The sequence below is a fragment of the Rhyacophila brunnea genome, unplaced genomic scaffold (assembly GCF_057557595.1).
Source record: "Rhyacophila brunnea isolate RB1 unplaced genomic scaffold, BYU_Rbru_1.0 scaffold_17, whole genome shotgun sequence".
In the NCBI taxonomy this organism is placed as follows: domain Eukaryota; kingdom Metazoa; phylum Arthropoda; class Insecta; order Trichoptera; family Rhyacophilidae; genus Rhyacophila; species Rhyacophila brunnea.
In genome coordinates, this window is record NW_028232827.1 from 13,688,942 (window position 1) to 13,831,956 (window position 143,015).

Genomic DNA, 143,015 nt, shown 5'->3' on the forward strand with positions numbered 1-143,015 from the left:
TACCTACACCTGAATCGCTTATGTTTAAAAATAATAAATAAAATAAGCATTAGTCCGGATATGAGTCAATGATATATATAAATATGATGAAGAAAATTGTTCGTTTTCTATCATAACAAAACTTCCTTGGTGATATTGTTTTCTTTGTCTGAATATACATACATTATGGAAGTGTTTTTATAAATATTTAGAAATAAATCATTAAACGTTATGCACACTGATATCCCACCCAAGTTTTTAAGTACAAATAACTAGCGTGCAAATGTGATAAACTCAATACCTAAAGGAAGTCATGATAGCAAGGACGCGATAAATATGTTATAATATACATAGTAGGTAATATTATAACAAACACAGTGATTATTATTTTTCAGACTATACTTGCAAAATTGCTATATGTTAATAGGCATTATAACGTCTGATTACTTTAAATTTTTAATTTTTTGATTATGTAGGTACTTACTAGGGTTGACGCTGGGGTATCCCACACGATGATCTGACCAAGTAAACTACAAGACAGTGAGTAACAAACAGACACACACAGAATAATGGTTGGGGGGTACATTTTGACAAAAATAAATAATATTGATTTTTGATGCGGCGCGAGGGGAATATCACTGAATTCCACATTTACCCCGCCTGATACTAATAGTTTCTTATCTCTTCGATACGTTTCCCATACCCAGACACAATATGTAATCTTTATTCAAATTCAATTATTTATTTATTTTTACATACGGTGAACATTACAATATTTTATTATAAATTTGAGACGTTCACAGCATGACATTTAAAAACAAAGAAGTAATATTAAAATAGTGAAAATATATTAAAGGTCCTGAGCCGAATCCCCTCTTCCTCATTGTGTGACTGATAGGAAGCACTTTTTAAAATATCTACCCTTCTACAATATAATATAATCCCTGTCATCCAATGGAAAGCAATCAGATGCTACACCGCATCTGTATTTTAATCTAAACTTGGACAATCAAAAAACGCTACACCATAAGCCAAGAGGCTTTCATTGTATAATGATACAATCAAGATTACCTGTACCGAAAACGATCTTACAATAGTCAACGTAGAAAATCTGCTTGCTTAGTCCATATTTTCAGCAATGAGAAATAATATAATGTAAAACTTATAATGCAACAAAAGATAGTTTACACGAGTAAAGGCGTGTGTTGATAGAGATTCTCTTGGATACTAAACCTAATGCATTAGTTTTCTTTTTCTTCGTGTCAGAATCTTCAACTCTTACAAGGCATCACTCCAGAAGTTGGCAAAAGTAACCTCATTTTCCTCAGATCATAGCATTTCCTCAAAGTTGCATTTCAGTGAGCATGCCTTGTGTAGCAACTAGCCGCACATTCAGGCTGGATCATCAGAGATACCCTATTTCGCCATATTGTCGTGAGTACGCCCTACTTTAATTCGAAGTCTGTTGAGGGCTTTCAATGTAAGGCTGTAAATTCTCTGCTAGCTTTATAATTCTCGGAGTCTAATTATTCAGTTTCCTATGCGGACAGTCGGTCCTCTTCTGGTGTTACAATCAGAGGTGACATTATTGCTATAAAGTTACTTCAAAGCTAACTGACATTACTGGTCCAGAATTGTGGGAAGTATTTCAATTCACTTGTCAGTCTTTGATGGTTGATGGCATCAAAATAAGAAGGGATGGCGGCTTTGCGTTCTGCTAATGATGCTACATTTTATCTTCTGGGAGTTGTGGGTTATACAATATGTTATCTTGTTAACGTGTTTCGATTCAGAGCATATACACATAGCTTAGCGAATGGTTAACAAAGCACTGTCGCAAACAAAAAACTCTTTTTGGAATCCTTCTCAAGAGGCGGCCAAGATCCTCAATGTATTATTATAGAACCAATGGAAAAATGGTAATAAAAAAATACAAAAAAACAGTACGTAAGTATTTGTAAACAGAGTTTTTTGTTAATATTCCAAGCGTGTCGAATCCATTGGTTAGATTTTTTTTAGATCGAAGTCGGTAGTTATGCAAATTTCAAGGGGTAATACCCGATTTGGGCATCTATTCTCATTCTAGGAAAAAGCGCATAAACAATTCGAGTCTTGTCTTTCGCATTATCAACATTATTTTAATGCTTTGCTTAATAATTCATAAAATGAGTACGTATAACCACGCATACATAATTGTCATAATTTTATTGTCTCTAAAAGATTCCTTCTGAGAAATATTATGTCAAAATAATCTTAAGTTTACTGTCATTCGTAACAAAAATAGCTTCCGTATAATTATTTGAAAACAAACATTAACGAAATTAATGTAAAACTTTTTTTAATGGATTTAACTAATATCGCATTTCTAAATTCACGTCATCGCGTTGGTCGCTAGAGCCTTGGATAAACGGCAACGCTCTTGATGCTACCGGTGTATATTTTCTGTTATTGGATATTATATTGATCTAATATTGTCGCCAATCGATTCTTCGTAGTCGGTTTACAGATATGAATATAAAAATATGCCATTAATTTACTTTTCGAGATAATGAGAGATCAACATTTTTTTAAATGGAGAAAAATGGACCTTCAGATAATAAGTAATATAAAAAAACTGTCAAGTATAATATAATAAGATAATATATTAAGGCAAATATGGAACGCAAAATATTGTAATTTCTTCAAAATTACGAACCGATTACAAACTCTATTGAATAATTTACCAAATATATTTGTATTATAATCCTGTTAAATTTGATAGAAAAAATAAAATAAATAATGCGTGTGTTGACAAATTGATAATTAATTTGAAAAAAGTGTTATAACCATGGACATCTATTCTATACACAAGGAGGATATCGGCGGCTATCGACAGTAGTTTATCATATTTATGTATTCACGTAGGTACTTATTATAATTGTTACTATGAGCCGTCTAAACTGTCAAAATTGTCCATCTTGCTCGAAAAGTTAACACAGCAAAGAGGGGCTATTAAAGCATAGCCCTTATTGACAGTTTAGACGGTTAACTTATTGTAACAATCAACTGTCTCAATCATGGCCCCCACATCCTGAAGCGGGCCCCTGGGGCAGGATCATTGTCGGGCCCCCTATCTATCCCTAGGGTTACGTTTCCCAAATGGTATTCCAGGTAAAATTAAGGATATTCAGTGTATCTTTAACGATTTTTTGTATTTTTCAATAAATTCATTTGTGTTATGAAGTTTTCGAATATCGACACACAATATTCAAAATTTACACCACAAAATCACATACTTACCTATTTTAAAATGGTAATATTCTTAAAGTAAAATAGACCGCAGGCGACTTTTTTACCATTAGAGCAAATTTGTGATGTGTTTTTATCCCACTTATAATGTAGACGCGCGACGCGGGCCCCCCCAAAACCCGGGCCCCTAGGCTAGAGCCCTGTCAGCCCCCCCTTGTGGGGGCCATGGTCTCAATACATAAATATGGTAAACTACCGTTGATAACCGCCTTGTGTGTAGAATGGCTGCGCTGATGTACCAAATATGGTTTTATTCGCAATTTTAACACGACGAAGTTGACAACAACACTCTTTTATGGCATCAATATATATTTTATGTGGGCATTAAATGTTAATTTCTAAGATGAGAAAATACGTATTATAATAACTTACCTGTACGTTTTCTTACAAGGTGTACATAGTATCTAGGCTAAGCTCGCAAAGTTACCCCAAATTCTTCATTTTTGACCATCGCACAGCACTACGACCCTTAAAATAGTATTATTCCGTAGACACGTGAGTACCTACTTCACGAAATATTATAATAATATATCGAAAGCGAACGTTTTCACTGATTCTTGACGATTCAGCCTAGGATACTGATAATGGTTAAGTGTGTACATTAAATTTATTAATTGCAAGAATGGCCGCCGGTTATTTCAAAGAATTTAAACAATAGCATTATACACTTTCACTAGGCATTTCATAAATTAATGTAGGTATCTTTCAATCTCATAACGATTGTTGATTTTAAATGATGTACATTATTTGTGACAATGCCTACACAGTACAAAGTAATAATGAAAAATATATATTGATATTCGTAGTAGACTGCCTATATTATGCGGATATCCGCTGACCGTAGAAGGCAACCATATTTTGACAATTTCTAAATTTACACGATATTGAATAATATGGATTTATAATAATATTATTAGGTATATTGGAAACATTCTACAAATGCTACAAGTTGATACATTAACCGCGCAATAGGTATAGTCAATTCTCGTTTATATAACTAATCAATACATTTAAAAAAAGAACATGGCAATATCTACTAATTACAGGTGCAAGTAAAATAAACCAGACGGTTGGAGCGGACCCTTTTTTGAGTTACTGCTTTCCAGCTCCAGCTCCGGGACCTAATCCTTGCTCCAGCTTTGCTCCAGGGTCTATTCCGCTCTGGGTAAAAAGTTTTAATATGTAGTAGGTATATTAATTAAGTAGTTTTTAAATATGGTTTATTATTCGCCCTTTTCATTATTAACAAAATTTTCGATGGCAAATCGTCTTTCGTTATCTGCCTTTTGTGTCAAAAAAGTGAGGCTATTTTTATCACACGGCAGTGTTGCAGTATTTCAAATAATTACAGTGTTGCCAAGTGTCAAATATAATATTTTCATCGGATTTTAGGATGAAAATTTAATAATAAAAAAAAATATCCAGAGCAGTGGAGCACTAAAAATTTTAGTGCTCCGGCTCCGCTCCTTCTACGAGTAAAACCCCATTGCTCCACTGCTCCAAGCTCCGCTCCAACGCTCTGAAATAAACCCACAGTAGATTGTAAGGTTGTCACGTTCTTTTGTTGTAATAATCTGTTATAAATATTAGACTGCATTCGTTTTCAGTGTGCATTTACCATTTGCCTGAAGATGCCGTAAGGCTAAACGCGGGTCGCAAAAAAATGACTCAAATGGAACAGTGCAAAACATAAATCAAATAATATTAAATTTCATAGGCGAAAATATTCATGTCCAAGGAATCTACTATCAAAAATGTTAATAGTGGAACTATCTACCTTAATTTTCTATCTCTAAGGTTTAGAAATTAAGATTTTGGTATAAATTAATAATTTATTCCATGTTGGGGGTGTCTTTATATTATCCTTTTAAATCCTATTACGAATTTATTGCATCATTTGCGTTATACCTATAATTCGCAAGTATTTTTACTATGAATAAAGAGAAATTTTGCATATTTTAGATTCGATTTTAATGTAGTGTTCATTTTATAAACGTTTACTACTGCCATATTTTTACTTAGATATAATATGCACCGATGAATTAATAGCTATTATTTTTAATATTGAAAAACGTAATTAATATTGTTTTGTTAAATAAGATAAATGTATATGCATCAATGAAGTAACCTCGTCCAAAGACGGGTATTTCAGTTAGGTAGTAGGTACATACTTTAATAAATAACGAAAATAATAATTGAAAATGTTCATTATACACGGGATTGCATTTTAAGTAAGCAACGATTTTTTTTTGCGAAATATACGACACTACCATTATTTAGCACGGCCGATATATTATAGTGACAGGGCAGAATGGAGAAGTTTGCTTGATTGGCTAAATTCCACCCTGATTATTATGCTATTGAAGAAAAGCGTTTTTAAATACAAAAATGTCTGCATCACCATTTATTTTTCTATAAAGGAAAATTTTAAGTTGTAGTCTGACCCAATTATATTTCATTAATAAAATAAAAAGCTCTTGATTAATTTTCTTTGTATTTCTATGCACAACAATGGCAAAAAATTATTCTAATCACATAGCGATAGGTGATAATGATTTTCCTTGACGCCGAATTCGCATTGCGTCCTTTGCACGTGAACGCGTGAGGTCTATTCCTCAACTCCGATGCAATCTTCATTCGTCATAACAATCAGAGTACAATCCACAACAAATGAATGATGTTCATCTAATATTATTATCTTGTCATAAATTCATAACCGATGTGGGCTTCTGAAAGCCAGTTGAGAAAGAATAATTATTGATGATTGAAATTGACCCTGCCATAATTGAACTCACAAGAATAACTAAGGTGGTACAGAGTATTTTATCAGGTATTTATTTGTTTACTTTATGGCTGCTGAATAACTCGTGTGTTATAACTCATTCAATAATTGGCTGTTATATTAAATTATTGTGACGCATTGTACACACACAGACACATACCATCACTCTGTCTGCCAAAGGCATTCAAGGCTAATAATAGACTGTAATTTTCTGACGTACCTACGTACATTTGCATGTAAAATAGCTTGCGTCTTTTTTGCACGATCGCATAAATAAAACACTCACATTGCGTCCTCTCATGCGCGTATCATATTGAATTACCAATCGGTATTGGTAAATCAAATCGACGCGATCTTTACCAAATTATTATCACCTTATATTGCTTTGCTTATGATTTAAAAATTGTATTATTGTTTGCTAAATAATATTATTGAGCACATCGACAAAAAAGGTGTTCCATGTATGCTCAATATGCCAAATATGCTCCATGTAATGCTAAAACACTCTATTTTTTTTAAGAAAAATGCCACTGACAATTCTTGATGAAATCATTGTGTTAATAATTCGTATTCGTCATATTAAAGCAAATATATATTTTTCTCAATTTAAAAATCAAGATTTTACATTAAAATCACGTGATTTTATTTAAAAAGGTACCTATTACCAATGTAGTAATTTTTTTAATGTATGCGTATAAGGAAAAACATGTGATTGATTATTTTAAAATACATTTTGCTACCGTGTTAAGTAAACATTTTTATTATTAATTCTTTGTTCAAATACTTTTGCACACCTAAAAGCGACATGTTAAAACATCGCTTTCTATTAAATAATTGACATTTTATTTTATACTTTTTCAATAAACTTACCTAATAGGTACCCTAAGACAGTTAGAATTTTAAGCAAAGATATTTAAATTTATTAGGTTATAATTTTAAAATACATCTTTATATTCTATTAGACGATTATTTAGGAGATCGACAAGAGAAAACAATTAAGTACATATAACAAACAATATAGGTCTTCATAATTAAGTAGATAAGTAAGTAATTAAAATATAATATGATAAAATAATTAACACAAGTCGTAAAATAAAACAAAACATATGAAGTGAGCTTAGCTAAAGCTCTAAAATAATATTTTAAAATAAACTTCCTGCCCTAAACATAAATAAAATCTACAAAAATATGCATTTCAGTACACAGTAAACACTGTTTATTACTACAACCAACCATAATGGAATCAATTATAGGAATAACTAGGCTTGAGGAAATTAGATAGTATTGTAACATGTAATCCTACTGGAATTCGAAACCGAAACTCCTTGTAGGTATTAGTAGCCAATAGACATTTGATGACGAGGGCAGCAATGTAACTAAAAATTCATATACATATAATATTATATTTAATAAAACTTTAAATAATTAACAAATTAAATTTTGATAACTGGAATCATCACGTTTTTATTTTTGGATCAATTTAAATAATATTATTCGCTGCCGCAGTACAAGGGTACACTATTTGACAAAAACCTGTTAGGAGAAAATGGCTGTCAAAGTTTTTTCATACCAATAAATGATTAATTAGACATTTTTATAAAGTATTTAAGATATTATTATTATGTGAATATCCTAAAACATGAACATCTTATCTAAAATTATAAAGAACCATCTTAAATTCCCACCCATATTTAAATTAAATCAATTTTTGTAATAAAGTATAGTATTACACTAAAACAATTATACTTCTCTGATATTCATGTTGATGTCATACAAAATTATATAAATATTATCGTAAAATAAACTTCCTTTTTGCCAAACTGACATTTTGCCAAATAGTGGACCCTTGTACTGTGTTAGCGAATATGTCTATACAATGTGAAAATATCTCAGATACAGGGCCGAATTTACCATAGAGCTAAAGGGGCTGGTAGGGGTCCCGGGGTCTTAATTTGTTCACCTCAGAGGGATATTTTCAACTGACATAATATTAAATAAACATGTATAATAAGCAAATTTAAAAAGAGACAAATACATTCGCAATTTGTTTGTTTACTTATTATAAATACCTATTTACACATTGCCTGCTGAGTAGATAATTACTTTTTAATTGTCACATTTTAAATGCATGCTAATTATTTCGATTGGCCGCCTGACCGTTACGCGCTAGGCGCGTCTTTAGCGTCCAATGACTTAATAAAAAAATGGAATCAGTACAATAAATTTGCGTTTTTGTTTTTAAATTAATAATACAATGCATTTAAACGATGAATTGACAGTTAAAACGTTAAAATAAATATGTACTAATAACTAATAAAGAATGTCATTTTCTCAAATCTTGCGAATTACTCGAAGAATAAAAAATATTTTGCATTTACTAATAATAAAATTCATATACCTACATACTATTAAGATGATCGACAAATAAAAAATGATGACTCAAATCATCACGTTTTAATTTTGGAAACAAGTTGAGTATTACTCGTATCATAAATTTCTGATAGCGGTAGGTTTTATACAGTGCACAATCGCTCAATCAGTATAATTCAGACTACATCAGCTGTTAGAGTAGAACTATAGTGGATGGCATGGAGTCAGCTGTGTCAGTTAACGATCGGTGCGGGCATGTGCATCATCTCAAATATCCGTTAGCTAAACGTCCGGAAAATTTTATTTCATCGAAAGTATAATTCATCAATTATTAAAAATGGAGTTCAGCAATAAAATCACCCAACGTTAACTTAGCTAATATTTAATATAATCTGTCCTGTAGATTTCTGTTAAATGTTATTTGGATTAACTATAAAAACATTTTAACTAATATATTACATAGTTAATTTTTAAAGGCAAATTGGCAGAAGAAAAAGACACATTGTTTTTTTAGTGTTTAAAGTGTTTTAACAACTTAAACTTCTGTGATTCATCCTAAAATACTGTAAGTATTTAATTATAAACATTTATGGTAATATTATTTAATAATCCAAAATAGATATTATATTGCGTACTAAGTAGGTACATCATGTTAGTAAAATCCTGTCATATATAAATGTAAATAATATACATTTTGTACATTAGAGTCGTTTTCGCAACCCAGGTTTCGTCGTTCGGCATCTTTAGGCACGATGCGCACTAACCAATTATAAATGCACATTGCCAACAAATACAGTTAATTATTACAATCATAATAATTTAATACAATAAAAGAAGGTAAAAAGTTTATTACCTACCAATAATTAAGTAAAGGGACAAGAATAAAAACATTTTTTTAAATAAGTCTTTAAAGTGTTTATAAAAAACCGTGGTAGATACATTTTGTCAGTAAGCGCATTAAGTTATCATTAATCGTAAACAATGGAATTTGTGCCTGTAGATGCCGAAAGATGAAACCCAGACCGAAAACGATTCAAATGGAATATTATGTAGTATAAAAATGAAATCAATTAAATAACAGAATAACTCTATTTACCTACTCTTTCTTTGTTTATAATTTAATTCTATAAAATAAATTACAATGATATCTATCTACCTATATTAACTACAACTGTACAATAAAACATTTCCTAATGGGTTATTTTTTACTAAGTAGTATGACGCCGTGTACCTATCAATTATAAGTTAATATTTTCAAACGATAACTAAAATAAAAACGTTATAATTCAATAATAACAATAATAAAATTGTAACTTGCAATAGAATACACACTATTTATACTAAAATTACGACTTTTTATTTTTTGTGATAGGTATTTATTTAAATCCGTTTACCTTTCCTTTAATACAGTTTTTTTTTAAATGGGGAAACCATAATATTAAATGTAGGTACAGTGTACACTGATCACCTCACCGGTGCATGATATTACTATATAGGCATTCAAACGAATTTAGTAAAATGAATTAAAACATATCGTTGTTAAACTAAGGAAAATCTTGACGTTCATAAAACAAGTAAAGGGTTGATGTGAAATTCAAATTACGATTTATTATTTTACAATAAAATAATTTACATTTGTGTACAATATGGTACCTATATTATATTATATTCTAGAGAATCATTTTTATCGTACATAATTTGAACAAATCTACTAGAAAAAATCTTTGAAAAAAATCCGACGGGACTCGAATCAGCTTCCACTGGATTCGCGCCAATATGATTTACCAGTTGAGCCACGTGCGTCCTATCTAACTACTACGAAATTATTTATCATCTACTATAAACATATTGTACAGCTTAAGATGCCGTTAATACCGGTATTTACGTTAATTGCTAGCTGACATCAGGATCTCACCAAAGTTTAGCTTTAATAACTTGCACTTGTTAATAATTCAATATACCATTTTTGTTTATTCAATGAATAGATTCGAGAAAGTTTCGAGAATATAACATTTTAATTGAACGTACATGTTTTCAAATTATTTTTATTAAATCAGTTTCAACTTTGTGTGATACAATACTTACCTAGCCCTGATGTCTATAATATAATAATATATGATATTATTTTGCAATATATGTCTCTATTTTAATCACAATGAATTTTCAGAATTCGCTAAACAACGTGTTTTTTTAAATTAATATAATATTTATTGTGTGTATACTAACTTAACCGCTATTAGGTATTACCTTTATATAATAATTATTATTATAAATAATAATACTGTAATATTTGTACCCCAGAAGCAGTGTGTCTGAAGTCCGTTTTTGTCGAAAATGATTTAAGTAGCTACAGATTTTAAACTAAAATTACCTATAATAATAAATTTGTCCTAAAAATAATCAAAAGTCTTTTAACAAAGTGCTTTCTTTCGTTTGCTGCATTGCGGTATTTATTTATTAAACAAAACTAACCATTACAAAGTGATTACCTATCATGTTTGTTCCTGAGCTAAGCATAATATAATTATTATGTGTCCACAGATCAAATAACCTTGCACTGAATCAAACACACACTGAAAAAACATACATTATTTACCGTATGTGCAAATCTCGTGGGTTGAAAACCTAATGATACCCGTAAAAACTAGCGCATTTCAGTCTCGTTGATTGTTCCATCAATACAGAAATCTATTGATTTAATGAGATCGTATGATCAGTTAACTGGGATTAACCGTGACGGAAAAGGCGTATCATTGATTTTAATATTATTTTTTATTTATGACTAATCAGTCTGAATTATTATATAAATATTATAAATCATTTAGAATTATTATCACCAAGAAAACGTCGTATCCATTTAAAAAATGAATGACAGTATTAATTCTTTATAATATTCTAATGGATTTATTATCTTATGTTTTCATTAGATTTTCTAAAATTATACACTAAAGTCTAAACTAAACAATGTTAAAGGCAGAGTCACGACCGTAGTTAACTTCAGTGTGTAGCAAGCACGTGCGTAAATAGATTAGAAAACAGGGCCGGTCCTAGAAAGTGCGAGGCCCAATTGGACCATGTGCATGAGGCCCCTAGGTATGGGCCACAATTATTATTTTCCATTCAAAAAACATTATATTCCCTAATCCTCCTTCCAGTACGGGTTACCCTTAGCAGTATGATTGGTTTAATTGAAAACTGTATTTTATAAATTTTTTATCAACAAATTACCGATTACAAAACAATTTAAAATCAGAATTACTTAAGGCTATACTTCAGCTGAGGCATGGTCTAAAAATATGGTGACTACGCGACGCGCAGATTGTGCAAACGACGCGTGACGAACAAAACATAATTTGTCATAAAAATTCAACATGCGTCAATTTAATGTTATGTTTATTATTATATTAGTAATAATAATAATATATTAATTGACATGTTTTCTTTTTCGAGTAAATGCGTAACGTTTTTTAGTCATCTTTACACGATTTAAGAATATATTACTAAGACGCCATCACAAAACAAATTGACGTGCTCACAGGTCAACTATCGCTCTCCGATTGGCAACGCGTGCGAAATTACGTCCACCTATAATTGAAAATTATTTGCCGTTTCACTGAATCAAGAAAATGTTTTATTTTACCAGTTTATCGGCAAATTAGTCACAATTATTCAAACATTTTACTCCTCGCTTCTTCAGTCATAGAAAATTAACAGAAAACTAGTATTAAAAAATAGCAAAATACTGGTCACATTTATTCGTCGAATAGTATCGGTTTGTACTTTGCAGTGCATCTTCCAAGGCACTGAAAAAACTATTTTCAATGTGTTTTAGAAACATTTTTCAATTTTAATTTCATATTTTGAATAGCTTTATTACATACACGTTGTATATACTTACTCATTTTTCTCGTGAATTTTATGATTCTACTGCACACTTTATTACGTCTTCACGTTTTACATAATTAATAAAATATATGATAGCTATTTAAACCAACGTTAATCTATCGATTTATAAACATTATTTTTCACTTAAGGCATAAGACCCCCACAGAATGCGAGGCCTGATTGGGCCCAATCGGTCCAATCGCCCTAAAACCGGGCCTGCTAGAAACTATAATTAGAGGAAAGTTTTGACATTTACAGCGTGCAGTTTTTCGTTTACGTTCATTTTCACAACAAGACACCGGCGGCATTCCATGCAATCTGCCATAGGTATATCAGAGCTTTAATAATAAAAACTTCATATAAATTACCTCATACTCCATAGGTTAACTTCACATTTTTTTTTTACTAATACTTAATGATTATTCACCATTTTTTAAACCAATTGACTCCAGTCTTTGAATAAACACACAATGTCAGCCGCAAAATTCAAACCCCACAGTTTAGGAAATGGTAGGTATGTGTTATCCATTAATTTACTGCGTGTGCAATAATAATATACTGCCACTACTCAAAAATAAATTAAAACTACACCTTAACTATATTTTATAGATATTTTCCACCCATGATTGAAGCTTGACATAACATCATTATAAATAATAAAGAAAATAAAGTATATAATATACCAGATGGTTTTTATCGAATTTTGGTACCTTGAAAATACTAAAGATGAAAATAATTTATCCCAAATGGCCAAAATCCTGAAAGCCGAAATCTCGTAAAATAAAATTGTACATAAACTATTAGCAAGTGCAAGTACGCTATAACGTAATTTGGAGAAATCTGGACGTCGGTTAGTAATAATTAGGTAAGGCATTTAATTGATACCTACGTACCTTGATTTAATACACGAAAATCGATAGCCAACATTATTAATGCAATTTCATGAAAGAACTATTGGTTAAATTTGTTGTAATTAAGTAGGATTCCCGTAGCTTATTTGGAAAACGCAAATTGGCGCTAACTCAGTGGTTACAGGTTCAAGTCCCGTCGGGTTAAAAATGATTTTTATAGTAACTAGGAATGAAATGTTTTCAAATTATGTATGTTTAAAATTGTATTTATACTTTCAAAATAATATGTAAAATGCACACAGCAGTTATATTATTATAGTTACTTTTCTAAGAATTTTTTCAATCTTTATTTTCAATCTTCCTCATAACTGAGAAAAATATTCATTAAAATATTGCAGCTAGATTTATATAATATAAATAATACGTGACATAATTATGTAGGTCAGAAATAAAATTTTATTATATTATTAAATTTGTCAACAATATTCACCCGAATATAAAAAAAAACATTTTATATGAATATAATCATTAATCCAGTAGAAACAAAATTGTTTGGTTGAGTTATAGTATTTTTTACAGCGAGTACATTATAATAATATAATATAGATAGTATTATTTTTAGAAGAAATATTTAGTTTATTTTGAATAGAAAGTTATCTACCCGATTTGGCAGTCTGTTTGAATGTATTTTACCTATTATAAGCGCATCCGCAAATTTAATTTCTCAATATTTTGGCCATTCGGGATTTCGGCCCTAATTTAATATAATATTTAACTGAGCAATATTCATTTATGTTCAACCAACTTGATGTTATGCCAGCTGCTTATCTACTTTATTAATATCTAAAGGTGGGTACATACATAACATCATAATATAAAAATGTTGACAAACAAATGTGTACCTCTAATCTAATCAATAGTATTAAAAAACCCCATATCTCTTATTTTTAGTATGGTTTGAAATTAAATGTACTTATACACTCCGAATTCAGGGGTTGGTAAACCTTTAGACAGAAAAGTTAAATATGAGAAGCACAACTATTTAGTTTTATCAAAAGTCATATAATATATATCATTAAATGAAGGGGTAGTATACCCACGGTGGCCGCGCGGCTTAAGCGTTGGACTATCACGCCGTGGGTCCCAGGTTCGAATCCTGGGTCTGGCAATTACACACATTGTTTTTCAATTTGTATGTGAGTCATGGTATGGACCTAATAGGTTGAGTAAATGGCTGACACCCATTTCTCGTAAAATACAAAATCTGTTAATACGAACCTCTACTCTGTGGAGGTCCATATGATCCTATTAGGTCGTAAAAAGTATTATGGTCGGAAAAAAAAGTATTGAAATACTACGTTATTACCAGAATCGCCTCCCATATTGCAAATCATTGCGTCTGCTTTCTGTATAATCTTTTATTAAGCCCGCTTGCGTTATTGCATTTTTCTTTCTCCAGATTTTTATATTATTCAGTACCCAGTCGTATAAATATAAAGCTTCATTCATCATCATTTATGATACTACAGCCCTTGGTGGGTCTTGGCCTCCTTCAAAAACTTCCTCCATCCTGGACGATTTAGCGCTGACACTCTCTAGTTGCTTTGACCAAGCATTTTTAAATCTCTCGTGGTGAAGTCCAGTCATCTCAATTTCGGCCGTCGGTTGCTTACATCGCCCGCCTAGCCGGTATATCCTCCGGCATTCTTTGCACATGGCCTATCCAACGCAGTCTCTGCATTTTCATATGCCACGTGATCTTTTTACCCCCACAAAGTGCGTACAGCTCCTCATTATACATGGATCTCCAATTGACACTTTCTTGAATAGCCCCAAAGATTCTTCTCAAAGCTCTCCTCTCAAAGATATCCATTTCTCTCATCTTGTTTGAGTACCCAGCATTCTGATCCATATTATGATAATACCAGGTGCAGGAGAGCTTCATACTCTTTCCTTATTGACTACAGCATTTGCATTTGAACAATACCCTTGTCTATATTATATGGAGAATACGTTAACTAAAACATTATTTTTATGAGAGAAGTTTGGTTTATACGTAGTTTTATTTTTACATTCGATATTTCCAAGCATATCAGAGTGCCGCTTATGGCTCGCGAGCTCCAATTTGCCGACCTATTCTAGGGGATAGGTTCATATCAAAGTCAAATGTGTTCGTTATAAACTTATAAGTATACCTTTTTAAACTAAACTACTTACTTATCAATCAAATAGTGTTTTTTTATATCTATAGCTTATCGTAAAATAAACATAAATTTTAATAATATTTTTATATTATGTACTTATGTTGATTCGATTTTTTTCCATGACATAAGGAATGTGTAAATATTACCAATATTTAAAAAAAAAACTACTATGGACATTAAATTTAATATAAAACCAAATGAATATTTAAATTTTAATATGTCAAGCATTGATACGTCAAACTGCTGGATACTTAATAATGTCCTGAAATTATTACCATTAAAAAACGCTAGGCTATATAAAAATAACACGTAAGTACCTACATAATTAAGTAATTAATTAATTAAGTACCTAATTAAATAAAATTGTTTACAATAACATATTATATATTCATTTATTACAAAGTTTTATGATGTTTCAGACACACGCCAGAATTATATATTATGTCTATAAACTTAAATTAAAAAAATTAAAATAGTAAAAAACAGTACAGTTACATCACGTCATTATATTATTTATCTGCCTTGATTGACCTGTATGTATGTCTGTCTGTAATTCAGCGTAGCCACAGAACAGAATAAATAAATAATAAATATAATTCCGATAGGCTATATTATGCACCAATAGAGTAAATTTTGATGCAGGCTTTTGAATGTGTGAGTGTTATACAAAAATAAACCACGCATTATAGACGTGCAATAGTCTGTGTAGTACACCATTATTAAATGAGCGTCAATGCATACACCGAGAGCAGTTGTCAGTATTCGACGTATGGCGTATTCTTGACACGTGTTTTAATTTATCCCGTATTCTTTCTTACTCGAGATCGGTTACCTGCTTCTCCTTACCCGTTAGATATTTCAGTTCCCATTATTTCTAAGTTCCCTGGTTTGTATGTATTTCGCTCACACGTATTGGTATTCAAATCGACGCAACATTTAGCTATGAATATTGTTGCTGAACTTTGCTTATGATATTAAAAATATTAATATTATTTGCTAAATAGCAGGTATTATTATGGGCCCGCTGAAGAGCCCGCCGTTCAAATATAATTCAGTATAAAAAGGACCTCGGCGTCGTAACTACGTCAATTTAAATCGATCTTTTCGCAAAAATCACTAATCATCGGAGATTTTATTTCAAGAAATATTAATATTATTACTGATAATTTCTGCCGCGCGGAGAATTATTATTATTTTATGAACACCTGCGAGATGAAGCCGATCAGAAAACAGGGCTGTCAAAATAATATTAAGCATTCATATTTTTTAAATGTTAATTTCATCATGGTTTTTAATCAAACCTGTGCAAGTACGTACTGATAACTTGGGTGGATTTTGTAGCAAACATACTATTGATATATATACGGGTATATTATTATTATAACCCAATTCAAATTGAACATAGGTTGATACTCAAATACTATTATAGTATGTTTATGATTTCGAGAAAATAATACGATGGTATAATTAATCCATATCAATTATTTGAAAACATTACATTCGCACTTTGCACAAAATTACAAACACATTCGAAGTTTGCCGCACAGGTACAGACCACGTGATATTTGTTTACGCAAAATCGTCGCTTTTCAAAATGGCGAATTTGATTACCAGATTTTACTGCGATGAATCAGTATGTTCCTTTTTGTCTTTTTTTATTCGTAGGTTTGTTTACTATGTACACCGAGAAATTTCCATTTATAAACTCGGAAACGATTTTTACAGAAGAGTTTTGGAATATAATGCAACCAAAACTGGAAAAAATTCTATCATGGGTGTTGACTTCCTGAATTAGCTAACCCCAGGTCCATGCCACTACGTGAACCACAGTGGATATTAAGCCATTTCCACACTGGCAACAAGTTGCTGGCAACCTCATTAAATTTTACGATACTTACCATAATTGCTTAAGAAATTTTACAATAATTATCGTAAAATCTAACGAGGTTGCCAGCAAATTAACTTGTTGCCAGTGTGGACCCGGCATTAGGTGCACAAAACTTAAATAATATATATTATAAATACAAATTTAAAATTATAAATATATATTATGATTTATGTCTTCGACAGCCCTGATGAAATAAATGTGAAATATGAGTCGGATCAGTCACAGAGCAAATTTATTAACACAAACAACTTTGACACGACCTTTTTATATTAACTAGTAGACCAGATATTATGGACCACATGTTAAAAAATCATATTTTCAATTCTCAAGGCCAATTCTGTAGAACGTCCTCTTAAGCGCATCGGCAAAAAGTTGTACAGGTGGCACTGCCATTTGGTATTTTTTCTAATAATAAAATAATATATTTTGGGAATTTAAAAACATTAATTTTAATTACAAGCTATATTCATAATAATTCATTAATTAATATTCACTAAGTGTAATGATAATGTCTCTTACCAAGTGACATTTTGTTTAAATATATATATATATATAATATATTATCTGGGTATAGTAAAACACCTTACAAAATGACTACTCCCCTAAAAACTCCCCTGTCTCCGGAGTACCTATATGGTTTTTTTGGGTACAATGCAGTGGCGAAGGCTCCATACTAAGCGATTATTTAAAGCTTACCTTCTATTTTCAAGTATTTAATTTATATAAATAAATATCTATATTGTAGGACATTGTAGGTTATAATCAAAATATTGATTGCCATCTATCGTCGTTATTTATAAGTGGAGCTTTTAATTTAGTCATGTTTCGAATCAAAAATAAATGACGGAACTTCCAACGTGAGTGCTATTTTTAGAATTATTTCAACGATAATCCAAGCCGAATTTTCTATCAAAATTCAGTTGCCAACTTCATGCCTGGGTTTTTGTTCGAGACTCAGAAGCGTTAACAGACAAGCTTATTCGAAATGTTGATTTGTTTATTGTCTTTGCTTATCTTTAAAAGCAAATAATAAATAATAAGGATGATTAAAAAAAATAACAACTATTGTGTTCGATCACATATAATTTATAAATTGTTATTAAAAATAAATATTGTATTAATTCGCGATTATTATTTAGGTTACTTCAGTCATAGACAAACATAACATCCTATTCACAGTTTATGTCATTTTGACATGTCAAAGCGGTGGTAAAGGTTTATTTTATAATACAAAATTCATTGTGTTACTGTGAATGTGGATAAATTATCTCATATTGTACCGAAATCATTCGCCAGTGCTTTAAATATATAAGTATTTATTAAATTGTGTAGTGTCCCGGTAGAAAATGTGCGAACGATTGCATTTAAAAATTATCAAAGCTTGACCTTCCAAGGGTTCATTTAGATTTGAATACAGCAAAAAAACTTATATTAGACATTTTCACAACAATTTATAAATGATAAATATTTGTTTTTAACTGGCAGTTATACATTAAACAAACTTTTTTGTTGGCGATGCGTATTGTTTGGTAAAGAAAGTATGCGTGGAATTCTACTGCCATAAGTGATTTAAATAATTTGACAAATTCAGCGGTGAAACCTATGACCAGTGTGTCGTTGTCATTAGTGTGCACCTATTCATCAGTAGTAATGTCGTAAGTATTATCTTCTTATTTCCCGTAAGTTACCTGACAAGTGTGCTCTTTTTCTCTGATCTCCACAGCTTACCTCTTTCCAAAAGTCACCCTTCGCCACTGGTACAATGTGTATCGTGGTTTTATTTTAATTTTTGATTTATCGAGGATACACTTCTAATTTTATAGAACACCTAGAAGGAGAAAAACACTCAAAGATCAATAAGATTATATTTCAATGTCGAATCGTAATGGTGACATTTGAAGTTGCAACACTTTCCTGTTGGAAAAAAATCGCCATCGTGTTTACATTATTCTCAGAATCACTGTCGATATTAACCTTTTTCAGTTCATAATAGAGTTTCCTATAAATTAATATATATATATAGTAGGTATAAGGAAAATCTTGTAATAATATTACTTTTCCGTAAATTTCTCCAATAATCATTCAGGTGGGTGTGAAGGTAAAGTTACGAGTAAAATTTATGGATTTACGTGAGTTGCTGAAAAAATTATAAAATTGACAAACATAATCTCTATATATATAAAAATCTCGTGTCACGATGTTATTTGTGGTCGAGCTCCTCCGAAATGGCTCGACCGATTTTTATGAATTTTTGTATGTATATTTGTTAGGTATGAGAATAGGTCAACAAGTATATTTTATACCGCTAGATGATTAGGGTATCTCTATCCAGAAAATTTTTCTTTTATTTTTTTTGACAATTTTTTTTTTTGTATTTTTTTTTATTATTTGGCATAAAAAATACCTATAACCCCAAATTTTCATTCTCCTACCCCTACCCTCCCATTTTTTAATCGCGATTTTATTATTTTTGTATGAACAAATTTATTCGTCGTTCGTATTTCAAACAGAACGAAATTATTTATGTTGTTGAATGACACATGGCGCTACATCCGAGAAGAATTCAAGAGAAGCGTCGCGTCATTTTGACATTTCATTCTGCATATCACAACGCAGTGCGTGCAAAATTTTGTACGATTTATTTTAATTTATCTATTTTTATGTGCGTGTATTACAGTGCACAATGCCAGCAAGACGCAAGGGGGGCCATTTGGGCCGTCGAACGAATAAAGCAACAAACATGCGAAATAGTAGAGCAGAAAGAACAGACGAACAAATCCAACAAGATAACAAAAACGTGCATGTAAGCATGTCGCAATTGCGTGCATCTCAATCACAAGAGGCACGAGCTGAACGAAATCAACAACGACAATTGGAACGGAGCCAAGCGCGCCGGTTCGTAGTTAACACATGCAGAGCAAATGGCCGACAACGCCAACAAGTACATCGAACATTTACATCCGCTTCGTTCCTTCGTCTCGCATTCGAGTACGAGCCAGATATTGAATATTCCGCTCATCCGAAAGTGCTGATTGGTGCTATGGACAAAGAATGTCCCCATTGTCATGCGCTCAAATTCAAACATGAGTCAGCCGGGATGTGTTGCGCATCAGGAAAAGTGCAACTAGCAGAAATTGAGATACCACCAGAACCATTGAACGGCTTGCTCATCGGCACGGTTCCAGATTCAAACCTGTTCCTGAAGTCCATTCGCACATTCAATTCATGCTTCCAAATGACTTCGTTCGGAGCAACAGAAATAGTTCACAATACTGCGGCAAATGGTCAACAATTCCATTCTACGTTCAAAATCAAAGGCCAAGTATACCACAAAGTAGGCTCATTGCTGCCAATGTCAAACGAACCACATAATTTTTTACAAATCTACTTCATGGGCGGTGAGGACATCAATCATGTGGATGCACGTTGCGGCTACAATAGCCTCAATTCGCCTAATGCCAGGCGCATCGCCCTGTTGAATGAGCACAATGAATTATTGAAATTCTTCAAAGCACACATGCACGAATTGTAAAGTGACAATCACGCTATTGTCATCAATCCTGATAAAACACCAGCTGGAGAGCACGTGCGTCGATTCAATGCACCTGTTGTTGACGACATTGCTGGAATCATGGTTGGCGACCGCACATCGACGCGAGAAATCGTGATTCGAAGAAGAAACAATAATCTGGAGTTCATCGCTGACACACACCGTTCATATGACGTTCTCCAATATCCGCTAATTTTCTGGAAGGGACAAGACGGATATTGCATAAACATTAAACAACGAGATCCTGTCACAGGTAGTTCATTCATTATGAACATCATTACTCATTTTGAATTGAGAAAATGAATGGTTGATGTTTTTTTGTTTTTATCGGCGGTCATCGTCTACAGCGCTCTATTCCTCTTTCTGTCATATATCCCATCCCCACACACTTACGATACATTCCTTATTTTTTATTTAACAACCAAAATATTCACTAGAAATAATTTATATGGCAGAACAACGTTTGCCGGGTCAGCTAGTTAATTATAATAATATGTAAATCACTTTATAAAACGAACATATCAGAATAATGAATTAATTATTATATTGGGTAATATTAATAACAACTACAAAATACAATATATTAAATCAAACAACGTACTTACAAATAAAAAATATGTAGGATGTATGTACATTTGCAGCAAATATTGAGGAAAGCAAATTAGAATTTATAAACTACATTTATGATAACTATTATTTTATTATATCTTAGAAATCGGGGGCATCGGTTGTTTGTTCTCCCGATGTGCAGAACTAGCTTGCCATTGGCAATGCCAATTGGGCGGACAATGGTTTAATTTATAACGTACGAATGTTGAGATGCAAACTCCGAAGCCACTAACCGAAAGTTGCAAGCAAACTCACCACTGTCCATTACCAAATCATTCAATTTAGTCACTTAAATTATATTATTTTAAAAATTCTAAGATCTATAACACTCAGAACTCACACGTTCGTATAAACTACATTACTACAGTATTAGAATTACTACAGCATCTATTTTATTTGATTTCTCACGATATGACTTTGACAGTGGCAATTATGCTTTTATACAACTCCAAAGAATGGGGGTACTGATATTAAATCTAGCCAATATTATTAGCGACTAAAGGCAATCGAGTATTCAGGTATCTTACAATTTTATTTGTTGAATATAGGTAATATAATATACCTACTGAAGAAACTAAAATATGAATGATTTTTCCGACAAACAATCCAATAAATGTAATACCTACCTATAATTTCTATATACATGTTATCAAAATTGCCAGTAAATTTTTGTACTTAATAAAAAAGTAATGGACTGCTTAGCTTAATATTAACCGCTTTTTGTGGAGAGAAAATATTATACTATTCACTCCCCGTACCTGCCAATGGGCATCAGCGCATGTTCCAATCGGGCTTCAAATTTGCTAAAACCTACCTCATGAAATTGAAATACTTACAAGTACGTTATCTTTTATATTTTCCAGTGGGACATAAAGTGAAGTGGAAACAAGTCAATTAGCTGTGAGGATACATCTGAAATCATGGAGAAAAAAGTGGACGACGAAATCAAAAAGCCTGGTGAGTTAATCAATTAAATTATTGAGATTTATTTTCAAGATAGTTATCATTGACTTTGTGATAAATAGTTTACAATAAGTTATAGAACGAGTGTATCAGTTGGTATTGTCATATATTATATAGATTGCTTCACGATGGGTCAAGTTTGAGTAGGTACCAAAATGTACAATTGAGTTAATTGTAATTGAAATGTATGCCGTAAAATTGTACATTTCGAAAACCAATCTGAAAGCATTTCAGTGCTTACCGGATAAATTATCCTCACTGAAACTGCAAGCATCGCCAACAATTTTATTCCATCTAAACTCTAGAGCAGGTCTGGGCAAACTACGGTCCGCCAAGTATTTTATTTGGGGGGCGCGACCTTTCATCGTATTCCTGAAAAAGTTAAATATTCTTAATTCGGACAAATTCAAACAACTTAAAGATTCTGCTCGAAAACTGTTCGTTGTGTTGGGATTAACCTACATAATATTATGTGAACAAACATTTTCAATTATGAATATCAATAAAAACTCTGTACGATCAAGCATCACCGATGAACATTTACAAGCAGTTTTAAGAATCTCAACTACAAAATAAATACCTGATATATAAAAATAATGTAAAAAGTTTCATTATTTTCATTAAATTGTTGGCTGTAAGAAAAACATTTATTTTTTTTATGTTGAAATTCCTTTTTCATGGTAATAAAATAAATAATTTATGTCTGAAATAGTATTTTACTTCCGGACCGCCGTTCATTTTATATTCCTAATGTGGCCCTTCATCTGATTTATATATTATATACACAAGAATACTGTTATCGGCCGCTATCGGCAGCAATTGAGGGTAGTTTTTCATATTTTTGTATCGAAGTTTTAGGTAGTTAGGTTAAAGGTAGTTGTAATTGTTACAGTAAATGCTATGTTTTAGCTGTGCTAACTTTTAGAACGAGTTAGACAGTTTTGACTGTTTAGAGTAGACGGCTAATATAGTGTAACAATTATAATACTTTGATATGAACATATGAAAAACTACCCTCAATAGCTGCCGATAGTAGTCTTGTGTATATAATAGATGCGCAGATGTATGAATACTAGTTAATTTGGTAGACGCGGGTGACACTGTTTGGTAAAGCACATTAGCAGGAATCCAATGGATGCAGATTAAAGTCCCGCCTGTCGTCATATATTTTGTAGTAGGTGTTTCTAAAAAAATGTATTTAATATTAGAAAATGGATGAATAATTCATATTGATTAAAAGATTGTGCATAACTGTCCTGAAATAATTACTGATAACTTCACAAATATATAATATAAACACTGATGTTTAAAAATTATATTAATTACTATACTAAGTGGAGATCCCATTAATAGTATTACGAGCTATATTATGCTCGCATCTATAATTATTTTAGAAAGTGCCTCATATAAAATGGTGGTAAAAAGTGCCCCTATAAAGTTTCTACCCAATCCCATCATATATTGCTTACCACTGCCAATGAAAGTAAAAGAACATTACCCGTGCGTTACCCATCAGGTGGTCATTAGATATAATTAGCATGTTATTTAAACGTGACAATTAAATAAAAATTAAAAGGTCCACAGCGAATGGGATATTATTAATAATAAAAATAATGAAATCACCCAAATGGGTAGAATATTCGTACCTTTAAAAACCTTCCAATAAATCTTTTTCAAGTTTCGCAAAATGTTCACCATTATTTTAAAGAACCATTAAAATAGACAAAATATTATTATACACGTATAGTTTAATTATTAATAACAATAACTGTTTTTTTCAGTGCGTATTGCAAATGGTGCTATCATTTGTTTTACTTATCTGTCATCGACATCAAAATAATATTTTTAAAATTGGAACTGCGCATCTTCCATCTCCAGTGCAAATTAATTTCGGCGAGGAAAATGTAAAATTATATATTAAGTAAGTATAGGAAATGGAGAGAAAATTTGAATACAAATTATTTTACGTGTCTCAGCTGATGTGCCACACCAGTTGTGGTTTTTTGTTAGCATATTTATTATAATTTGATATACTATTAATATAAAAATAGTCACATGGCACGATTACTATAACACCACTCTGTCTACAAACTCGTTATAACATTATAATTATGATTTCGATTAGCAATACATAACAAAATTATAAATATAATATTTTGATGTTTTATTTTAGTGAACCAACTCGTTTTAAAGCACTTTTTGTAATGCATTCATTAAAATACATTAACAGGATGAAAAAAATCCTCGAATCACTAAAAATAATTCGATATTATTCAATACTAATCACGTATATATGTATAGTTTCCATCCATTTTACCTGTTGGATTTAATTCAATTATAAAATTTTGTAATAATGTAAGAAAAGCGAGCGGCATATTAAAATGATTTTTTTGATAGTAATTAAATTATAATCGAATTACACAATCGTTAGTTATTATAAGCAACCTTTACATACAACGATTCAGATACCAATTTGATAGTGTCGTCGATTGTTATAATTGATTTACATATATTTTAATCATCTTGGTGGCAAAACTATTAGAGATTTCATTTTGAGAAGTAACAATGGTACTGGAACAACTGGACGCCAGGATAAGTGGGCGCTAGCGGGTCCTAGCAACTAAAGTGTTAAATAATATATGCGTGCATTACTATGGAAATCTATATGAAATGACATTTCATTATTCAGTATTTCTATCAAGTACAAATTTTTTTGATCGTTTAAGTTAGTCAAGTCAAGTTTATATGATTCAACAGAAAATTTAAAAACGTTGTATATAAAAGGTTCTTTTTATCTTGTAATCATTACCTATTTATTAGTATACATACAAATAACATTTAAAAGTACTGTTTTCAGAAATTATAAGTACTTAATAATATAAGATAGGTTATAAGGGCCAAATCACACTGCGAGTAGCCGTGAGATGCGCGCGTGACGCAAGAGACATAAAAAGCACTTGCTTTGGGCACACCGCAGTGCGTAAAGCATGTGCCGTTTAGGCTTCCTGCGCCGTGCGCGCTTCGTCCGGCCTCTTGCAATGTGCTCCGCCACTAATACATTTTTAACGACTCGCCAACATTTTACGAAAATGGAAACTACCGTTTTTGTTTCAAAGCCCCTCATTTCTAAGACGTCGCGGTTTCTCTTTCCGTATATTATGTACTTTGATATTTTCAAAACAGTCATCGATTAATAAATCGATACCCCCAGTTCAATAGGGGAACAACTCAAAATTTAAAGGTTTTGAGTTAAGAATGCCATTCGATGTAAAATAATTTTCTCTTTATAATTCAGCAAAAAAACAATCAAAAATTTCTTTAATATGTCATAAAATCGAATAACCCTTTCTGAGATTAATCAGTAATTCCGTTATATAATCAAATTTATTTGTTAATTCTTCATTAAAATGTACAATTTCATTGTGTATTGATGAATTCCACTAAATTCCACAAAAAAAACATACACTTTCATCGAAATCAAGGCTTTAAAATTAAAATGAGAATTACTGCAAAAAATTCAAACGCCATTATCTTGGAACAAGGTTTTATGAGTTGCTCCCCTATTGAACTATCGAAATGCATATTGTAATATAATAATTATTATTTAACCGAAAATATACATTTATATCTCTGAAGAATTTCCTGAATAAATAGAACTCCGGGTCTAGACTAAAATACTATTTATGCAATTAACATAATGTAGATATACATTAAAAATATATCGGATAATTTTTCTTATCAATTATTGTATAATTTATTTAATCTACGTCATTCTTGGCTTAGTAGCATTATGATTTATGGCAACATCAAAGTGTCATAAATCATAAATCGTAATCTATAATTAAAATGTACTTATATTATGTTTTATGGCAACTCTAAATCGCTAACATATAATATGATAATATATCATCGAATTATCATATCGAAATGGCTTAGTTACAGATTTTAATAATATGCACTTAAAAACATGATTGGTGCTTAAAGATTTTGATAACATATGGTTTATATTAAACAAAACTCTGAATATTGAAAAAATATACTATATATTATAGGTAAAACACTCTACAGAGTCACTGTTGTACGCTAAAATTGCTTCGCATCTGTTTTGGTATTATTTGTGTGTATGCATGTAATAAAACTCAATTTAGAACCGCCTGCAATCATTACATTCTCACCCATTGGTTAGGCGTGCAGTGCAGGAGAGGAAAGGGTGTAGTTTCTATTGTTATTGAGAGTCACTGGTAATAAACATGCCATATGTGCATGCATGTTCTCCGAAGTCCTAATGATTATATGTATAATTAAAACACATTGCCAACGAAATTATGTATTTACGGTATTATAATTGTCTTTAATTGTTTATTTCTCTATAAATTTATAACTAATCTGTTAAATAACGATAATGATATCGTTAAGGCTAATTCATAAATTCCAAAACATTATATATTCCCAATCACAACTAAATAAATAACAATACACGATGTTTTCATTGAATTGTAGCTATCACTACAAGTAAATAATATATAGGTACCTATGTCCTAATGTACGCATTTTTATTCCATATTTTATTAAAACAATAAGTCATAAAAATATGCTTATTTACCGTAATTCTTCATGCACACCCTGTGTCAATACTACCAAAGAACACCAACACAACTGCAAATCGTTTTTAGCGTACAACAGTGTCGCTGTAGAACGAAATACCTATACCTACCTATAATATTTTTTATTAGATAATATAATGTCCATTATACTTTTGTTATTTCGTTTGAGAGACCTGTTTTAAAACCTTAATACATTGAATGGAGTAACTAAAGTAATACCTACTTTGATTTGAAATACAAAATCCCAACGGTAATAGTAGCTCAATTTGGACAACGCTTCAGAGAGTATATTAGTTAAAATTTGTCGCAAATAAGTATGACGCCTTTAGCATAGTGGCCTATGTGCTTTTTGCTATTGGTTATATATAATATATTTTCTCAGAAGTGTTTTGAAAATTATGTATGGAATAAAGGAATGTTGGAAAACTACTTCATTTGTGTATAACGAAAATGGCAAATCTTTGACCGTCGTAGGTAGTGCAAAAATTACGGTTAGAATTCGGTAGAAATCATTGTCCAACAGAAGGCTGTATTCGCAAGCTGATTGAAAGACTGGTAGTGTTTTGGATAGCCTGACATGTACATGTTCATCCAGTCAGTTCATGCGAAAACATTGCTACTGTATGCGAAAGACTTCGATTCATTGAAGAAAAATCATTTTCAGTTATTTTTTCAGGCGCATATTCACTTAAGTGAGTACGTTAATAAGCCATCAGTCAAGGAAAACCCACAAGTAATTCACAACAAGATCTTACTTCCTCGAAAATGACGAAAGAGCGACCGTTTCAGTCAATGGCGTCCGCTATAGGCAAATGATAACTGACGTTTTGAGGCCGGAATTGAAAGATTTCGATTAGGAAAACATGTGATTTCAACAGGATGGTGCCACATGACATACAGCTTGTGAACCACTGGCTTTACTGTGTGAAAAAAACCAAATTCATACCATAACTCGGATAACCCTTTATAACAGGGATGGCACGCGAATATTTCATTTTGAAGAGAAAAGAAATTACCATTTTATATATATTTTTAAAAATGTAAAAAAGTTTTACAAATAAATATATATACGTAGGTAGGTACTTAATTACTTATATATTTATTTATTTAGAAAAAGAGAATTACGGCATTACAGCGATTGGCCAAAGCGCCATAATAAATAATAAATACAAATATATAAAAATATCTTAATTACAAATAACAACTAATATAACAAGAAAGTAGAAAAGACAGCATGTGTAAATATTAAAGAAACATGATAATATATACAATTATAAATTTAACCTATTTAATACGTCCACAAAGATTATATAGTTAATAAAAAACAAATCAACTATTATGGTGCCATCAAATAAGCTAATTGTACGATACACAGCATCATGAAACATAACATCTGTCCTTCGACGAGGTATCTTGAAGACCGTGGAGCTACGAGTGATATTGGTGGGAACATGAAAACTAATGTTTGCCAGTATATACGGATTGTAAATAAACCCACGAAGAAGATAGTAAGTATTATAAAATAATGTCGACATAGCCATGCGTATTTTCTTCGGTTTTTCACATTATATTTACCAATCGATGCGCAAACGGAAACGTCAAAATTCATGCACAGTGATAAATAGCATTGTATAAAAAATAGGAGGCAAATCCTTTTCAAGAATACTCATTATGCTTAATGTAAATATACAATTGCATTGGTCAGTCCTTAGGATCGGGCAATTAAAAATAAAATTATTCAATCAATAAAACTTTTGATATTTATTATCGGCAGTCATTTAAATATAATAACTACTTGTTATTTTACCTCAAATATATACTCTAAAAATGGAAAACCGTTCAGTGATAGAGAATATAATATGAAAGAAGAGTATTTTAAATGCTTCCGCGATCTCTTTGAGAATTTTGAAAACAAGGAACAAAATAATTACTCAAAGAACAAAAGATATGCCTTCGGCTAGAAATACGATGAGAGATAGAATATCAGGAACTCAATTGTAATTTTAAACTTTTTTAATAGAAATCTTACAAACCATTTTTTTAGAAAACTTAAAAACTTTTTTTCGCCATGAAAAACTGCTTGGCACGTCAGACAGTCGAAAAATATTACTTGGAAAATTTTGGCTCGCGTACGTAAAGAGGTTCGCTAACCCTGCTTTATGATAGAGAACACGCCAAGTAAATAGTTATAAGTGAAAAAGTATTATTAAAAAATATTGTCATAATATAATAAATGTACATTCAGGTAACTAACTATATTGTATTTATATGTTTACATAATTTCCTATGTTATTAATATTTTATATTGTTATTAAATTCGCAATGCAAAATAATTAAATAATGAACTACCATAGCTTAAAGTATTTATACCTACCATTTAAATTGTCATTTTACTCTCACAATGGTGTAACAAAAATGGTACCTGTAACGTTTTTGTTACATTTTACACAAATCCTTGACTTTGTTATGCATTGAAAACATATTCGCAAAATAAAAATAACGAAACAGAGTAATAATAATAATATTAGCTTATATCTAACTAATAATTTTAACCGTTGAGAGCGAATGAACACGTCATATTGCAAAGTTTTTTTTTAGTGTAGTGGACATTGGTTTTTTCTACAAACATTAATTCATTGTTTTTCAACGTCTGATCTTCGGTGTCAATGTTATTAGGTACGAACATATCACGTTTTTTTGCAACATAAGTAATTGTCACGTTTTTTCATGTCCTGGCAATTTTTTGTAAAATAAAAAACTGTTTATCTAAAATATCAGAATCAACATTACCTTATAATATTTGCAACTACATAATAATATTAAATCATAATATTACACTGTATTATAAGCAGTGTTTAGTAGGAGATCTCGTGACATAAAAATGACACGTCACACATTTCTGCTTTTATAGAAAACTTTTTCATTTTGATCGAATACAATAAAATATATACCTACAGGTACTTTGATCAAATGTATAATTTTTTTAAACGATCTGCTAGTACTTAATGAAAATAACACGTTCCATTAGAAATAACAAACACTTTACTAACAATTTATTATAATTATTATCATTGTTGGCAATGTACTGTTAAACGGGCGAATCACCTGTTAGTCAGGTAGACAGACCGAATCCCTATATTATATAAAATAGAGAGACCAGTGACGTCCCTTGACAGCGCCAGAATGCCGCTTCATTTTTTATACTTAGAGTATTTTTTTTTTCATTCTTTCATAACTCCAATATATAAGAAATGTGTTGTATTGATTCATTAGGTACTTACTTAATATATATTTACCACTAAAACATACAAAATTAAATTTATAAATAATTTTCCCCCAAAAGTGGGATTTTTTTTTTGATGTTCGTAATACAGTGACTTCTTACACATCGCGAACCCGACAAAAAATAACAGTCCAATTATGTTAATTAATACATTTTGTTTCTAACTAGTGAGCTGATTTTTTAATGGAAAAATATTTTCGTTATTACTAAGTTTATGTAGCATATTATATGAAATGATTCTCTTCGATTCGCCGCCCTTCGATTAACTGCCGCCCCCAAGCGACGCACGGAACGTCACTGAGGGAGACACATTTAATTTTGTAATTTCGTCTTCTTGCAAACTGATGACAATATAGCTAAACAACATAAGCACGGACCTGCCCAGAAGCACACTTACTATAATGCGCATAGAGTAGGTGTGTAATCGCTGCGTCTGTGTGTGAAAAGTCTGTTTTACACGATATAATAGTATATGTACAGTTTTACAATGAATACCACATCTCTATCAGGGTATTAAAAAAACATTTACAAAGACAAGCACGAGAAATTATTGTTTTTAATGTGACCGAATATTAAAAAGTGATGAAAAAATAGTACAATTTGAAAAGCAACTGACGTACTTACCTATTTGCACCACTCAGAGAGTAATACTGAAGGCAAAAAATCGATAGATATGACGTTGGTAACGTACTTAATTTTGTTGATCAGTTATTCCTTAATTACACCCCGAATAAATGGAATAGACTCCGAAAAATTAACTAAGATCATATTACATGACATAGCCTAACGCCTACGATGATCGAGCGACGTAAGCGTCAGCTTATAATATCGTGGATCCCAGGTTCGAATCCTTGGTCTGGCAAAGACACGTATTGTTTTTCAATGTGTATTTGGAGTCATAGTATGGACCTAATGTGTAGACCCATATTAAGATTTTCTTATGATCGGACATGGTAAAAAATATATTATACACGATAAGGTAGTGACACCGGAAGTGGTCGTGGATCCAAATCCTGACCGCATCCCTCTAACGCGGAATTAGACACTTGAGAGCTTTTAATTTGTATGTATACGAGAGACACAATTTTATTCGTCTTTCAATATTATTTAAAGCTGGCTATTGGCTTCAGCAGTTTATTAGCTTCGTTGTAGTTTATATCTACATTCCATAATATGAGCCCTAAAGAAAGAAATGGGTGTACTTACTAGTATTTTGGTTGTGAAAATTTTTTTTCGTTGTTGTTAATAATTCTACGATTCCACACTGATATTTTTTTTAAATCTTACGGTTTTAAGCGGTTAACCGGTTAATTTATTCGTAAAATAAACCGAAAACCGGACAGTATTTTCCTACCATTACGCATTTTAAGTGTTGTATTTATACATTAATTTGATCTCAATTCTATACGGCCATCGGTTTTCGATACAATAACTCACGTTACACTGTGATTACGTGATTACGAGTACGAATTGAGTATTTTCCGAACACGGTACAAACTACTTTTATATTTATTATATTTTGTAAATACTTGTCGTACAGTATTATACTCAGAGGTAGGTAGGTACCTTACCTGTTTTTGGATTTACTTAGCCAAAAATACTTTGAACCCAAAAATGTTTTAGACATTAATAATAGCAGTTTTACAGCTGGTATTAATGTTATTTATGAAACATGTTGTTTTTCAACAAAAATAAAAGTACATTGTTAAATTATATTTTACTGTTGATTGGTTAACATCATAATATTTTCATTCATAATAATCATTCCTCTAAAACGTAACTTCCGAAAACAGATGTAAGTAACAACTTGTCGTATACCCATTTAACAAAGTTGCAACTCGTATAATAATATATATTGTGATGTTAATTTTCATGGTTGAAACAAACGTAAAAAAATTGCAGTAGTAATATACGAGTATTATTATAAAATAACTAGCTGACCCGGCAAACGTTGTTCTGCCATATTAATTATTTCTAGTGAATATTTTGGTTGTTAAATAAAAAATAACGAATATATATATATAAGTGTGTGGGGATGGGATCTATGACAGAAAGAGGAATAGAGCGCTGTATACGATGACCGCAGATAAAAACAAAAAAACATCAACCATTCATTTTCTCAATTCAAAATGAGTAATGATGTTCATAATGAATGAATTACCTGTTACAGGATCTCGTTGTTTAATGTTTATGCAATATCCGTCTTGTCCCTTCCAGAAAATTAGCGGATATTGGAGGGCATCCTATGAACGGTGTGTGTCAGCGATGAACTCCAGATTATTGTTTCTTCTTCGAATCACGATTTCTCGCGTCGATGTGCGGTCGCCAACCATGATTCCAGCAATGTCGTCAACAACAGTCGCATTGAATCGACGTACGTGCTCTCCAGCTGGTGTTTTATCAGGATTGATGACAATAGCGTGATTGTCACTTTGCAATTCGTGCATGCGTGCTTTGAAGAATTTCAATAATTCATTGTGCTCATTCAACAGGGCGTCCAGTTCGATGCGCCTGGCATTAGGCAAATTGAGGCTATTGTAGCCGCAACGTGCATCCACATGATTGATGTCCTCACCGCCGCGCCCATGAAGTAGATTTGTAAAAATGTATGTGGTTCGTTTGGCATTGGCAGCAATGAGCCTACTTTGTGGTATACTTGGCCTTTGATTTTGAATGTAGAATGGAATTGTTGACCATTTGCCGCAGTATTGTGAACTATTTCTGTTGCTCTGGACGAAGTCATTTGGAAGCATGAATTGAATGTGCGAATGGACTTCAGGAACAGGTTTGAATATGGAACCGTGCCGATGAGCAAGCCGTTCAATGGTTCTGATGGTATCTCAATTTCTGGTAGTTGCACTTTTCCTGATGGGCAACACATCCCGGCTGACTCATGTTTGAATTTGAGCGCATGACAATGGACATTCTTTGTCCATAGCACCAATTAGCACTTTCGGATGAGCGGAATATTCAATATCTGGCTCGTACTCGAATGCGAGATGAAGGAACGAAGCGGATGTAAATGTTCGATGTACTTGTTGGCGTTGTCGGTCATTTGCTCTGCGTGTGTTAACTACGAACCGGCGCGCTTGGCTCCGTTCCAATTGTCGTTGTTGATTTCGTTCAGCTCGTGCCTCTTGAGATTGAGATGCACGCAATTGCGACATGCTTACACTCACGTTTTTGTTATCTTGTTGGATTTGTTCGCCTGTTCTTTCTGCTCTACTATTTCGCATGTTTGTTGCTTTATTCGTTCGACGGCCCAAATGGCCCCCCTTGCGTCTTGCTGGCATTGTGCACTGTAATACACGCACATAAAAATAGATAAATTAAAATAAATCGTACAAAATTTTGCACGCACTGTGTTGTGATATGCCGAATGAAATGTCAAAATGACGCGACGCTTCTCTTAAATTCTTCTCGGACGTAGCGCCATCTGTCATTCAACAACATAAATAATTTCGTTCTGTTTCAAATACGAACGACGGTTAAATTTGTTCATACAAAAATAATAAAATCGCAATTAAAAAATGGGAGGGTGGGAGTAGGAGGATGAAAATTTTGGGTTATAGGTATTTTTTATGCCAAATAATAAAAAAAATACAAAAAAAAAATTGTCAAAAAAATAAAAGAAATTTTTTCTGGATAGAGATACCCTAATCACCTAGCGGTATGAAATATACTTGTTGACCTATTCTCATACCTAACAAATATACATAAAAAAATTCATAAAAATCGGTCGAGCCATTTCGGAGGAGTTCGACCACAAACATCGTGACACGAGATTTTTATATATATAGAGATAACGTGATTAATTATTGTAAAATGCAAATATTTACTATACTTAGTTGAAAAGAAAAGGATTGAATCGCATAAATTAAAATTGTTTATAAAAAAAAACAATAACACATACTGGAGTTTGAAATCAAAATTCGAATGTCAAGAAATTTTGTAGTAAGGTAAGTACATAGTATCCAAGTCTGAGGTCATCATGCACTCGAGTGTGCTTGGACCGAATTCACATGACATTACGTTAATATAGCCCATGGGAGAGAGACGCAGAGGCCATTTAAAGAATTTATAGTCAATTTGATGTTATTAATTGATAAAATCATATATTTACCGATTTTCAAATCGTGGGTATCATTTTTATATTACGATGCATATTCAAAATTTTAAAGAAGATTAGTTTTATTTAATTCTTCTTCTTTCTTCTTTCATCTTCTTCGGCCATATCCGCCCCTAGTTGGAGCATATGGTCACCACGAAGCGCCTCCAAGAATCCATGTCGCTCGCCAGTCAACCCAGCATCCCGTAACTCCGCCGTGTACAAGCGTCGAAAAGGTGGCATTTGGTTTTGACCAAGTAAAATTGCGAGTCCTCACTCTGCATCTAGTTAAATTTTGCTCCAGCCATTCCCATTCGGATAGCGAGCTCTCTGCAGAAAGCCATATCCCGTGATGTGTACCCTCAGGTATTTGAAGCTGTCGACGCTCTAGATGTTTTTCTCGTCGCTAATCAGAGGGAAATCTAGACCAGGACAGATGTTATTGAATAAAACGTTGGTTTTCAAACCAACGCGAGACGAGTTTTCATGTTTATTTCACATGTTAAAAATCTCGATTTAGTAAAATAATTATCTAGCAACGCTGAACGTTCCGTTATTATTTTATTATAAAAATAAATACTTGAATAGTAAATAATTATTTAAATATAATTTATAAAATCTGGCAAACTTTCATGTGAATGAAAATTAATAAATTCTTTACAAAGACTTTTGACATTACCTTCTGATTGATGTAGTAATAAATTTAATTATATTAACATAATTTACCTACTAACGTGTACGTTTCGGTCATGTTTTGCCATTTCTTTATATAATTGTTATTATTACCAGTATAATTTAAAAAAAAACTAAACAACCAAGATATTTTTAAATATATCACATTATAAATTAATAATCAACATAAATTAGCTCTGTATATATTTTTTAATATTATTGAAAATCAACAATGTTTCGTATTTCCTCAAGACTATAAACACAAACAGGAAAAATAACTTTTTAATCACTGAACTCATAGAAAATTATATTAATCGAGGTATATAGCAGGAATAATTATTATATTATGTACCTGTCTATAATAGTACAGGTGGAGAGTAGACTCGAATACACCGTTGCCAACTTAGCGTTTTTCTTGTCAGATATAGTATTTTTTTTTAAATAGGCATCTAGACTGCAAAATTTTCATCTGGTGAATCCAAAGAGATTGGACTCCTCCCCCAGAGGTAGCACACAAATGTCAGTGTGTACTCGTTTTGTGAGAGAAAGTGTTACTTCTCTGAAATTAGGTACACTTTGCTGCAAATGGGCCATACTCTGACATAAAAACGCCCCACTGAGTATTTTTTTTATCAACACAAGCTTACAACCAATTTATGATAAACGTATTTTCATTATAAAAAGTTCCCGCAACGAAAAATTATACACAAATCAGTTAATAGCAAATGGTTAAATATTGGAATAAGAAATATGATCTTGTTTTTACATATTGTTCTATATAAAATAACATAGCATTATTGTTTAGATAAAACGGTTAAAAAAAACACAAATAAGTACAGTTAATTACAAACAAAAAAAAAATTATTATATTACCTACCTATTTACAAATGTGTATTTTGAAAATATTTTATGAAATAAAAATATAACATGGGTTCGTTTTTGACATATTGTGTATAAAATTACTTGTTTATACAAACCTATTAGAGAAAAAATACAGGTAGGTATGTTGAAAATTTGATTATATAGTTAATTACAATATTTTATCTATTTAACTCACTTTTTTAACTCTCATTTAACTTTAACACTCATTTAACGTCACTTTCCGAGAAATGCTTCCCACACAGTAATGAATATTTAGATGGCACCCAGCTCTCCCGCCCGACTGCATCGATCCACAATTTCCGAAGAACTTCATTTTTCGGAAATCTGAAATAATTTAATTTATACCTATAACATTATAAAATTGCTACATATACTCCATTACATACTTCATATAAATACAATTTTTTGTTTGGTATTCTTAAAAATATATTTAACTCTGAAATGAAATATAAAATCTATGTAAATAATGAATGTCATTAACTAGCACTAACAGTTTTTACTTTGAAAAAGACATCGTATATTTTGGGTTCAAAATAATATTATGCATACGGCCCTGGATTTTTCGCAATAAACAACCATTTGACGTTTGATGTAAAAGTTTTGAATTGTTATTGTAAAAGATCTTTTAGGAAAAACTATCAATGTATAAATAATTAATAGTTTGCATATTGTTCCGAAATGCTGTTACTCATTTGTATTCTTCCATTAATAAACATTTTTTTACCGAATAATAACGTATAATACGTATAAATCGAGAGAATAACAATATCATATCCGCCATGTTGTTTTACCACACGAACTTGAAGAAGCTCCAGAATACCAACATTACCAACTGTCTTTCTCCGATTCGTATTTTTTAGTACATAAATGATAGCGTGTTCCCTCTCCAGTCTTTCAATCTCTTTGGGTGAATCACGTTATATCTAGTGTTTTTCGACATCGCAAATAGTTTAAAACTTCTCAAAATAATGCTAGAATATTACACCAGATTTGCTTGAAAACCAAGAAAATGATGATAAAATTTCTTACCCGCATGAATTTTTACTTTGTGACTTATTTTATTAATTTTAAAACACGAAATTTTTCTTGAATCTTTGTTCTTGTAAAAACAATGTTAATAATTATGATGTATTTTTAAGTAGGTACCTACTTTGAGAAAACCTTATTTTGAGAAAATATAGCATTTTTTTCTGTCGTCTAGCTTTTTTATAATAATATCTGAGATATTTTTTTATGAATGAAAACATACATAATATAAATGACGCAGTTTATTTTGTGATTCGTCTACCTGAGACAATTTTTTCGACCATGTCCGATCATAATAGGATCATATCGTCGGTCCCTATTAAAAAAGGCGGATCTGCAAAATGCTAATTTTCGTTTATTAATGAAACTTTGTTACCAAATTTGGCAAAAACACTTATTTTTAGGTGGTTCAAAAATATATATTACAGTTTTTGACAATTACAAATAAAAACCCGATAAAAGTCACATGCGACATTTTTAACTGGAATAAATTAAGCTATTTTGTCGGAAGTGTCAGTTATGACAATTTTAATGGGACTATGTTAAAATTAATATGTCGAATGTGTCAGTTCCGACAATTTTAACTGGAATTTCATGAAAATTTTATGTCGGATCTGTCGAATAAAGCAATTTGAAGTGCTTAATTTAAAGAATATATGTATAAAATCTAAATCACAAATAGATATAAAAGTATTTACCGCAGGCGTCGTTTGTACAATGCGCGTCGCGTAGTCACGATCTTCTTAGACCACGCCTCAGCTGAACTTATATTATATTATATTATAATAGTAATATATTTAATTCACCCACAATTTTTGTATGTTTGACCTTGTGATTACATTATAAGAACAGAGGCGACGCCTGATAATATTATAATAATGTATTTGTTATTTGTGATTATGACTTCCCGTCTCATATTTTGACTTCAATAAGTTTCGTGGTAAAAGTGTTTAAGTTAGTTTGATTGCAGCTGAGATAATCGGTTTTGAAATGAATCACAGAGGGAACTCAATTGTTCTGTGGAATCACACTTTTCAAAATACTATTGCTTAATAGTCAATTGGCGCACTTACTTTTTTTTTTTTTTTTTTTTTCAATATTTATGTATAATTAAGTTTTTGATGTTTTGAAAAAGTAACTTTACTCACGAGTTAATGATTTTCTCAATATAAGCTATGTCTAAAAATTAAAATTACTATTAATTTTGTTCATATAATATATTATGACAAAATCTGTTATACACAAAAAGAGCATAATTTTTTACACACATTTTGGCATTAAAATCTTAATTTCATAAAAACGCGACTTAAGAACTTTGACCCTGCAACCACAATAAATTTAATTATGCTTTCCCCATCTCAAAGTTTTTAATTTTTTTTTGTCAAATTATTTTTTAGACTCTCTGGCTTCTAAAGATCTACCATCGTAAGTTGGCAGCCCGTCGAATTTGAAACTAAAATTGTCTATCGAGGATAAATTTGTTACAAATGCCATTTAATTTTACAACATGTTTCTCGAATTATGGATTGCATAATATTTGTACAGAAATCTACTACCAATAGAAAATTATAAATTACCATTTTTTTGTTAGTTATGGTAATATTCTCAATGTCATACTAGCGCCCTCGCTGAAATGCCAATTTATGATGGTAGATCTATACCGATTTGGGGACCCTATGTAGACTTAGCTTTACGGTAAATCTAGTCCTGTTGTCAGGTACCTACCTGTTATATAATGCTAAGTATATAAATTCCGCGTAATAAATACATTTTTTTTTTCTCCTCAGAAATGCAAAATATTATCATAAAAACTTGTTCAAAGAAATGAAATACTTACAAGATATTTGTTTTTTTTACTCAGTTGGATAAATATTGAAAATTCATGTGGTTAAGTAGGCACTTGTTTTACTGAAGACTACTAGATACGGCTTACTTACAAACATTTTTACAGTCATATTTTTTTAATATCTTACATAAGAGTGAACAAAAAGGAATGTCTCGTCTTTTTTAATATTTTTTTTTTTGATTTAGTACCTACCTATTATGCTATTTTTTTCTAGCCCGAATCGTTTATTCTTATTGCCTCTAATGGAACTCTACCTAGTAAATGCAACCTCAATTTAATATGTGAGATTACATACTCCAGCGGTGGAGAACATTCGGTACGCGTACCTTAACTGGCACGCGCGGAAATTATGCTGGCAAATGAAACCATAACATAACTTATGCGTGGAACGACGCAAAACGTCACCGACGATATGCATTTTCTCTTTTTTCTAGGTCTAAACTAACCTTGAAAAAATTCGGAAGTAAAAAAAACTTTTAAGGAAGAAAAGCTAAAAAATCTATTATTAATATAATAATGTACTTACGGAAGATTTATTTTGGGAAAGGAAATGTGAAAAAATATGCTCGATTTGACAATCTGGAGAGGTTTATTTGATCCAGTATTTTACACAAAAACTTTCTAAGCCTTTCTCGAATTTAAAACGAATTTAAATTAATACTATTTCTATTTTATTAAAACCCTTGACAAGCCACATTTCACTACATATTTTTTGGCGTCTTAAGACGATACATCAGTGAAACGACAAATAATTTTCAACTATAGGCGCGACGAAATTTTGGACACACTGGCATTCGGAGAGAGAACGTCGAGCTGGGAACACGTCAATTTGTTTAGTGATGGCGACGGAGGTATTAATTCTTACATCGTGTAAAGATGACTAAAAACATTACCCATTTACTTGAAAAAGAAAACATGAAAATTAATATATTATTATTGTTACTAATAGAACATAAACAGAACATTAATGGACGCATGTTGGATTTATATGACAAACTATATTTCGGTCGGCATGCGTCATTTCCACCCGCGACCCGCAATCCGCGCATCGCCTAGACACGATCTTTTTAGATCGTGCCTCAACTGAGGTATAGCCTTAACTTCAGTGGTTTGAAATATTTTTAGTGAGATCGCATAACAAAATTGTAATACCAATATGAATTCTTTAATTAGTGGCTGTAATAGTGAGTTCTTAATACAGTGGTATTCAAACTATTAACAAATTAAATCATACGAATAAACGGTATTTTGAAATTTTAGAATCTTGCAATATAATATTATTATCTAAGTTGATGAATTCATGTGCGTAGGTAAAACAAAAAAAACTTTTTTATCAATTTAGGCGGTCAATAATTGTCTTGTAATATTTTATTTTAATGTTATTTTAAGTAGGTATGTCTATAAATATAACTATAAACGTAGGTACAGTACCTTCGCCTAATGTAAAAATAATACTGTCAAAATAAAATAATACTAGGTTGTTGTTTTTTTTTTAAATCCACTTACATAATTCTGAACATTAAGTTGGGTATGTAATATAATTCCAGGATGTCGCCAATTTTTATTTGATATCATTTTGAATCATCAAATTATATAATACATAATAATTGATCATACCTGTGCGAAATTTAAAAATGATTCATGGTCACGCATATTTTTGTATTCATATTATTTCCTATCTGGATAAATATTATGGAATAACATTAAAACTGGGGATTGCAATACCGAATGAATATATCAATGCCGGTATCTCGGTATTTTTTTTATTGAATACCCGTTTTAATACCGGTATTCGTCAAAACATATTACAGAAGAAAATAAGAAACTATCAATAAATATAACTATTAAAATCTATTTAAAACACTATTTTATAGCAACCTAAAGTACATATATACATTTATTATGTTTAACCAATACAAATAATATTATTTATAGATCATAATAATTATGAACTTCTAATTTTTCCTACAATATAAGTCCGGATATAAGAAAATCTTTTTGGATGTACTACCGACGTTGGATCAATAGTTATAGAATTATTGGAAATGTTTGCCATGAATATTTTCTTTTACGAAATATGTTAATTCATCACGATAATTATTATATAAGTATATTTAAGGGATTTTGTATTAATGTTATTTAACTTTTGTTGGTTTATGTCAGGGGTCGGCAAACTCTTGGACTTAAAGAGCCAAATATGAGTATCACAACGGTAATATTTTTTTTCGAGAGCCATACATATATTTATATAAATATGATTTATTTCAGTGAATGTTATTGTTTATTTATCAAATGAAGAAGATTTTGCGAATAAAACTAACGCAAATAAAAGTTTTTTTATTTTTGAAATTATAAATATAATTTTTACAGAAAATGAGTTACATACAATTTTCACGCATTCCTTAAAACTAATGTGAACAATCACCTTCCTTGCATTTCTTTGGAGAGTGTCTGTATGTTTGGTATGTAACTTGCAGTTTTCAAATTTAGGCGAGACTCCAAATTCTCATCGGTTATTTGGCTTCTCTAAAGCTTGTTCTTGTTTCGTTTGGTCTAGTTTGGTTTAGTTTGGTCTCTTGTTCATGTTTGAAAATGATTGTTCAAATAAATATTATGTAGACTCGAATATGAGTTCGGAAAGCTATACCATGTATTAAAAATCATAATATCTACCTTATTATGTAGATCTTGTAGAGCACTTCGCTGTGTTGTGAAAATAAATTGTATTTTTCTCTCTCCAAATCCTCAATTTTGGTGGCAAGACCAACAAATTTGGAGCTACATAACTCTTTGCTTGTTAAATCCACCAAAAAAATCTATTTCAAAAGTGCTCGTGTCAATATAAAATGGAGAAAAATATAATTTGTCGACTTTTGCAATGGGCGGATTTAAAACGACAAAAATTATACATTTTTTGTAAAAAATGTGAATTAGGAATTTGGCGAAGAGCCGCACACCAATACCCAAAGAGCCGCACATGGCTCGCGAGCCGTGATTTGCCGACCCCTGGTTTATGTCAATATATTTGCGTTTTTGCATCATAAAACTTATTCACAAAATTTAATGTAAGTACAATATAGTAGTAAGTAATGAAAAACTAATATTAAATTCATTTTCGAAAATTATAAACGTGTAAGCTTTCTTAATACCGAAAATACCGGTATTTCGGTATCGATAAATAATTTAATACCGGTTTTGAAATACCAGTATGGCATTCCCTAATTAAAACTGTACAATAATTATATAGCCATTATTATTTCCTACAAATTCTGGAAAATAGTACCTACTTACCTACCGTACTTGAGTTATGATGTTTTACGGTTCCGGTTACAGCAAATAAAATAAAATAATATTAAATCACCATTGTGGAGCGTCCTCGAGAACAGTGGTGAGAGAAGAAAAAATAATAATGACAGCAAATATGTTCTACTACGGCGGTGGCAAACCTATGCAATACGTGCCAAATTTGGCAGGTTCAAAAATACTGCTATCACGCAAAATAATAGTATGACCTTAACCGAAAACAGAACGTCCCGTCATTTTAAAGGCGCTGACGATACGTAGCACCTGGTAGAGGTGGACAATCGATTCGGTGCAGGCGGAAAAAAAGGTTGAGAAGGAGAGATAAAGAAAACTGTCGATTTTGTTTTTGGACGAAGGTTTTTTTCAGATGGAAATGAACAATATAATTACTGTGGATCTTTTGGAAAATGAAAGCTAACAAAAAACAGTACCTACACTTCGTTCGATTTTAGAGTAAAATAGCAATCATACGGCAAAAGCTTAAAAAAGCTCTCGACTTTCAGAGGAAAAGCGTTCGATCGAAGTTAAAAATGCTGTTACTAATTATTATTCAAAAAATTGTCACTAATTACAATCATTTTTTTGTATTTTTTTGGCACTTAGGTACAAAAATGTTTGGCTCCCTTGTTATATATTAAATGCTCTTCCATTTTTAGAGTTTCTCCTTCTACATACATTAATTATTACTCTTGACATCCAATTGATAGCTTGCGGATACTTATAAGCACACGAAGCTACTACATATTGGAAGACGCCGTTGAACAAATTATTTCAATCAATTAAAATTATCTCATTTCTCCCGTAATACAGTAAAGGGTGCGATGCCTTTCTTTCCTCATGGTATCTTCAACGTATTTCCCCCTGTTAAGTTGTTATAACACGTCATAATGATTGTTACAAGTGCATAACTCCGTATAATAAAATTATTATGTTATATTTAGCTTATCGGTGCAAATGGAGATCACCTGTGTATGTTAATATGTTATATTCAGTTCAACAATATAATAAGATAATGACTACCGATTAATGAATACCAAGTATTGTAGTGGTATGACAGACATTCCTTATTGCATTGGTAACTATGCAATCGATGTTATAAAATATGACAACGGTATTAATGCATAAGTATTATAATATGCTTACCTAACAATAGTAATTTACATTTCAATATGTACGTAGAATACTTTATAATAATCAGGTATTCTCCTATTACGGATCGCGTGCGACACTCAGTGCATGTACGTCAGAAGCAGGGACGGCTCTAGTAAAGGAGCAAAGTGTGCACTGCACTCCCATCATCGATTAAATAAAAATATATAATATACAACCCCCATGTATTCCGAAAAATGCGATATCGGAAACTTATACGAAATCAATCATTTTGAATTCCGCGCGTATTCGAACATGTGATTTCGACGCGCCAACGCCACCGTCTACCAATACAGTATACACACGTAACTACACCAATGAGACGCGACCAATACACACATGCCTCCATCGGTGAGACATGCCAAGGAGCAAAATTCAAAGTGTACCTTGAATTTACACTATTTTTCACGCATACATTTAAAAATTTAGATCGACAAATGAGGCTAGTAGAATCAAAACCAACAAAGTTCTATAAGACTACATGAATCTTCGTTGGAAATGATGTTTTCCAAGTTAATTCTTCAGGAAGTTGCCTGTACCTAATGCCATAGCACACAAAGCTTATCTCGGCGTTCGGACAATAAAATCATACACTGGCCGATATAAATATTCCAACACAAGCGCTTAGGCCACACGTCGAGATATAGTTGGAAGCCTAATTATTGATGACTAATGTCATGTCGATGCATGCAGTGCAAAAATAGAAACATACCTATTCCCGACTTATTTATCAAACGGTTAGTTTAGTTAGTTTAGTAAGTTTAGTTCAACGTAAGCCGCTCCCGGTTTCACCGATTTCGCCGATATTATTATGCTAACGTTGGTGGATTAATTTTTTTATTTTCATTTTGAGATTACCCTATTACTATTAGTGTTTCAATAGGTAGGTATCTTAAATTTGATGTACACACAGTTCAGTTCAGCTTGTTAATTTTGTACTTAGGTGCATTATGATTTTAATCAGGTGGGTATTCCACAGAAAGGCTGTTATTGAGAATAAATAGGTACTTAGGTGTAGAATTGTAGACGTAGGTGGGTGGGTAGCTTTTAACAATTAATTAGCCTAGTGTTTGCCGCATTGAAGTAGGTACCTAGTTACATAGGACTTATAATATCTATTATTACGTTTATTTTATACAGATAGGTAGGTAGGTATCTATTCAATAAGAAGGAACATGGAGCATAGGTACTGTCGTTGAATGAGAATTTTACAAGTGAAATTATTATTGTTCATCGTTATTTTAATTAGCGATTCACATCGAGACGGATGACAGTTTACATTGGCCGACATTATTAGCTCAGCCAAGTATTCATTCATTGAACGGTGCCTACCTACCTATTTATAATTTTTCTTATTTGAAACGATAATGGGGCCCTATTTCGTGGTCGATTTGAGATTAGGTGGTACCTATTTTGATAGGTAAGTAAGTACGATAAAAAGGCCCCATTTCTTTTGTGGTCATTTTGAGATTAGGTAGGTATCATTAACCTTATCATTAGGTAGGTAATTGTGTAGGTAGTATGTCGATAACTACCCACTGTCCTATAGTTTAATGAGAATTAATTTTCCGAGTCGAATTCATGAAGCAATTATTATTCACATCGGCGCATCATCTATTCTATAGGTGGGTAAGTATAAAGACTGCTTTTGGATCACAATAAGTGCTAATACTTCGATACAACCCTACCTTGGATAGCTGCCGTAGCGGCAAAATGTCATCAATGGGAATTTAGAGCATAAATCGACGATTCAATTCAATAACGTCATCGTAGGTATCGTGAAAATGCATTCATTAAACGAAGTTGCGATTTTATATGACAGATCACAGCACTGTCGTGTCGCGGGAACGTTCTGCGATTTGAATCTGACATGGGCTGATTTTAAAGAAAATACCGAAGATATTAATTTTTTCCACTCAATATCGACGTTTCGGCTTAAATATGTTCAATAAGCATGTCACTCATGTTAAATGTGCCGAAATTCCTTCGTTGCAAAGTTTATATCATTTTTTGCAGTTCGACGTTTAACATAGGGGCAGATTGGCAATCTGCGGAGGTGTCATTTATTTTTTATAACTTTTATTATAACTATCTTATTACTCGATGGACAACGCTAAAACTTTGGAATATGTAAATATGCATCATCTGAAACATATCTACAATGCGGCCGCACGCAATGAATTTTTAAAAATCGGCGGCGGTCACAGTTAGAGTTCCGTAAACAACGCGACCGAATTATGCCAAATTATCAGCTATGTTTCGCATTAATCATTTCAAAATCATACGTATATTTAAAATGTGTACTGAAGAGAGCTAGCCGCCTACCTAGCCGGCTGGCTTTATATTTTAGTAAATGAATTTTTTTAAATCGGGTAATTTAATACTTAATTATAAATAATGAATAATTATTATTAACGTGACAAATTTAAACTTAAAAATGAACTAATAGTCTTATACAGTAGAGAAGATTTCTACGTTACTGTTGAAGCATTATTGATACTTCAACTTTTCACTAATAATAATTTACTGGAAGTATTTGGCAAAAGTGTTACCCTATTAAAAATAATTTGTACAATCCCGATGATTTCAGTGGGAAGTGAGCGTTGTTTCTCAACTTTAGAAAAGGTTAAGTCATTTTTGAGAAATACAATGACTCAAGACAGGCTAAATGCTTTTGCGATGTTAAGTATAGATGTTCGTCTTATCGACGTGTTTTCAAAATCGATGGAAGATGGACTTCTTGTATAAATAGGTGAGTTTTTTTTGCACTCCCTCATATTCTTGTCGCCGGCCGCCACTGGTCAGAAGTAAATGATCGAGTGTTACATATATTTAAATTGGACACTCTGGGTAAACTTGAAAGGTTACGTCGTGTAAAATGTACGTAAAACATTTCACCGTGGCACAATTCGCCGTGAACTTTCTAATCGGATAGAAATAACCATATGGTATACGGTCTCCAATTTTATTAGATTCAATGTGAACATTAATTCAAATTTCATAGGTAATTTTGGCAGAATAACCTAACCTAACTTCACCTAACAAATAATCCAGTATATCGGGTATTTTCAAAATTTGTCTGCTGCTGGCTTCCTGTAAAGTGTGAACCGACAGAAACCATGCTTTATTTAGACACGAATTTCATGTCAGTACTATAATACGACCCAAAGAGGTTGGACGTTCTTTAATATACGGCCGTATATTTCCGATACAACATTTCACGGTGAAGTGCATACGCACAAGTTTCGGGACACGAACTTAAACAATATGGTATTATATAATTTCTTAAATCTTGATTGTTTGTATACTAAATTGAAACTTTTAGCGGTTTTCCGTATTTTATCGTACTGGGGCAAAATATGTTCACTGGATTGTTTTCATTTTTATTTTAATGCATAGAGTTATTGAGTCTTATTTATTATTTTTATTATAATTCGACTGTAGAAAGGAAAAAGGACGTAATTCACACAAATCAAATTTTACGGGAGACACAAAAATGTTTTTGTAATGGTTTTTACAAAATAGACATAACCATGAAGTGTATCATAGTAGAAACGGCGGGATCAACTTCATATCCTTTTATATTTAAACTGGCTTTATCAGAAGGTAATAATAATATGTATTATAATAGATTATGTTTCAGACAATAACTTGTTAACAGTGTGATTTTATACAGTGATTGAATGCAGTCAAGGCGTCCTTAATAACGTTGAGTTAAAACTGAATAATAAAGCAATTTTTATTATATATAAAACAAACATTATTAATATTACATATGGCATTCTTAGACATTTAGTTTGATAAGAAAAGTGGATACATATAAAACAATATCCGTTAGAAAGAAGTTTGAAACAAAAAGCGATAAAGATGCATTTTATTGCAGACGTTTCAATTGATAAGAACAATGGTGCAATAAGTCAAATCTTTATCAAATACATTTTCAGCCATTCATTATGCATGCTTATTAATACTTGATAAGAATACAAAGATAGACTCAAAGCTGCGGGGCTATAATAATAGTTTAATTAAAGAAAAACCAACAAAAATAATGGTTACGTCGTTCTTCCCACTTCACTTCCTTAAATTTCCAGCTAAATTTAGTTTAATAAATCGGCATTTGCAGCTTACATCCTTTAGAGTTAGACACAACGTGTATTAAATTTAGTCCTATACAACGTTATTATCAAATAAAACTTATTTTGAAAAAAATAAGGGTTACGTCCCTTTTCCTTTGAGGGAACATAATATTATTATGTGCAGTTATAGTATGTTGGACATAACATTTCTGACGTCCATCAAAGTAAATGTTTAATTGTGAAAGCATGACGTGCAACAATAATAAAATGAATGTATTGTCGATATCTACCTTTTAATCTATACTTCGATACCTTTATTCGTTACGATACTAATATTAGGTAAGTATCGATTTTTTTCACGATATAACGGTGCTATCTGACTCTGGAAATGGAGTTTTTTAGCAATGACGTCATATAAAACGTACGTTCATATAAACGTACATATAAAACATACGTTCATCGCAAAGAAAGTAATGTACCAGGTAGGAAAGTGCCCAAGGACTGCATCATAATTATTATGCCGTGCCCCAATGCAACCGGGACACACAAAATTAAGCTTAAGATCATAGGGAAAGCCAGGAATCCTAAGCCATTCAAGAATATCTGCCTCACTGAACAATTGTTTATGTCAAGTGATTTACTGTATTTAGTTAATAAACTTAGTTTTTAAATAATATGTATAATTTAGTAAATACTTGATTTTAATTATAAATAAAACCGTAACTAATTTGCTAGTACAAATTTCTAAAAAAAAAACCATTTTTACGAAATACCTGTTTTAATTTTTACCATATTTTGTATGTATGCACTATAATCCGCCGCTTTCACTAATTGGGTATTTGTCTGGTTTTTAAGGTGGTGAATTACTGAGAGAGTAGGTAGTACTGTCAATTAGCGGCCAGTTTTCATATTTAAATCTTGAATGCGGCCCTCTAGTCAAAAATATTGCTCAGGTCTGGCATAGGTATAATTAATCGTAAAATTATTATTTTTGCATTAATTATAAAATATAATATGTTGAAACATTAAGTAAGAAATTTTATTCGTAATATTGACGTAGGTATTGAAGAGTCTGGATTAACATTAGTAGATTAGTAGGAAAAGACATAAAGAACCTCATTACTTGCTAAAATCGTGACATTCATAGTCGAAGTTGTAGACAAGTTGCGATACTGATGGTATTAGTAAACCTTTGATAGTAGGTAGACGAAATGAAAAGAATCATTGAAGCGAATATTGTAAATATGGCATCCAGAGGTCACCTCTTGTTCCTTGAGTTGTGGGCGTAAATCCGAAGGCCAAGCGTTATTTCAATCAATTAGATTTGGATACGAATTTAGAGTGCATGAAACCGTGATTTGTGTTTTGTTCATAATTACCTTTTGAACTCTGTATACTATCGAATAAGTAGGCGAATAATAATGATTTTGGAATATACCTTACTACAAGGAATTGTATTATTATGAAACTGTTTGAATGTGTAAGAAAGATTAATGGTTAAAGGACGTAACTCTAAAATCACCGTAATGAGAAAAATTACAAAATATTTTTTATTGCTAAAAATGTCAAATTCACATTGTAAAGATTACTGTAGAGCAGTAGCGAAGGGTAGATTGTTAAGATCTGCCATAAATAGTGCACAATAAACTTTTTTAGTCATACGTATTTGTTTTTATTGAACTTAGAATACAATTTACAGATTATATTGGTTAGTTTTTAAAAATCAATTAAACCCTGCCTAAAACAAACAGTATCTAATAGTTTTGGTATATTTTGAGCGATACGGCAAAATTGTGCACACTTTTTGATTCATAGTTATTTGTTTTCGTTGGATTAAGAATACATATTACACATCGATGGTTTAGTGCACAGATATTATATGTCCAGTTTTTATCGAAATTGAGTTAACATACACAAAATGTTCGTCTGCATCATATCTTTATGCTGTAAAAATATTGTACATCCAAATAGGATATTTTAGAAGATACTGTATCATTCAAATACACAATATGTCCACTTCTCATGCATCTCAAATATTAAATTTCGATTTTCTCAAAACATACTAAACTGGACATACAACATCTGTGCACTAAGCCATCGACATATTGTTGGTTCATTCATTAAGCCCTGCCTTAACCAAACTATAATATATAAAAATATATTATGCTATCTATAAAATATCCAAAGTTATGTATGATTTAATTGCATAAATTTAGATATTTTATAGATAGACGAGTATTTTTTACTATTATCTATTATGGCTTGGTTTCGCAGAGTTTAATTGAATTTTAAAAACTAACCAACACCATCCGTAAATTGTAGTCTTATATCAATGAAAACAAATACTTACATACGATTGACAAAGTTAACTGTGTACTATTTATGGCGGATCTTAACAGCCTACCTCTACTCTTCGCCACTGCGTAGACAAAATATAATATCTAAAACATAAAGGCGAAACTCCACGTAGGCCGTATATTTGGTAAACCACCATTATTTTCAGTCAGACAGGCGTAAGACGACATGGTTCAGTATAAGTTTATTCAACATATTTTAAGAACTAGCTTAAAATTATTAATAGGTAACTTATGAAAAAAAGGTCTTCCGAAAATCTCTTAATAATGGAATACCTATTTAACCACCAAATAAAAAAACGGACAATGAAGAGCTAACCGTGATATATGAACGTAAATCTGTAAAGGGTTTATAAACAAAGAGTTTGAACTATAAATATAATGACTAATGAGCCCCGTGTATTATTATTTATATCATGGAATTTGACATTGTTTAGCATCCACACGTAGGAAACATGGTTAATTATTTGCTAAAATCGACAATTAATATAAACATCGCACAGTTGCCATACTCACTCAATGTCTGCCATTTTTTATGTTCATTGTGATATTTTTTTTACTGCAGTTATAAAAGGTTCTACACAAAAACTATTCCGAAGTGTTGTAGTAGTCAAATGCCCTGAAAATTGGCATATAGATGACGTCATAACAGTAGTGTGAAGTTCTCTACAAATGAACCTGCAATAAAAAGTCAACTTAATCAATGGATCATAATAATTAATAATATGTCCTTTTTCCTTAAATTTTATACAGTTAAGCTCACAGAACAGATAATAAATATAATTCCGAGTTTATACCGCATACTTTTGAATATGTGAGTGTCCTACGAAAATGAACCACGCATTATATACGTGCAATACTGTGTATAATACACCAATATTAAATGAGTTTCGATGCATAAACCGAGAGCAGTTGTCAGTATTCGACGTATGACGTAATCTTGACACGTGTTTAAACTTATCCCGTATTTTTCCTTACTCGAGTTCGGTTGCCTGCTTCTCCTTATTTGTTAGGTGTTTCTTTTCCCATTATTTCTGAGTTCCCTGGTTAGGCTCTATTTTTATAAAATAAGGGTTGTTTTATCAAGATCTTTGGTTATAAGCGTAATGATTTTTTAAACAGAAACAAGAGAGGGTGGGAGTGCCACCAAGATAAGATTAGGACAGATTAAATTTACTCGATATTACACAACGTAACTACGAAATTAAAAATAATTTTTGGTGACATATAATAATATATATTATATAAGATATGAATATACTTACGTACTATATACCGTCTTATACTATTATATAAATTTCATTTATAAAATGTATGTTTACATAAATAAAATAAAGACTACGTAACTAGGTATATAGGGATATAATTAAATTGGCACCAATGCAATAGCACAGTGTGTTAATTATATTTGAAATAAATTGTTGATCTATTGACGCGCCAATATAATTTCCGATATCAGATATATTATTCTACTTTAAATAAATCCAAATATAATAATATGTACCAATAAGCGCTTTCATTATCTGACTTAAACTGGACAATTGCAGTATTAGGTCGTTAAATAGAAAACACTAACCTCGAATCTATGATTGGTTATAGATAGTATATTCATCGAGTGTTCTCAATATAAAATATTATTAATGACATTTGACACCGATGTTTTTAACTATATTGTAATATGTTCTAGTAATAAGCATATATCTTTAAGTTTTGAACATAATATCAACAAAAGAAAACCATTCCATATTTTAAAAAAAAACGGACGCAAGTTTACCTAGTAAAGTTTCTAGTCTTCTCTCTCCGACGCCTCCAATAAGGACGCAACTGCACAATGGTACAATTATACAACATGAAATGTACAAATGAATGAAATACGTAAAGAACATGTACACGTTAAAAATTGATCCACCAAGTAGACAAGCAAGTCTAATAATATTATATAATTGGGAAATATAGGTTTAAGATAACAAGACAATTACCAAATTACCCCATGTATAAAAACTCCCCGTTAGTACTTAATCCCCTTTTGTAATTAACTGCCCGCGGTTCAGTGAAATATTGTAATTCGAAAGCACATCATCATCATTATTTTATCATCACCTACCACATCACCAAGCACATCATCAGTATCTGCAACAACTTTCAATTAATCATAGATTTTAGACGTCTTGCTTGTGGAGTTGTAACGTACGTGATTTTTTTACGCATTTAATTCATCTGTAACGGCATCCAGATGTCCGTCGTTCAATTGTTAGACATCCAGTCAATAGTAATAATGAATCATTTGATAACTTGTTTACAGAATACAGAATTAATATAAGGTTTATAATCGCATATTATTGAATATTGCTGAAGCAAAAGAAATCCTCAGTAATGGCACTTAAATCGAGCGAGTCACCAACTACATCTATCTTGAACCACAAATGCCAATTAATTGACAGGTGGTATGTATCCACAGATTGCTTGCAGAACCAAACTGGCATGGAGTGCATGCATTTGAGTGCCTGAATAATATCTTTGAAAGTTACCTCTCATTGTGTCTTAAACATAGAATGTTCAACCAATGTGTGTTACTAACGCTTACATAAATGCATATTGTGAAACACGGACTCTTAATGTAAAATAAATTAAAAAAATATGAGAACCGCAACATGGCATGGAAAGGTGCATGTTGGACACACCCCATAAAGATCATAAAAGAAACCAATTCATAGTGAAGCATACAAGACATACATACAATAGTACGAAATGTGATAGAGGTCGCTACGCATATGAAAATAGCAACGCGGACACATCTCTCGGCGAGTGGACAACCGCTGGACAAATACCAGTGGTAACCAAGGGGCACTAAACGTAACATCCACAGGGACGTCCTAAAACCCCTTATATAGACAAGCTCATAAAGTTCTGTGGATGTACGTGACAGCGAAGAACTAGGGACCGAGAATTGTGGAGAAAGCTAAGAGAGGCCTTCAACCAGTAGTGGATCGACCCCGGCTGATGATGATGATGATGATTGAATATTTAGTATATAAACTTGGAATCCAAGTTATTTCTGCCAAGCCCCACTTCAACGCTTCAAAAATCTCCATGCCCCTATCAAAATTTTATAGTTACCTAACTAAGGGTCGTATGCATGAGATTCCCAAAAACCTTATAGGCTATATACTGTACGTTTGTATGCATGAGTACAAACGTAATTCGTTGTTTAATGTGACGTCATCATGTGTCATTTTGTCCGTATAATGGCAATCTTATAAAATTTTATTCCCCGATCAATAATTCAAAATTTTGAAATTGTAAATGTGTCTGAAAGTGTGAGAACGGTACCATATAAATTTTATAATTATCAATGAATAATTATTATGAATTTTAAATAATTTATCAGTTACTTTATCACATTTATTTTATAATTCTACTGTACGAAAGGATAAAGTATTGCCAGTAAATATTTCCATTTGGTGACAATACTGAATACATACATATTATTATGACTAACTTCACTTCAATTATGAGATGTCAAAACAGAATAAATGACAGAAATGCAAATGGATTTAGATAATATGTAATGATCTCTGTATAATATTATCATTTATACCAATCACCGTATGACACTTTTGATGTTTCCAGTGTATTTGAGAGTTGTGCCTTGTTTATTAGAGTAAAGTTATCTTACAATAATTAACTAGGTTGGTAGGTATCATAATATTTCGAAGAATGCAGAATGCTTCCAATTGCATAGGTATTTTATTGCTAGATACAGCAGTAGGTACCTATTTTTAAGGTCGTTTAGCGGAGATATTTTATCGTAATCTTACGTAAATCCATCTTATCTCTCCATGAGAAATATTGCAAGCGAAATAGGTACGAGGCATTGTATCAGTTACCTACTATCTAGGTTATAGACTAGAGATCAAAATTATACGTATTTTGTAAACAGCACGACTAGGAACTGTTTTTTAAGTTCGCAAATGTTTTACAGAGTCTACAAAATGAACAAGGGCCTCAAGCAAACGTTTGTTATAATGAATGCATTATTAAAATGACATTTGAAAGTGACAGATGAAGCAGGCATTTTGGATGGCGTGTGACGTCAGATTGCTTACGTCACAAACAGTGCTATACGCTATATGATGGAAAATCAGTTAAATAACTTATAAAGAATTTGTCAATCTCATACATACGGCCCTTAATTCTGAAAAAATCTTCAAATAAAAAATGCACATTGGCAATACTATGTTTAATTTAACTTTCGTAAGTAAATATGTGAGTACATATTATATTACGTTACATGACAATTAGTGCGATCCTTGTGCTATGCTTCTTCTTCAAATAATCTTCAAGATGACCCTTTTGCGCCCCAAAACATTCAAATTGCCCTCCGTGGGGTGTACGCCACGTTGAGATACACTGACTTGGATCCTTTTAATCTGCAGCTACTCATTCGCTCAATTAATAAAATTCTTATTGATCTTGAAAATTATTCAATGGACAATGGGTAATAAGAAACATTTTTTATTGTAATCAAATTGAAAATTTATAATCATTTCCAGATGAGTTCTTTGATTGACAAGTGATTAAATGTATTTTTTTATTTCACTCACGCGCTCGTAAATTTAACGCCGGCATTCTGAGTAAGGTCAGTGTCATTGTTTTTCTTTTATTTTGTAATCTATGCCATTCCAAGCGGATTCGTCTGAGTGAATCGTGACATAATCGCGGTTGGACTGTTACGCAACAACAACACATTATTTCATATATTATTAATATTATAGCGAGGGCTTAGTGTCAAACAACACTATCTACAAAAGTGCAACTTTACAGGAGAGCCAAAAATCGTTATTTTAGATTCTTGTAACTCAACAAGGGAAATGTTTATTTAAAACCTAATGTTAATATTTTATAATTTATTGTGTATTGTACATTTATCTTGCTTATGATGATGTTAACATTTATAGGAATAGTTTTAAAAAAATATGAAAACAAGGGTAACTTATGTAGTTAGCGTAAAACTTTACTGACGATTTAATAAGAAATTAGAAAAGATTGACATAACGTTGTTTGACTATCCATGTAGCCGTAAATGTAAAATAACGTTATCTCAAAAAAAAAACACTCTTTTGTAGATAACGTTGTCTGACTTTAAGCACTCGATAATATATGAGTATATAACTATGAATACATAATTTATATTCCATTTTTTTGTTAAAATGACACAAAAAAATATGAACTTTTAACATGTCAACATCAACATAATATATTGAATAAATTCAAGATGTAATGTAAAAACTACTTATTAATTTCGTCGTAATTAGCTAAGACGCACGTGGTTTAATTAATAAAGCACGTATTTTTCCAGTATGTATCAAAGGTGTTTTCAAATTATGTAGGTACCTACTATATGTTCAATAACAAAAAACGTTACATTCTCAAATCTTGTGAAATATTCGTTGATTAAAAAATAGTTTATTTAATTAGTAATTACTTATTGGAATGTGATATAATATTAAATATTATAGAAGCAAACATTCTTTCAAGTTGTCAAAAGCAAAGTCAGACTTCTTGATGGGTGAGAAGCAAATGCAGCCTTCTTGAAATTTATTATTAATATATCTTAGTAATGTAATAAAATTAATTAGTTCTAAAAGTTAAATTGTCTTTGAAACACAATATTCTACTATAATGTATAGCTCACATAAATTAAATTAAATTGTAAGGCTTTATATCAGTTTTTCACGCTTTTCTCAAAACCACTCCCGTGGTAGAAAGCTGCCTTTGCTTTTAGGCACCTCATTTATAGCAGTATGATAATAATAATTTTAATGTTAGTAGGTACTTATAAATATAATAAATATAATTCCAATAGGCTATACCCTAATTCACTACATTTTGACGCAGGGTTATGAATGTGTGAGTGTTCTACAAAAATGAGCCACACAGTACAGACGTGCAATAATGTGTGTTGCAACCTTCAAATACACCAATATTGAATGAGCGTCAGTGCATAAACCGAGAGCAATTGTCAGAACGAAGTACAAGCGTATTCTTAATACGTGTTTAAGTTGATCCCATATACACACTCGAGATCAGTTGCCTGTTACTTCATACCAGTTAGGTGTTTCAGTTCCAATTATTTTTGAGTTCTCTGGGCTAACATCTTTCATATGACATAATTATGTCAATGATTTATGTTATGGCAGCATTATGCCTATGCACCATTTTGTGCCACATTGTCAGTTCGGTTATAGAAGAAAATACTTACCAATAATAATTTATTATCACTACATTCAATATTCACCGACTCAATTACATGATAAACATTCAATTTAGCAACAAGTACCTATTACAAATTGTTTATTTGTTTATTTTTGAAGCAAAATCAATATACTGTACCTACCTACCGTTGTTATCAGCTAGGGCATTTTCAACTGATAAGAAACATATTATCATTAAGTAGCGATCGCTTAAGAATTTGTTCATTTGAAATATGTTTTATTTTTTCATTGATATAGACTAATATAGAGAATCTACCCGTACCATTTTGCTGAATATCCAGATAATAATAATTATATCCCTTCAGATACGTACTGATACTGGCGAAACAACCCAAACGTGGTTTCGCTGATTATTTCGCATATTACTAACTGACCTATGATGAGTGATGAGTGATGAGATGACTATGATTTAAGGATTGATGTCTCCGGATCATAAAAAAAACAGTTTTATAGAGAACGGCGAGATTTATTTACAACGGGGTTGTTATATTACAAGTACCTAAGTTATAAGTTACATCGTATACAATAATAAATACTTAAGTAATATTATAATATTGTAAGTTTTGAAGAACGCCGACAGAGCCACCGGTGTGCCGAAGGACAGAAACCAATTGATCGTTATCGATCTGGATAGATCAAACTAGCATCGATAATATACATGCGGTTTTCGCTATCGAAGGCTGAGAAAGTATAATCTCTCTCTCCACCCGCGATCTGGGATGACATCCCCTTTCATTCTGCGTCAGTGAGCGTTGGTTGTCCACCCTAATTGGTATTCTATCCGGTATCCGGTATCCGGTAAACCTACTTATATACAGCTAGTTTGTGACGAGTAATATTATTATCACTCTCCGGTCCAAATGTTATTATAATATTTACATTGCATTTAATAAAACATAATATCAAAACAAATATTTTACAGTCATCTTAACACTATTAATCTGTTCTAATGTAAATTTAATAATAATTATTGATCAAGTATTTTTTAGTTATATAACAGTACAAATAGACTAAAATATATAGAATAGAATAAAATAATAATAATAAATAAATAGAATAGAATAAAAAAAAAAACAATCGGTGAGAGAAATGTTCTAGCAAAAACTCCGATTGAATACATTATACTGATAGCTTTCATTAACCAATACGTTTCTAAGAACGTTAATACTTATATATATTTTCTGTTTGAACTTGCAGTTCAATAAAAACTATAGAAAATGTGTGAATGTTAGAAGGCCAGTTTTTATTAGTTCATTGTATTTTATAATATTTTTCATTGAATTATAGTTTGATGATAAGTTCTTTAGAAGGTCACATAACGATTTTTGTAAAGTTCATAGTTTTAACGTACCTATTTATTTAGCTTAAGCTGATACTGAGGCTAAGAACAGGTCACACAACAGGTAAAAGATTTGATGTCCTTGTGCCCTGGTGGTGGGTAAGACTGAAAAGCTTGGCAAAATTGTAAAGTTCTCTAACAGAATTTGAGTAAGGATCTGATAGGCGGATCCGCTTCTATATGAGAAGAGGCGATATGACAGCGTGTCGCAAACAAAGCCTCTGTCAAATCATAAATAAAACGTACATATTTTGTTTTGTAATTAAAAAAATGTTGATTTAAAAAAAAATATGGATAACATAATTTTTCAAACTTATATCACACGAAGCTGTAAGTTTCAAAGTCGGTAACCTTCAGAGATTTTTAAGATAATCGCAAAAACTGTCAAGCTCATTTAAGATTGCAAAGAGAATACTACCTGTTTATTTAATTTGCAAACGTTAATACGTAGTACCTAAACAATTATTAGAAAAAGCGAATAATGAAATAAAATGTCTTAAAATTATTAATAAAAATCATGTTTATACTTACTGTCCAACAAGATCTTCTTGGCTACGCGTTAAAACTGTGAACTAACAAGCTTCTCCTACTTTTAACCGCACTTCCGGTTATTGCCTAGATCTTCTTGTCAGACAGTAGTTGTAAATTATAAAAAATGACGGCTGATTGCAACTTGCAATCAACCTCCTGTTTAATTATCTAACAAACGCAGCTGGTTTTGATATTTTATGAAAATTATGTAAGTACATACGATGGAAAAGAAGTTACTTTCAAATTGGGGTTACCAACTTCGAAACAAAATACTTAGTAGCTTCAAATCGAGCTTTGATGCGGTCACGGTACCAAAATTAAAATTATTGATATAAATGAAAAGGCATTCAAGTTATTCATTTACACATATTTAATATGAAAATTGATATTTTTTTACATTAGAAAAAAATAGGTAAAACTATGAATTTTACGTAAATCGTTTTATTATATTTCAAAGAACCAATCAATCTATGTAGGAATGCTATAATAAATATCGGATTTTCAAAAAACGAACAAACAGTATATTTTGTGCTAGGTATATTATTGTAAGTTTATTTTCCAATACTTATAAAATCTTTTAAAGGTTTTTAGATAATTAAGAACGTGTTAATTATTTTAAATGAAAATTATTACATGATACAATGTATTAAATTGCAATTTTATGGGGATGACGGCCACCCTTAAGTATCATGTAAATCAGGGGTAGTTAACCTGGTCCCTACTGCCCACCAGTGGGTGTTCCAGGTTTCATGATGGGCGGTAGGAGTCTTAAAAACATTTTCATTATGTTTTCATAAAATTCCCCGTGACACTTTAAATTTCAGAAAATCTACTATTTGTATCGCCCTCCCATAAGTTTATTTTACGTTTTATTTAGTATCGCAGCATTAGTCTCAGGGATCTCATTAATAATTTAATTAATTAAATGTAATTTCATCAAACTTCATGCTTAAAAGTCTTAAAATAAAAAGATAGATTTAACTACAGTAAGTTTTTTTTAAGATTTTATTCTCACATAAAGTATTTCGTAAGTCATTAATATCATACTAGCTGAGCCAGCTGGCTCTCGCCAGTCTGTCTCGCTAGGTCTTGCAGACAGCTTTTCATCATAGTGACTTGGTGTTGGATTTTAATATAATAATTGTAAAGTGTGTATAGACGGCGCCATAGTTTTCCCTTCGGGATGGATTTTCAGTCACGTCAGACAATTGAAAATTTATCTGATTTGTCAGTTTTACGATATGCATGTCGTCACTGCAAATACAAATTTGGAGTCATGTGCGTAGTCTATTCCGGAGTCTGGCCTTCTCAATATCATCTGACACCATTTCAGGCTGCTAAGCCTAGCAAAACAGCTGGCAATCGCCGATTGCTACCACTGTCATTTTAATTTTAATACAATATATGTGTAGGTATGTGCATTTAAATATGATAAATAGTTATACATCTCAATCGTGATTATCATAAATAGCGATCCAATATAACGCAAATATTAATCTCTTTCGGGTCCCATTTACATAATAGAAAAAGGTTAGCAGCATAAAAAATAAATTTAAACATTATTTTGTTTCATTGTCTATAAAAAATAAATGCTTGGAGCCACAGAATAATATTTTAAAAATCATATTTTGTTTTAAAAATTAACCTTAAACAATATAGTTTCCCGGTGCGGGACATTCATATCGAGACAAATGTTGATAAATAATGAAGTAATACATATTATATCTGATAAGAATAGGAATTTATAAGACCTAAAGATGTGGAATCAGCTTAAAAAGGCCTTCATCCAGCAGTGGATTGATACAGGTTGATGACGATAATGACGATATAAATGGGTAGGTATATAAAATCACAAATTTAAAAAAATATTGCAGTTTATATGACCAAGAAGAGTAGAATTAGGTTGGGATAACCTTCATCCAGCAGTGGATTAATCTTGGTTGATGATGATAATGACGATATTATGAATGGGAAAATATAATATCAGCAATTTTGATAAATATAGCAATTCATATGACCGACAGAAATTCAAACAACTTAGAGAGGCCTTCATCCACCGGTGGATTGATTCAGGTTCATAATGATAATGGAAATATAAATAGATATAATATAATATCACCGATTTTGATAAATACAGCAACTCAAATGACAGAAAGGAGTAGAATCAGGCATGGGAGGCCTTTATCCAGCAATAGATGGGTTCAGGTCAATGATGATAAGGACGATAGAAATAGGTATAATATAGTAGTAGAATCAGGTTGCGGAACTCTTCATCCAGCAGTGAATTGATCCTGGTTGATGATGATGACGATATGAATATGTAGATAAATGTAATATCACCGATTTTGATAAATACAGAAATTCATATCACAGAAAGGAGTAGAATCAGGCTAAGAAGGTCTTTAAGTAGTGGATTGGTTTAGGTCGATGATGATGATGATAACGATATGAATATGTAAATAAATATAATATCACCGATTTTGATAAATACAGAAATTCATATGACAGAAAAGAGTAGAATCAGGCTAGCGAGGTCTTTTATAAGCAGTGGATTGTTTCAGGTCGATGATGATGATGATGATAATGATGATAATGACGATATGAATATGTAAATAAATATAATATCACCGATTTTGATAAATACAGCAATTCATATGACAGAAAGGAGTAGAATCTGGCTAGGGAGGTCTTTATTAAGCAGTGGATTGGTTTAGGTCGATGATGATGATGATGACGATATGAATATGTAGATCAATATAATATCACCGATTTTGATAAATACAGCAATTCATATGACAGAAAGGAGTAGAATCTGGCTAGGGAGGTCTTTATTAAGCAGTGGATTGGGTCAGGTCAATGATGATGATAATGATAATGACCATATGAATATGTAGATAAATATAATATCACCGATTTTGATAAATACAGCAATGCATATGACAGAAAGGAGTAGAATCAGGCTAAGGAGGTCTTTAAGTAGTGGATTGGTTCAGGTCAATGATGATGATGATGACGATATGAATATGTAAATAAATATAATATCACCGATTTTGATAAATACAGAAATTCATATGACAGAAAGGAGTAGAATCTGGCTAGGGAGGTCTTTATTAAGCAGTGGATTGGTTCAGGTCGATGATGATGATGATGATGACGTTATGAATATGTAGATAAATATAATATCACCGATTTTGATAAATACAGAAATTCATATGACAGAAAGGAGGAGAATTAGGCTAAGGGGGTCTTTATTAAGCAGTGGATTGGTTCAGGTATATGATAATGATGATGATGATGATGACGATATGAATGTGTAGATACATATAATATCACAGATTTTGATAAATACATACATTCATATGACAAAAGGAGTAGAATCAAGCTAGGGAGGTCTTTATTAAGCAGTGGATGGATCCTGGTTGATGATGATGATGACGATATGAATATGTAAATAAATATAATATCACCGATTTTGATAAATACAGCAATTCATATGACAGAAATGAGTAGAATCAAGCTAGGGAGGTCGTTATTAAGCAGTGGATTGGTTTAGGTCGATGATGATGATGATGACGATATGAATATGTAGATAAATATAATATCACTGATTTTGATAAATACAGAAATTCATATGACAGAAAGGAGTAGAATCTGGCTAGGGAGGTCTTTATTAAGCAGTGGATTGGTTTAGGTCGATGATGATGATGATGACGATATGAATATGTAGATCAATATAATATCACCGATTTTGATAAATACAGCAATTCATATGACAGAAAGGAGTAGAATCTGGCTAGGGAGGTCTTTATTAAGCAGTGGATTGGGTCAGGTCAATGATGATGATAATGATAATGACCATATGAATATGTAGATAAATATAATATCACCGATTTTGATAAATACAGCAATGCATATGACAGAAAGGAGTAGAATCAGGCTAAGGAGGTCTTTAAGTAGTGGATTGGTTCAGGTCAATGATGATGATGATGACGATATGAATATGTAAATAAATATAATATCACCGATTTTGATAAATACAGAAATTCATATGACAGAAAGGAGTAGAATCTGGCTAGGGAGGTCTTTATTAAGCAGTGGATTGGTTCAGGTCGATGATGATGATGATGATAACGTTATGAATATGTAGATAAATATAATATCACCGATTTTGATAAATACAGAAATTCATATGACAGAAAGGAGGAGAATTAGGCTAAGGGGGTCTTTATTAAGCAGTGGATTGGTTCAGGTATATGATAATGATGATGATGATGATGACGATATGAATGTGTAGATACATATAATATCACAGATTTTGATTTATACATACATTCATATGACAAAAGGAGTAGAATCAAGCTAGGGAGGTCTTTATTAAGCAGTGGATGGATCCTGGTTGATGATGATGATGACGATATGAATATGTAAATAAATATAATATCACCGATTTTGATAAATACAGCAATTCATATGACAGAAATGAGTAGAATCAAGCTAGGGAGGTCGTTATTAAGCAGTGGATTGGTTTAGGTCGATGATGATGATGATGACGATATGAATATGTAGATAAATATAATATCACTGATTTTGATAAATACAGAAATTCATATGACAGAAAGGAGTAGAATCTGGCTAGGGAGGTCTTTATTAAGCAGTGGATTGGTTCAGGTCGATGATGATGATGATGATGACGTTATGAATATGTAGATAAATATAATATCACCGATTTTGATAAATACAGAAATTCATATGACAGAAAGGAGGAGAATTAGGCTAAGGGGGTCTTTATTAAGCAGTGGATTGGTTCAGGTATATGATAATGATGATGATGATGATGACGATATGAATGTGTAGATACATATAATATCACACATTTTGATAAATACATACATTCATATGACAAAAGAAGTAGAATCAGGCTAGGGAGGTCTTTATTAAGCAGTGGATGGATCCTGGTTGATGATGATGATGACGATATGAATATGTTTTTAAATATAATATCACCAATTTTGATAAATACAGCAATTCATATGACAGAAAGGAGTAGAACCGGGCTAGGGAGGCCATTATCCAGCAGTGGATTGGTTCAGGTCGATGATATAAGAATGATAGAAATAGGTATAATATCACAAATTCGTTAAACCGATAGTAGTAGAATCAGGTTGCGGAACCCTTCATCCAGTAGTGGATTGATCCTAGTTGATGATGATGATGATGATTATGATGACGATATGAATATGTAGATAAATAACATTAGAAATTCAATACTGTCAAGAATACAATCAACGTAGAGAGGCCTTCATCCAGCAGTGGATTTATTGAGGCTCGTGATAATAATGGCATTATATATAGATAGGTAGATAATAATATTATATCACTGATTTTGATAAATATAACAATTCATGTGTAAGTAAGGAGTAGAATAAGGCTGAGGAGGCCTTCATCCAGCAGTGTATAGGTCAAGATTGATGATGATAGGGACGAAAAAAATAGGTAGATATTATACAATATCACACATTTTGATAACTATAACAATTCGTATTAATTTCTTTCATTGTTTGCAATGGCAACTTTTTTAGTATGGAAATTAGTAGCCTAGGTAATTATTCAATAACAAAAATAGTGGGTGAACAGCCACAAAGTATTTTAAAAAAATCAAATTTGGAATATCACATTATCTATGAAATGGCCGTCAGTGGCGTACCCCGCTGTCAAAAGATATTACACGTAGTAAATTGTACCAGGATTATGGTTTTTTCACCGGAAAAAAGTGCGCCAATGCCTACATTACGATATTTGAATAAAAATAGTCGAATTCGTTTGTCAAATAAAGGATTAGAAGGTCTTAAGCGACGAAGACGTCATTCTGACAGGCGTGGACAGTAAATATGGCGATCGTATACGGTGTGTAAGAAAATATCGGATATAAACGTCAAGTACCTGTAAAATCATTGAAAATTTGTGAAATGTGGTCAATTCAAACGGTAGATGAATCGGTAGCGCACATTTTGAAGTGAAGATGTAAAAATAACAATATAATGTCGCTTAAATGAGCCGTTAGTGCGTTTTCCAAAATCTCTTAGGATAATAATAATGAAAGATGCTGCTGTAAATATGCTTTATAAATTTTGTGAAGTAAAGTTACTTCCCTACTTCATAAATCACCATTACTGTGGAACCGGTGGGCAGTTAGAAATTTTTACTACTAAAAGAGATACGAAAGTGGGCGGTAGGTATAAAAAGGTTGACTACCCCTGATGTAAATAGGAAAAACTCTGAAAAACAAAATACAAATATTTCTTCTCTCCACAGACAGACAATACGCGTATCTACTTATAATGTACCTAGGTACTGTTTCAATAATTAGCAAACTATATCTAGTACTTACGGGTAACGTGACTTTAAACTAATGAAAACGTTCTAATACGATACCGGAAGTGATATAGGTACATATTTAAAAAGATAAAACTTGGAAAAAGAAAACATATAAGTGTGTTATTTATTTAATAACTTTGGCCTTTCTCCAAGGATTAACAGCAAAGAAATATATTTATTAGGTACTAAACACAAATAATAATTATACACAGATGCAGTCTTATCGAAATTATCTGAAATACATATACGAGATTAATTTATTTATTCAAAATACGAGTTTGCCTACCTACCTAACATGAAGATCAGGGCCGCATTTACCATGAGCCCGAAAAATAAGTAGAAATAATATTTTTAATATATTACTATTTATCAATCACACGGTCAGACGAATATAATTTTTATTCGAATTAGATATAATATAAGACTTAGGAAGTCTTGTTTTGTATTTCAGTGGTTATTCTTTTCATAACTTGAACAGGCGTTATAAAAATTACGATCAAGCAAATTAATATAATATTTATTTTATTGTAACCTTTTTCAGTGCCTAAACAAATATACATTTTTTTCAATAATATTTTAATTAGTTAGGTTATATAATAGTTATGAAACATAGTATACTGAATATTATAATAACCTATATATTGTTATGAAATATTCCAATATTATATCAGTTGACAGCTATATCAATATGTCACAGAATCATGATATGGATTATCAAGTACATAATATGAGCGTTTCAGCGATGACCTTGTTAAAAAAAGATTTTAAAATAATAAATGTTGCATGTTATTATGATGAGGTAAACAATCAAGCGATACGACTTATGTGGAAAATATTTCAGAGATAATAATCATTTTAGAAGTGTTTACGGACCCCATTACATCTACTAACTTTTTTTTCATTCTCACTACAAATTAACTCATGTGAAGGTACTTTCGGGAGAATAATTGTACAATAATTATTTTTATCCATTGTTCCCCTAACAATTATATCTACAAAATACAGTTTTTTTTTTTCAAAATAAACTCTTGACATTTCAATTTTTTTATTCTACATATTATAACGAACATGACAAATTATAAATTCAAAACGTTCACGACATGGCGTAAAGTAAGTGTTAACAATGTTTAAATAAAAATATAGGGTAATATTATGAGTAAATAATACATTACTAATATAATAAAAATAAAAGTTCATATAAGGTCACAGAGTGAACTAGGTTGATAGACCCTATATTAAATACTTATAAAACAACGTCCACTTAAATTCGCCCTCACGTAAGTGGAATGTAGCAATATCCAAAGCGATTTGATTAAACATAGTTATTGCCCTCCCAATTGGCATTACTAATGGCAGGTTAGTTCTGCACAGTGGGAGAACAAACAACAGATGCCCCCGATTTCTAAGATCAGAGACATACAAACCAATACTACCAAGAATGACAGAGTTTCCATTGATATAAACTATCGAATATTGGATGACTCGGACGGCGATATATTGTAATAAACTCGACACTACAACTCGGTAGGAATTCTTGCGTATATTCTCATTTAACATAATTACACGATACTTAAATAGATTCTAATAATTATGACACCAACAGACCCATTTAAAAAAAAATAACAATGTTCATTGTTCAAAATATTATACTACGTAGACGCATTCGTACGTATGTTTGTCTACGATTTTCAACCGATTCACTAGTACTTTTCCGGACCCTTATCAGCCTACGAATCCGCCCCTGGCTGTAAATATATGTACCTACATTATTACATATCTGCGACAATTTTAACAACCCGGGCAACGGTGTTCTTACTGTCGCACTTCGCATACAAGTCATGAGTATTGTCGAGTATTTTAATTATAATACACTCTAATAATTAATCGTCTAGGTACCAATCAATTTTTGCTCAGATCTTAAACCGCTTAAACGCCCTGGTTTAATCCATAACATTATTTTATTTCTAGATTTCATTGAATTATTTTCGAGATTAATTTTCTATATTTAACGCTACCTATTTGAATATTTACGGTTCCATTGGTGAAGCCCTATTAAAGAGGCACCTAGAGGAAAAATACGAAGCTTGCAATTTGAGATTTTTTTTGATAATTTACAATTTCAACTGTATTAATTAATAAATATGTGTCTGGAAACATTAAAAAGGAAAATATTTTTTATTTTAAATCGAAGATAAACTTATAATTGTAAAAAAATGTGAATTTGTTTAATCGGACCGCATCTTATTATTACATAATATATTTTATGGTCATATTTATTATTAAAATTTAGTTTAAAAAGTTTTCTAAGCATCGCTTAAGAGGTTTTTGACTAATTCATAGTTTTAATATTTTTTATATCTATTTTAAAAAACATCGATTTTTATAAAAAATATAAACGTGTATAACTTGAAATCCTTTTTATTTACATCAAATCAAGCTTCAATATTGAAACCAGACATAAATAAAATTTGATTAAATAAAAAGGATTTCAAGTTATATACATTTATTATCTTAGGCGATGCTTAGATAACTTAATAAACTAAATTTTAATAATAAATATGACCATAAAATATATGTAATAATAAGATGCGGTCGGATTCAACAAATTCACATTTTTACAATAAAATTGTAACTTTATCTTTGGCTTAAGATAAAAAATATTTTTCTTTTTAATGTTTTCAGATACATATTTATTAATTAATACAGTTGAAATTGTAAATTATCAAAAAAAACTCAAATTGCAAGCTTCGTATTTTTCCGTTAGGTGCTTCTCTAAAAACGGCTCAGTAAAGCCTTCACCTTACACCAGGAATCCGAACCGTTTATTTTCGTTTCGGTTTTCATTCTGGTCAAGTTAAAATATATATATTATCGGTTCGGTACCGGTTTTCGTTCCAAAAACAGTACCGATTTTCCGGTTTTCGGTTCATCTCGTACTTCTTCGGTTCGTCCTTGTACCGCACGGCCGTAGCCATCAAAATAATTACTTATATTATGAATTATGTCGAGATGCGTCACACGAACGTAAATGATTTCTTTGCACCTTTAATTTGACACACATATAATTTCAAATTAAACAGCATATTTATTTCGTATAAGTACATATATGTGTATTATGCTTGTCGGATTGGTGTTTCCGTCAATGATTAACGTCGCCTAGCTGTGCAACTGTAATTGCACGTTAGCACGCGTGTTTGAACATGTACCAAACCAAAAAAAAACGATTTTTTTTTCCGTTTCGGTTCCAGTTTTCGTTCCAACAAAAACAATGGTTTTTAGTTCCGGTTCGAAGCCCTGACATAAACTACAATATACTTATAATACAATCCTACCAAATTCAAACATCCCTTTGTATTAAAATCCCCAATGTAAAAGACCCAAATCTGGAGGTTTATATTGTGAAGTATGGTGGAAGTGGTATATTTAAAATTGATATAGGTAACAATTCTTAAAGATATCTCAATTAGGAAAATACTGATTAGGTACCTGTAATTTATTTCAGGTTTTATCGCCAATTTTTTTTACCTCTAAAGCCAAAACCGACGCGTTTTTTGTGTGTCCCACGCCGCATTTTTTTCTGGCTCTTTCTAGTTCCAAAATATTTTTGGACGGAGTTTACAGCTACCAGAGGTTCATCACCTCTGCACTAAGCTACCCATAATAGTCTCGCAGACCAAAACATGATGAGAATTTTCTTGCTGGTATTTTTTTACCAATATTACCTATGCTATGTGCTATAAGTACCTACTCTATCAGTAAAAAGAAAAAAATAGGTATACTTATAGTATTGACTGGATTGTTTTTAGTATAAAATAAAAAAAAAATCTTCAAAGAAATCGACCAAGCATTTTATTTGTGCGCAAAAATCGTTCAAGCTTCTTTCATCTATAACGAAAAAATTGTTTTTTTGTTCAAATTGCTTATGAAGCTTGAAATTTGTAATTATTATTTAATAAAAAATAATATTAAGTGTACGTATATCACGGCTCTCGAGTAAGTACACTCATCGCGATCAGTGTGAAAAAAAATGTTTTCATTAGCTTATTATTAATTACTAGAAAAAATCATCTGGTGGCTATGCCATTTTGCTGCGCCAATCATTATGGAGGTGATCAGAGAGACTACGTATTTGTTTTGTCGTTAGTAAACACAAACTTTTAAAGAAGGATGCATAAAAATATTTAATTTTCCCTCATTTTATTCTTTCTTCTTCTGCATTGGCGGACTAAGGCCCGTTTCAGACGGGACACCGGTGTCGCGCTCGTATATAGTAAGGAGGCCTTTGTATTCGAATAAAAGGGCCGTTGTATTATGTTTATAAATGCCCCAAGCTAATGAGTCAAAGCGTGTCCGGTACACTTTTCCGTCGGCCGCTACATTCTCAAGCCGCCGATACACATTTTTTTACACGTTTTTATGACCGCAGCCAATTTCATGTTCTAATTTATATAGCGAAATTATGCGTTGACTCATTAGCTCTGGGCGTTCATAAACATAATACAAAGGCCCCTTTATTCGAATACAAAGGCCTCCTTATTATATACGAGCGCGACACCGGTGTCCCGTCTAAAACGGGGTAAGATTATCAATACTACAAACATTAATAAAAAACACCATTATCATGGCCATGACCGTACAAACGTAACATTATTATTTAATTGTATAACTTCACTTATACCTACTATACTTTGTAAATCTTTTCTACTGTCGACAGCTAAATTAGTGTAATTTTGTTATACATAATAAGTATGCAAATTAACTTAAATATGCGATGACGATGACTTACAATTATTATTTACATTCTTATATGATTATCATGTTACATGTAATTAAGTATATAAAAAAAATATGTACCACATACAATGTTGTCATCTTTTTTATGTTAACAGGTGATGGGTGGTCAACCTGTTTATTGAGATCTACTTTTTGCAACAAAATAAAGTTACGAGTCGCATAGGTACCTTCAAAATTTCGCATAATTAACGAGCAAAGAACGCATTAAAGTTTTTGTGACCGCATTAAAACTTGATTCGATATAAATTTAAAAAAATCTAGTTACACACATTTTTACTTTCTAGAAAAATCATTATTTTTTAATACGTTAACACAATGAATAATTTTAATACTATCGACCGAAGATATTTATCCATTTGAGTCATTTTTGGGACCCGGATTTCGCCTGTAGGCATGTAGGCTCTATGTGCACTCACCAAATGGTAAATACATAATGAGAGACACACAGAGACACACTGTCAGTATGTATTTACCTTTTGGTGAGTGCACATAGTGCCTGAAGATGCCGAAAGGCGAAACCTGGGTCGCAAAAATGACTCAAATAGAATAGTACAAAACTTAAATCCATTAGAATAAAATTTCTATGAATAATTGTTTAATAATCTTAATGCTACCTCAAAATGAACTGATCATACTATATTTTCCCACAAAATTGTTCTTCTTTTGGTGCTATCTAATATTCGAAGGTTAGCGGCCAACTTTACAGTAGATCCATTGACAAATACATTGAACGACTAGTTTACGTAGCTTAAAAAACCCTTTTCACCTACGCTTCTGCTGTCCTTTACCTTTCCCTGCATTATGAGTTTGAGTCAATGACATTATTATTGGACAACGCACTCAGTACAGTAGATAGCAAGTAAATTCGCGCATAATGACATTCGCACATGTATAGGTAGACGTCACGCAATTTCCATTATGCGATATCACGCATCGGGAATTTATAACAATATCACCTTTATTGTAATGGCGTTAGAATAGTGTTTCTAGTGTCAATGTTAATTGCGGAAAGTATTTCCGAAGTATACGATTTTCTGCGGTTTATAATATCAGGTTTCTTGCCTTATTAGGCTTCTATATAAATACATTGTCTGATGTCGTTGGGAAATTAAATTATTTTTGTAGAATATAAAATAATCAAGTTATTATTTATTAAATACGTTAATATGCAATTAAAAATTATTTTTCTTAAGAAAGTACGCTTTAAATAATATGCTAGTATGGAGTGTTCGCCACTGTCCCTGACGGACCCCGTTCTCGGTCCAGAAACTCTCATAAAATGGTAAATTAATGTAATGTAATGTACCGTAACCTAATAAAGTGTGATATATTTTAGTATAAGTCACAGTTAAATCGATTTGAAACAATTTAATCTTTTAATATTCCAGCTTATAAAAACAGATTCACGGATAATGACACTAAAAATAGTCTTGTAAATACAAGGTCAATATTTTTTTTTGCAAAGTCTTTGTATTCTATCTATATTTAAATCCATTGATTATTATTATTGTTTTCAGGCCAATACAGGTATCATTGATAGGAAACAATAAACGTTAAATCCTTGTAACAAAATCTAGAATAAGGTCGACAATATCTTGAATTAAAAAAAAAAACTCCGTGACAAATTACGAATTCATCTTCTGCAGTGTGTTCTGCCCTAATAAGTAAGACGGCGGGCAGTGTAATTTTAATTTAAGGCAGGTAGTCTAAACTAAAGGTTTTCTCAGAGAAGGATCTCATTGAAGAGAGGTCAGGTTGGACGTGACAGTGTGCCATCGTTGTGCATTATTAACTGTCAACGAAGGTCTTCCTGGTCCGTCTTTGGTAAAACTGCAATAAAAAAACAAAGGGCAACAATGAAATTAATCGCTCCTCGATATAGTCAAAATGCAATAAAAATAATTAATTCAATAGCTTGCACTAAATTGATTCACAGCAGTAATTTTTAAACTTTGTTGTTTGAAGGACAAGGACCCTTAAAATATATTGCATATGGGATGGATTAACTGATTAACATGTTGTTCAAATATTAGAATCAAACGAAACACAGATGCCCTATGATTTTGTAACATATTCACGGAACATATTAACCTTTTTACTCCCAGCTGATTTAGCCTAGCATAATATGTGAAAACTCCCAAGCGTTTTTTGACAAAAAATCGTCGATTTAGTTTTTTTTAAATAAATAATTCTACACATGTTTTAAAAATTTTAAACTTTTTTTGTGTGTTCTCAATGGTGTATAAAGCAATAATAAGTAATAATATTGATAGTTTACATAAATAAAACAAAAGAAAAAAACAACGTATTAATATTTATTTAGAAATGAACGGATAATACTAGTACTACATAGTTACTATGTTTGAACTACAAAACAAGTGTGACAACATTTTTTTATTTATAATTGATATATCAAATGTTATAATATAATCTATTCTTACCTATCTAGTAACAGAAAAAAAATAAACATATTATTATTTCTCTATAAGATATATACAAGAGGCAGACACCATTCGCCATAGAGAAAACGCTTCAAAGCCAGTCTCTGTCAGTCCAGTTGTCGATAAGGCTACATATCGAAAAAATAGATCGAATACGCGTTTCGTTTGCGTGGCAATTTTTCCACATTCGCGAAACGTACCTTCTTATAATCACACCCAGAAGTTAATATGGTCTTATTAGGATCGATATGGTCGGAAAAAAATATAGTTAATAATTTAATTGTCATTAACAGGGGGCATAGCGAGGTGTTTTAGCGCCCGGGACACTTGCGAAAAATGCATCCTTTACGCATCACAAAACGTCTACCTATACTATACTTATATATATATACATATTATGTTCAGCTGTCTTCGTTTACCATTTTTATATACTTACTTATTTAAAAAAGTGTTTAAAATTCAAGGATCCCCAATTTTAGCTCTCCAAATATCTGCTTGTATGTGAAAAACACTGAAATTTTATAAAAACTAGACAAATTTAATTGCTAAACAATGAATGAAGCATAATTTTTAACCAGGCGATTTTTTAAATACCAATTTGGTAATTGCAGGATTATATTTTCCTTTCACTAGGTATTTTCGCTTTCTACTCTTACAATTCTCCATGATCTGAAAACTCTGGTTATGTTTGGTCAACAATTTAGGATCTATAACAGTATTGAAAAGGCGTCAGATACGAACAACGAGCAGTCGCGCATTACTGACTGCAGTGCGATGCGACTGCCTCGGTATTATGCCAATCCACCCACATATAGCTTGTTTTTCATATAAGTATACACGTTTTTTGAAAAATATTAAGAACTCCCAACCGGTCAGTGAGTCAGTCTGTGAGTGACCGAGTCCGTCAAAGACTCGGTCACTCAGGGATCCCGATACATGGTTTCTCGGAAAGGGGATGTAAGTACCATTATTAGTACCATTATTAGTTTCTACCTTTCTCTTGATATCGATTTCACTAAATACAAAAACGTAACTTTCATAATATTTTCCTTAAAACTTACTTTACTTAAACTATACCTACGGAATAAAAAAAATTTCAATAATTTCAAATATAAAAAAATCGTTACGAGCACGCAGTAGTCTCCTCCTTCAACTTTATAAGCATCATTATTATGTGAGCAGTGATACTTTTATTATTTTCGCCCACTTTTACCTAAGTAATATTTAAAAAAAAAAAAATTATGTACAACATTTGAGGGGGTTGGTATCTACACTCATAATCTCCAGCATATACCAAAAATGAGTTATGAATGCAGCAGTTCTCCGTGCTCGTACCTACCATTCAAAGTATAAATTATTTTTCTAAGCTGACAATCTCCCATACAAAATGAGTGTGAAATCTGTGTTTATTTTCAAAACTTATATTCTCCAATGCCCTATGATCTCCATTCCAGCCAATGAGAAGGCAGCATTGAACTGTCATGGTCGACAGTATTATTGTTTATCAATCAAAGTGTAAGCATCTGTTCCCAGTTTTATTCAAGTTTTACTTAATTAATATAATTATATTTATATTATATTATAATTAATAAAATATAACTCATAATATCCTTATGGCGTATTTTCTAAACTAATAATCTCCATAGACTCACATCAAAACTAAGATTCTTGAAGAAACATTGAAGATATCTTGAATGTTTGACGAAAAATAATATCTGTATTTACTACAGGCAATTTCTTTTGCAATCCTCCATCTAATAAAACTATAATCAAACAGTTTTTTTTTTGGTTTGCCAAAAACACACATTGATGGAGATTCTGAGTTATGAGTCCCTCATTTATTTGCTAATTTATGAAAAATAGAAACTGCACCCCTACCATGACTGCGCCGATCGCCAGCCTCTTCTGGTCACTAATGCATTTTTGAATTTGTATATATTAATAAGTATGCATAGTATATTATAACTTCATAAACCTCTACGTCACACCGTAGACCCTCTACAGTCTACACCCATTTAAGCATGACTACATAAGTATGAAAATCATATTAATAAATAATTAAACGTCTTTAATGCCAATAAAATGTATGTCGTTATTATGCCTAAGCTTATAAGTACCTACATATCTGTCATTAATGTCTGTTTTAATCGATAGGGGATTATTGAATGTTTAATCACCAGATTATACTAATCTGATCTCAAATCCGCGCCGGAAAGCAAAATCAATCGTCAGATTATAGCCGTCATTTCGGTACACTTAATCGGCCATTAGGCGCAACAAAGTGGCAAAATCATGGCCACTATGGCAGGCTGCCGTGATCGGTTTCAATTATTATTGAAAACGGATGCGGTGTGATCATTTTGAATGGCCACTGATTTCTATTGACCATTGTTTACGAAATATACAACGGACATGAACTTGAACGAGAACGGCAGCTCGCGCGTGTAACTGTCACGTGTCTGTTTGTTTAGTTAGCTAATTGCGATTGTTTAATTAATTTCTAATAAATTTAATACGTGTGTGTACATACAAGGCGCTCTATAGTCAGACTGCGGCGCGAAATTGCAAATTCCGATAATGGTGCTAGTTATTGTAATGAATGGAATTCGGTAAAATAATGATTGTTACTTCTGCACAGTGTTGCCATCTTTTTCTGTGCTGATTATAGTACAAAGGCTTAAAAATTATAGTATTTCTGTAAAAAATTTAGTACAGGAACATTTTTTGCATTGAATCCTTTAAAATTAAAGTATTTTGGCATATTTGGCGTAAAATTATAGTATTTTACATTTTTCGCGAAATCAAAATTATAGTATTATACTATAATTATAGTACGGTTGGCAACACTGCTTCAGAATGAAATAAAATCGAAATCGTTCATATTAAATACACATCAACGAATGAGTCCATATGTTTCATCCACTGACAGTTTATATAGCAGATATACTTACAATATACAATATAATAAAATGTTCTGAGGGTATGGACAGACATTATTCTGTACGGTGGTGCAGACCGACAAAAATAATATATGAGATTAAATTGTTTATAATTCAATTTTTAGTATCCAAAACTCCCAATGACGTTGAAAATGCCGCCACATTTTTTCTACAGTACTTTATATCATCCTTTCATGACTCCAATACCTAAGAAGTATGGATACATTAGTAACAATATATATATTATAATATATATTATACTTACCACTAAATCTAATTTAAATGCCATCTCTGCTTCAATAGACAATATTGCGAGTCTACGGTTTCAGATAGGTATATTTAAAAATACACTTGATAATTTCCAAAACTCGCGAGTGACTGGCAAATATATTTGGATAATTTTTAAATTAGCTATGCACGTGTCATTGCTGTTCACCAAGAACGTGATATCCAAGTACAATGGAAGTAAACTAGACATCGCCAACCCGATAAAAAATACCTGTTAGCGCCTAATTAATACATTTTGTTTCCAACCAGTGAGCTGATTTTTTTAATGGAAAGATATTTCCGTTATTACTAAGTTTAGGTAGCTCTTTCTATATATACCTAGTGATTCTCCTCGATTTACCGCCCTTTGGGTAACTGCCGCCCCCAAGCGACGCTCAATCTGCCAACCCCCACGGGATGTCACTGCAAACTCCCGTTAGCAAGAGTTATGATGACGAAGTTATATATTTTAGTAGGGCGTTCGTGAAAATTACTCCAGTTATAGGTAGGTATGCGAAACCATCAATAAATTATTGTCACATAAATTTGTTGACTTTCCACCCTCAATATTATATCTAAGGTATATCCGTATCCTTCTACTCTCTTGAACCCTTAAATTAAGGGTGCTAGACAGTTACTAAGTATGTTATCGTTACGTATTTTTATTCGAATAAAAATACAAATTACATTTCAAATATTATAAGTACTAATAATGCTATTTACTATGGTTGTGACCACCGAATAGAGTAATAATATAGAAATAAGATAGCCAATCGCCAAGGTTTTAAAGCAGGATTAAATTTATTACTTTATTACTCAAATGCATATAGGTACATGATTTTAAAACATCACATGCATATGCCCACTAGATAAAATCTTTTCTAGAAAAAAATACGACATCCGACATGACTTGAACCCGTAACCGCTGGATTCGCGCCAGTGTACATTTCAAATTAAACTACGGGTATCCTACTTAATTACGACGATTTTAACTAGTAGTTCTTACATGAAATGTTTGTCAAATTGCGTTACAATTAAAAAAAAAAAAAAAATTTCTATGTATGAGATGTTTTCAAATTATGTATGTTCAATATATCGTGGATTGTTGCCAGCTGAAGTTGGCAAGTCGATAATTTATGTAGATATTTAAAGTTAAAAACGGATTATGTGTATATATATAAATATGTATGCTATAAAAAAAGGTCATCCGATATATAGATCATGCCTGATTTTAGAGGGCACGTCAAACTTCAAATTGCAATTACTCCAAAACATGATTTCAAGACTTTCAACTTTTGGCACTTACATTCTCGAATCTTGAGAATTATTCTGAATTATATGAATAAAATTAAACTCTAATGCATATTTTGATACTGACATATTAATTATTGAAAATAACACATTCTTTAACACGTTTTTCAGGTTATCCCATATTTCTCCACAGTCGATATTTCAACCTTATTACAACCTCACGCAGAAGGCAACCCCTTTACCATTATGTCTGTGTTCCCTCGTCTGGATTATTATAATAAAGAGCACAACAAAACGTATCCCGTCTTCTGACACATACCTGCTCAGTATTTTTTTTAAACTATAATATTATAATCGGAGATTAATGCATAATTAATTATATCGACAGTAGTACATACTTACATAAATCCATAATGATAGATAATTATTTCGTTATTATTGTCGCATTGTACGGTTTAACTATTGAATAGAAATCAGTTTCATACCGGTTCATTTGAACAAGCGAGCACATGTCAAAGAATAATAATTACTATATCATCCGATGGTTCAACAATTTCACCTGTAATTATTTTTGCAGCTGAATTATCGCTAATTAGTATTGTGTGCTGACAGTATCATCAGTCCATTGAGCATGATGACTGATGAGTGATGACTAGGGAATCCAATCCCGAGCCAAAATTCTGATCCCGGGATTTCGGGATTAAAATTTGACAATCCCGGGATTGGGATTTTTTTTCCATTGTTAATATAAAAATTTTATATTTACAAATAACATTGATAAAATCGGTCAAAAATAAATCTAGTATAATTTATACTATTTAAGACATTTATTGTTAATATTTTATACGTTAAATCTTGGAAATACACAAATTTAATGGAGTATATAATATTGTAATATAAATAATAATGTGAATTTAATATGAGATTGCTATTTCTGATAGTAAAGACATAATGAATAGATCGGCGAGATTTAAAATAGTAAAGCAAATAATCATGGCGTACTTATGGCCTTTCCGCTTCATAAATCTAATTAGTCAGCCAAATATGAAACTGCCGTAAAACGTATGATATCATGGTGGAATTACTTTTTTAAAAGTGCGAAGCATTGTTTTTTTACCAAAAATAAAATGAATGGGCAACCTACACATTAAACTTCATTCAAACTCAGTTTATTTCTAATGTAGTTATTTTGTATGAAAAGTATTTTTTCTGTTATATTTTCCATAAAAATTGATAAAAAAATCAATCCCGAAATCCCGGGATTATGTTTATCAATCCCGGGATTCATAGGTATCGAAAATAGCCCGGGACTGGATTCCCTAGTGATGACCATTATTTTATTGTAACAAATAACGCAGCTATCTGAAAATTGTTCAGAGAAAATAGTGTTTGTAATAATTATCGACACCTTGATTCTATAGGGAAACAACTTAAAATCACAACGTTTTGAGTTAATATTGCCATTTTATGTAGAAAGATCTTAGCTTTATGATTTAATAAATTTATCAAAAAAATTCTTCAACGGGTCATAAAATCGAAAAGCCCTTTCTAGGATAAATCATTAATTCAATAATTATGAACGGGAATGCCTGCTTTGATTATTGGTTAAACCGTAAAATTGCATTGTGCATTGCTAAGTTCATTATTGAACTAAATAAAAAATAAGCAGATTTACTTAAAAAATCAATGAAATGAGAATTTGTGAAAAATTTTCAAACGCCATTATTTTAAAACAAAGTGTTTTTATGTGCTTCTCTATAGCAGTTATGTAAGAAGTGTATGTATTAAAAATTGACTTATAAATTTGAATGTAAATAATAAGTGTGAATTTAATGTTCATTTTTTTATTAAAACAACATGCTTATTTTATTTAAATCTCATAAATTTAAAAAAAAAAACCCATGTCACATTAAAATTACTTTTCCCATTGATACGTGCTTCTAGCGATTAGTCGAAATACATTCAGTTGGTCGATACAATGATTTATAATAGCTTCTACTGATTGATAAATAACAAAATTGGATATATGCTGATATAAAACCATAAGGTTTGGATACTTAAATGAATAGGGGCGATGTTTTTACATAAATATATCTACAAAGTAAAAATATTTTCCACATAAAATAACAATTACTGGTAAAAATAAATTTAAATTCAATATACCTACTTGTTATAATATATTATGTTGACATGCTACAATCAAAAAGTATCACTACTTAGAAACACATAGAAACACAAACACTATTTATAAAATATATATTTTCTTACAAATTCAAATCGTTTAGATTAAATTTAAATTCTTTGTTTCTTTTATGGGGACATATTAATTACTTTAATCGCTGTAGAGTATACTATAAATACATGATATACGTAATGTGGTCATATTTTTTTTTTGTTTTGTGATTTTACCGAGGCTTTGACTGCGACTCGCTGTCATATCGCCTCTTCTCTTCTAGAAGGGGATCCGTCGATCAGATCCTCGCTCCTATTCTGTTACATAGCTTTATACTTATTTTGCCTAGCTCTTCCGTCTTTCTTTCTTTCTTATTTAGACGCCAGTGTTTTATGCACCAGAATCGCTACTCCTCCGTGGTCATATTATATTGAGAAGTGGGGCGAAATTATAGTATTTCCGCAATCGCTGACAGGGTTTAATTTATTTAAAAAAAACTAATCAACACCTTCTGTAAATAAATTGTAGTCTTAGTTCAATAAAAACAAATATGTATGACTAATAAAGTTTAATGTGCACTATTTATGGCGGATCTTAAAAGCCTACCTCCACCCTTCGCTACTGCTATAATATTATAGTGCTGTGGACTGCCAATTAACGTACTAATGAATCCTCAACAACAAGCAAAAATAATACAAATTGCTGCGAATAGTAAAGTTTCATGCGCCTTTTAAAACGTCGAGTAATCCGTTTCAGTTAGAGTTAGAGCAATGAAATCGACATTTTTAAATCATTTTTCATTTGCGTTCATCTGCGAGAAGCAAATTTAATGACGATTGATGGGGCTTAAAGTTTATTGACCAGGACTTACCGGTACCTAGCACTTAAATCATCGACCCAAACCTAAAAAAATTAACTACTTAACTATTCTACGTTCTATTAACAAACACAAGTTCCTCAGTGAAGGAATTTATTCTCCATCATAATTTTAATAATTTTTGAAATCGTGAAATATAAAAAAATACTCAATTTAAAGTACATAATATTCTTTTTTTACTTCTAAAATAAACAACTGATAATAATCATTGATCATCAATCATAACTAGAATAATTGTTATGGACAATGCTTGTCTATTTGTAACGTTTTTTTATAGTTTTTTTTTTACTTAGCCTCCTACTGTACCTACTTGTTATATAAAAAAATCATTGAAACATTTACAGTTTGACTTAAATGCCATTTTTGTATGCAAGAAAAATACATAATGATATAAAAGCATTCATGTTTCGCAGTATATATACAAAAATAAGTGTAGTCAGAGGAAATGGAGCGTTTCTTTACCATCTAAAGATCCTAAGAAATCTGGTACATGTCGGTTATGTGGAATACAGCGGCAAACACATTTTGAAAAGAGCCGATATACTGGATTATCTGTTAAATTAACCTAACCAAGCCTAACCTAACCTAAACTAACCCAAACTAACAAATAATCCAGTATAGGTACAGGGTATTTTCAAAATGTGTTTGCCGCTGTATTCCACATAACCGACCAGAACCGAAAATTGTATGCGCTAACTGAACTGGATGTACTCAAAACACACATTGAAAAACAATGTGTATTTGAAGACCCAGAATTCGAACCTAGGACCCACGACATTGTAAACCGACGCGTTAGCCGCTCGGCCATGGCGCGTTTAGGGACATGAATTCCCGACGCACTGATCGATCACTTAAAAATACCATTTAAGATTTTGATATAATATTTGTTGTATAACTGGTTTGAACAGTTTCAATGCCGCTTTTTAAATTTTCGATGAATCGATTGCGTTATTTGCGTCAAATGAAATCAGCACTGCTCAAAAAAAAAATTGTTAATATTCAGATGTTTAGGCTACATTTTAATAGAATAAAATAATGGTTATGTACTCTAATATCTTAACTTAATATTACAAAGAACTTAATAACATATCTATAATGTAACTAATTGTTTTTTTTTTCATGTGAAAAATGCAACATATGTAAAAATGGTAAGTATTTTTCAGTGTGCCACGAAAGTTTTGTGATGCGAATAGTGTGCGAAAAGATTGGGAAGCATAGGAAGTTAGTGTACCTAGTTGGTAGTTAGTCTATGTTATTTTAAATTTTATTTTAAGGTTCATTTATTATGTGATTACTATAATATAAAACAACTATTTGTGTTACTACTAAAACAACTAGGTACATATATGTACCTTCATAATATTGCTTTACTGTAAAAAAAAAAAAACTAATTTGTTTACAAGAAGTGATGTATTGAATAATAATTAACGTGTGTTGCAATTTTTTACTAAGCAAAAAAATGAGTACGCGATTTATTAATATTTTAACAATATTTTTTTATTTAGGTAGGTACTAATTACTTATTATTATACGTATTCTCTCGATATGGAGTAAGTAAGTGTAACAATTCAATTATTATTAATTACCTATTAATTTATTGATAAACTTTAGCACACGTATTATATTCAATCGTTGAATAATATATTTTTATAATTTATTGTGTTTACATTTTAATCTATATAAGCACAAAGTAAATAGGTCCTTAAGTAGTACCTACTTACAAGAGTAAAAAAACAAAATTACGTTAATTAATTAATGACCTTACCAAACCACACCGCCTCGCATCACACCCGGTCTTAATCCGGCTATTGCGGGACGTTTGGTGTGAAGCATCAGTATTTTTTATGAATGTCTCAGATGCAGTTAGTTACGCAAGACTGAGGTCATTATCCATTAAAGTGTGCTTTTACTGAATTTACACGGCTTAAAGAGTATCCAAGGGAGACACGAGCATATTATATAAGTAAAAATTAAAATTACACTAAATAACAAAAGCTCGCAACTAGCTGTCTGACCGTCCGACCTGTTGTTCTATTGCTATATACACAAGACGGCTATCGACGGTTGTTTATCATATTATTGTATTGAGGCGGTGAATTGTTACAATAAGTTAACCGTCTAAATAAACTGTCAAAAAGTACTAGGTTTTAACACCCCCTTTCTCGGCTGTGTTAACTTTAAGAGCGAGATAGACAGTTTTGGTTTTGACAATTTAGATGGCTAACTTATTGTAACAAATTACAATACCTCAATACATCAATATGATAAACTACCGTCGATGCCGCTGACAGCCTCCTTGTGAATAGAATAGACCCACTGGTCACCTATTGTTGCATTGAAAAAATGCGGCTTCATACTGTCAACGTAAAGACCCCTTCACATAGATTGTTAGGCAGTTTTGTAAAATTAAGTAGATCAATGTTGAATACTCTTAATGAGATTAAGTCTATTTTAGAAGAAGCCTTCTTATATTATGAATCACTGGAGTGTGTAAATAATGTAAGTTCCATTTTCGTTACCAAATAAAATAATATACTAGGTACTTTCACTTTTTAGAATTTGTTTGAACATCAGTACAGTATTCCCAGATTAATCTTTCAGCTCTAATTATCATATTGGAAATTATAATGCTTGTTGTTTAGTGTTCACTCATAACTGTATATATTCATCTTGCATACTTATCTATGTCAAAAGTAGGTGTTCGATAGGCGGCATACTTGAATATATTAAAGTTTATCTTTAACTTAAAATAAAAAAAAAGCTTTTGAATGTTTTCAGATACATATTTATAAAAATTCAGCTTCGTATTTTTCCACTAGGTGTCTCTGTTCTAGCCTAACCCTCTAGCCTTCAACGGTCGCTAATATCAATGTAAGGAAATATATTATTATTATATTATTCATGCGAATATAATTTATTTATTTACTTTATGTTTGCATTTTTATGTTTAATAAAATGACATTAGTTGTAAAATATGCTTTAATGGCCCGTACATAATAATATCTGGCGTGAAATATGAAATTTAACAATAAAACAGAATGTATTGTAGCAAAAACGTAATACTTTATTGCCTCCATAATAGTTAGACGTAGGTATATGAGTTTTATGGCCAGATAGAGATTTAATCGTCGTTACCTATAAATTATAAATTATATTGGTAGGTACCTAACGCAAATAACTGCGAAATAACTTTTTATGAGTGCAATAGATAATATGTTTATCTTTCGAAGAAGTGGAATAGCAGAAGCCATTTTCTTTAGAATCAAATCACAGCAACGGCACGTAGGTACCTACTATGATTTTCGTCCACGTGCTATTGCAGGTATGCACAAAAAAATGTTTTAAGTACACCAGAATACTTAATTTTGAAATTCGGAAAGAAAACCATGAATTGCAACCCTGAAACGAATACTTTCGGAAAAGCTCTCGAATGTAATTTTAAAGGGCCTTGAAGGTTCAATTGGGCACTCGAAAAAACAAGGTATTGATTGAATCTGGATCCGATTGTCTCTAAAAAAAAATGTCTGAAAATATGCCGCAAACAATGGGTAAACCAACCCATCCGCTCCGGGGAAAAGGTGTTAATATTATGTAGATTTATTATATACATACAAATGTTAAAAAAATAAATAGTTCTGATTCTAATTAACAAAATAATGACAGCAAATCGTCTTTCATTATCTGACTCTTCTGTCAAAAAAGGGAGATTATTTATTATCACTCGGCAGTGTTGCCGTATTTCAAATAATTCCAGTGTTGCAAAGTGTCAAAATATATAATATTTTCATTGGATTTTAGGACGAAAATTTAATAATAAAAAGACATCTGGAGCAGTGGAGCCTAAGAGTGGAGCACTACGAATTTTCGGCGCCCCGGGTAAAACCCCATTACTCCACTGCTCCGTGCTCCTGCTCCAACGCTCTGGTTTTATACCTAATTACATATAATATTTTTTTACAAGGGTACAATATTATTGTAGAATGGCGTAGCGTAGGAATAACCATCGTTCTCGGAGAAAATATGTCACGAAAAATGATATTGGATCATAATATTATTTGCGGTTGTATTATAATTTAACGCTAATTTTATTATTAAACCCCGAATAATTCGCAAACCAATTATTCATAATATGCACGACATTACAATTTTGAATGCAACATGTTTTTTTTGTCGCTATTTTACCGGATTTATTTAGACAAATCTATAATGATGTATCAACACAGGCGCGCTTTTGTGTTGTTTGCCATAAAAACTAACACAACTCCTTTAAATTTGAATATTGACAGTAAAGTAGATAGGTAAACTGAATGAATGACATTTCAGCATGCCAAAATAACAATGGTGGACATGTATGATGCGGAATTATTTACATTTAATTAGATTTTTTTCTGAATTTACATTTTCAACTAGTTTATTGATGTGCTAATTAAAGTTTTATGTTGATTTCTTCATAATAATCACAGATAATATTATGTACTGACAACAATCCAGGACAGGCACGTAACAGCCAAACGTACATACCTAGTTAGCTGTAACATCTTTAATATATTATTAAAAAAATATTTTTGTATGTAGGTACCTACAATTAGCTTTAGGAATTGTAATAAAAATTACCTTATTAGATCTTGGCTGCCCAATTCCGAGAAAGCGGTGATTGTACACCGTAATCGACTAAAATAGTAAATAAAAGTGTTCCCTGGCACATATATAATGGGAAGTACGTTACGTTCTGGGTTTCTAGTTGGTTTAATTTTGAAGCGTGGAGAATATGGTATATTCAATAGTTACTTCTTTATTCATTAAAAGTTTTCACGTAACCGAAACGCACATTCAATATTGGTCATATTTAATGACATTCAAGCCATTTTATGGCCTGACATTAAGTGTCATTAAGTGTGTGTCATGAAGTCATCAACAAAATTAGACTACAAAATCTTGGTCTATACTTACTTACAGTGGCTTTGTAATCTATATCTTTATTAATCTGTTATGGAGTCATGCAATAGGTACGTTCCATAAACACATTGTCATTTAGACCCGCCGGGATGATTCGGATTTTAACTCTTTTACGTGTCGTTTTCCCGTATTCACGGTGTAATAGTAATAATGATTCTTCAATAAACATCGTTCTCCGCAACACCATCTTGATTAACAAAACTCACTCTGCTTAGCCTCCTAGGTACGCCAAAGGCCAAGGACCCATTCCAAACCTTATCAATACTCACCATTGTACTAATGTACAATTGCGTTTGGGCACATAAAATCTCTATTTACACATTTACATTATAAGCAACAAAAAAAATCTGTACCTCAGAGCTAATGTGTTTCATGTCCTATGTTGTCGCAAATTAGGTAGGTATAGTGTAACAATTAAACCTTAGTAAGTCAGGTAATTAGTCAGGATGAATATGATTATTGTTACGGTTTATACCTATTGGTCGCATGATTGCTACATCAGTCTCGTGTAGTTTTGTTTAGGGACAAATCAGTGTGGCACTAAAATCTTTTCGTTCTGACACGTTTATAGCGTCATGGAAGGTGGCTGTCCACAAATCGAGGATGCATATACCTATGCAGTATACAAATACACGATGGGTGGAGATGAGATAACTCAAATCACGGTCGCTTACTGCGTCGTTTTCTACGCATCAGCGCCGCTCCGACTATGCCTCGTTTTTGGTCAAAACTATCAAACTCCACACTAAAATGTGATAGGTATGATGATAATACATTTAGTACGCAGTTACTAAAATTAGTATTATATCTTTCAAAGCTAATTTACATTGTGAGTATAATATACATAACATATTATAGGTATCCGACATGGCGACATGCATAAAATCATTTAAATCCATTTTAATTGAATATGTCAGACGTCATGAAAAATCTTAAATCTGTCCTTTTTTGGACTTACAGTAACTCTCCGGTGCAGAATCCAGTCGCGTTATCTACATTCTACGGGATACATTAATTAATTGATTTAGGTCTAAAATCTCAATAAGGTGGCGTATTGCACAATATGCTCGTATTTTTGTCCCTTGTAGTATAACTTTTCCTGCACCATGCGATGTAATAATGCATAACACATCAAAAAAAAATTATGGAAAATATTTTATGTCCATGTCGCCGTCGGCTTTATGAAAAGTGCAATGTGCAGACTAAGTATGTGTAGTGTAGACTTGTAGAGCGATACAAAGTGACATAACAGGCGCGATCTTTGAAACGAAAAACTTGGAACAGACATTATTATTATCTAAAATTTAGATACCTACATCATATTAATATTGTCAGTATCTCAAATTATATTAAAAAGCCAGTTCTAGTCTTTCCATATTGATATTTGTAACACCCCTGATAGCGTAGTTATTACAGATAATTTTAAATAGGTTTGATTTTTTCTAATTCAGATGAATCATATAAATGTTATTGATAGCCTAATCGATAATAGTACTCGCTCGGATAATGAATGATGTGAATTCGAATCCCACTTGGTCCACCTTTTTTCTACGACTTTTTCTAGGTAGTAGGTAGGTAAATTTCTGGGGTTTTTAAAAAATATATATATATTTAATATTATTAAGAATCTAATATTGTTAGATGCTGTAGGTATTTTAACAACAATAAAATAGTACAACGTAAACGTCGATATTGGTTAAAATCTTACGACGGTATGCGCATAAAATGGCCGCCAGAACGCAGTTATCGAGGCATGTGGCCTTCCAGCAATCTTACCGATTTTTGAGAGAGTGACTGGTTTAAAACTGATATTTCCGTCAGGTTACTCCTCCATTTGTACAGATGTATTCTTTTTGTTTTATTATGTGTATTTCTCCAAAATTATAAGTAGTTAATTATATTTACTTAACACTTTTTCGGGACATCATTTTACCGAGCGGTTAATACCTACAAATGCGTAATATTCTACGTTTAAAAAAATTATAGGTCGAATTATAATCAATTAGTGTTGCTAGCATAATAAACTACCTTGGTATCGAAATAGAATAAATTATAATTGCTACCTACTGCAGTATACAAACATTCTTCGAGATTCCTGTTATCTGTGAATAAAATATCATGTATTGTTTTTTTATGTAAAACGCCTTATCGTGTGACAGTTAGTTGACGCGTTGCATCGCTGCAAACATACGTTCAATGCAAAAAAAGTTTTTTCGTGTTTATAAGATAATAATAATCAATAAACAATAGTTCTCGACAGTGATTGATATTAATGTTGATAAAATTATTATCATTTTGACAATAATCTCATTATATGGATATCTAATAAAAAAAACAACATAGCTATCTCTACAAAGAAAGAAACACAAAAGGTATTTAGGTAAATTAGAAAAAAATGCTGAGAGCGATAATGGCGCCATCTCTGCGCGCGCGTGGTTATGAGAGAATTGGACCACCAGAAAAACCGGGTTATTAAGTTTTATTGTACCTACTTATTTAATTTCAAAAGTAGTAATGTTAATGTTTAAAATTACTACTTTTCAATACCTATGTAGAAGTCAAATTTAAATGAAGATTATGTTTTGAACAAATTTGTACGTGTATCTGTGAGAATTTTTTTATTTGCCTTACACTATTATGGTCATATTCATGGCCCCCCTTTTTTACTAATTTTTTTATTTTAATTTTATCTGGAATACCATTTGGAAAACGCTTCTGTAGAGCGTTACAATATTGACAAAACCATACCGATAGGTAGGGGGGCCGGCCAAAGATCCTGGCCTAGGGGCCCGTTTTAAGATGTGGGGGGCATAGTACTAGGATTTGGAATCCGGGAAATTTGATCAATTCCGTAATCCCAAAATCCCGGGATTGATTACACTAAAATCCAGGATTAAGATGACTGAATAGAAATAATATATATTCACAATTGAAAATTAAAATGGAATTTTTTAATAATGGCTTTTTTTTGAAGATATGTTAACATTTTCCATTTAATGTGTGTAGGTATTTAAAGTATGTAGGTATTTTCCGTATCGAATTTAAAAAATGTTTTCATAATTAATATTGTATAAAATAAGTTTAGTCATAAATAAATATTTCTTAGATATATTAGACTCTATTCCAAGCCATAAATATTATATTTAATTCGAATGAGTCATAGGCTGACAGATAGCTCAAGTAACAAGAGCACTCACACAGTCAGGGATGTGAGATTCGATTACCACTTGGTCTAGCATTAATTATTGTTTCTAGGATTTTTTAAATAAATATGTGTGTTTTCTGAGTATTTCAAAATTATGTATTTTTAAAATGCTTTATCTATAATTTCTGACATTCCTATTGGATGGTTTTAATACATAATTATTTATTTACTTTTTTCTTGTTACAGACAAACTATTCGGAGTCAGGCACCTCCAGATATTGTTGATCTTCCTGGGGCTGGTGGTGGCTTATGGCATCCGGGTCAGTATGAGCGTAGGAATCGTCGCGATGACGGATGTCAAAGGAAATGGAACATTTGTGGTAAGATTATAATATAAGTCATCTGAAAAATAAGAGTATTTACTTTTACTTAACATTTTTACAGTAGGTACGTACCTAAATACTGTAACCTTAGTACTTAGCCTTACCTTCCATTACACAGAGACCGCGAAGTGAAGTTTTAATTTCAACAATAAAGATTTTTCCTGGTTAGCAACACAAGAAATGTCAGTATTTAATTTTTAACAGAAACATAAACACAAAATAAATATTAATAAGAATTATTATTACAGAAGGGACTTTAGAGTATGAGGACTCGAAATGACCGGAAAGCACCGGATCGCTGTTCCGGTTCGTAAAATCGTTAAAGTTATAGCTCTGTCTCGTGGAAAAAATAATTTTACCGTAAAAGTTAGATATGTCATGTTATAACAAAAAATTGTACACAATTATTTTTATAAAAATATACACGATTTGATAACTATGTTAATATCTTCAGAAACTTGTCGAGCGCTCCGGTCCGTAAGCTTATCCATTTCGAGCGCTGTATGTTATGATCCGGTTACAATACCAAAATTATATCTAATGTAAATAAAAATAATTTCAAGTTTTTAAATGTTATAAAAATCGATATTTTTAAAATAAATATGAAAAATATTAAAACTGTGAATTACTCAAAAATCTTTCCAATACATTAGAAAAAACTTAATTAACTCAATTTTAATAATAAACGTGTCCATAAAATTATAAATCATAGAATGATGGGATCCTCGTATTTCTAGGTAACGTTTTTCATAATTGTAATGTATTTTATCAATTAAAATGTTGACGAGTCATTAAAAATGTCTTCTATATTATCAATTATTTTTTGTAAATTATTCCTATAGAAGAAAAAATAAGATAATTTTTATCGACCTGCCAACATTTTTCAAAAATAGCAATTAGTATTTTTGTTTCTAGAGCCCTCAATTTATTAATGGAGACATATATCTTTATAGCTAGGTAGTTCAATCGCCCCCCAAAACTAATAAAAATGGTACATAAAACACCAGTACAGGAACATAGACATTTCGGTTTTGTTTTTTGCAATCGTTAAATTTAATATTTGCCTTTTGCTCACTATAATGATACTCGTACTTAAGTTATTCTCCTTGACTGATCTTCATATCAACAGTGTGAGAAAGATGAGTATTACTAGGATTCTCATTGATATCCATAGTGGCGGTAGTCAGACTACCAGAATGGTCTCCCAATCCAGAACAGGAATCAGGCAAAGAAAGTTCCCTGAGATGCCATGAGGAAAACATTGAAATATTTCCCAACAACAGATTGTGACTGACAATAATAAATCATGTGGCATAAGGAGCACTGTAAAGAAATACTCTATCAGAGTCGAGAAGTTGACAGACACCAAAATCTGACAAGTTAGAGATATAAAAATATACCTACCTAGAATATTAATAATGCCCTTTTTTTCTTTCAGACGTTTCCTTGGACGACATCAACAAAAGACACCATATTAAGTTCCTTTTTTTGGGGTTATGTGGTTTCGCAAATACCAGCTGGGATATTTTCTGAAAAATTTGGAGGCAAGATTCTTTTGCTCGTGTCATTGGCTGCAAACGCTATAGTGAGCTTGATCGTGCCGATGGCAGCTACTGCGGTAAGAATATAACGTGAATGAATTTGCAAAAGATACAAACAAATTTTAAATCATTAGAGTGATGTGAATTGATTACTTTAATCATAGGTAGTAACAGATACTTTTAAAGGGTGAAAGAAAATTGAATGAATATTCATATTGAATCTAATAAAATTGGAGACCGTATAGTATGTTTATGGTAATCTCTTTCCGATAAGAAAGCTCACGGCAAACTGTGCCACAGTGAAATGTTTTACGTACAATTTTACATGTAACCCAACGTATGACATGCATATTATTATGAAACTTCACAATAGCTGCCTAACATGGCGGTTTCTTAAATATTTATTTTTTCCGTGGCTTCCGAGTATTGTAACTAAAAGTTCATAAGTCGCCATGTAATAGTGCTCAAACTCATTGATGTCTAAATGTTTAACATTTTTCAGGGTGGCTGGGGTGCTGTAGTGGCATGCAGAGTTCTGCAGGGATTTTTCCAAGGCTTCTTTTATCCATCAACACACGCCCTCTTGGGAAAATGGGCGCCACCATCTGAGAGAGGAAGACTTAGTACATACGTATATGCAGGTAATTTACAACTACCAATAGCATTAACATTTACAACAATTTAAAAAACTCAGATGATAATTTTATTTATAACATGAATACGTGTATTAAATAAGGCTCTAAGTACCACAAAGTAGTATTGCCTGTAGTTACAAAATACCGAGTCATTGCTGTAAAATTTCATGAAGCAGACCTTTTGAAAAATGTAGTTTTACAGTGTGAAGCAATCACGGCAGCTTCTATAATTTTAGGTATTAAGAACTCGCAAGTGTCAACACACCATCGTCAGTTATTTTATATTGAATACCGTTAACCACTGCAGTGCTACTTATACCATTATAAATAAAGCACGCCAACGGACTTACAACGTCGACAGGTTTAATTATTTTGCTGTATTTTTTTGACTTGCTTGAGGCACTTAGACTGTAGTTGAAGTTATTGGCGTTGGTATGTAGAACATCTTTCTATAAAAATGTCAGTTTTTATTATTTTGGTACTTAGCGCCTTTATTAATACACGTATTCACATATTAACTCAAAATCAAATTGAGGAACTGGATAGATAAAGAATCTAAGTTAATTTAGGACATTTTTGCTGTGACACTGTGATCGGAATAAAATTATTCTGGGTTCCTTCTTTACCATGTTCCCAAAAATCATTTCGATCTAATGACTATAAATACTACCCTTTTAAAATAAATAACCGTAACTCCATAAAACACAGTTAATATTATTATTAGGTGACTAGAAGTTGAACGGATCTAAAGTGTTAAGACAAAAAAATATTCTTATATCTATAAATACCAACATAAAGTGATTGAATAAAAAATAAATATTTCTTTTTAATGCCTAATAGCCCGTTTACACATGCATTGATTTACTGCTGACTGCACGTATTATCGTGGCAATAACAAAACGTATTATCATGCAAATGGCAAGATTGCATTCATTCGCACGACAATTGGACTGTGCGATATCTGCACCTGCGCAGTAGAACGATAGTGGTGAACCTGCCGATAAAAAAACTAACTACACCGCGCACTCATTTTGAGTTAACCGATTTTCACGATCTGTCAAATAGAACCATAAAATGACAACACCGTGTCTCACTTATTTTTGAAGAATGAGATTGGCCTAACAGTCAGTAATTTAAAATGTAAACAGTGTTATTATCGTAATAGTTTAAAATACACACTATTGGTGCAAGTAATTCCATGCATGTGTACAGGCACTATAATTAAAATAAAACATAGTTGATTCTCATGATTGAATAATGACTAAGACTGATTCCGTCGACTTAGATGGACATTGCCAACACCTATTACAGCCTAGTAATAATTTGTTTGCTATTTTTTGTAAACAGTATCGTAAAACTATTATTAAAAAAAAACACCTTCCCAACTTAAACTTAAGTCGATCTTGATAAAAAAATGAGTGGTCAAAATGTAAACATACTGATATGACTTAAACTCGTATGTATGTAAATAAAAAACGGCTTCATAAATTTTTTACACATTTTTCTCAAAACATTAGCTTAGCAGTTATGTTCCTCTTTTACCCAGCTCTTCAATAATTGCTTGTCTTGTAATTCCATTACTAGATGTCTCAATTAAAAAAATATGCACTTATTACTTATGATCTTAATATTATGTTGTATGAGTTCTATGCAAATCTCTCAGACAATATGAATCTCTACTCAACAACTTCCAATTGGAATTTATCTTTTATTAAGGCTATACCTCAGTTGAGGCATGGTCTAAAAAGATCGTTGCTAGGCGATTGCGTGTCGCGGGTGCAAATGACGCATGCCGAACGAAATATAATTTGTCATATAAATCCAACATGCGTTCATTTAATGTTCTGTTTATTCTTCTATTACTAACAATAATAATTTATATTCATTGTCATGTTTTCTTTTTCAAGTAAATGGGTAACGTTTTTAGTCATACACAATTTAAGAATTAATACCCCCGTCGCCATCACGAAACAAATTGACGTATTCACACCTCGACGTTCACTCTCCGAATGCCAGCGAGTCCAAAATTTTGTCGCGCCTATAGTTGAAAATTATTTGCCGTTCACTGATGTATCGTCTTAATGAATTTTAGGTGCTCAATTTGGAACTGTGGTTTCGCTACCGTTGGCTGGTGAACTGTGTGGAGGTCCATGGGGCTGGCCATCAACCTTTTATGCGATGGGTTTCGCCGCAGTGGCCTGGGTTGTACTTTGGTTCTTCTTTGGTTCCGACTCGCCAGCTACTTCCAGAATCATTTCAGAGGAAGAGAAGAATTATATCCAATCGTCACTGGGACAACTCGGTGAAAAGAAGGTTAGTATTTTGATATCTAATGATAATGTCACTGAGCTGTAACTTGTCCATGCTAACTTACTATCAATCATGATATTTTGTACCTACCTAGCAGTGGCGAAGGGTGGAGGTAGGCTGTTAAGATTTGCTATAAATAGTCCACACTAAACTTTTTTAGTCGTATGTATTTGTTTTTATTGAACTAAGACTACAATTTACAGATGGTGTTAGTTAGTTTTTAAAAATCAATTAAGCCATGCCTAAACGAAACCATAATAGTTTTGGTCTAATTTGGGCAATACGACAAAATTATGCACACTTTTTCATTCATAGTTATTTGTTTTTGTTGGATTAAAAATACATATTACAAATATTGTTGGTTATTTTTTTAAATTCATTAAGCCCTGACTAAACCAAACTATAATAAATAAAGAATATTATTCTATTTATAAAATATTCAAAGTTATGTATGATTTAATTGCATAATTTTAGATATTTTATAGATAGACATGGATTTTTTGACTATTATCTATTATGGCTTGGTTTCTCAGGGTTTAGCTGAATTTTAAAAACTAACCAACACTATCTGTAATTGTAGTCTTATTTCAATGAAAACAAATATGTATGTCTGAAAAAGTTTAATGTGCACTGTTTATGGCGGATCTTAACAGCCTACCTCCACCCTTCGCCACTACTACCTAGTCTGTTATCACTCTAGTTCAGCAAGTGTAGTTAAAACAATGTCTCTTTAACTGAAATCTGGATGTCGTGTCAATATTAAGACCGAAATACGGTCTCTGCGAAGTGCAAAGCAAGGGCTCATAAAATAATAGAAATTTTATATAAAATGAAATAAATAATTCTTTTTCAATGACGCTACGATCCAAATCAAACCATTGTCTCCTGAATCTTATGCCTCCATGATACACGGTCTTCCACTGACATCTTCCATTCGTCCACAAGCAATAGCTCCATTCTATCCCTCCCCAACGTAGTTGGTCTTCTCGCAGTTCTTTTTCTCCCTGGAAATCAATTCAACATCACATCAGCAATACTATTTTAATTTCACCGCTTACTTTCATATAATATCTTTGTCGCATATACTTTTCAATCTATCTCTTTCGTTCGTAATGGAACGTGACGCTCTGTTTGCAATGTGCATTTATAATTAATTACGAATGTAATCTGATGGATATATTCTATCAATTCTATACCTATTTACAGGATAATGGTATCGATTTTGAAAATTATAAATTTTAATTAGATGATGTATTAAGTTTAGATATTTTATAGATAAACGAATATTTTTTGACTATTATCTACTATGGCTTGGATTAGGCAGGGTTTAATTGAATTTTAAAAACAAACAAACACTATCGACACATTGTAGGGTTAGTTTATTCAATGAAAATAAATACGTTTGACTGACAAAGTTTAGTGTGCACGATTTACCTATGTCAGATCTTAACCGGTTCTATGCCTTCAGCAAGTTGTCTCGCTCTTCAAGGCTGTGATCGACAGGCCGCACATACAAATTTCGGAAGTTACCTTGTCCAACTTTAAACTCAAATTACTAGCCACTGTCGACAGATTTTCATAATCCAACTAAATTAACACACAGTGACATCTGTTTGAATAATTATGAAATACCAAGACACAAAAATCGGTATTACAGCGATTGTAGTAAGAGCTTCGCTCTACATTCAACGTGTGTCGTTGAAAATCTGCAACCTGTCAGATACTGCCATAGTAATATCGTGAGGTATAGAAAAGGTCTACCTCCAACCTTTGACACTGGAAGATAGATGTAGTTTCTATTGCCTACGGTGATCCACTTTATGATTTCGATGGACTCTTCATTAGTTTTGGTGTTTTTGAAGATTTACTTTTACATCAAAACGAAGGATTTTTATAGGTACGAGTAGGTATTCAAAAAAAATACCGATAACATCTTGCATTCCGATGAGTGATACGTAGCTTTTTTTCATTATCAACATACTAATTATCACTACCTTGTGGTTATCAAAATATCTCAAATACTTCTGAATATATTAATCGGGATTTGACCTTATATTATCGATTATTCATTGTCCCTGACTCAATTTTCCGTTAGATTATCAGTTAAAATAACAGGTGTCCAATTCAAATGGTTACATGGTAATTAATAATTATTATTTACATCAATCATCCATCAATTTCGTTATTGCAGTACCTAAGTTGATATTATCATTTTGATAACAATTACATAGGTACGTCTTAATTAATACATTTTTAGTGTTTTTCCTATATCCGTGAACAAATTTTAACCTTGCCACCATATACATATTATATGCCAGCCACATTGAGAACATTTAAAAAACCCAAGGTATTGTTATTATAGTTGGATGGGACGATGATCGAACAATAGGATTTTCGTGTTATTTTTTATGTAATCGAAAACAGACTGTTATAATATAAGATTTTATACATTATTAATAATAGTTTTATCTGCATTAACACTGCCGGAAATATTTTTCTAATATTTAACGTTCCGCAGATCTAAAAAGGTTGGGGAACAAAAGACCAATCTACGTCAATGTCACAACTTGCAGCGCCCTGTGGCTTAGCTCTTACATGACATAACAATATTATGAAACCGGATGTTTTTTTTATATAATACAGTCGAGCTCGGTTATTACGATCACGGATATAGCGAGATCTCGAATATAACGAGGAAACATTCGTTCACATTTTAGTTTATGATTTTTTCCATACATTTATTCACTTTTATAACGAGCTCCTTATCGGATATACCAAGCTAAAATATCATCAAAAATTTTCTTAAAACTGTTAATGTAACATTTCGACCCTAAGCAATAAAATTCGACTGGACAGGATGCCGCCGGGGTCGGATTACGTTGATGACACTCTAGTTAAGTGTCTAAGTACCTACCTAATTGGTTGTTTCGCCGACAATATTGAAAAAGTATCCACACATATGGTTGAAATTCCATGTAAAAAATCCAAGGTTTATGAAGTCGGTAGGTACTTACCAGCGTTCATTACAATAAACAACTTCTTTTGTAGTTTATGAATGCCATGCTTGTTTCGGGGAAAAATTCTAATTGTGTATTTTTGTTTGAATTGCGACTTTTGTGTTATATGACTACTCATTTAAAAATACCTATTTTCTGATATAACGAGTAACGCTTATAATGGGCAAATTCAGTTGGTCCCATCTTCCTCGTAATAACCAAGTTCGACTGTATATAATTTTACCGAGGTATTGACTGTGATCCGATATCATACGGCCTCTTTTTGAGGACCCATTGTTGAGGCTCATCTCCAATTCATTTAAAAAACCTTACAATTTTTCCAATCTTTTCCGTCATTCCCAATGACAAGACACATTTTTTCAGTTCCTCGACGTTCTCAAAGACATCTGAAAGTCGCAGCTCTTCTTGAATGGTTAAAATGGATGATTTTTGGGGCATCTTCTGTAACTGACTTCATAACGCAAGATCATGATACCGATAAATGAATGAATGAATGAATGAATGAAGGAATTTGAAAACTAAAAATTCTATGGTAAAGAAATTGGTTTTTGTATACGTTATCTTCAATTACTTAACTATTATGTTCAAATTTAAATTTCTAGGTCTACCCGACACCATGGAAAGCGATCTTTACTAGTTTACCGTTGTGGGCTCTTCTTGTGGTCCACTGTGGACAGAACTGGGGCTTCTGGATGCTTCTCACTGAGATGCCTTCGTACATGGGAAAAGTGTTGGGCGTTGACATTAAAAGTGTATGTACAAAAATTTATTTATTATACCTAAGTTAAATCAGGCCTGGTTTTATTATTATATGGCTAAATACCCTAATGCCTGACTTGAGAGAGAGAGTAGAACATTGCGCACCTCAATAAGTCAAATTTTGTTTATATTCAGACTAGTATCAGATATCACAACAAGTCACTTAGTACAATCAAATATATTAAAATAACAAAAACACTGTCATACAATATGAAAGAGTACAATATGAATGCGTGTTAGTTATCTGCATTTTGAATGTGTCACCCATGCATGTACAGATTGCATAGAATTTCCTATCATATTAAAAACAGCTTTTTATTATTTAACCGGTTCTATTGTTATGTTTTTGGCAACAGAACTCCTTACCAACGGGCCCCCGATCCTACACATGGTCTAGTCAGGGCTCGAAATGGACCGGAACGCACCGGAGCGCCGTTCCGGTTAATACAATCCACAAAATTATCACTCCGTCTCGTGGAAATATTAATTTGACCGTCTGAGCTAGATATTAATTCATATAATAAAAAAATTACACACTTATTTTTATAAATCACATTTACAATTAATGTAGTATAGTATAATATAGTTGATATTTTTGTAAAATTATCGAGCGCTCCGGTTCGTAAAATTTTCCATTTCGAGCACTGGGTCTAGTGGAAGGTGTTTGCCAGTAATAAGACTCGAGAGATGTTTATTCGTCAATTTTCAATTTACATTTATTACATGGTGTATAAATAAAAGGGAAAGAACTCAGGAGAGTTCGATCCGCAGTGAAACAACTCGGTGAGCAGAGCTGAATTAAGTTTGAACAAGTTGAATGGTCCGAGTTGAATGATATCAGAATCATTTACAATAGTATAAATTTAATATGAAATAGTAAGTAAGTAATATAAGTTACGCTTAGTTCGTGTACAAAGGTTTATATGTGTGTTCCACAGCTAGATAGGGTGGATAAATTGGGGTTGATCAATAATATAATATTGAATACGTACATTGCAATAGTCAATACCACACCGATCGAATGTTCTTAACAATAGTATAATATAATAAGTAACTTAGGGTATCGATGAATCAAACAAAAGACAATTTATTGTCAATGGGGAGATATTATAGAGAGGGGAGTTACAGGTCCATAAGACTATGCCTTCAGAGAGTTTTCTCGCTCTATGAGGCCGTGATCAAATTTCGCGAGCTATTTTGTCCGATTTTAAACTCAAATTACTAGCCACTGTCAATTGATTTGCATAATCTAAAAAATTAAACACATCTGTTTGAATAATTATGAAATACTAAGCCAAAAATTATTGGTGTTACAGCTTCGCTCTACATTCATTGTGTATCGTTCAAAATCTGCAGCCTGTCAGATACTACCATAGTAATATCGTGAGGCATAGAAAAGGTTAAATGATTTTGTATGTGTTTTTTTTATAAAACAGAATGGAAAACTCTCAGCTCTTCCGTACTTGGTCATGTGGATTCTCAGTTTTGCTGTGAGCTTCACCTCCGATTACGTTATCAATAAGAAGATATGCTCAGTGACGGTGGCCAGAAAGGTTTCAAATACCATTGGTAAGTAACTCGCAATAACTATTAATTTGAAATGACAGTAAACTCCTAATTTTTATTATGAAACAGATCATAATCGTGTGGTGGCATTTGGTCGTAGGGATGCTGTTAAATAAATACATACTCTGCAATTTTTCGATTATTTCTGGGCATGCTCCATATTACAACGACTACATGCCACCCAAAACAGGCACCTTGGTAAATTTGGTGTAAAAAACAATACAATATTAATTTAACAATGCAATTCACCACCAGTAAATTACCGGAAATAAATCAAATACATCCTAATATTTTACATACATTCAGGTATTGAATAAAACATTGAACTTTGCGCCTAATTCATCACTGTGTAAATAAATTAATAATTATTGAACAGTGTTGCGATTTTGTACAGTGACTTCCATTATAGATAAATTATTACTGTCATATAAAGCAGCAGTTCTCAACCTTTTAAACGTGTAAACTAGTGTTTACACGGTAGAATTTCATTACAACTCCATTATTTTATCGTTAACACTATAAATCCACCAGCATAAGTTGTCTGCTGAGTGAGCGCACCACATGCTAACATTTTTGACGTATCATTCAATACTTTTTATACTGTGATGAGCTTAGTTTTAAATTCGAACACCTGTGATGGTAACTACATATATCTATACATACAGTACTTTCACGTATCAGTCACAAATATAGAAATAAAAATAATTGTCTATGGTCGTATGTCCTAGCAGGTTATTGAAGAAGAATGCACTCTACTTCCATACGTCAGTAGCTACGCTGGTTTGTGTCATAAGAAAATCAATATCTTTGGTTATATTTCATCACCTCTACTACAACTAGATACAGACCCACAAACTTATCTGAAGAATGAGATGGGGGAGCCACTGTCGAAAACTACCCAAGACTCGTAACTGGACAAAATCTGACATTCAAATGATATTTTCAAAATGGCGTCCTATGGTAGTTTGTAGTTCCATTTTTGGCCATTCTTTAGATAAGTTTGTGGGTATGAAACTTGATTTTCACTGTTTTGAGATAGCGATTGAATATGATTCTACATTTCCTTCTCTAGAAAACGATAAAACTAGGTAGGTAGGTACGTCAGAAGTTAATGTGAACTGTATTAATTTTCTGTTTGGAAATATTAGGTAACTTTAAAACCATAAATGCATTAAATAAATAAAATATTATATCTACAATATTTTTTCATACAATTGAACATTATTTAATTGTTCCCAATTAGACGAGCACAAAATTATAGCCTAGATTTATGTTAATCAAGTAAAGTTTAATTTTCATTTTCCCAACAATGACCTAAACAGAGTTATCTAGTTGTAGTATTGAGGAGACGATTTTATTTTTGGGTAAAATAGTGACATGACGTCTTTCCTCGAACAGCACACAGAATAATAATAGTTTACAAAAATCTAATATACGAATAATAACACTGACAGAGACTTCAACTTACACCGATGTGTAGGTCAAGCGAGAAATTAAAATTTGAAATTTTTTCCTGTCAAATCGTCGCTGTAGATTGGTTTGTCGAATAGACCAAATGTCAAATGCTCAGGAGACGAAAAACAAATTTGATTATTCTATATTTAAATACATGAAGGTATTTAAATTGTTATTTTACAGCATATAAATGCTGTTTTCATTACAAAGCAATTTAAAGAAAAGGATGGTTCTGGTCCATTTAGACAAAAACGGATATTCGACAAACCAATCCTATAGCGACGAAATGTCAGCCTGAGCAAATTAGAAATATTTCTATTTTAGCGCAATATAACTAGATGATTGTGAATTTTCTACAATTCTGTGGGCGCAGTGCCGGCCATAGCAAATGACCGTATATATACGGTCCACTTTGACACCTATTTTTACTATCCAATGACAATAATTTTAATAATTCAAACATATGGTATACACAGCAACATCTCTTCGAATCATGGTGTAATATTTTCGTATTTGCACAAACATTTTTCTGTTTTAAAATAGCTTCATCTCGTTACCGATATGTGTCGCTCAGCAGGGTTGATACACACGTGTCGACAATATCAGTCAGTTGTTTCGTGATATTTGCATTGCTAACCTAACTTTGTTTCACGGGTGGAATACTGGAATATTGTGATTTTATAGTTTATTTCTTTTATGATAGTTTTATAATCGTGTGTAAGTTTTGTGACAACCCTGACGTTTTGTGAAATATTTGATTTTGATTTTTTTAATAAATGGCGAAGCAGATGACAAATAGTGCATTTATTTGGTAAATCTATATGATATACTATTAATTTATTGCCAAAAAATATATATTTATTGGGTTTTATTTTTTAAAAGAAAATCGTGGCCCTTCATGCACGGCCATACTAAAACTCCCGGCATATAACCGGTTAAAAAAATGTATTAGGCTCTCATAAGACCCTGCAGGTAGATTGTTTATGAAAAATGGCAACGCTTCTAAAATTTTCACCTATTTATTACTAAGCTTAAAATAATATTGATATTGCATATTTAAAAAAAATGTATTAGGCTCTGATAAGATCCTGCAGGTAGATTGTTTATGAAAAATGGCAATGCCTTCTAAATTTTTTTACCTATTTTACTAAGCTTAAAATAATATAGATATTGCATATTTAAAAAAAAAATGTATCAGGCTGTCATACACCCCTGCAGGTAGATTGTTTATGAAAAAATGACAATGCCTTCTAGAATTTTCACCTATTTTACTAAGCTTAAAATAATATAGATATTGCTTATTTAAAAAAAAAATATCAGGCTCTCATAGACCCCTGCAGGTAGATTGTTCATGAAAAAATGACAATGCCTCCTAGAATTTTCACCTATTTATTACTAAGCTTAAAATAATATAGATATTGCATATTTTAAAAAAAATGTATTAGGCTCGCATAAGACCCTGCAGGTAGATTGTGTATGAAAAAATGGCAATGCCTTCTACAATTTTCACCTATTTATTACTACGCTTAAAATTATATTGATATTCCATATTTTTTAAAAATGTATTAGGCTCTCATAAAATAGAGCTCATAGATAAGGTAGATTGTTTGTGAAAAAATATAAAATTATCATAATGTAATCTACTTTTCAAATATTCACTACATTCTTATGCACTGCGAACTTACTGCACTTATGCGATGCACTGGAAAATGTATTAGGCACTCATAAACTTATGTAGGTTTATTGCTGTATAATCAATTAAAGAAAATTGTTTTTGATTATTTTTTAATAGTACCTACATGGTAATGGCAATTCCTTTTAGAATTTTCGCATTCTTAATAAATTTAAATAATGAATAATGATATTTTCATACTAGAGCAACTAGGCGAATGTATTAGGTTCTCATAAAATCCCTGTAGAATGTAGGTAGTAGATGATGTAGAAAGTTTATATTTTGATAAAATATAAAGAGTCTTCTTTGTTTCAGGTTATTGGGGTCCAGCTCTGGCTCTTATTGGACTTTCGTACTCTCCAAAGGATCTGACGACAGCTGTCGCTTTACTCACTGTTACAGTCGGTATGAATGCTGGACATTATGTAGGCTACCAGGTAATAATCTATTGTGAAGAGTATCTTGTATTCAATAGTGTCACTATAAGATGAATTTTGTTATCAGTGGCTTATTATGAGATTTTCTTTTGCTGTTTAACTGGGGACCTCCTTATTGTCCAAAATCGTGTTTTGACAATTGTTAATAATTAGTCAAACAAAAGAACACAAATTTCAATTGAATCCAAAATAATATGCAAAAGGGTCGATGACATTGAGTTACTTTACATGCTGCTTGTTGGCGAATTTACAATCTGCTCGTAAACTTGCCCAGTGTCATCATCGAACAAGTTAACAAGCAAATTATAAACAATCTACCTACCGAGAAAAGTTGACAGCCGGTCAATTTTACACCCTTACACGCTGGCGTGTGGGCCTACTGCGTCTGCGCAGTAGAGCGATGTTAGCGACCTCCCAGTAAAAAAACGAACAACTCATTTTGACATTTACCATTTTGACGTTTTAAAATGGAAACATTATTTGGCAAGCATTTTACGTTCCACTTCATAGCGCTAGAGCCTGATAATAGTAAACAACAACACAATATTCAGTGGCGAAGGGTGGAGGTAGGCTGTTAAGATCCGTCATAAACAGTGCACATTAAACTTTTTCAGACATACATATTTGTTTTCATTGAAATAAGACTACATTTTACAGATAGTGTTGGTTTGTTTTTAAAATTTAATTAAACCCTGAGAAACCAAGCCATAATAGATAATAGTCAAAAAATACATGTCTATCTATAAAATATCTAACATTATACAATTAAATCATACATAACTTTGAATATTTTATATATATAATAATATTTTTTATTTATTATACTTTGGTTTAGGCAGGGCTTAATGAATTTAAAAAAATAACCAAAAATATGTGTAATATGTATTTTTAATCCAACGAAAACAAATAACTATGAAAGAAAAAGTGTGCAAAATTTTGTCGTATTGCCCAAATTAGACCAAAACTATTATGGTTTCGTTTAGGCATGGTTTAATTGATTTTTAAAAACTAACTAACACCGTCTGTAAATTGTAGTCTTAGTTCAATAAAAACAAATACATATGACTAAAAAAGTTTAGTGTGAACTATTTATAGCGAATATTAACAGCCTACCTCCACCCTTCGCCACTGCAATATTATGATTTCAACTCGCTAGCTTGTGTACATTATCTATGCTTTTTTACGTATATTATCTATTGTCTATGATCTGCAACTACGTTCTGTCAAAATAGTCGCTGGCTTGTGGCTTCTCAGCGAAATGAAAGTTTTGTGTGTCATCATCACAATCGCAGTAGCTGAATCGCCCGCTTTTAAATTCGCCAAAAAACAGCTTGTAAAGTAGCTCAATGTCATTGACGCTGCACATTATCTTGATCTGTTATAAAAATTGGATGCAAAGGTATTTTGAACAAATGATCTTTGTATTTTTCATAATGAAGATGTCAGTTGGGGCCAAGTAGGAAATGAAAATTAATCAAACATATTTTGACTTTTATAAAATATTATGGATATTCAATTTTTCCTAAGTTCGTGGTTTTAATTTAGGTCAAAAAAGACCCCCTAACTTTCACCCTCCTGTCTCAGTATCTATTTTCACTTATGTTTAAGTCCAAGTGATGCCGAAAGGACTTGAAAATGTAACACACAACCTGATTTATGTGCATGAAATGTAAACGTACAGATATACTGTAGCTTGAATAAAATTATGTTCCTCTTTAACCAAGCTCCTCTATTAAATTAATTGAATTCTTTCCAGGTAAATCACATTGATCTGGCACCAAACTTTGCCGGAGTTCTAATGGGCATCACGAATGCTGCGGCCAACGTTTTGTCCATCATTGCCCCTCTCTCCGTTGGATTCATGTTGACTGATGAGGTTTGTGCTACTATACTGTTGCTTTTTTAAAATTGTTTTCTAATGAATATGTTATGAAAAAGAAAATATTATGTGTTTGACATGAAATGAGCGGCTTAAGCATCGGCCTATAATGTCGTGGGTCCCTGGTTCGAATCCTGGGTCTGGCAAATACACATATTGTTTTTCAATTTGTGTTTGAGTCAGAGTATGGACCTAATAAGTTGGGCAAATGGCTAACATCCATTTCTCGTAAAAACAATTCTGTTAATACAAACCTCCACTCCGTGGAGGCCCATATGATCTTGTTAGGATCGTACATGGTCCAAAAAAATGTGCTTGTAGGTAACCTACTTTGAAACTCACAGCATCCACATGAGCTAAATTCTGGTTTGAATAGGACTGAATTTAGTCAACATTCTATGATCCAGCAGGAAATTCTTTTGTTTAATATTAAATGTGTTAATTTGTTTCATCAGACGGAAAAAGAAGCATGGGCGTGGAGACCAATCTTCTTCCTGTCAGCTGCTATTTACTTCTTGAGCAATCTCTTCTGGTTGTTATTCGGGACATGCGAACTGCAACCGTGGAATGACCCAGAATACAACAAAAACAAAGAGGATGTCGAAGTCGGTATGTACCTAATATCTATCTAAGTGGCATATTAAGATTCAAGCTGTCGCGAGTCCCGCACCTGGTTGATCCAGTCTTTGATCCCGATCGAGGGCATAATACGTCGATTGAATGGAAAACTAGTAGCGATCACAATCCAAGACAAATTTTTCATTTCGAAGAATTTCCGTATCAGTATACCCCAGTGGCGAAGAGTGGAGGTAGGCTGTTAAGGTCCGACATAAATAGTGCACAGTAAACTTTATCAGTAATTGTTTTCATTGGACTAAGACTATAAATTATTGTAGAGTGTTGGATATTTTTAAAATTCTATTAAACACTGCATAACCAAGCCATATGCGATCATAGCCGATAAATCATTTTAGGCGGAGTTAAATATAAAATAATATGTTGAGCAAGTGGCTGACATCCATTTCTCGTAAAAACAATATCTGTCAATACAAACCTCCACTCTGTGGAGGCCCATATGATCCTATTAGGATCGGACGTGGTCGAAAAAAAAAATATAAAATATAAAAAAAAAGCATGTAAATATTTCACCTGAATAAATACGCCATAAAATAAAAATATAGCTTATTTTAGGAACAAAATTAATTAATCTTTTTTTTATTTCAGAAACAAAACAAACATACTCACACAAGAAAGAAGAAGACAACTTGAAATATTAGCAAATAAAAAATGATAATTAAAAAATAATGCTTTAATATAAATTAATAATTAAGTACCTTTATAATATAAGTAATATTAATTTATTTTTGTTTATAGATGCATATGAACAAAATTGTACATAATATTTTAAACGTGCTTATTTAAAACTTTGACACGTAAATTAAGATTTCTAATTTTTTTTATTTAGTACCTACAAACACAATCATCAGACTCATATCTGCAAGATTATCCATTTTTTTAAAATTAATTTATGATCTAAATGTTATCATAATATTCATGTAGGTAGGTACTTACCAAAACTTTTATTTTACTTATTTTTAGTTGTATTTGTGTACCCGAATAACCAAATAGTGTAATAGCTATGTTACTATAGTTGTTTTAGCCGCAGATGCCATTTTTCTAATAATTATTAATGAAATTCAATAATAATGAATTATAATATTATAAAGGTCAGTATGTTACATTTATGTATACCTTTTTACGATTTTCTTTCTTTATACAAACTGAAAGTAGAAACAATAATTGATGAGTTTAATGTTTTTCATTACTTAATCACTTAATTGTAATATCTCATCTTGACAATATTTATAATAACAGTGTTGTCAGTGTATAAAATATTTATTGAAATTATTTACAATGTAAATTACAATAATTAATGTTGGAACACAAATGAAAAGAATAGCACTGATATTTATTTCTCTTCCGAAAACTTCATTACTCCTGGAACTATGGTTACTTTATTTAGATTTTGCTGAATCATTAATTTAAAAAAGGGCCAGGTATTGTCAAAATGTTGAACTATTGTTATAAAGGAAAACATACGAGGTGTCTACAATTCAATGTTAGTAGTAAATAGGCGCATACTGACTGAGTGAGCAGACTCGGGCATTTGCTTCACGAAAATTGCTGCGTGAGGCAGCTCGCAGACCAGCTCACAAAACAAAATTAACGTTACGCGAGACAGCCGCGCGCAGCACCTTTGAGCATCGATAAACCGAGAACGATTGGATCAGGTCACAGCAATACTCGGGCGAGGTGGCGCGTGCGTTTGCCTCGCGAGACTTTTATGTATATTATTTATGGCGAAGTTACCTCGTGTCCACGCGAGGCTGCTCGCTCAGTCAGTACGCACCTAATGATATTTTTCTGTGCTCAGCATAACTTCTCTGGTTTCTCTTTTTTTTGCTAGTTGGTTTCCTTTTTCTATCGTATTTTATTGTCAAATTAGAGCAATCTATCCATTTCTATTATTTCATAGGCACCTTTTTGCAATAAATAAATTAAAATGAACATTGGACTGGTCATTTTAGCGTGTTTTAGAATACTGCAATATGTCTGAAATCATACATAAAATATATACATATTTCGTTAGATTTTGTCCATAGTTTTGAATTATTGGTTTTTGATATTAGAAATACGAAATCTTTGCATACATTTGATAGTAAAAATAATTATTTTAGAATATCATCAATACCATTGAATTGGTGAATATAAAAAAAAATCTATTTCAATGCCATGGCAAATAAACAAGATGGTGGCCTTTTTGATGTTTTGCTTTGATAACTTACTTTCATTTGTTTATTTCTACGTAAAAGTTCTTTTAAATAATACTGGTACATTTTATATAAAAACACTGTCTCTGTGAATTCCAGAATGCTAATCACGTCCTCTGGGAATGTCTTGAAAAGTATACGGAGAGAAGCGTTATAGGGTTCATCTTGTATCTTTACTTGCCAAAAATCGAATTTTAAAGCTTTTAAAAATATTTCGGCCTCATCCAGAAAGCGTGAATATCCATCTCTTCACGTTGTCTGCTCGGCAGTTTTATGAATTCTTTTTTGTTTAAAGTATTTCTACATGGTCTTATATTACAGTCAAAGTAAACTCAGTCAAAGCACAGTCTTGGGTGACTGCTTCTGAGACATTCCCACAACTAAAAAACTGCAGACGCCTCATGTCACCTACGCGTTTGATAAAACCCAATTGCTATTTTGTGATTTATTACTTTCTAAATTGAATTTTATATACTAATACGATTGCATGGATAAATTATTGTCATGGATCCAATTTCAATAATAAATTAATCTTAATTTTAATCAATTAATTAGTTCTAGATTTTATACGTTTCTACGAATAGGTAAGTATGCAAAATTAGTGATGAGTATTTTTATAAAAAAAAATATGTCTTTCATTTCTGCTGTATCCAAATATGTAATATTATTAATTATTGTTTGTAGTGATGTGTCTTTTTCCAAAAACCGATAAGTCCATATTTTTGGCATCTAATATGGAATTACTTGAAAATACATCCTACATAATATTTGTCTGTATGTAATTTCACAAAATATGTAATGATCTACAATTTCCAAACCCGTCAAAAGTATACAAAAAACATGTTTGAAACTTAATGACGTAAACTTATTAACAAATAAATGATATATATTTTATTGCAATAAAAAGTTTATTCGGTAACAAAAGAGGCCATTTGAGAAACGAAAATGTTAAAATAAACCATTCATACTTGATTTACAAAAACCATGAATATTGGAATAATAAGGACTTATCGGTATTTGAAAAAAAGACACCTCACATTATATTCCCCAATATTTTAGTGTATGTATTTGTGACACTATGAATTCTTGGAAGGAAACCAATTCTATCTTTATGACTCAAAATCAATCTGAACGCATGTTTTTGGCATACAGCCATAATTTAAAATAGCATATTTTCAAAGTCAGTATATACCGGATTCATTGATTATTTTGGGACAATTTTGAAGCTATTTATAGAGTACAAAATGAAACTGCAAGTGTTTTGTACATCAAATAATGACAAGAATAAAGTACCTATCAAATATTATTTATAATATTGAAACTAATAATGAACATAAATAATTATGCAGTAATTTAATGCATGGTTACAATCCTGCTTATGTCCTGAAAATAATATATGGTTGCCTTACATACCCAATTGAAAATTGCGCAGCTATCTGGTATCTATTATATTATGAATCTGTTTGTGATTAAAATTATTTGAACGAATGAATATTTAGAATTAGTAACAGAACAGGTGCTTTAGTAGTGTAGAGAAAAAAGATAATATATTATATAGGTATGGAATTATTCAGAAAACTAGGTAATCCTTTCTAGAACCGAGGATTGGGACTGGAGTAGGAGAGCAAAGGGCAAGACGGAATGGTGGACTAGGTCTAATCGAGACTTTAGCCCTAGACTGATTATAATTGAGGAGCCTGATTAAAGTTTTACAGTGGCAGTGCTTTTAGAATTGAGGTGATTAGTTTCAAAATCAGTAATGTCCACTTTTTATTTTTGTTGATATTTGCCATGATTCTGGCTCTCTAAGTACTTTTCCTCCATCGTTTGTAAATTCGACGGTTTATTTTAGGCTTACTTTAAATATGCTTTTCTAATAATTTTAATGAGTTTTTACTTTTGCAAAAAATATTCTATTCGGTGTCCTAAATTCGCTTGAGGTTTTTTGTAATCATTTCAAAATAAAAATTCATGTAGCAGGTATCTTTGAAACCTATAATCACAATTCTTGATTACTTCATCAGCAATTCACCAAAAATAATTGAAGATCTTGGCATAAAAACATCAAATGTCCACTTTTTTCCATTTTCGTTTTATTGCATTTCTATATTCCCTGTGTATGATTACATACAACTGTGCAAAGATATATTTTTTAAAAAAATCATAAGACCCTCAAATCTGCTCTCAAAAATATGCCACTTTTCTAAAAACAGCAATAGTCCAGGCATTTTTGTGTGAAAACAGCAAAGGTCCAGTAGTTCTACACTTTTATCACCAGGCGGCGTTAGTAATGTTAGTATACATTCCATACAATTTAGTGTCTGAGCTGTCAAATTATCCTTGATTCGTTTAATTATTGCTTTTTATAACGTTTTCTTATGATTGTTTTTATATTTTATCATGGATATTACTAGCATAGACATCTGAAACGTCTTGAAAGAGAAAAATGAACAAAACCATGCAACGTTTTTACCAAATAACGGTGACTTTCATTATTGTTCAGTTGGATGCAATAAGGAAAATTCTGGGCCCTTCATTATAAAATCTAAAGAGACCGGAGAAAAAGATTTTTTTAATATGAAATATAGGTTAAAACTTTGGCATTTCAGGCTAGTAATAATGTACAAAATAGACCAGGCTAGTAAGGGAGAAGTGCTTTGCGAACATTTCAGTTTCTCTCTAGGCTGTGGGATAGATTCAATGTAGTGAATAAAAATCAAATGCAAGTCACGATTGCATTTAAAACAACATAATGGTGGATTAGTTCCATTGAAAGGAGCTAAATAAAAAAATATTTTAAAATTAGCTAAATATTTACAAAACCCAATAAATGTATCGTTTAATTTGCAGTGAAGGTGTCAGACGAGGCTAATCGGTTTTCATTTTTCGTGTTAACTATCAATCCATGGTGGAAATCCATTGTTTTAATGATTTAATTTAATAAAACACATTTTTTTAGTACTTTTTCCACTTTTCATAAAGAAATCTGGATAGGTTTCGCCCGCCTTAGAGAGACATTTTCAACTGTTGAAAACAGTTGGCAGAAAAACAGAGGCGGACAAAGCCGGTCCAGATTTATTTATTAAAAGTGGAATAAGTAGGTACTAAAAAATGTGTTTTATTAAATTAAATCAATAATAATACTATGAAGCTAATCAGTATTAACCCGCACATGATTAAAACATTTTTTCAAATATTTAATTCTTGATTTTTTAGAAACATTGAAGTCGTTTGTTAATAGATAAATAATATGTCCAAACCTTATTAAAAGTTGTATTATGATTTAAAAATAACAGAAATATATATTCTTTATTTTATTTAATAAAATTATAGTTTTAGTCGTACTATTTACATTTCGATCTTTTCAATTTTGCAATAAAAACAACAAATGTCCAAAAATTGTGTAAAAACAGCAAATGTCACACTCATTCTTTTTTAAATATCTATTTAACCAAAATAAATTTAATATTTTTTTTACATTCATATAGTGCATATACAATTTCTCTATAATTTCTAATTGTCAAATTAATAAAAAAAAAATTCACAACCAAGATATTATGTTTTTACCCTCTCCTGAAAAAAAAGTGTTTTGTGACATTTGCTGTTTTTATGCCAAGATCTTCAATTTAGATGTGACATCATCAAAATGTTTAATTGCAAACTACACTCAACTACGCGTTCTTCTTCTACTCAGGTCCTTAATTATCTAATCATTGAAAATCAAATTTGGTAATTTTACCGCATTATGCGTCAACGGAGTGAATGCCATATTAAAAGAAAATGTGTAATGAATGCCATCCGCTGGTAAAATTTTGATTGATACTATTTAGAAAGAGAGCTTTATGAAGCATTATAATTAATTTCTCAGACTCTATTTGCAAAACGTGGCTTGATCTGAAGACGTCGAGAGCCGTTTGATTATACCACAGTTATAGTTTTGTGAATTATAGTAAAATGCTAAAATAATTCCTGTAGGTATATTACGTCGCCTTGGTGGTGAACGGTGCGGTGCTATCCACACAGTTAGTTTTATAATAACTTTCATAAATAATAATTTTTTTCTTAAAATGAATTTTAAAATATCGCATAGATTTGTACACTACAAAAAAAAAATAATGTGGATTAGTTCACTTTGCCACCAATGCAACGATATTATTCATGTATAAGTACTTTCCTGTGATATGAATGTATTTTAAAAGACATTATAATATTTTGTTTATCATTATAAATATTTATTAAATTAGGTATTGTGATAAATATTAAGTAAAAATGTTGCTATGCTAGCATAATAAAATGATTAATATTGTGTACAGGGGACCAAATTATTGACAGTGTGCATTTCTGTAATTAAGTCTTGATGTATCATAGACAATTTATTCGCTATATTAGCAAATTAAGTGTCCTGCATTTTTTGGGTTTTTTAAAAAAACTTTTATCATAATATAAAATGGTTGAAAATGAATTATTTATTATCATTATTTAAAAAAAAAAATACAATGCAGATATATTAATATGAACGAGACATGTTTGTTTTCTATTTGTAAAAGGAAAAACAGCATTTCCAGTGTCATATGTTTTTATATTTTGGGGGGTCAGATACTCAGTCGATTTAGTGCCTCTGCATTTTTGTATTTCAATTTCATTCTTGATATAATGATAATGGTTAAGATTAAACGACCAAAGATTATTTTGTAAATTTAAAATTGTGATGAATTTTTAGTTTTGCGATAAGAGAAAAGGCATGGCTGACACATATTTAAAAAATAATAATATATTGTTTTCTAAATGACATATTACGTATGTATTTATATTTTACTATTTTTTAAGTTAAGTACATAATATGTATTTTTGTAATCATATTGTCCGATAGGTCAGTAATATCAATAAAAAGTTTTGTTAAACATAAGTAGCGTTATGCTCTGATGAAGGGTTTCAGGGGAAGGGGGGGTTTGTAATAAATGTGATATCACAAAACCAACAAAAAAAATATAAACTCATTATTTTCTGAGACTAAAATATTCTGAAAGAAATTTTATATATTACCGTAACCATCGTTTTTCAACGAATTTATTTTTAACGAATGTGGGGGGGTCAAACATATGAAGTAATTTAGATAAGGGGGTTAAAGATTTTGTGATGAAATGTGACAATGGGGAGAGGAAGGCTCAAAAATATACAAAATCGTGTGACAACATTTATGTATGGACTGTTTGTTGAATTGTTTTGACAATTACAAACCATAGTCTACAATTTATAGATGACTTGAATAAGAATAATATAAAAATTGACACTTGATTTGGTTGTGTCATCTATAAATTATTACATTTGAAAATAGTTCAGCCGACCTTGAATCGCTTGTTGATAGTTTCTGACAATTCTGTCAGCGTTAGGGCAGCAGGAACAGAATTCCAAAAAAAATCTTCTAAAGGACTAACTAGAACAAACCTACTGTGAAGAACACAAAGATATCTCTACATTGTATTACCATTGTCATATTATTAGTATATTATGTAATGTATGTTTAGCATTAAGGCTATTATATAAAAATTTTACTATATTGTAAAATGATATAATTATCACTCAATAAATAAATAAAACATTCTTACAAAAAAGGTGAATTTTATTTGGTAAATTGTGGAAAAATACATAAATAGTACATATATAGAAGCTATTTATAGAGTACAAAATGAAACTGCAAGTGTTTTGTACATCAAATAATGACAAGAATAAAGTACCTATCAAATATTATTTATAATATTGAAACTAATAATGAACATAAATAATTATGCAGTAATTTAATGCATGGTTACAATCCTGCTTATGTCCTGAAAATAATATATGGTTGCCTTACATACCCAATTGAAAATTGCGCAGCTATCTGGTATCTATTATATTATGAATCTGTTTGTGATTAAAATTATTTGAACGAATGAATATTTAGAATTAGTAACAGAACAGGTGCTTTAGTAGTGTAGAGAAAAAAGATAATATATTATATAGGTATGGAATTATTCAGAAAACTAGGTAATCCTTTCTAGAACCGAGGATTGGGACTGGAGTAGGAGAGCAAAGGGCAAGACGGAATGGTGGACTAGGTCTAATCGAGACTTTAGCCCTAGACTGATTATAATTGAGGAGCCTGATTAAAGTTTTACAGTGGCAGTGCTTTTAGAATTGAGGTGATTAGTTTCAAAATCAGTAATGTCCACTTTTTATTTTTGTTGATATTTGCCATGATTCTGGCTCTCTAAGTACTTTTCCTCCATCGTTTGTAAATTCGACGGTTTATTTTAGGCTTACTTTAAATATGCTTTTCTAATAATTTTAATGAGTTTTTACTTTTGCAAAAAATATTCTATTCGGTGTCCTAAATTCGCTTGAGGTTTTTTGTAATCATTTCAAAATAAAAATTCATGTAGCAGGTATCTTTGAAACCTATAGTCACAATTCTTGATTACTTCATCAGCAATTCACCAAAAATAATTTAGATGTGACATCATCAAAATGTTTAATTGCAAACTACACTCAACTACGCGTTCTTCTTCTACTCAGGTCCTTAATTATCTAATCATTGAAAATCAAATTTGGTAATTTTACCGCATTATGCGTCAACGGAGTGAATGCCATATTAAAAGAAAATGTGTAATGAATGCCATCCGCTGGTAAAATTTTGATTGATACTATTTAGAAAGAGAGCTTTATGAAGCATTATAATTAATTTCTCAGACTCTATTTGCAAAACGTGGCTTGATCTGAAGACGTCGAGAGCCGTTTGATTATACCACAGTTATAGTTTTGTGAATTATAGTAAAATGCTAAAATAATTCCTGTAGGTATATTACGTCGCCTTGGTGGTGAACGGTGCGGTGCTATCCACACAGTTAGTTTTATAATAACTTTCATAAATAATAATTTTTTTCTTAAAATGAATTTTAAAATATCGCATAGATTTGTACACTACAAAAAAAAAATAATGTGGATTAGTTCACTTTGCCACCAATGCAACGATATTATTCATGTATAAGTACTTTCCTGTGATATGAATGTATTTTAAAAGACATTATAATATTTTGTTTATCATTATAAATATTTATTAAATTAGGTATTGTGATAAATATTAAGTAAAAATGTTGCTATGCTAGCATAATAAAATGATTAATATTGTGTACAGGGGACCAAATTATTGACAGTGTGCATTTCTGTAATTAAGTCTTGATGTATCATAGACAATTTATTCGCTATATTAGCAAATTAAGTGTCCTGCATTTTTTGGGTTTTTTAAAAAAACTTTTATCATAATATAAAATGGTTGAAAATGAATTATTTATTATCATTATTTAAAAAAAAAAATACAATGCAGATATATTAATATGAACGAGACATGTTTGTTTTCTATTTGTAAAAGGAAAAACAGCATTTCCAGTGTCATATGTTTTTATATTTTGGGGGGTCAGATACTCAGTCGATTTAGTGCCTCTGCATTTTTGTATTTCAATTTCATTCTTGATATAATGATAATGGTTAAGATTAAACGACCAAAGATTATTTTGTAAATTTAAAATTGTGATGAATTTTTAGTTTTGCGATAAGAGAAAAGGCATGGCTGACACATATTTAAAAAATAATAATATATTGTTTTCTAAATGACATATTACGTATGTATTTATATTTTACTATTTTTTAAGTTAAGTACATAATATGTATTTTTGTAATCATATTGTCCGATAGGTCAGTAATATCAATAAAAAGTTTTGTTAAACATAAGTAGCGTTATGCTCTGATGAAGGGTTTCAGGGGAAGGGGGGGTTTGTAATAAATGTGATATCACAAAACCAACAAAAAAAATATAAACTCATTATTTTCTGAGACTAAAATATTCTGAAAGAAATTTTATATATTACCGTAACCATCGTTTTTCAACGAATTTATTTTTAACGAATGTGGGGGGGTCAAACATATGAAGTAATTTAGATAAGGGGGTTAAAGATTTTGTGATGAAATGTGACAATGGGGAGAGGAAGGCTCAAAAATATACAAAATCGTGTGACAACATTTATGTATGGACTGTTTGTTGAATTGTTTTGACAATTACAAACCATAGTCTACAATTTATAGATGACTTGAATAAGAATAATATAAAAATTGACACTTGATTTGGTTGTGTCATCTATAAATTATTACATTTGAAAATAGTTCAGCCGACCTTGAATCGCTTGTTGATAGTTTCTGACAATTCTGTCAGCGTTAGGGCAGCAGGAACAGAATTCCAAAAAAAATCTTCTAAAGGACTAACTAGAACAAACCTACTGTGAAGAACACAAAGATATCTCTACATTGTATTACCATTGTCATATTATTAGTATATTATGTAATGTATGTTTAGCATTAAGGCTATTATATAAAAATTTTACTATATTGTAAAATGATATAATTATCACTCAATAAATAAATAAAACATTCTTACAAAAAAGGTGAATTTTATTTGGTAAATTGTGGAAAAATACATAAATAGTACATATATAGAAGCTATTTATAGAGTACAAAATGAAACTGCAAGTGTTTTGTACATCAAATAATGACAAGAATAAAGTACCTATCAAATATTATTTATAATATTGAAACTAATAATGAACATAAATAATTATGCAGTAATTTAATGCATGGTTACAATCCTGCTTATGTCCTGAAAATAATATATGGTTGCCTTACATACCCAATTGAAAATTGCGCAGCTATCTGGTATCTATTATATTATGAATCTGTTTGTGATTAAAATTATTTGAACGAATGAATATTTAGAATTAGTAACAGAACAGGTGCTTTAGTAGTGTAGAGAAAAAAGATAATATATTATATAGGTATGGAATTATTCAGAAAACTAGGTAATCCTTTCTAGAACCGAGGATTGGGACTGGAGTAGGAGAGCAAAGGGCAAGACGGAATGGTGGACTAGGTCTAATCGAGACTTTAGCCCTAGACTGATTATAATTGAGGAGCCTGATTAAAGTTTTACAGTGGCAGTGCTTTTAGAATTGAGGTGATTAGTTTCAAAATCAGTAATGTCCACTTTTTATTTTTGTTGATATTTGCCATGATTCTGGCTCTCTAAGTACTTTTCCTCCATCGTTTGTAAATTCGACGGTTTATTTTAGGCTTACTTTAAATATGCTTTTCTAATAATTTTAATGAGTTTTTACTTTTGCAAAAAATATTCTATTCGGTGTCCTAAATTCGCTTGAGGTTTTTTGTAATCATTTCAAAATAAAAATTCATGTAGCAGGTATCTTTGAAACCTATAGTCACAATTCTTGATTACTTCATCAGCAATTCACCAAAAATAATTTAGATGTGACATCATCAAAATGTTTAATTGCAAACTACACTCAACTACGCGTTCTTCTTCTACTCAGGTCCTTAATTATCTAATCATTGAAAATCAAATTTGGTAATTTTACCGCATTATGCGTCAACGGAGTGAATGCCATATTAAAAGAAAATGTGTAATGAATGCCATCCGCTGGTAAAATTTTGATTGATACTATTTAGAAAGAGAGCTTTATGAAGCATTATAATTAATTTCTCAGACTCTATTTGCAAAACGTGGCTTGATCTGAAGACGTCGAGAGCCGTTTGATTATACCACAGTTATAGTTTTGTGAATTATAGTAAAATGCTAAAATAATTCCTGTAGGTATATTACGTCGCCTTGGTGGTGAACGGTGCGGTGCTATCCACACAGTTAGTTTTATAATAACTTTCATAAATAATAATTTTTTTCTTAAAATGAATTTTAAAATATCGCATAGATTTGTACACTACAAAAAAAAAATAATGTGGATTAGTTCACTTTGCCACCAATGCAACGATATTATTCATGTATAAGTACTTTCCTGTGATATGAATGTATTTTAAAAGACATTATAATATTTTGTTTATCATTATAAATATTTATTAAATTAGGTATTGTGATAAATATTAAGTAAAAATGTTGCTATGCTAGCATAATAAAATGATTAATATTGTGTACAGGGGACCAAATTATTGACAGTGTGCATTTCTGTAATTAAGTCTTGATGTATCATAGACAATTTATTCGCTATATTAGCAAATTAAGTGTCCTGCATTTTTTGGGTTTTTTAAAAAAACTTTTATCATAATATAAAATGGTTGAAAATGAATTATTTATTATCATTATTTAAAAAAAAAAATACAATGCAGATATATTAATATGAACGAGACATGTTTGTTTTCTATTTGTAAAAGGAAAAACAGCATTTCCAGTGTCATATGTTTTTATATTTTGGGGGGTCAGATACTCAGTCGATTTAGTGCCTCTGCATTTTTGTATTTCAATTTCATTCTTGATATAATGATAATGGTTAAGATTAAACGACCAAAGATTATTTTGTAAATTTAAAATTGTGATGAATTTTTAGTTTTGCGATAAGAGAAAAGGCATGGCTGACACATATTTAAAAAATAATAATATATTGTTTTCTAAATGACATATTACGTATGTATTTATATTTTACTATTTTTTAAGTTAAGTACATAATATGTATTTTTGTAATCATATTGTCCGATAGGTCAGTAATATCAATAAAAAGTTTTGTTAAACATAAGTAGCGTTATGCTCTGATGAAGGGTTTCAGGGGAAGGGGGGGTTTGTAATAAATGTGATATCACAAAACCAACAAAAAAAATATAAACTCATTATTTTCTGAGACTAAAATATTCTGAAAGAAATTTTATATATTACCGTAACCATCGTTTTTCAACGAATTTATTTTTAACGAATGTGGGGGGGTCAAACATATGAAGTAATTTAGATAAGGGGGTTAAAGATTTTGTGATGAAATGTGACAATGGGGAGAGGAAGGCTCAAAAATATACAAAATCGTGTGACAACATTTATGTATGGACTGTTTGTTGAATTGTTTTGACAATTACAAACCATAGTCTACAATTTATAGATGACTTGAATAAGAATAATATAAAAATTGACACTTGATTTGGTTGTGTCATCTATAAATTATTACATTTGAAAATAGTTCAGCCGACCTTGAATCGCTTGTTGATAGTTTCTGACAATTCTGTCAGCGTTAGGGCAGCAGGAACAGAATTCCAAAAAAAATCTTCTAAAGGACTAACTAGAACAAACCTACTGTGAAGAACACAAAGATATCTCTACATTGTATTACCATTGTCATATTATTAGTATATTATGTAATGTATGTTTAGCATTAAGGCTATTATATAAAAATTTTACTATATTGTAAAATGATATAATTATCACTCAATAAATAAATAAAACATTCTTACAAAAAAGGTGAATTTTATTTGGTAAATTGTGGAAAAATACATAAATAGTACATATTATAAACATATTTTAAATGCCATATACCAGTGATTTCCAAACAGTGTTTTGTGGATCCGTGAGATATCAAGGGCTCACTGCGAGAATTCAGAAAAGCTAATCCAAAAGGTAAGAGAAGATTGAAAAACTATTTCGGAATACACTAAAAGTAACATGTAATATGATTTCAAATTTTTCGGCTACATTGTTAATATCCTGTAAATAATAATTTAAAAAATTTTCTATGCATATAATATCTGTTTAATATACGAGTTGCTTATGCATCAAATACATAACCATCACGTTATGTGTTATCTCAGTAAGCTGAAAAAAGTGTGCAATGTCGTTTTTCTTGGTATTTAAAATATTATCAGACTGATGGTCCCATTCCATAGTACATTTTGAACCTTTAAATTAAATGAACATTGTCAGTTAGCAAAATCTGCCGAAATCGTCAGAACAACAATGAGGTCACTTCACGTGTACCGCGCTACATCGGCAACCGCATGACTCAATGAATGTTTTTTATTATGTTCTGCATGCCTATACATTTCAACCGATGTCAAAATACGCATTCTTTGTTTTTATATTTTACTCTATGGTTTTTCTAATTATTATCTATGTCTGGTATTTACTGGTTTATCTATAGTCTGCTGGTTGGGTTCTGGTCAAAATATTATCTATGGATGCGATATCGCAAGTAATTTTAACGCACGCACACGTAGAAACTGTTAAAATTAATTAAAATTATCATGAATAATGAATAATTCATATTACTAATAAATTACAGGTGGCACTTTCCATAGTTGAATTTATAAAGATAGTGATCGTTCAAAATAATCTGCGGAATGACGAAAACATAGACTAAATTTGTCGCTGTACCAGCATGTGACAGTACGTGATGTGATCATAATGTAATCACAGCATTAGTCGCCAAAACTGCTCTTGAGCGATTTTTCAATAAAATTATTTTTGAATGTATGTATACGCTATTTTGAAAGACCTACCAACCTATCGAGGAGCAAGTTTTAAATTCCGTCATTTCGTCAAAAAATCAAAATGAATATTAACTTGAGTCGCCAAATCCGCTCTAGGATAAATAACAGGCTACTAAATCCGCTCTACATAGCGGACCAATCAGAAGTCGCGATACAAACGAAGATTTTTAGCATATGTTTAACTCGCTATACAAATGTCACCACTACAAGCGCTACCTTCAGAGCGGGTTTAGTGATTAAGCGACTAATATCAACACAGAAATTGCAGTAGGTGATGAATTTAGATAACGAGTATGTCACTGCCTATTACTTAGTACGGCCATTTTGTAATCTATAACTCTGTGGCCTTGACGGTAATGTGCGTTTGCCAAATAGGGGTTCTGCGAGATTTAAATAAATGTCTCAAATGTCCGCTAAACATAAAAAGTTTGGAATCATTGCCATATAGGCTGATAAAATACAAGGAAAAAACATGTATACAGCAACATGGCAGTAATAAAACAAACAATGTAAATAAATACTTATATTTTAATCATTGGAATGGCAATCATATAAAATCAGTCTCAATATATTGGTGGATAGAGTATCCTCCAGATAACCTTGCCATTTGGAATAGATTTTTTTTAATTAAAACGTTGAGTAAATCAATTAAGTGCTTGGAATTTACTAATACAATTATACGGCGTACGTGAGTAAACCAATCAAGTGTCTGGCTTTTACTAATACAATTATACAGTTGCGTATACACACAAATCCTTGTCACTGTGTACAATGGCAAGATTATCTAGAGCAGTGCTCCGCAACCGGTGTGCCGCGAGACGATCCTAGGTGTGCCGCGGTGCAGTAGCCAAATTGCGTACATGGCTGGTAGTATATTTGAGCACCTGAATGAATTTAATAAAACAATGAAAGGTCAGAATGAAAATATATTGACGTGCTCTGATAAATTAGAAGGATTCAAAAATAAACAATAAACTCAAACTTCGGCAGAAGAAGTTAAAACAAGGATCACTACAAATGTACCAAAGGACCTACCAGACCACCATTGTAAACAAACAATTAATTTTGGTTCCGTCTCAAAAACATTTAACTTTGCTGCAAAAGAAATGACATCATTACTTTCATACAATCAATGTGACTGGATACGAAACCATTTTGCAACCAATGCCGAAAATTCTATAGAAGCGCTTTTCCTATAAATTCGAAAGGAATTTATTGAATTGATAAACGACGGGACGCTAAAACTGACTTCGCCGATGTTCAATTGCCTAATTTCTGGATTTCGGTTATTGAAAATATTCTCGGATTTCCGACAAGGTTATCGCAGTTCAGCTCCCATATTTGAGTAAAAAAAGTCGCCTGCGGCGCCATTTTACTACGCTAGTGTTAATATTTTAAAACGTGATTGTAGGATACAATTTATTATTATTGTGTCAATACTCGACAAATGATTATTCCTAACCCGACAACTAACCCTAATTATATTAATATAATATAACTATACAAAAAATCGCTAAACATACAATCAATACCATTAATTTTACCTCGAACACTATTTGAAAAATGCTATTTTAGAGTATCACACTGTCTTTAACCTTAGTCCCTTCCTTCAGGATGTGGGGTCCATGTTTTGGTGTATAAATTGTTTTTCATGTGGTGTGTCGTGGAATTCTGGGAAGACCTTTGGTGTGCCGTGGGTGAGAAAAGGTTGCGGAGCACTGATCTAGAGGATACTCCAAAGGTATCCCATAAAAAAATTGAAAACAAAAGTGAAAATTTTATAAAATCCAACTGTCTACCAAAAATTTATACGTTGAAGCACTTTCGCTTCATTAAAGGTGGAATGATAATAATGCGTATTGAATGTGTTTTGTTTTTTTATATAATCATAATGACAATCGAGAAAGACCACTTTGACGTCATTGTGTGTTTACATTTTAGAGATTTGGTACATCTCATTGTTAAATCCATATTCCATAGGCTGACATATTATTATGCCTGCCATATGGGTACTACAAATTAAATTGTCATGAATTAATTATTATAACAGAGTAAACGGTGGATCTTTTGAACAGATTAGCAGTAGTATGAGTTTTATTTTGAAGTATAATAAAAATGTTAAATTTATACCAACGTAAGTACGCATGATACATGAGCCACAGTAATTGATTACGTACACACGTATTATTATAATAGGTTCAATTGGTTTTCAATTTCTTTTCTTTTAAATGCTTCGATCCATCTGTATAAGCAGCAATCATATTCAGGAACATAAAAATGCATCCACCATAGGAGGCCAAAAATGTGCAAGTCGCTATAAATAAATAATTATCAGTGTCTCCTATTGGTACCAGCATCTCCGGTTTTCTGTACACCTAGAAAATGTGGAAAACAACACACGTGAGGACTTAAAGAAAAAAAATTAGTAATGAATATAAAATATATACCGGACATGTCCAACACGTCATTGCGATGACCGGTCGATCGCAGGATGGAGTTTTGTCGATCGCATATCGATTACCCGATAATCATTAAAATATCAAGTATGAAAATTTTGAAAGTTGGAAATCAATAGTTAACACATTCGCGGACACCTCATGTTAGCAAATACATGTTAGTGATATGACACATTAAAATTTTTATTTTTTAAATTTTCGATTTAGATATCATCGTTGAAACTAGAAAATTGTGTAACTCCGTTTTAATCGAAAATTGACTTTGAATGCCATCTAGTGGCCGTTGATAATATCTATCCGTCTTGCAAATTTTGTAATTCCAGAAAAATTGTATCATTGTTAAATCATGGATGATTTCACTCCAAAACCATACATTTGTATAGGAAATCATAATGTTTTTTGTCTCTCCTGTAAAGTAGTGTTTTTGGAGTTACACAATTTTCTAGTTTCAACGACGATATGTATATAGAAATGAGTTAAGTCTTAAGATACGACACTATCTAATAGAAATATGTTCACACTGTGACACAAGTAGATAGGAAACATAGTGTTTTAATCCAAAATACGACTTTTATAATACACGTTGTGTCCTATTACGTTGTACAGTACAGGACAGGACGTCTATAGACGTTCTGTCATATCACACTTAAAAAAAAACGACATCTATAGACGTTGTGTCCGCAAATGTGTTGATATAACTTTAAATAATTTCATGGCTACTTCATCAGTACCTAGTGTGTTTACCATTCGTAGATACATATATTTTTATTCAGATGGCAATGAAATTTTATAAATTATGTAAATGACATCTGTTGATACAATATAGATCTCAATCTGTTGTCGATACAATTGTTGATAATTGAAAACTTTGAATACAGCTCATCATTTGTGGTTGCGTAGATAATCATTCAAACAAGTACTCAAAATAATTTTGCTTTATCGGAAACAAATAAACGTCCTTAAAAAATGTATTTATTTGACTTCTGGTCAAAATACGCAATTACATGACAGCTATCAGATTTGTTTCAATATTTCACTGGTCATGAAGCTACCTGCATGCGCAGACCCCGTTGTACACTAATCACAAGTTATCCAAATGTTGATCAATAAGTATTTACAGTAGAACCTCGATATAATGGACTAATGTGGGTGATGGGGTATCCATTAAAGCGGAAAGTCCGTTATATAAAGTAGGTTTTCCGAATGCATTTTTAAATACACTTTATTAAGATGTAGTTATCAAGTTAAAAAAATATAAAAGAATTGAGTTTTATTTGCAAATTTGAAGTCTACTGTTTTTTTTATAATCAACTCTCTAAAATTATGAAAATACGTGTAATATATCATGATCACGGATATAGCGAGATATCAGATATAATGAGGAAACATTCGTTGACATTTTAGTTTATGATTTTCTCTATACATTTATTCACTGTTATAACAAGCAACTTATCGGATATACCGAGCTAACATATAGTCAAAAATTTTCTTAAAACTGTTAATGTGTTGATCATTTAAAAACATTTCAACCATAAGCAATATAATCTGATCGGATAGGATGCCGCCGGGATCGCATTACGTTTATGACACTAGTTAAGTGTCTTAACTATCTACCTAATTGGTGTTTTCGCCGACAATATTGAAAAAGTATCCACGCATATGGTTGAAATAAGTAAAAAATCCAAGGTTTGTGAATACCTACCAGCGTTCATTACAATAAACAACTTCTTTTGTAGTTTATGAATGCCATGCTTGTTTCGAGGAGTTTTACGATGGTTTTCAGATTTTTTATTTTCGACTTTTTGTGTTATGTGATCGCTCATTTAAAAATACCTATTCTCTGATATAACGAGTAACGCTTATAACGAGCAAATTCAGTCGGTCCCATCTTCCTCGTAATAACCAAGTTCGACTATAGTTGAATTTTGTTATTGATGAATAATAGTCAATAAATATTATTAGAACATTATCGCAGAACATTGTTTACAAGCGGTGACGCTTGGATCAATTTTCACATTTGACCGGATATTTTGTCCGTTATATCCGATGTGCATTATGTCAATGTCCGTTATATCGAGGTTCTACAATACTAGTTGATGATAAATTAGATAAAAATTATAAAAAGCTAAAAGTATGTTTTTGGAATCTCACCGATGTGGTGGTAATATTGTGCCAGGAGCATTTGTGCGGAGAGCAAGCACCACAAGGAGACAAGACAATGCTCGGAGTAGTGCACTTTTTGAAGAAGCTGTTCGGACATCTTAGATAAATCCACGGGTAATCGATTGTAACTTTTTCATAGCTGAAAGCAGTAAAAATCAATAAGTAAGATCAATTAAACTAAGCAAAAGGCTGAAATTGTTTTGAAGTGAATTAATTTCTCCGGTAGAGTGAATCAGACTTTGGGTCAACTTAGTAATAACTGGATTTACCATGTGGTGGCATTTTTTTATTATTATTTAAAACAAGGAAGTTACATTGGGTGTACAACCTTGAACAAGGTTACATAATACATCACTATAGAATAGGCGATGGGACAAGACAAGCAGTCCGCACTACCGCCCGATAGAAAAAAATATGTAAATACATTTATTTAAACTTGAATTTACACTATCGGGTAGTATAGTGGTATATTTTGTCATGTTCTGTTTTGTCACTGTTCTGTTTTGTCCGGTTACAAGTGGACGGTGTTATGCAGTAACCAGTTATCCACCAAAATGGAGTTTTGAGTTATAAGCATTTGAAGTTAAAATGTATACCATTTAGTCAAGATAATGAATAGTTATAATTTTTTTGGTAAATTATTACGTGAAAACGTACCTTGTGATTGTATAAAGACTTTTTTAATAATATGATCCGTTGTTTATAATATATTAGGTAAATGGTTATTGAAAAATTGTAATCGTTGCAAAAGAAAAATATATTAGTTTTGCAGTATTCCACCATGCACCAAAAGTGTGACTTAACTGATTTTCCATTAACATATCAATTATTTACGAATTTGGTTTTGCTTATTAAAAAAACAATATGAATATAGAATACAAAATTATGTGTTTATTACAATATAGTATGAATAACTGAATAAACTAAATACTATTCTAAATAAAATATTACCACAGTAAGAGTAATAAATAATAATAAAAAAGGAAGCAGTAAAAATAAATGTAAATGTTATGTTTTAACCGATGAATAAAACTTTAAATTAGTGTCAAAATATGAATTCTATTCGATTTCAAAATCCAAAGATAATCCAAACCCATCTACATCGTCAGTATAATCAGCACCTTATTGAGAAATTGGTAAAAGGGTTTGGCATCTTTGAGTACAAAGCTTAGTAATTTTTTTAGATCAGTTATTTTTTCTGCTGATAATTTTTCTATTTAATGTATTATTATAATTTGATGTGCCTCCAAAACTAAGAACGGTATCTTCAATAAAATTGACAATATTATTAATATTATCATCTACTGATAATACAACAATATCTTCTTCAATCATTGCCGAGCTGGTAATGTCTCTTCTATTTTTCAAAGCCATTTCATTTCTTGCCATAGCAACCATGAGTTTGCCTCTTTTCATCTTGGAAATAAGGAAAAAAATATATTACCACCAATAATCCACATTTACACATAAATAAAATTATTTTTATAGAAAAATTCCTTATAAAACACTAATAAATTGTTAAAAACAATATTTTTATTGTTAAGGCAATATTTATGTATCAACCAAATATTTCAATATATCATTTTGCAACTAACAGTTAAGCACCAAATAAAATGAAAAACGTGTATCACATTTCGCAATAATCATTTAAGCAACTGTTTATGCACCATAAAAGTGGGAACATAATTTTTGCAATAATCAGTTTAGTGAAGGCTGAAAGTGACACATCCTAAAAAACCCTTTTTTATTATTCAATCCAGCTTATCTTAGCCTTATATTGCCACTGTAACTTATAAAACAATAATTATAATGAATTTAAGTAAGTGGGGTGACGATAACTAGGCAGGTATTGTAAGAAAATGCAAAAAACGACAACTTTTGACATCTCAATTTCACAACAGCGGCCATGTTGTTTGGTGGATGAAAATGGATTTGTTTATTATTGTATACACACATTTTTTAAAAGTCTCATAGATGGCAATACAGACCGAATTTGACAATGTTCTTTTTTCAAAACGTAGAAAACATATTCATATTGTCTTTAAAACGAAAAACGCAAAAACACAAAAGTGTCGCTTAACTGATTACTGCATAACAACGTCCAAGTAGTAGTATGTAGTTATATCGCATGATCCTGGTAACCAGTTGTCAACGGCATTTCATGAGATTACACGGTCACTGAGCTTTTCTCTGAGCTGTATGGCATGTTGCACCATCTTGTTGGAACCACATATCGTCCAGATCAACATCATCTAATTCATGCCAGAATCAGTAACCATATTCCTGTAGCGTTCTCCATTGACAGTGTCGGCATTGCCATTTTCGTTTAAAAAAGATACGGTCCAATCACATCCCCAGACCATAAACCACATCAAACTGTTAAATTTTGTGGATATAAAGGTGTTTCAAGAATAGCATCTAGACTCCAAATGCAACAATAATTGTGCTTATTTACGAAGAAATTTTACCAAAAATGAGCTTCATAGCTGAAGATGATTTATACGAATCGGATCAATTGAATAGATTCATCATTTTTGTAATAAATTTTAAAAATTTGTGTACGCTGTACAATTGTGTGTTTCCATGATGATTTGTAGAACAATACTGAAGAAAAATGTAAATTTTGGTGGGAGTCAGAAAAAAAATATGGCTGCTACGACGTTTTAAAAATCTATAATACTAATTTGATATCCCTTTTTTTAAAGGTACTTACTCTCCTTGCGGCTTTGGTTGGTGATATCTCAAATGTATTGGGAGGGCAATCTTAACCTGCGATGAATTAATGTGTGCGAACATATGCACGGTGATAGGGCGGGACATTTGTTCCGGCATCTCGATATCCACCTCACCTACAGCACAGGCATGCACCTGTTAATATAAGTTATAACACATGATATAATAATGTAAGTAGAACTAAAAATTATATGAAGAAATAGAAATACTCCGATGATTCTTTAAACGATTCTTTGAACTGTGGAACACGCAATGTTCTTTTTGCTAGTTTACATCCAGTTGCATCATCGATATGTTTAAAGCCAATGATTCAGTACAGTCGGTCAATGTCGGTAGCCAAGGCATTGTCGGGAAGTGATTAGGCGCATCTCTCGCAAAGACATAAGAGAAGAATAATTAAATTAACCCCCTAACACTTGTGCCAAGCAACCTAAACAGCGCACAGAAATTTGCACATTTTCTTGTTTCAATCACTCCTATGGAGTTAAATCATTTTAATCTATTTAAATACTTATCTATATTATATTATAATGATTTGATTTAAAAAATTATTTACTACCATAAACTGGGGTCAAATTGTGCCACACTTTCAGGTTTTTTTGATTATGAATAAACATAGTGAGTTATTTCAGTCGTTTGACTATTATTTTATATTAAATTTTCTTATCATCATATCAAAATTAGCTGAAAAAATGGCATAATCTCACCTCCCATTTTGGGGAGAGATTGTGCTTATATCTATGGATGGCCTGAATATATTGATTAGTCGAAAAAATCAATTCTTGGGCAGCTGTTTGTATGTTTGGGTTTCTGTGGTAAATCAGATTAATAGGGTTTCCATGGAAATAAGCCGAACCGAATGGTTTATGACGGTCTCACCTTACGCCGAAACCGTTTATTGCCGTAATAAAACTTGTCGAGTGTTCACCCACTTAGCTTCGGATTTGTATATACGGGCGCCGCCGTGTTCCATTATGCTCTATTCAAATAACGGTGTTTGTACATGCGCGCCTATTTGAAACAAGTATTCCTTATATTAAAACAGAAAAATATTTTTTCTCTATGGTCAGTTTTTGATGTCTATGGGCACTTAACTGTCAAATAAATGACAATTTCTCACATTTTGCCGCTAGATATCCCTAGTGGTCCATATATTTTAAACTCGCTATTACATTTACTTTCATATTATTTCTTTTATTTTTCGATTAATACTACATTATGGCCGGATAATCCGAATGCCGAATAAACGTTATTGAATAAATCGAGGGCTTAGTGTCAAACAACACTATCTACAAAAGTGCAACTTTACAGGAGAGTGAAAAATCGTTATTTTATATTCTTGTAACTCAACAAGGGAAATTTTTATTTAAAACCTAATGTTAATATTTTATAATTTATTGTGTATTGTACATTTATCTTGCTTATGATGATGTTAAAATTTATAGGGATAGTTTTAAAAAAATATGAAAACAAGGGTAACTTATGTAGTTAGCGTTAAACTTTACTGACGATTTAATAAAAAATTAGAAAAGATTGACATAACGTTGTTTGACTATCATGTAGCCATAAATGTAAAATAACGTTATCTCAAAAAAAAAAAAAAACACTTTTTTGTAGATAACGTTGTCTGACTTTAAGCACTCGAAATAATCATTACAATATAAACAAATGAAAGTAAATGGTTATCGTGATAGTATACCTACCTACCATATAATTATTATGCATAAATCGATTCCAGCATAATCATGTGAATTGAGTTGTTCAAAATATTATATTACTTGTATTTATTTGATTTCATGAATCTGCGTCTGATGTGTATTTACTAACGAGACTCTTAAATTTGAAAGCGTCGCCTCTTTTACGAAATTTGCGGCATTGTAGATTAGCTTTATCTACGAAAGCAAAGTTTACTACCTATAAATAAAGCATTCATGATTGAATAAAATAAGCACCAATTATAGAATCAATTGTAAAATAGATAGTACCATTAGACAATAATCAAAATAATACACTGAATCATAATGAAATACGGAAGAAAACAAGAAACTATGACAATTATCAACAAACGCGGGCTGTCAGTTGCGATCTGTCAAAAATGGACTCTGCCGAATTTAGCAATCGGTTTCGCTAAACTTATGGTAGAGGGGCATTAGGTGTTCGGGTTCGGCGAGATGCTTATGTACTAAATTTGGATGAACGCAATTATACGGCGTAAAATTGCATTCTAAAATTTTGGATGAACACCCTATAAGTATATGTTTATAGATGTTTTTAAATTTTTGTAAAATATTTGTAAATTCTCAACAAACTAAAATTTAAAAACATTACTGATTTACCACAGAAAACCAATCTTATAAATAAGCTGCCCTGTGGGTCTATTCTATACTTATCGAACACTAAATTGATAAATAGTATCAAACTTAGGGTAGGTTTGTATCAAAATATTAGCACTTATTGTAACAATTACACGAAGCTGGTTTTTATTGTTGCAATAAGTGCGATATTTTAACAGCACCTATCTTGCTGCTGTTAAAATATCGCACTTATTGCAACAATAAAAACAAGCTTCGTGTAGTTGTTACAATAAGTGCTAATATTTTGATACAAACCTACCCTAAGTTTGATAATATTTATCACTTTAGCGGTCGATAAGCATAGAATAGACCCACTGAGAATTGATGTTTTTCGACTTACCTATAATATATTCACGCCATACACAAGATGGAGATATACATAAATATGTTAAGTCATTGTAATTTATATTAGCTGTCGTTAGGTTAGGTTAGGTGGTCGAGCTGTAATATGTCGGCTGTGGGACTCGGGTTTAATCTCGAATACTGTATATTTACCGACTTGATTATTAACCATAGCAATATTTTATCCAGATTTACCATTCTACAAGCGAATGTTTTAACATTCAATAATAACCGATTGCTTCTAGGTGGTCCAGAAAACGGTATTTATAAAATTAAAAGTGGCCCACCTTATTATGTCTCCTCATATCATGGAGTTCGTCAGGGCTGACATACGCTCCGGAAGGAAGAACTTGTTCAATACTCAGCATGCATACTCCATTCTCCCAAATGTCTGACTCTTTCAAGTTGACTATATAGTGGATATCCCTATCAAATATAAGGAGTATTTTGAATATTACATTGGCATCATTTTAAATTAGTAAAATCTATGTAAACTCTAACTCATTCATCATATAAAAATAATGAAAATTAATATCGTTATACCTATGGAAACCTTCCTTGCCTATTATTTGCTTAAAAGTGGCGCTAACACATTCCCCACTAGCGTCGACCGAAATTAAACACAAACAGAATAGTGCTGGAACTGTCAAAAATAAAATATCAGAATACATTATACAGATATAAATTATATTCTACGATATTATTGCGATCATAATTAAATTTCATAAAATCTACATGTCAAACTCATGTGTCAAACATCGTCACATAATGCTGCCAGCTTTGTAAATCGTAGTAGTGAAAAATGATATACCTGAACCTCATAGGCATAGACTAAATAATATAATAATAATGAGATGGTATACATACCTACTATTAAATTGTATTAAAGCAGGGTTATATATAAATTAATGTTTATTGAAATAATACATGTTGTTTATTGAAATATAATAGGTATGTCATTAGTTTAAAGGCTAAGTAAAAAAACACTGCTTTTGTCCTGTAAGCTGGCAATTTTCTAAAAATTAAAAAGGGGCAACATCTTGAAATTACTTACGTGATTTATTGCTTTAGATGTTCTCGGTCCCAAATAAAAGCAATCCCATGTAAATAACCATACCACATGGCTTGTAGAGCGTATTTACGATTCCTCAATTAGGGTTGTCACACACAATTTATAATAACATACCGTATTAGAATTAATTTTAGAAAAATAAAGTTTAATGCAAAAATAACAAATAATATCCCACTAGCCTCAAATAGTCCACACAATTAAAAATTTAAATGATGTTAGGGTTGTCACAAATAGTGATTTTATAAAATTATTGACACGATAAATAGAAATATGTTCACAATAGTGCTTTATGATGTTCATATAACGTACATGATAGATTAAAAATTTATTTTTGTGTGGTATGTTTCGAAACATGGCACTGCACATAAGGACACATTACATTGCTTGCAAAAGAATTTTGTAGATGTTCTTTTTTTTGAGGCAGCACATACCACACAACGCCTTCTATTTATACTTCTTGCAGAAGTAGATGGCTCGGATGTAGAAGTGGGCAAAAAATCCATAAAATGTGTGTTTGCTCCAATACGGGAATGTAATGTGACAGACTTCCGCTTACGAGTGATCGTTTTTTTATTATGTTCATCTAGCAATTGCTTGATAACTTTTAGCGCAAATGATCCCAGTGATATGCGTGATCCACTTTTCTTCATGTACATGGCATGAGCGTTGAACATCGACAAGTCTATAAGATGCAAAAATAGTTTTTTATGCCATTTCATGGTTTTTCTTGTGGATTTTACTAATGATATCATCATATCACTCCTGTCCACCTTTCCCATATTTTTGCTATAATCATCTGCGGCACTTGGTTTTGTTTTGGGAGCACCAGTTCTATAGTCAGTCTTCCCGGTTTCAACGAATTCTGCGGTATGAATAGTAGAAAGCATTGTCACGTCTCTTTTATCTCTCCATGTTTGAGCCATCATAGTGTCAGTATATCGATTCGCCTTTTTTCAACTTCTTTGGAAATTTAGGCATTCCAATGCGATTTCTACGCACTGTACCGACGGCATTAGTTTTTTTCTCATGAAGAGCTTGAAATAATTTGGGACTTGTGTACCAATTGTCTAAGTAGATAGTATGGCCAGCATCCAAATATTTTGATAGAAGAGACATGACAATAGTTGCTCCTGCCCCTAAATCTGTTACAATTGCATACTCTGTTGTCGCTCCAGTGTACACAATTATATCGAGAACATAACCAGTTATGCAATCGCATAGAACAAATAATTTTATACCAAAACGACTTGCTTTGGATGGAATGAATTGACGGAAAATCAGTCGACCTTTGAATAACAATAAACTTTCGTCAATGCATATTTTCTGATGTGGAGGACATCCAGTTGAAAATTTTCGCCTAAACATATCTAATATTATCTTTATCTTAGATAGACGATTACCAATTTCACGTTCTTCCTCATCAGAAAAATTTAACATTCGTAGGAGTAAAACAAAACGATCTCGTGGCATTGTGTCTCAAAAAATCGGCGAATATAGTAGTGGATTGGTGGACCAATGAGAATCTATCGTGTTTCTAGAATTTAGTGGGAGCAGTAACAGAATCGCCAAAAAAACGTACATTTCGTCATTATTTGTGTCAACCCAACGTTTAAGGCGCATAGATAAATTGCTTTCACTTTCTGCAATTTTTGCATACCTATGGTTAGTTTTGATAACCAAACGAGTTACGATTTCCTCGTCAACAAAATATTTAAAAAAAATCTGATTCTTTGTCACTTGCACTTAGGTCAATTTTGCACCCAGACAGGCTATCATCGAATGGATGAATTTTTGGACTAAATTCGCCTTCTTCCCATGTAAAAACATCGCCAGTGGGTGGTGTTTGAAATAATATATTAGTTTCATCCAAATCTTCATTGTCGTCTAAATACTCTAAATCAACGAATAAATTATCTTCATTGTCAGAAATTAGATACTCTTCGTCTGTATATTCATCTTCTGAGAAGTTATCACTAAAATCACAATCGCTATCCATTTTCGGGTTTATATAATTATAATTTAAAAAAAAAACCACAAAATATTTTATCACAAAAATTTGGAACAAATATTCTCGAGAAAATATGTCACGGTGGCAATCTGAACAAGTTCAAATATAGACTGAGGGTAAATATTATAAAAATGTATTGGGATAAGTTTTGGAACATGTTGAAAACATTAACCACATGTAAATAACATTTCTCATAATATAAGATCAACAAAACACATGTGTACCCATGACCTGATTTAACCTTTACAAAAAACAGCAAAAAATATCATGTTACCTACCTACCAAAATATTTTGTGATGTTTTCATCTCAGATTACCGCCCCTGCATGAAAGGCATTTTGAACGAAAGGGAACGTTTTTGTTTTTACCGTCGACTGTTTTATCATGAAATATTTTACGTAATTCTACAAACAATTGAAAAATTTGTCAACCCCTGCCACCTGTACGGTTTTTGTTGAATTTTTCTAATGAAATTATGAATAATTTATATTTATTGAATTGGTTTCAAACCTAGGTGGCACCCCTTACGACCTCTATACGGTTTTTGTTGAATTTCTCTTATAAAATTGTCGAAACAAAAACTTTTTATTCATTTTGTGAGTCATTAACAGATCGTCGCTATAGGATTTGTTTCCCGAATAGACCAAATGTCAATTTTACAGGAGACGAAAAACAAATTTCATTGTCGTATATTTAAATATCAGTATATGTATCAATCATTCTTTCTACACTGTATGATTGCAACATTATCTAAGAATAGATTCCAAAAATAATATACTGGTATAAATCATTAAATGCACAGAAAATACGTTTTATTTACAAGTATTCACTGTGGATATTCGGGAAATTTTTAGCGCTCTCTCAGAATAATGGATATTCGGGACAAAACAAGGACGTTCGGGATTTAAGACCGTAGCGTATTGCTGCACGGCTGACGGATTACTGAGTGGTCAAAAAGTACGCGCCTCAAATGTTATATTTATTTACACGATAATTGTTAATAATTACTTCTACTATTTAAATACTTAATGATCGTAATCACCGAAGTTCGTATGTAATAATAACATGAGGCAATCGCTTTTTCGGTTTTTTTCGGATTCGGAATTTCGGAATAATTCACAAGATTTAAGAATGTACCATTCTAATAATTGAACATACATAATTCTTAAAATCACTTCTGAGAAAATATATTATAACCAATAGAAAAAATCTTTTTGAAAAAAGTAAGACACCCGGCAGGAATCGTCCCTGCATCTCCTGGGTTTACGACCCAGTCCACGAATTATCCACTATGCTACGAGGTGACATACTTATGACGACAAACTTTAACTATTGGCATTTTAATACCTGCTCATCAGTATTCTTCAAAATCAAGCGACTATCGGCAATCGGTTTTTGTTTATTAAATAAAAGTAGGTATCAGGGATCACGGATTTCTCCAATATTTTATGATGGGACTTACTCGTACTTGCTAACAATTTTATATTAATACTTTTTCCAAAAAAAAAAAAATCTATGTATACCTATATATCTGTATATTATTATATCTATATATTTCTATAATTAACAATTAAACTTATTACAAACCACCAAATAAATATTATATATTTACTATTGGAATGACAACACAAAATAATAGCATCTATAAATTAATTACCATTGGCTGCTCATATTAGGTAGGTACCAATATCCTATGTATATAATATTCACCAAATAAATAGTTACTAACATACATATTAAATTAAATTAACTATCAGCGCATTCAAAAATAAATAATAGCATCGCCTTTATTTTCATAGAAATACCTAAATTAAAAGTAAAATAAAGACAAACAATGTTTGATTAATAATAATTTGAAATAATAATTATTTTTTACGTCATAGTAGTTGCCGGGTCATAGTGTAGAATTCATATAACCGTTGGAATTTTGTGTCATTTATCAAAACAAAATGCAGTTATTTAGGTTAAAATACTCACTTCCATAACTTTACTATAAGTTCAGGGCGAACTGGTGATGTATCAGCTATAAATGATCTCTTCAAATTTGATGAATTCACTATTAAAACAATAGTAACTTTAAAAACAATATCAATAATACGAAATTTGAAAGAGCCCTCCGGACGGCCGAAAAATATGAAAGTGGGCGTGATTCTTTTAGAGATAGACAGCGTGAATGTGGGAGCGAGATGCACGGCGTCAGCGCGGTTTGATTGGCTAAAAGTCATATTCGGGAAATAAAAACTCAGCCAGAGATTTATTTCGACCGAAATTAACTTGGATATTCAGGTACGAATAGTTGGACATTCGGGAGAACACCACGGAGTAATTGTAACTTAACATGGCGTATTCGGGATTTTTAAAAAAATATCTCTGTTCCTAGATAAAAATATATTGTTTTTATAAATGATTTCGGTAGAGTTCGATAAAAGAAATTGAACTGCATTAAAATGTCGATTTCGACAAAAATGGATATTCGGGAAACAAATCCTATAGCGACGAGATGTCGGACCTATATTCAATAACACCAACTGAAAAATAATATTAATTTACGCGTAATAGTGTGAACTCACCGGTGCGTCTTTAGCTTGTATGGTTAGTAGGTATGCGACACACCGGTGAGCTCTTAGCTTTCATCGGGTTAAGAAAATATTTTTAATTAAGTATTTTTCAAAAAAGTATAGGGGAGAGTTCTAGTTTAACCAAAGAGATTGTTCAATCTCTTTGAGTTTAACCAATACTAATCTCATAAACTGCTATCAGTGCAGTGCTGCAGTCAGAAACCGCTGTAAACAAAAAAGAGGGTAGAGACCCATAGAGATGGATTCACTTTTTTTTTTTTTAATAATTTGAAAACAAAAATTCATCTGTCACCATAGCTTATAATATTGGTAAACGTAAATTTGCCACGACGTTTACGAAATTAACGTGACGATTTCCAGATAATATGCCGTATATTATTATAATTCGCACCTTCAATAATATTAAAATGTTCCTTTCACTACCATTTTACCCACTAATGTATATAATCGAGAGAAATAGAATCCGCTTGGATAGGTCTTAATCTAGCAGTGGATTGCTCTAGAGCAGTGATAGCGAACCTATAAATAGCACGCGAATGTTTTATTAATTTAAAGAGGAAAAAAATATTTTTTTACAAAGAAATAATACCTATAATAATAATAATATGATATGTATTAAAAAAGAATGAAAATAAAAATAAACAATCAACAAACTTAATGAAATTTATCGACAGTCAATTAAATATAACAGCTGCTGTTATGTTGCTTCAAAAATAATCGCTAAAAATGGAAAACCGTTTTGTGTGCTCCCACGATCTCTCTAAAAATTTTGAAAACAGGGAAAAAATATTTAAAGAATAAAAGTTATTGCTTCGGCTAAAAAAATGATGAAAGATAAATAATTAGAATCTCAAGAACTTTTTCAAACTTTTTTAATAGAATTCTTAAAAACTATTTTTTTCATTTTGTCCCTCATGAAAAACTGCTCAGCACGTCAGATCTTCTTCTTCTTCCACGGCGCTACATCCCGGGGTGGGATTTGGCCTCTTCCACAACCACTCTCCACTCACTCCGGTCTCTCGCCACACTTCTCCAGTTACCGGGTCTTCCTATATGAAGCCAGTCCACTTCTACGGCGTTAGCCCATCTCCTTCTTGGACGGCCTCTCGGTCTCTTCAGTTGGGGTAGCCACTTCGTCATGATCCTTGGCGCTCTAACTTCAGGCATTTTCTCCACGTCATGTCCTGCCCATCGTAGTCTTTGGGACTTACAGTATCTTATGATCGTTTGCTGTTCAATCAGCTCTTCCAACTCGTGGTTCATTTTTATTATGTAGTTCCCATTTTCCAACGTGGGTCCAAAGATTTTGCGGAGTATTTTGCGCTCGAAGACAGCTAATTTGTTTTCCTCGTTTTGAGTTAAGCACCAAGTCTCACAGCCATAAGTGACCACTGGCCTTATAATTGTTTTATAAATTAGAAGTTTACTTCTTCGGCCTAGAATTTTCGACCCCACCAGTCGCTTGAGGCATGCCAGCATTTATTCCCGGAGATAAGGCGGATTTTTATCTCCTCTGCTGTCTTATTTTGGGTATTTAGGCTGGATCCGAGTTACGTGAACTTGTCCACCCCTTCATATGCATGCTTTCCTATGTCTATATTCTGCAGCGGTACCTGATCGCGTGTGCTGACCATGTACTTAGTTTTTGACTGGTTTATTTGCAGCCCAGCGTTTTCTGCTTTTATTTTCATAGTGCCACCATGGTCGATCAGCCTCTGTTTGGATCTGCTTGTAATTACTATGTCGTCAGCATAAGCGCACATCTGCGTTGTACTGTTATCTACCCATCCTCTTATGTTGGTTTCACGAGCTATGGATTCCACCACAAGGTTAAATACCATAGTGGATAGCGCATCCCCTTGTCTCACACCTGATTCGATTTTGAAGCTTTCAGTTTGCTCATTTTGCACAGTGACAGCTGCTTGAGTATCCGTCAGTGTGGTCTTTATTAGCCTTACTAGTTTTAAGGGAATTCCCAGTATTTTAGGCTTTGCAGCATCTTATCCCTATTAACGCTGTCGATAGCTTGTTTAAAATCAATAAACAGGTGGTGGAGTGTAAGGTTGTATTCGTGCGCTTTCTCCATAGTTTGCCTCATGAGATGGATGTGATCTATGGTGGATCTATTTGGTCGGAAGCCGCATTGGTATTCTTCCAGGATTTCCTCACCGTAGATCATTAACCTGCTATACAGTACAGATGAGAACACTTTATAAGCTGTGTTTAGAATTGTGATCCCAATGTAGTTATCGCACATTGTTTTGTCTCCCTTTTTCAGAATAGGTACGATTTTTTTTTTTTTAGAATTATTAATAACCATGTCCTTGTTTTTTCGTACAAGGTGGTTGTTAGTAATTTTGAACAATCACAAACACCCAGGCTTTGAGAAAAACACATAAATGTTTTTGTCATGATCGGGAATCGACCCCAGAACTCTCGAGCAGAAGGCCAGCGCCTTACCCACTGCACCACGAGGGCCGCCGGAATAGGCACGATTATACCCATCTTCCATTCCTCAGGTAGAATTTCTTTTTCCCAAATATTGAGAATTATTGGATATTTGCTTCCAGTGTTGGGCCACCACTCTTTATCAGCTCGGCTGTTATCCTGTCGGTTCCAGGTGCTTTATTGTTTTTCAGCGTTCTTAATGCTTTTCTTACTCCAGGCAGAGTAGGCTCATCAATAAATTCCTCAGCAGTGTGGTACAATACTTCTTCCGTTTCCTCATGACCATTAATATCAGCCTGATTTAAAAGTGCTGTGAAATAGCCTTTCCATCTTTCCATAATGTCCTCCTTTTCGATCAGCATTTGTCCTTCACTATCCTTACAGGAGTTTAATCTGGGTTGATAGGATTTCGTTAGATTTCGAAGAGTCTTGTAAAATTTTCTGGGATCATTGTTTCTTCTTTGACATGAGCATCATTCACCTTTTCTCTCGACAGAGCTTTGTTGCAGTTTTTCTCTTTTCTTTATAAGTTTCGTAAATTTGGCGCGTTTCCCTTTGTAGGCATTTCTTCCTTGCTTCATTTTTTTCAAACAGTGGTTGCCTGCAATCATCATCAAACCATCCTGCATCTAATTTTGCTTTGTTTTCCCCCAGAAACACTAACACACAAACACAAACACCAGTGGCACTCGTGATAATACAGTTTTTTGTATTTTCCCAGTCCACATTCACGTCATCGGTTATTAAAGTCATTTTTAAGTTTGTTTCTATAGATTCCTGGTATTTATCGAAAATTTCTTCATCCCTCATTTTTTCAGCTTTCCATTTAGTTCTTCTCTGGCCTTCTTTTTTCAGTATTAAGGAGATTTTTTGTTTTACTTTTGCTCTCACCAGGAAGTGATCAGAATCGCAATTGGCTCCTCTGCAGACGTGCACATCCTCCACTGTTGGCGCTCTTCTTTTCGATATAAGAATGTGATCTATTTGGTTGGATGTATTACTTCCAGGTATTTTCCATGTTCCTTTGTGGATATTTTTATGTTTAAACCATGTACTACTAATTATTAAATTATTTGCAGCCGCTAAAAAGCATAGACGTTCACCATTATCGCTTGTCGTTTCATGCAAACTGTGCTGCCCAGCTACTTCTTTAAATGCTTCCTCTTTTCCAATTGTTGCATTGAAGTCTCCCAAGATAATTAGAGCATCATGTGGGGAGACTTTTTCGCAGGCTCTCTGCAGATCTTCATAGAATCTATCCTTAATTTCGTCGGTCGCATCGTCAGTTGGGGCACAAACGTTGATGAACGTAATATTGAAAAGTGTACCTTTCAGTTCAAGTTTACATAATCTCTCACTAATTGGCTCAATTCCTAGTACTGCCCTGCGGATATCAGAGCTGATTAAGAATCCAGTTCCATAGCGACCCTGCGTACCTGCAGATCCACTGTAATACAAAGTGTAGTTTCTCTTGTTTATGAAACTATCTTATTTCCTGCAATGCACTCACGCTCATTTTATACTTATGCAATTCAATTGCAACTTCCTCCATCTTGCCCGGCTGCAACATAGTGCGTACGTTCCATGTGCCACATTGTATATAATTATAATCTTTTGTCCTTAATTCTTTGCTTGGGTCGTTGGTTTATGGGGAGTCCGGGGTCCAAGGCAGTTGTTTTGGTGTTCGTAATCAGGGTTTTTTTCCCGTGTTGGGTGATTAGCCCTACGACGAACCCTCCTCTTTATCCGGGCTTGGGACCGGCCATAGCGTAGGTAGAGTCGTTCCCTATTACTATAGGCGGAGCTCGGCACGTCAGATAGTCGAAAAATAGTATTTGGGAAATTTTAGCACGCGTAGGTAAAAAGGTTCGCTAACCCTGATCTAGAGTCTAAGCATTAACAATTCACCAATTTTGATAAAAAAGCAATGCGTTGAACTGAGGGAATGGAATTAGCTCATATAGCAGTAGATTTTTTTTATCTAGGCCAGTGGTACACAGTGACGTCCCGTGGGGGTAGGCAGATTGAGCGTCGCTTGGGGGCGGCAGATACTCGAAGGGCGGCAAATCGAGGAGGATCATTTGGTATTATATAGAAATTGCTAGGTACCTAATCTTAGTTATATTATAACCAGTGCGTTGGAGCGGAGCTCGAAGCAGGAGCAGAGCAGTAATGGGGTTTTACCCGGAGCAGGAACGGCGCCGGAGCACCGAATATTTGTAGTACTTCACGGCTCCGGATGTTTTTTTATTATATTATTTATTACCCAGTAGTGAGTAGGTATTCGCGTCGATTTTAGTATGATGTCACCACTCTCAGCCAGTGATTTTTTCTATTATTTTTAACTGCTCGGGTTCGTAATACAAATGCCAATAAAAAATATTTTTACGAGTCTTTTGCCACCTAGACACATTATGCATAATATAATGTCATTTACTCAGATTAAAGAGTTCCTTTCATAACAGTGGCTGCGCAAAAGCCAATTATATGGCGCCAATGAGCCAAGAAGTTATTGAAACAAAATAATATTTTATACCAATATGTCAACGTAGGTAACGAAACAATAAAAATTATGGTGGAGATTTATAGGTATATACATCCGTATTTTTTAATTTATCCAAACATTTTTGCCAGTCACCCGCGAGATTTAAAAGTTGCTGGATGTACCTATTGTAAAATTGATATTTGACATAATCTAGTATTCGTGCATATAATGGGTATTTACGTTAAGCACCAGCTAATTGTAATAAAAATTTACACTAGTAGATATCTACCTAGATTATAATATCATCTGTTTACTACTATTTTTTAGTAATTATTGTGCTGTGAATAACAATACCTTATTTTAATTCGTTTTTTGTAAACATATCTTTTGCTGATAATAGTGTGGATTTGTGGTTTATTTAAATCATCAACATGAGTGCAAGACAACGACTTTCAGGAGCAGCGTATAAAAATATAAGAGAACGAAAGGAGGCAAATGCTACAAATAATACAGGTACACTTAACAATTATTTTATCAAGAGTGAAAAGCAAAATCAGAAAGTCAGCGCAGAATACCTATCGTCTAAAACTAAAGAACCAATAATTCAAGAATCAATTGCTACAACGCTAGAAGAGAATGTATATTACGATGCCAACGATAATAATTCAGACGACGATAATTTTGATTATTTAGACAAAGAAGAAGACAATAATTTTGATGATCCACATTTTTGGCCAAGTTTTCTTGATGAAAGTACAAGGATAATGATATTAAAAAAAGGACCTATACAGAAAAAACTTGCTGATTATCCTATCAATACGTGCAATAGAAAGTTTTCCAATGCATATTATGAACGTACGTTGAAAAATGGCGAAACATATGAAAGAACTTGGTTAGTGTATTCTGTAAAAAATGATTCTGCCCATTGCTTTTGCTGTATAATATTTAATAAAAAAAAATGTGAGACTGGAATGGGATCATCAGTTGGCTATGATAATTGGAAAAACTTGTCGCAAACTATACAAACCCACGAAAAGTCAAAAAATCACCACGAAAACTTTTCAATCTGGCAAGATAATCAGATTAAAGCTAAATAAAACAATTGATTGTTGTCAACGAAAACTTTTCAATGAAGAAATTATACGGTGGCGGTCAATTTTAACTCGATTATGTGCAGTTTTGCGAGTCATGGCGGTGCAGAATATGGCTTTACGCGGACCTAAGTCCACAATCAACACACTGCACAATGGAAATTTCTTAAAATTAATTGAATGTTTTGGACTGTTTGATAATGTTATTAAGGAACATTTGAAAACCATAAGCTGTAAGCCCCGCCCCGCACTACTCATTATCTTGGACCAAGAATTCAAAATGAATTAATTGCCATAATGTCGCAAAAAATCAAATCAGACATTATTAATATGTTAAATGAGGCAAAATATTTTTCTCTTATATTAGATTGTACACCTGACATAGGACATATAGAACAGATGTCGATTATAGTACGATTTGTTCGAAAACACTCAGAGGAAGTACGTGAGAATTTTTTAGGTTTTATAGAAATTGACGATAAAACTGGAGCAGGATTAGCAAAACGCATTGTTGAAGAACTAGAAAATTTAAACATAAATATACATAACATGAGAGGTCAAAGTTATGATAATGGTGCGAATATGCGGGGAAAAAAGAATGGTGTCCAAAAGCATATTAGAGACATAAATCCTCGTGCATTTTATGTACCTTGTAACTCACATACGCTAAATTTAGTGGTAAATGATGCTGCAAATTGCAACTTAGATGCGATATCATTTTTTGGGTTAATCCAAAAGATTTATGTTTTTTTCTCGGCATCTACTGATAGATGGAATATACTTTTAAAATTTTTACCATCATTAACATTAAAGGCAGTTTCTGATACGCGATGGGAGTCCCGAATCGAAGCAATCAGGCCTATTAGATACCAATTGGTAGAAATTTACGATGCCTTATTATATATTGAAGAGAAACATGCCAATTCACACACTGAAAATAGTTTGCAGACCAAAAATGATGCCATCGCATTATCAAAAAATGTATGCAACTTTAAATTTATAAATTGTCTCATAGTTTGGTATGATATTTTGAGTTCTATAAATCCAGTCAGTAAACAGTTGCAAATGATAGAATTTAATATAACCAGCGCGCTTGATTCCATTGAAGCTGTTTTAATTTTTTTGCGTAATTATAGAAAACATGGCTTAGTACAAATGAAAATAATCGCACACCAATTAGCAGAAGCCCTCGAAATACCTGCAGAATTTCCCAAAGAAACAGATTGCAGAAGACGAAGAGTACCGAAACATTTCGAGTATGAGAGCTGTGATGAAACGCCTCTACATAACCCTGAAAAAAAATTTGAAGTCGAGTTTTTCAATCAGGTAGTAGATAAGGCTATAAATTCAATTGAAGATCGATTGAGGAATTAAAATATCACGGAAGATTTTTCAAATTTATGTACGAGTATAATATTAGAAAGACTCCTGAAAATTTATTGGAAGATTGTCAAAATTTAGAAATTAAACTCACTGCAAACGGCACATCTGATGTCGATGCAGTGGAGCTTTGTGAGGAGTTAAAATTACTGTGTAGACTTGTGACTGAAAAGTCTTCGCCACATGACGTATTAAAATTTATTTATGATAATAATTTGAAAGAAATCTATCCAAATACGGTCACTTCAATTAGGATAATATTGACAATGCCAATAACGGTGGCTAGCGCAGAGAGGAGTTTTTCAAAACTGAAAATTATTAAAAATTATCTCCGATCTAGGATGACCGAAGAAAGGCTAAATGGAGTTGCAATATTGTCTATTGAAGCAGAAATGGCATATAAATTAGATTTGGATGACATAATGACGGACTTTGCTACAAAAAAGGCCAGGAAAGTTTGTTTATTGTAACGGTTGAGTGTTGAGACAATTAATTAATAGTGTATTTGTGATTAAAAGTATGTTCATATTAAATGAATGATAAGGAAAATGATTTTGTTTACATGTTGTACAATAATAGCATAGAAAAATAGTGTGAAAATAATACATCTGCGTATTATTACTAAATGGTACTCTGCAAACCAAATTCGTCAGACATATCAACAAATAGAATCTCAGACTCTGGTGATTTGGGTAAGTGTCTAACTAATATTATGTTTATTCGCTTTTAATATCTAAATTTAATTTTGTATGTTTTAGTGGTATATATTTTGTTATTAATGCATCGATACAACACATTTCTTAGATATAAAAAAAATGGGGCGGCATTTTGACGCTGCCTAGGGGCGGCATTTTGTCTAGGGACGTCACTGGTGGTACACAACATGCCGGCCGCGATGGGTGCAAGTGTTGAAAAATAATGATATATTACAATGATATATGAACACTATAATTATTTTTAATTGACCTGATAGTTACATATTATTATCAGAAAAACTAATTTTGATCTGAAGTCATCAGTTGATGCGACGAGAATCTATAAGTACATACATGCTGAAGTCAGTGACACTTGCTAGATTTTGTTAATCTCAACCACTCCCACTACCTTAAAAAATCAATAATAAATTATTATGGTTTTTTTTAGAAATACGCCCACAGCGTATACGCTGTGGCTTACTCGTCGGCTTATAAAATCGTGAGTCCCAGGTTTGAATCCTGGGACTGACAATACACATATTGTTTTTCAATCTGTGTCTATTAATTTTGAGCAAATGACTAACATCTATTTCGGGTAAAAACAAAAATCTGTAAATAGAAACCTATTCCCTGTGGAGGCCCTATTACGGACATGGTTAAAAGAAGAATTTTCGAAATGGACCCCCTCCCCATATAAATATACATAAGTATACATTTGTACAATAATGATAATTCCATTCGGACCAGGGAAGGGAACCCAGAAATAATGGGAACTAAAACTAACGGGTGTGAAGAAACAGGCAACCGAACTCGAGTGTGGAAGAATATAGGATAAATTCTAAGCTTGTCCTTCGTTCTGACTAATGTTCTCGGTTTATGCACTGACTCTCATTCAATATTAATGTATTTGAAGGTTACAACACACACTATTGCACGTCTATAATATGTGGCCCATATTCGTAGGACACTCACACATTAACAACCTGCGTCAAAATCGGAACTATATTAATTAATTTGTTCTGTAATTCGGACGTATATAAAATAATATGAAAGGTCCTTGTAATTACCTACTGGAATACTAGAGACTTATTGTGTTGGATTATTATTTCGTTATTATTATATTAAGGCCGTATCCTATCTGCATCAATAATAATTCATATTAGGACATGTTTTTTTTTCAAATTTGTAATTCATATTATGTAATATATCTCATTCTTTCTTTCCTATCTACCTGCACGTTTGTAGAGCGAATGGCTATCAACTAAGACATTTTATCTGTAAGTGTAATCAAACCGATAAAACTGTCAATGCTCGATAGAGTGAATGGTAATTGGGA

The 143,015-nt window shown here is 31.9% G+C and overlaps 2 protein-coding genes across 3 annotated transcripts; one reads left to right on the forward strand and one right to left on the reverse strand.

Annotated features, from left to right (window-relative positions):
- The first annotated feature begins 8,619 nt into the window (after positions 1-8,619).
- Positions 8,620-104,114, forward strand: LOC147073714 (putative inorganic phosphate cotransporter). Of its 2 annotated transcripts, XM_085944198.1 has the most exons (12): positions 8,620-8,984; positions 22,270-22,363; positions 87,282-87,415; positions 88,857-89,036; positions 89,462-89,600; positions 91,687-91,907; positions 95,524-95,673; positions 97,117-97,249; positions 100,689-100,810; positions 102,567-102,686; positions 103,145-103,298; positions 103,914-104,114. In XM_085944198.1, the coding sequence occupies exons 2-12, from the start codon at positions 22,327-22,329 to the stop codon at positions 103,964-103,966; spliced, it is 1,443 nt and encodes a 480-aa protein (XP_085800324.1). In that variant the 5' UTR covers positions 8,620-8,984; positions 22,270-22,326; the 3' UTR covers positions 103,967-104,114. The 2 variants fall into 2 exon arrangements, with proteins under 2 accessions (XP_085800324.1, XP_085800323.1); XM_085944197.1 differs by lacking the exons at positions 8,620-8,984; positions 22,270-22,363 and adding an exon at positions 85,959-86,358.
- Positions 104,115-118,382: 14,268 nt separating this feature from the next.
- PIG-X (Phosphatidylinositol glycan anchor biosynthesis class X) lies at positions 118,383-128,689 on the reverse strand. Its single transcript, XM_085944199.1, has 5 exons — positions 128,466-128,689; positions 128,210-128,348; positions 125,207-125,361; positions 122,482-122,632; positions 118,383-120,249 (listed from the first exon to the last, which is right to left on the reverse strand). Exons 1-5 carry the CDS (start codon positions 128,591-128,593, stop codon positions 120,073-120,075), a joined length of 750 nt encoding a protein of 249 aa, XP_085800325.1. The 5' UTR covers positions 128,594-128,689; the 3' UTR covers positions 118,383-120,072.
- Between the last annotated feature and the right edge of the window lie 14,326 nt (positions 128,690-143,015).

Bases quoted from the DNA above. Each gene is read 5' to 3' on its own strand.
- PIG-X (XM_085944199.1), bottom strand. From the start codon at position 128,593: ATGTATTCTGATATTTTATTTTTGACAGTTCCAGCACTATTCTGTTTG. The intron at 125,362-128,209 runs GTGGGCCACTTT...TTATATTAACAG, and splicing joins ATATGAGGAGACATAATAAG to GTGCATGCCTGTGCTGTAGG. The intron at 120,250-122,481 runs GTGAGATTCCAA...CACATTTTCTAG, and splicing joins ACAATATTACCACCACATCG to GTGTACAGAAAACCGGAGAT.
- LOC147073714 (XM_085944197.1), top strand. From the start codon at position 86,286: ATGCTGAGAGCGATAATGGCGCCATCTCTGCGCGCGCGTGGTTATGAG. The intron at 100,811-102,566 runs GTAATAATCTAT...AATTCTTTCCAG, and splicing joins GACATTATGTAGGCTACCAG to GTAAATCACATTGATCTGGC. The intron at 103,299-103,913 runs GTATGTACCTAA...TTTTTATTTCAG, and splicing joins CAAAGAGGATGTCGAAGTCG to AAACAAAACAAACATACTCA.